Source organism: Cygnus atratus, chromosome 7 (genome assembly GCF_013377495.2).
Source record: "Cygnus atratus isolate AKBS03 ecotype Queensland, Australia chromosome 7, CAtr_DNAZoo_HiC_assembly, whole genome shotgun sequence".
NCBI classification, from domain to species: Eukaryota; Metazoa; Chordata; class Aves; order Anseriformes; family Anatidae; genus Cygnus; species Cygnus atratus.
In genome coordinates this window covers 27,486,942-27,602,553 of record NC_066368.1, presented here as the reverse complement: position 1 = coordinate 27,602,553, position 115,612 = coordinate 27,486,942, and the positions used below count along the sequence as shown (strand labels likewise).

Below are 115,612 nucleotides of genomic sequence, written 5' to 3'. Positions count from 1 at the left end.
TTTGTCATTCCTTTTTATTTAATCATGACAATACTTCTTTGGAAAAGCTGGTGTATTTCAAGCATTTCTATCTTTCAACTTTAAAAAGCTGTAGCGTAGCCTAAACATGGCCCTGTTCATAATAACTTACAATTTCAATAATATATCCAATGACAAGAAGTTTTACATAAAAAAATCAGCTCTACCCAAGAGATAACAAAACTTTAAGAGGCTAAATTAATTTTCTTGTTGATTCAAAATTTTGAGACAAAAGGTTTTCTTTAAAGCATGCATGTATACACACATGTATTTTCCAGTATTTTACTTATATTCTAGCAAAGTCTTATATTTTAGGGGACAATATATAAATTATTTTTAGTAATAAATTATATTAGAAAGGAGATCTATTGTGTGACTCTGGTAATAGAATACACAACCCACATTGTTTTAAATTGCTTCTGTGCTTGCAAAAATTCCTAAAATTGTGCCCAAGTACAAGATGGAAAATGAGCAAATTGTTCTGGCTGTGCCACACGCAGCCCACTATGCTCCTCTCCCAGGCAGCAGAAACTCCTGTCCACCTGCCAAAGCAGAGAAACCAGGGCCTGCTGCCATCACACCTGACAGCCCAAACATGAGTAAAGGCCAGGGCAGTATCAATGTTTCTTGAGGTTTTCTGGAGAATTTTCCTCTGGCTTTTGGCTCCTCAGCCTGGCCCAGGAGCATGCCACTTCTCGCCCGCAGGCACGGAGCCACTGCCCACCAGAGGCAGCGTGCAGGCAGCCCCGCTCACAGCATCCTGGGCCACAGAGCTGCTCCTCTGCGGGGGACCTGAGTGACTTTCATCTAATACTGCTTTTCTGGGGTATGTTATGCCCCCTTTTAAGACACCCTCTGGCAACTCTGCTCATCAGCAGACAGATTTTGGCCCTAACAGTGCCCTAGGGAAGATTGCACTAAAGGAAGAAGATGCTCTACTGGCGCAGAGCTGGACTGGCTCCCTCTGCAAAACCCTTCTGATGCAAGAGCATAGCCAGAGCACACCTTCCACATCTTCAACAGTCTCCTGTGACCCACACGCAGTCAGTGTGAGCCACTGCCACTTCACGAAGACTGTTTTATGTTATGTGGAGGTGAGAGCCCAGGCTGGCGCAAGCTGCCTGCCTGCCTCCCTCTTCCTCTGCTAACTCACATGGAAGCTCTCGTGTTGGCTGCCTTGGAGGAGCAGGTACCGTCCTTTCTCCACGATCACAACCTCACTGCACCTCAGCCACCATGGTATGAGGTTTTCATCCAACACAGAGCTTCCACTCGTGACCAGGAAGGGAAGAAAGGCTAACAGCAAATCATCCTACCTGGGAGTTTGAGAAAGCAGCAGATTCCACACCAGGGTGGAGAGTTAGTTTTCAGTCTGAGTGCTCCTCTTGTTTGTTTGTTTAAAGGCTACTCCGACAGAGAACATGAAGGAAAGAAGTCCTTCCCTGGGCAGGAGCACGCTGCCAAATGCCACAGACTGCAGCACAGCTCACAAACGTTGCCTGGCTCGCTCCATCCCCAAACACAAGCAAGAAGCCTATTCAATACCTCACAGCAAACACCAAGATTGTTCATACCTCAAAGGCATAATTTAAGTAAGAGAAACAAATTTACCTTTTCATTGAAAATCCTACTTTGCATATAGCCAACTGAATATATTTCCACATAAGCTGCCGATAAATGGAGAGGAGGAACTCGCAAAGAAAGAGAAGTGCTAATTTGCCTGTGCCTGAATCAAAGCAGCCGCTACTTGCAGCCATCGGGGCAGCAGCACACATGGAAGCACATTGTTCAGATGGAGTTTGTATCAAAAAAATAAAAGCTTGCACATGGTGAAAATGAGGTACAAGATCTTACATTCTCGTCCTTATTAGCACAGTGGGACAATAATATCTGAGGTGTTAACTGGCAGGTGTGTTTGCTGATAACCGCTCGTGCCTGTTATGCAGTGCAGTGGAGAGAACAGAATTCAGATTTAAAAAGCTATCAGGCACCAGGTTGCTTTTCTCTGAGGTTGAGTCCTATGGCCATCATGTATTAATGTGGATAATACAAGTTGTTCAATAGCTCTGTAAAGCTTTCCTCATGGATTTTAACTCTTGCAGAAGCTCAATATGATTTCTACAGGCCAAGTTCACTCCTTAGCCTAAGGGGCAAGGCTGAGAAAGTTGCAACCACTTAAAGCATCGTGTTTGCTGTACTCCGGAGCAGTCGGTATGTGCAGGTAGGTTTGGCTCATACCCTCAGGGCTTCCTAACACACCAGCATCCCCAGAGAGCTCTGAAAGCATTGGGGTGCGCTGCCAGAGCTGGAACTTCAAGTCCCAACACCAGTAACCAGTGAGAAACAGTTTCTAAAAGGTTCTTGGAGACACTTCCAAGAAATGCAGGCTTTTAAAACCTTAGCATCCAGATCTAGGAGGATCCACGGCTGTCAATGGAGATGACCATGGTGATCTCTTGGCAAGCTGTCTCAAGGGCTGACCCATGTGTTTTCCCTCTGGATGAATCACTTTTCAGACAGCTAGACACAAATCTAACTTGTTTACATATACAAGTCTAGAAGTTAATTTGCAAAAATAAAAAATTAACATGTCCAGTGATCAGCCCCAGTAGTAATCAATTACACTGACTGTGGCTTTTCCTCCATCAACCATTTGTGGCTAAAATGTGACTCCTCAGAGTAGTAAACAGCAGCCTGGTATATGCAGCCATGGCCAGACTCATTATAAACTATTTGCTTCATAACAAAACCCTTTCATCCTTTGTTTCTTTCTTAAATTGTTTTTGTCTTCAAACATGAAATAATCTATAGTGTCGCTTGAAGAACTGAGCTCTTTCAGTGCTCCTTTAACATATGTGTGCTTACCATGGCTCCTTTACCTACATGTGCTCACCATGGCACGGGTAAGGTGCTTCACCTAGGAGTCCTTTTACTTTTGTTCTTGTTTCCTTTTTTCTTGCAGCAGACCTGTGCTATAAGACAGGATGTACAGAATGCCTCTCAGCAGTCACAATGAACCAGACCTTCAGATGGTGTAAGGAGAGGAAATTGTTGTTGAATTGATAAGTCCCTGCACCAGTGTCAGAACAGAATCTGACTCCAGAGCTTTTGATTTCATACTTTAAAAAAAAAAAAATGGGTGGGGTGGGGGCATGGACAGACAGCCTGGATTCCTAAACACCAGGGTCATACTGATTTGCTGCAGCAGGCTGCTGACACCCACTCTCAGCCACTCTTGCCCTGGCTAAGACTGGTCACTGCTCTCAACAGGAGCTGAACCGGATCCTTTGCTCTCTCCTCCACATTTTGGCTGAAGGAGGAATGTTTTCAATCAGGGTGGGATGGGAAAAATTAAGAGCCTTTTAGGAATGGCATATCCTGAGTTTCCAGAAGCTGTCTAGGTCAGCCCAAAGTCTAGCCGGCTTGTGCACTCATCCTCAGTATTTACACTGACAATGGAAACAAGACTAGAACAGCTGCAAACGATTACATCTCTGACCCTCTCACAGCAAAGCCCTGTAATGAAGGATACTTCCATTCGTGCTGCACATTGCAGCAGCTGACGCTCACTTCCGTATAAAAACATCCCCACTAAACTTAATTCATTATGGCTAATTGGTATCCAATTGAATTCTTTAAAAAGGTGTGCTTTGCGATATCTGTCATCTGAAAGCTTCCCTTACGAGGAGGAAACACCTGTCTTCTCTGCATTGGGTTGAGGGTACAAGTGTTCTGTCTCCACATGACATACATCCCAGAGAGAACAATGTTAAAACAAGGGTCAAACATTGGTGCCCCGCTGCTGCCCACGGCCTGGGTGCCACTGCTGAGGACTCCCACTCACCGTCAGAGTCATCTCGTGCCTTCCCAAGCAAGGGCCCTAAGCATGTGTCCACCCCCTGCGGCCTCTGCCCAAACCACGACTCCAGCCCCAGCCACATCCCGCAGCAGGGCCTCTGCCTCCTTCCAGTCCTCTCCGCTACGTCTCTGCTCTGCAGGACCCACCTGCTGTGCTCCCTAGAGCGGGACCCCTGCGTGCTCTAGGCAGAGCCTGCCTGTCCAGCGCCCAGCTCCATGCCTGCATCCCAGGCCAGGCAGCCCACAGGCAGCCGCTATGGTTTGTCACAACCAAACTACACCTTACATGTAGGCACCACTGGAGTAAAACCCACTAAGGGCCAGGCCTGGCATCCACCCACTCTCTCCCCCAGCTCCATTCCTCTAGCAGTGTAAAGCAAGGAAATGACGGTCATGAATTCCCTCAGCATGAGTGGATCCCAGGCTGACATGGAAACGATTGCTAGCTCCTCAAAATAATCCTGGCATGGGGTGTGCACAGCAAGGTGTTTTAGGAACAGAAACATTAAGAGGAAAACAGAAACCAGCAACCCCACTGGCATGACAGAAGGCATCGAATGCCAAGTCTTTTCATATTTACAGACTCATGCAGTTTATGGGCTTAACCAAATGCTTCACTGAGAGAATAAGAATAAACAGTGGACTCATTAATTTATAATCCTTGAGACTAATGGAAAGAATGATTGGGCCATGACAGCAAAGCCATGCTCTAGTCTTGCTGGCCTCAAGTTTAGGGTCTTTCCCTCCTCTTGCTTACAGTCTTTTAAAGCAACATTTAGAGCTAACCTCTCTCACACAGAGTAAAAGCTGAAACACAAGCCAATAAAAATAAACAGTGGTAAACATGCCAATAGCCCTGGACTTTGAGTGAGCAGCTGGACAACCCACATTTTGCTGTATTCCTTGACGGGCTGGGGCCAGACAGTCTTACAGGTGCTGTTATTCTTTGCCCTTTTGCGATACAGACTTGAGTAATGAAAATGGAAACAGCACATAAACCAACTCTGGTTATTCTAATGACTGAATTGAAAAGTTTTCCTCCAAGGGATCTGATAATTGAGAAAGCAGACTAGAAAAAAGTGGCATAAATATTACTGTAATCTCTCTGAGACTAGAAAATGTATTACATTGACTAATAAGCAACAGGAAGAGACTTTACATTTCCCTTCACGCTTACATTTCCAGTCATTCATTTACAAAGAAATGATTAGGAGGTTATTTTATTTCTGGAACCTCAATGGAGAAGACAGAAACCAGAAGAATGTGGAGAGCTTGAACCCAAGCATAAAATATAGGCTTTGCTACGGAAAAGACGTCAGCTTGCAAGTGGCAAAAGGAAGACCAAGATCATTGATCACTGGTGCGCATCGCCTGCTAGAAGCTCACTGTAAATTGTTATTCCCCTTCAAGGATGTTGTTTGTGAAGTTACCAGCAGACAGGCATGGTTTGTGGAACATCAATGAGCAAGACAGCTGCGTAATGCACAGGTTACACCTGCTGGGCTCTCGCTTTGACCTTAGACTCTCTGAATCATCCCTCTGAGTCTTTGCAAGGACTAGGACCAGCACTTGATATTGTTCGGAAATACAAATCTCCTCTTAAAATACCGTATATGTTACCAAAATATCACTGGAACGATGACTAGAAAGTGCCCCAGCAAAGCAGTTCATTCTGGGAGCACGCGGTACCAAAATAGCAAAACGCAAAACCACAAAAGCCAACAAAAGCACTCATTTAACCAGGGAAAAATACTATTATGAGAGCTTGGAAGTCTGAGTCGCTCCTGGTGCTTAGTGGAGCTGCAGCTGCTCCCAGGTAAATGTTCACCACCAAACTCCAGTGGATACAGCGTGAAGCCCGCAGTAAGTGGGCAAGCAGCGTACGGTGTGTCACAGACAGGGAGTGCTGTGCTGGCTCCTTCCAGCCCAGCTTGCGTGCTCAGCATGAATCCCTTTCGTGCAGTACGTGGCAGGCTTTCCCTGAGCCTGCCAGGAGCAGGGGAAAGAGGAAAAAGCTAGCCTGTGATTAACTTTTAAAAGAAATTGTATTAATTCCATGCACTAGACTGAAAAGAATAAATGTCAGTGTGCCACATGTTGGTGAAGTGAAAACAGCTTCTCTAGACTGCCTGTTTGAATCAAAAACACACATATCTAGTTTCGGTATTAGTGAAAGGGACAACTGATTTGTCACTCAGTAGACTATTCTGGTGTTTTACTATTGATATTGTGATTTTGTGTGTCAGTTCTGTACTATTCAGGTCCTGCAACTACTCATGAGGTTTGGGCTTTTGGATGCATTACGTGGGAGACTGCTGAGTCCTGATTGTTTCCAGCCATTACTTGCCAAAATAAATGGTAGCTAGATCAATGTTATTTGGCTTGATGCTGTCATAAGCAAAAATTAGGGAAGCACAGCCAAAGAAAATATAGAAGAATGTAAAACTGATCAGAAAAGCAGAGGCTGAGAACTGTTAGAAGCAGTGCACAGCTGAGAAGGAAGAACACACTGCGTGATACTGGGCTCTGCAGCAGAGCTGCCTGCCTCTGTCCAGGCTTTGCATTAAGGATTGGCAGATAGGTTTGGACATCAAAACTTTTTCTGAGAACTTGCAGGAATGCTCGGGGAAAAAGAATTTCAATTCTACGTGGAAAACTGGAAGATGTTTCTGCCATGCAGGAATTATTAGCTTCACAACTACGGGAAGAGAAAAAGTTGTCCAGGCAGCAGCTCTCCAGAGAGATCTGATCAAAAGTGAAACAGGAGTCAGTTGCACCACAGCACTGAGGGGAAACTGACATGAAGAGGCCGAGCTAGGAGCCTGCATTACTCCTGAAGTCACCCCTCTAATGCACGCCATGCTGCTCCGGCTCCCACCTTTTCCACTCTCATTTCCAGAGCTGTGCACTGCACCTGACGAAATATGGGAAGGATTGGACAGAATCCAGGGAATAAGAAGGCTGGATCTTGTTTTAGGGTCAGTTACTCAGGGCCCACTGACCGCTTCTGTGTACCAGCAGCACAAACTCTCACTACCCTCACCAACCTGAGAGCAACTCCTGTAGAGTTGTTAGGAGACTATCACATAGAACAAGGACATCATTCCAGACTAAGGTAAGGAACTAGTGCCGTTACTGACAGAGGTGGTACTCACTCGCACAGTCGATGAGCCGCTCGTTACTCTGAGTTGTCTGGCCTAGATGCTGTACATCAGAGTGCATCACGTTGCTTTGACCTCCAATCCCAACTGCTTACCTCCTGGGAGAACCTGGCAGCCTGGAGCTACCTGGGAGCTGTGCAGCAGCTGGATGCGCGCAGCATGGCTCTTCCCACCCCAACACAGTCAGGCAGTGCTCCTTCTGCCCCTCAGCAGGAACATTAACAGAGCCAGGATGTCAGTGGCCCAAGCAGGTGGGATGTGCCCTCTGCCAAGAGATGCAACCACTCATCTGGGTATTTTCTGGGCATAAAGAAAATCCCCATGTTGGGGAGTGTTTTTAAAAGTTGCCATACCAAGAGCTATACATGTAAATGCAATGCCACTTGCTTTTTGACACAGGGACATAGTAAATAACTACATAAGAACCCACAAAAAACTAAAGTGGTGATTTGCCACTGTTAGAGAAGGAATAAGAAAGTTTTAGAACGATTTCTCATTGGCACATAAGTCGTCTGGCACCTTTGTGGATCCTTGCCTTAAAATATAAAGGCACCCTGTTAACTTTTGGTAGGATGCACAGATGAGGTGCAGAGCCCAAATGAGACCCAACATCAGCACTCACTCCAGGAGATGCCACTCAGCTCTCAGAATTGCCTTTTCTCCAAATATCTGCCCAGAAAGTTGGTTTTGATTCAGACATGTTCAGATTTTTCTCATGTAGTTCACTTTCGTGTATTTTAAATACACCCTAAGCTTGTACATGCCAAAAGAATTAGTATGTCCTTGTTTTCACTCACATTTTAGTTCTGTAGCGTTTATTCCAGAATTATTTGTATAATGATTTATCAAGAGATAAACGTAGGTAATACAAAAAATGCTGAAGATGGTAAACGTGCATGGTATTGTCTTGCATAAAGCCATTTACCTTAGAAAATTTCAGTTATGTTGGAAAAAGTAGAAGCTGAATCACAACCTATTACAGCATTATTTCCTACATACTCATCACTTATGGCCCCTAAACACTTCATTTTCCTACTGTGTGAGCTCAGAGAGAACTGACTGAACTACTACTGCTGTGCCATCAGCGGTGCTGGAAGGGGGACAGCCGGTGACACTGTAGGCTGGCAGCACTCCTGGATCTGCTGCTATACAGCAGGTTTACTGACCGTCTCCCTCGGTATGTTACACCAACGGCAACCTGTCACAGGCTGTACACTCTGTGGAGTATCCAGTACACAGAAAAAAATATTTACATAGAGCCACAAGACAGAGCCACCCATGATACTTTGGGCACTTTGAGTGACATGGATCCTTTTAAAAAAAGTTACCTCAAGTGTATCAGCAGCACCATAAGGTGCAGCTAGCTGAAAGGGGCAGGCCCAGCGCCTTGGGTTGGTTAACTCAGTTTGTCCATCCAGAAATATTTCCATCTACAGTACACGTGGTCTTAGATTTAAGTCTTTATTTTAAGCACAAACATTTTGTATTTGAAAAATAAATAAGTAACATAACGAAGCTGTGTTAATATTAAAAGGAGTTGTGCATCAGCGGTTCACATTGAATGGATATTGGCATTATGTTCACTGGTGCTAGGATACCATGGTGATGGGCCCTGAAGAATTACCAAAAATAGATTAAATGCATGTGGCAAGTGATAATAAGCACAAAATGTTTTCCATACAGTAAAAATGCTGCAGGAAAGCAGAATAATACATTCCATAAATCAGCTCAGCAGATCAACAACTTCCATGCAGAATACTCAGGGATCTGAACGCATAGTCAAAGCTGAACTCCTAAGCCCAAAATTGCCAAGAAACCAAAATTGGCACTACTGTCTGCACCTCAAGAAATTCAGACCTAGGAGACTGGCAGAGGATCTGCTGTTGCTAGCAAAAATGTATGAAAGGAGCTGAGAGGTTTGGATTTAAAGTAAGAGACATTAATCACTGGGTAACACCTACCACAATAACTGTGCCTTTGCAAGCTGCTGGAGTCTCATCCCTTTTTGTACTGAGTCAATCAAAATATTAAAAATGTCATTCTTTGAAGCTGTGCTGAGCCAGGCTGCTTGTTCAGTGCTGTAGAAAACAAATCACTCGAAAGTCTCACTGAAGCTGCCCACCATTCTGCAGGATGCTCGCACACAGAATTAAAGACACGTGCAAGAGCCTGCAGCTCTTGTCTAGGAATGACAGGAGGCAGCGTACCCCGCTTTCTCATTAACCACCACCGTGCTGCATTACCACAAAGCGCGTGACATCAAAGGGACATAAAATGTCTGATATAGCAGCGCTACTTGCTCACAGCTGTCAGCAGCGCTTTCTCAGACCATCCCTTATGGAGAAACATGCAGAGCAAAACCATTTGTTTACAAAAACAATAGCTACCTAAAGCCACACTGAAAATTCATTAACCAGGATGATTTACCACCACCACCGTGACTTGCTGTACATATAAATATTTAGGTTGCTACTCCAGATGTTGAGCCACTGTCAACCCGACGTCTGGAGTTTCAGAAGCAAAATTTCTTGGGCTTCACAGGTTTGTGGGAGCTCCCAATGCCAGGTGGGTCATGGAGAGGGGTACCAGACCCTCGCAGAAAGCTGCAGGGAAAGATGGGCTTTCCCAATGGCACATCCGACCGCACAGCAATGCACCAGAGAGGTTCAGAAGGCAGCACACTGAGCTGCCTGACAAATGCTAGAGGAAAAGATGACAAGCGTTGGAGCTCAGGGAGGAGACATGCCCCAGATTTCCACGGCTTTGGAACTGGAGTCAGTACAAAACATGCTGGGCCTATCAGCCAGAGCAGCTCCTTGGAGAGAGAAACATGGGTGGTGGAGTCCTCACAAGGCCAGTGGGATTTTTAACTTGTAAGAGCAACAGAGAGATCTAATTGCAAAGCCTGTTACTAGGTGACACACCAAGTCCTGACAAACTGTACTGGATGATATTTTGATATATCATCGGTCTATGCAGCAAACTGTGCCAAAAATTCACCTTCCATCATCTCCACTCCTCTGCTTCCTTGAATTGTTGAGAAATAAGGCCTGGAGAGCACATAAGCTGACAGAAATCCTCTCAACACCAACAGGTTAAGGACTCCCAATCTTCTGGTCCAGTCAGTCTTTTCTGTAGGAAACAAAGAAACAGCCCAAAACTGCAGAGATGTTTTCTCCAAAATTATTTCCACCTCCTGCTTGTGAACAGGGCAGAATAAAGGATGTGCAGGAAAAAAAAAAAAAAAAAAACTTCCAAAAAAAAGCCAGTATATCAGGCTCTCCAGCTGGATGTGGGGCTTGGTGGCTGCCTTTTCTATCAGCACTGCCTCCTCGTTGGGCTGAAAGGGCTTTGGGAGTCTCTCGCGTCTCCAGGGCCAGCTTCCGCACTCTAGCAACCTTGTACAATTCCACTTTTATTAACAGATTTTTTTTTTCCTTTTTTCTGCATGGTCAGAGAGCAAAGAGAAGCTCACAGGCTCCATAACCTCTAATAAGAGCCTTGGGTTTAACTGAAGTGTGAAGTTGCGCTGCCAGCTGCTTCTTCCTCAGGCACCACCATCTCTTTAGACCGTGACCACAGCAGAGTTACAGCAATGCCTGGACATGTTGGCAGTAAGATCCAAAGGGAATGCTTGACCTGCTTTGAAATTCCCCAGCATTTGGACCTAATACGCTCACTGAGGTGTTTGTCGGAGCGAAGGCCTGCTACTTTTGTTATTACAAAACGCTGCTCTGAAATGAGAGGACTTGGTTTCACTTTCTCAGTCTCCAGAGGCATAAGAGATTTCACATAAGTTCTGGTATTCAACATTAAAATTTGAATTTGGAAACAGCAGTGTGAGGAAAAGATTTTCGGAAATTAACACAAATAATACTCCCAACCGCACACTATTAAAAAATTAGCAAACCCAAAACTTCAAGTTAGGCGGAAGAGCGGTTTGCAGTAGAGAATTTAGATCACGGGTTATTGTTATTATTCAGCCAGACCTGAGCTGCTCACTCTCAAAACCTGGCGTCCCCTGGGAGCTCTCTAGGACAGTCCCTCAACCGGTCTGTCTTTTCACCAGTTTGAGAGCTTCTGTGTGTTGATAAATTCCTACCTCATTAGCAAAAGCAAAGCTCTCTGCTGACAGGGCTTGGTTCTGAAGAAGTAACCGGGGAAAAGAACTGTCAAGTGAAGGATTTGGAAGGGAAATCCCGCTACCTACTTCCCAGCAGCTGCCTGCCTCTGCTGAGCAGCGCAACTTAACCAAGACCTAAAATTTAAGGTGGCTTCTCCTCCTTCTAGCACACCAGATCCCCTAAAAGTTGGTGATCCAGAAGTACCGAGCCTTCAGGCAGAGCCGCTGTGCGCCCCGGCAGGGGACAGATGTCACCCTTCAGGCGCTGCCGAGGATTTTATGTAGGTCCTGGCCTTCCCCGGCTGCAGGGATCGCGCACCGCCGGCTTCAGCCGGCAGCCCCGGCCGCGGGGAGCCGAGAGAGGGCGCCGGTGTCTCGGCGAGCTGCGGCCGAGGCCGCCCGGGGGCGGGACGGGGACACGGGGGAGCGGCCCGGCGCTGCGCCGCTGGCGGCAGGTGGCGGGGAGCCGTGCAGGCGTGCTGCTCGTTTGGAGGGCAACTGCCTACACGACGGCACTTCGGCGCCCGGGAGGGCTGCGTTCTCATCGGAAACGGCACGGTTTGAAAATAAAAGTAAAATAGAGATAAGTAAAAGTCCAAGCGAAGAAAAGCCAACAGAAAAGCACATTTCAAAGCACAGTACTTCGCCATGCACTTATATCTAGTCTGCAGGCGCTGAAATGACTTCCAAAGCCACCAGCCGAGTGGCACAACATGTCCCGAGTGGCACACCTGCACGTCCACAGCCAGAAAGGGGAGACCCCACTCCAGGAAGGCTAATTTCGAGCAGGGTTTATGAGAAACTCTGCTTTGCTGACAGGTCGGCCTCTTCAGTTTCGTGTGAAGCAAATTCAACTAGTTTCTGCTTAACACAGTCCTGAAAAGCGTTCTTCCTCTCTCACCCAAACAACTGCAAGTTTCTTTGCATTTAGCTAAAAACCTGATTTTATAAGTCCTACAAGCTGAAGAGAAATCTGGTCCCCATACACTAAAACTACTAGTTAATATTCTATATGAAAAGCATCTTTTTTTTTTTCCCCTGTTCTGCTGTCTTATTTTGCAGGTAAGGGCTCTCCTAAACCTATGTCACAGAGGCAAAACTGTATCTCCGCGCTAGCAAGTACTGCACAGCTAAGCTGAGAGCTGATTTCACTAGCTTGCTTTCTCGTTTTTTTTTATTTTGGTTGTTTTTTGTTTGTTTTTGTTTGTTTGTTTGTTTCAAAAAGCATCTTTAGACCACAGCCTAAACAAAAGCTTGTGATGACTTCCAAGTATGGCCTGAAATGTATTGCTAACACAGTGTCCAGAGCAGAGCCTGGTTTATAACTTGGTTTCAAATATCAGGGTTCAGTAAGGCTTCTGTCCCCAGAACAGGAGCTGCAGAACCAAAATCACGTGTCTCCCAACTCCCTCACGTTCCTAGTTTGATTCCAGATTAGGGCCAGTGCTAGAGGTCTCTGGAGGAGAACCAGAGCTGTTAGCAGATTTTCCATGCCCTGCTGGAGAAGTGGCAGACTGGCATCAGCAGACCTTCCCTCAAATTTTTGGCCTGAAACACATTTCTGCTTCATTAACTACGTTAGCAGGAAGATTCCCAAAAACAGATGCTGCAAGAGCTGTGACCAACTTTGACAACTGTTATCAGTAAATTCAAGTATCCTGAGCTTCATTTTGGCCTCCACATCTACTGGAAGAAGACTCGAGTGCCCTGCAGCAAGTGGTGGACAAGCTGTACGCCTGAAGTTGTTCCTGAGCCTCACATGTCCTCAAGAGGGAACCTCGGAGAAACACCAGCCAACTCCACACACCAGTGGCTTCAAGGGAGCCCACAGACTTACTATGTTAGGTAGAAGTTAAGGGATCATAGGAAGCTCAAGATGGCCTTCAGTAGACTAAAACATTTTCCACTTACTTTTGGCCTGAATTTGACTCCCATCTGTTATCAGCCTCCCAAATACACACCTCCTGCATACATGCAGCAAAGCCATGATTATAACTTACTCCAGGACCCCAGAAGCAAGCTAAAGTTTTTTCAGTAAAGCAGGCTCCTAATCCAATGGCTACACAAGGATTAAGTTCAACAGAAAAGAAATAAATTATGAAATAAATTTGACATTCTAGAAGATATGGTCACAAGCCAAATTTGCAAATTCAAGAAACTCCTTAACTTAGCGGCATGAAGCGAGTTCGCAGGGTGCTGCTCAGAGGTGTAGGACTAGGTGTCTCCAGAAGGGAACCTGCAGAGCCAGGATTTTACACAGCATCAGAAAATCTGTGTGCCTTGCATTGGTATCAATGCACAGACTCTGCAAGGCTTTGTTTTGTTTTTAAATGTTGACAAGAGGGGCACTTTGCTCTGTTGTCCAGACTAAAAGTAGGGTTAGAAGGCACAGCCAGGACTATAAGTAGCTATCTATACCTTCTGTAGGGACAGTGAAAGGCTGCCCCTCCGGATGCAGTGAAGCACCCTTCTTGTTCCTAGCAGCCCTAAGCCTGAGCCAGGGCTTCAGGCTGGGTCAGACACCTCCAGGCTGGAGGCTGCAGAAGTGGGAAGGTTTTACTCCAGGCTCCTGGGAAGGTCTCAGGGCTTGGTGACAACTGACAGGAATAAACATAACTTGCTGCTGCTTAGCCTTGGGCCAGGGGAAGCCTGTGACAGCAAGGCCACAGGGCAGAATTGAGACCATTTGCACATGAGTGGGGTTTGCTGTTGTCTTACTCCATCACTTGTTATTCCAGTTGCGGAGGACCCACAGGTGAAGCAGTGCCTTCACAGCCCAGGCTGCCCCCAGTCCTACAGCCAGCTTGTACTCTATCCTCAACCATATACCATACCCAGCCCAGACCATACAAAACCCATCAATCTCTGCTGGTAGCAGAGTTTATTATAGCAGTGCAGGCTCAGCAAGATAACTGCAGAGGAAAGGAGGATGTGAAGGAGTTTGATCAGGATAGCAGAAGAGAGAAGTACCAGCGAGGGGAAAAAGCTAGGGCAGGAATGAGCTCAGTATTTCCCCGGCATTATCAGCAGGCCTAGGCACCACCAGTAGGAACGAAAAGGAAAGTAAGATTTGCTCAGGGACTATGTGAAAGGGAAGCCTGATGGATAAAAGGGCAGAAAAGCAGGAGCAGGTTGATTTGTAAAATTAAAAGGTGCAAGAGGAAGGGCAAGAACCAGGACTATATCTGTCATTCGCCTCTCTCCACCCACTCAGAAAAGCTTCAAAAGAGATCTGGAAAGAGAGAGGAAAAAAAGACTGACAGATATTACTGTTCCAGCCACTGAGTCATGGCAGGAAACTACTGATACTGTAAACTAGTACTGTAATGTCAGAGACTATTTGAGTTTTACCAATGCTTGCTGCAAGGGGAACAAATATTCAGTGGTGGGGATTTGTCCCTTTCACAATTATTGGTGTTACCGTAGAACTGTTTCACCAAGCATGTTCGAAAAAAAGACACGTTTATTTTAAAACACTTCAGATGTTCTCTTCTTCCTCTTCCTGCATCTTTATTTTTATTGCAATAAATGCTTAAGAGAAAGATTTGAAAAAAAAAAGTAGAAAAAGCCTCCAGTCTTCAGGGTGTTACTGGGTGCTTGGGCTACTCCAACTCTTGTAAGCGCTGTGCCACAGGAAAATTGTTTTATTATGATCTTCTTATCCTTCCATCAAATGAGTCACTGGCAGTTGTCACCATCAATGTGGCCTTTTCAGACAGTCAACATCAGTTTTGTCAGCGTAGTACACATGCAATGGGTGGAATTACTTGACACAGCCATCCTAATTCCCCCAGGAACACAGCAAAGAAGTGAAACAGAGGTTTGCTGACAGATACAGTGCATGCTGAGTGCAGAGGGCTCCAAAGCCTCCTCTCAGCCCTGAGCCAAGCTCCACTACGCTCCCTGCTCTGTCCAGACCCAGCAGGCCCAGGCAGACAGGCTCAGCCAAGGCTGTTTGCATTTTTATTCCCCACCAAAAGCCAAGCATCTCAAGCCCCACAGGATTCCCAGCTGCCAACCAAAGGCAGGTGCTGGCCATAAGGACAAATTATAAATTTTGAGCTGACAAGCTCTGCCAGAAAGATGAGGAGCCACCTAGCCCCACTGTGCTGAGGACAGGAAAACAGCAGGCACTGGGGGTTCAGAGGTGATACGGGAAGGAGCAACACAGCATGGGACATGGATACTTGGAACTGCTAGCTGCATCCTACTATTTGCTAATTAAAGTTTTTAATGACCCACTTCCGTTTTGCTCCTTTTGCCTGGGCACAGCCACTACTGCTTTGCCACTGCCCATCACAGTGGACTCTGCCAGGAGGCTAGTCCCACTGCAGGGCTTAAGACGTAACAGGATGACTGCAAATATCTGCTGCAGTAACCCACTATGCTAGCAACTTTCCACCTCAGTCATCTTAAGCTAATTGCTTCCATAAGTCCCAAGGGTCTCTCTCCAGCTCATCTGAGTCACAGCACTAAGCCCGAACCAGCCTCAGCTGAGTACAGTTCAGCAGAAGGACACATTCTCCCAAATAGCCCCATGCTCATAATGCCGGCAGAGATTCAGGAAGGAAGTCAGTCATACCAGTGAAAGACACTGGTGACCCTTGGAGCCTGTCCCCTTCTTCCTCTATCAGGAACACAAAGCAAAACCAAATTTGCCACATGAACCAGGTGGCTAGAGCATTTAATCCAGCAATACACAGAGCAAGGGGATGCAGGGAAGTTGTAGGGCTGAAACCAATTCATACACCTCGCGTCAAGCACAGAAGCAACTCGTGTCAAAGTACTGAAGAGCTAAAGTGTAGAATCCCTCCACCTTTTCCTGGAAGCAGCTTTAAAGGCTGCTGAAGAGCTTTTCTGTTTTAAGAGTTAAAATTTGTGACATTACAGAAACAAGTCAGATGCTATGTGCACTGTACCACCATAGCATGGCTGAGCTTCAAAGCATTCCTGTCAGAGATCATTATCCAAAATAATAAAATTATTCCCTTCTCATCTGGGCTTACAGGTACTGACGATGAAGATGACATGATGATTTCCAGCAGGGGAGCAATATTTGTGTCAGTTTCCACACCAAAAGCAGCCATGGAAAAGGGCAAAGAATATAATGACTCAGTATCACAGGGCGGAGACTAATTAGCAGCAGATCAGGAGCAAGCAGTGGTCTCTGGAAGAAGGTGCTTTCATGAGCAAGCACGATCTTACTCATCTCCTGTCTTGATCAACTGCAGAGGTTTCCACAAAACCAATGCTAACCAAGGCTGCCTCACTGTCACACACAAACTGAAAAAAAATTGTTTTTGTTTCTTTTAAGAGAAGTGCCTCTTTGGGACCTTCCCTATTCTTTACTTCCAGCATCTAGTTTAGCCTGGCAAGGAGAAAGCCTCCACAGTAACCAAAATCTCACCGTACAGCATGAGCACTTCTTAGTCAGATCCTTAGTCAGCTCTCGGTTCAGTGAGGACTGATAAATTAAGAACAAGGACAGCACTGTCCTTTCCCTCAATGCAAATAAGTTCCAGGGTCAGTCCAGCTATTACTTCTTTCAAGACATGATACAGCACTCAGTGATTTTGGACAGCCAGGGAACTGACAGCACCCACCTGTCCCCTTGTTCAGAAAGGCTAAGAAAACGTTTTACCTAATTAGTTACCACAGTACCCCAGCAGCAAGGTGAATTTTATTCCTGCTGTAACAAGCCTGTCATCACTCTGGGTTTATCAGAAAAGTACACTGACTACACTGAAAGATTATTCTTGTCTTATAAATGATTTAGCTGATTTTTCCAGGAATATATTGGGAAATGCTGACAAATCTAAGATTTGAATCTGGGCCTCCTAGGGCTCCTGCCTATTCTTAATGTGACTTACTGGATTGCCTCCTAGTAAAATTTTTTTCTTCTGAAAAATCTGTTGCTTACTTAGGGAAGTTTAAATTCTCAAAAGCACAAGAACTGATTTGTTTGTTTTTAACTAAAACAGCAAGCACATTTTTCAGGGGCTGATGTTTGCCCATTCATACTGAGAGAGGCTTCTGCCATTAGCATTTATCTTTAGTTTTGCAGGGCTGAGGGAAGGCACTGCCTGTATGAACTGCAAAGCCTCCATTCCTCGGGATAAATCCAAAGGTGGGCAGGGGAGTGGGTTTCCTCCCTGCCATACACTGCTCCTTGGTGTCCCTCAGGTTTTCCTCATTTTGTCCTGCTCATGAGCAGCACCAAAACAAGACACACGCTTTTTGCTCTAGGACACTATCAATAATTTAAATGCCAAAAATGCAGAACACCTTTAGCCCTCATACACTGGCAGTTTATAGATCTACAACGCAAGAGTTTCTCTATAAAGAAAAGTGAGGAAAAGGATCAGAGAGCAGGTGTGTCTGGGAAGGAGGGCAGCAAGCATCCAAGAGGCCATCTGATCCTCCTCTGTGAGCGTACAGCCAGGAGCTGGGAGGTCTTGAGCTGGCCCCAGGTTAGGTTGGACTGCAGCAGGGTCAGCCTGGATGCTGCACAGCCCACAGGAAATGGGCTGCCTGGCAAGCACCAACCTCCTGGCTAGTGCGGGTGCCTCTGCGCAGCACCACAGCTCCCCGACTGCGCACAGGTTGGGAGGCACATCCCATGGTAACACCCTTCCTGAGCACCACTGATCTGCAAAAAATAAAATGAACATGGGTGAGCACAGGCTCTGTAAAATATTTTGAAGGGTTTTAACAACCACCTCATTATTTGGTGACCAGAAGTTTGACAAGCAAAGGCAATAGATGCCACCCACTCACCCCAGCTGAGGTCTGAACCATGCCATCAGCATGACACAATGATGAGGCCCTCCGGCTCTCTCTTGCCTTACTGCCCTGTCATTACAGCATTTCCCCAAGGCAGCAGGAACACTGGCATCCCATAAATCCTCCTCTCCTAGGCAACAAGCTGACTGACTCTTCATTTCCTACATTTTTGGTTTTTCATTCATTCTTGACTGCATAACAGGTAGTTCCATCCACAAGGGTTTCTACTTTTGCAGCTTACGATTGTTTGAAGCAGCCAAAGTGATCTGGGAGCTTAAATCAGTGTCAGCCTATGCTGATCACACATCATCTCCCTGCAGCTGTGGCTAGGCAGACTTTTGTCAAAGCCAGTCAGACCAGGAAAGGCACAGAGAGCACTTGCTCTGACACAGCATGGTCTGGGCGACCCCCAGGAGTGCTCACACAAGCTGAGATCTGCAGCAGTTGGTGGTGGGATGGAAGAGTGATGAGTGGGGACAGATCCCTCAATTTATTTTGAAAATACCATTCACAGTGCATTAAACTTCCTGGGTGGCCTTGCCACTCATGGGAACAGGACCTCGATTTTGTACCCCTCCACAGCTTGAAAGGAGACATCAGCACCTGAGCAGTGGCACAAGCAAAGCGGTGTAGTCCCTTATGTAGGGCATGGCTCACCAAACAGCCCTTGCCTCTTTCCTCAGAGGGCACAAGTGGTGAGAAGTACACAAGAGCTGCCCACACTGCCTTATCAGACCTATCTCCTTCAGACAGGCCTGCCAGAACTGCACACCACGTGAAGCACTGTGCAGAAACGGCTGCGCAAACGTCATCCCCACTGGTGCCTCAGCCTGCTATCTGGGGCATGAAATCTGCCAGCTAACTCCCAAATGTCACCTCAGCTAATGGACACATCCCCACGGTCTCAAATCTCATTCCACTCTTGTGAACCGTGGCTGCAGAAATGATGATGGGAAAAAACAGACCAGTACTGAGAAAGTACCACAATGTATGCGAGAGACACTTTCTCTCTATATGGTTCATCACTGGATGAAATGAACAGAGACACGAGAGACCATGCACTTTGTTGGCTCTTGTGGTGACATCCCACAGACCACCACAGCTGGCCACACTGCAGCCCACACTCCTCTGAACTCCTCACTGATCATCTGCATGACAGCTTCAAAAATCTCAAACCAATGGGTACGGTTGACTTACATATATTAATTTCAATTATGTATAAAAAGACTCCTTCATTACAGCTCAAAGCATGGCAGTTACAACAAAGTTTTCGTGCTTTTCCCTGTCTTCTGCTGGCAAGACAGGTTTTACCCATACATATGAGGAAATCTTCCCAAATGGTATCAGGAAAAAGACATCTCTCTTGAAAGCTGCCCAAATCACTAAGCTTGCAATGAGTGATGCAGTAGCTGGGGAGTAACTAAGAGGATTGAGCCTGTGCCTGCTCAGTGGGAGACGAGGAGCTCCTTCCAAGGTGTCAGCAGATGGCTGTGCACTGAAGGTATTTCACCTGTGGGAGACAGCTGGCAGAAACCTGGAATGAGAGTCAGCTGCCTGACCAAACTGTCAAACACAATTCAGCCAGCCCAGGGCACCTGCAACATCTGCATGGGGCCAAGACTGACCCAGGACATTTGGGAGACCGCTGCTCCTCAGCCATGACATGTGGAGCTCAGTCACCTCACATGACACTAGTTCACCACATTTACATACCTCGATCGCTCCTCTAGAAACTGAGCTAAAAGCAATTGGAAAAGCTGTCAATCGCAAGAACTCAAGTTACAGCCCTCCTGGCTTCAGTGTTACAGTTACAATTTAGGGTCTGATGTAAATATCATGATCTGATAACAATTACCAGGAAAACAGCAACCTAAAGGGTAATGACACACTCTCCCTGCTCCATTTACAAATGTCATGGTCATATGAGATACTAGTCAATCACATCAGCAGACTAGAAATAAACCACAATAGGGTATGTTGATAAATATTGATTTCAAAACACTATAGCATTTTACATGACTAATGTTAATGTGATTTCAGACAGAAGAAAACAACCAATGTTGGTTGCATGTTAACTGCATTTGGAGGAGTGAAACAGGTAACTACCACCAGCCCTGGCTTTTTGTTCTCCAATTAAAAAATGTGACTAGGTCTATCTAATAGTCAATGCCATTATTATCTCTAATATACCAATGACTACTAATACAGGACAACTGTAATGCCTACAGGTATCATCTTGAAAGAAGAGCAGCAAATAACAGGGTTCATCTTTTCAGGGCACTGTAGGCTGGTTTCATGCACCAGCAAACAGAGTCCACATCATCTAGGGGTTGGAAAATGTCTGCATGGCCCTTTAAGAGAATTGTATTCCAAGTTAAATCACCATCAAGCAATTTTCACAACAGCATCTGCTACTGAACAGTTGTTAATTAGTCAGCACCCCCCCACCCCCTTCAGTGAGGGAGGAAGAAGTGACTGCAAAGATGGAATTCTTAAAAAAGGAAAAGCCCCAAAAGCCCCGATAAGGATTGCAGCACTTTGTGGCCTACACCATGCTTGTCACAGGGCAGGGAGAGGGAACCTGCCTATCAGACCGTGTTGCAATCGCTGCGGAAATGTCTTGTTCTTCTTGCTTCCTCTCCACCCTTGTTTGGGGAGTTAAGGTAAGATGGGAAAGCAGCTGCAGCATTTAGGACATCCTGGCTGGGGACCCAGGACAACACTGACAATGCTCCCTCAGCTTGCTCTTCGGTTACTTTAATCTTTTCTCCAATTATCACTTCTCTAACTGTTGCAAGCAGAATAAAGAAGCTTCATGGAAGATCTTGAGCTGTTTTGATAATTGTAAGAGGGCCACCCAACAGACAACACAGTCAAAGATCTATTGAAACAAACGGTTCTACGCTGGGGGAGAGAGAATTTGGAGATGTGACTTGACCTGGGGAGAAGGTGCATCTAACACTCACAGCCCTAGGAAAGACTATGGGACAGCTGTTCTGACATAACCTCAGTTTTCCATTCTGTACACCACAACCTCCAAGCAAGGCAGCCCGATGACTAACAGACTGAAAGGCCCATAGGGAGAAACAAAAGCCCCAGGACTGCTGGAGTTCACATTTGGCTCTTTGGTCTCCTCCCCATGCCTGGACAGGCAGCTCCCAATTACCTAAGCACATAAGCAGCTTTACTGGAAAGGCTACACATCTGGCTCTGAAGGGCAGGTGCTCCGTCTCCTCTCTTTTACCTCCTCCCAAACAGAGCAGGGCCACAGTGCTAAAAGGGACTGCTACTTGTTGCAATAACCCACATATTCTCATAGCCTCACCTATCTGAACACCCACAGAGAATCACTTAGGCTCCAAGCCCATCACAGCATCTACCCACTCCTTAAATCGCAAGGGCCTCCTAGAAACACCAAGCATGCCAGTCTAAGAGTAATTTTTATTGTCACAAATTGCAATGACACCAGCATCATGTGCACCCTCCCAGATGCACTCAGCTCAGCAGCTTACCAAACATACTTGGAATCTGAAGGGCCAACAGGCAAAGAGTCTCAATGCTGACAGCCTGAATTTTAGCTGTCAGTGATAAAAGGAGAGGTACAGAAAGTGCAACATTTCAGTTCTACTGGTCTGTTGTGAATCTGCCTAACTTGCAATAATCTGCACGTTTCCTCTCCAACTGGTCATTTTCATGAAAAATATATTTCTGGTGAAAGATATACACAGCCCAGCGCTGTGTGCATCATTCAAGCAAAATGGGAAAACATTCAGTGCAGTGGGAAAGGGTCATTTCTGAATGCTGCAGAACCCAAATACAGATAAGGTACATTCAGTTCCTCAGTATACAAAATGCACATAGACAGAAGACCTCCCACCAAGATAGCAGAAAGGTCAAACTAAAGAAAGGGGAAAGGACAGTCATGGATACTCATGGACTTATTGCTTGGGAGCTGTTCAAGCAGGTGTAATTTCTAACATATCCCCCACACCCGGAGTTTGCCATGTTCACAAATAAATTTCTCATTCTTTGACAAAACCATCCACTTCAGAAAGTCTGATGGGCAGCTAGCAACATGAGCACCAGGACAGCGTGACAGCCCCATGTCCTGCTAAATTTGATTACTAGGGAATGTTCCCATGTACAGTAAGATAAATTCAACCAAAACCAGCAGCAGCCTTTCAGAAAGGGATGTTCTTTCCAAGTACATTTTTACTCTGTTAGTAATTACACAAATTCAGAAACTAATGTGGTGAAGTGTTACCTCAAAAAATACTCGTACATTGGCACTTGCATTGTGTTTGTATAGAGCATTGCTGAAAGCTCATGGACTTTCTGAAATGTGCTAGCAATTCTACAGCGTAAAGCTGTGCTTCAGTCTTGTTCCATTCTCTGCATGGGAAACTAAACCAAAGACTTAGCGCTCTATAGGACTGAATATATGATAATCAGCAAGTGGAAACACAATGTTCAGGAATCTAAGACATCTCCCTTCCTATTAAAGGCAACATGTGGTCGATCTGTCCAGCCATGGGATGACAAATATATCTATGATTTCAACTTGTCAACCACTCAATATGAGATGCAAATAAACTCTTCTTTTTCCCCTTATTCCTCACAAGTCTCTTATAACCTTTCCCTTCCACATACAAATACTTGAAAATCACAAGCTTTCTGTGCTACTGGATTGTTTAGTTTTTGAAATGATCTCTAGTGTGAAAATGCTTCATAATATTCTAAAACAAATGAATAGTTTTAGCCAGCACCCTTCAGTATGTACACTTATTTTCCTCATATCGATGACATTCATTGAAAACAGACAATAAAACAGGAGAAAGTATTTCCTAGTAAGGTGTTAAAAAGCTGGTAGAAACATGCAATTACCAAAGCATATTAATTTTTAATGACATTCTGTATGTGGTCATTTCAGACATGCTGGAAACAAAGGAATTATTAAATATATTACTTTAGCAAATATATTCCAGCAAATGCATTTACTATAATATTCCAGAGACACTGTCACACATTTATACTGTGGAATAGAAGTCGTCAGTTAAAAGGAAGGCAGTAGACACTAACCCATGTGGTGGAAGAGCTATTTCAAAATGTGAGCTCAACCACGTCCTCTTCAGTATATACTTGCCAATGTTCAATATAGCCTTCCTGAATCTGTAGAAAGCCTGAAACAACAGCTCCAAGAAACATATAGTATACACTTCATCTTAAAAGAAAGGCTTGTTCTGAAAACCAGCTATAATAGCTTAAACATTAACACTGACAGCTATATCCATGTTCAGCCCTGGAACAGATCTGTGCTCACTCAGAGCTGTCAGACAGTGCAAAGGCTGGAGGACCACAATTATTTGGAACAGAACACAGCAGGAATTAATAATCCAAGCTCCTAGACTTCAAGTCCCACCTTCACAGGAACACAGGAGAAAGGGAAGACACACTGAAATTTTCCTTTTGCTTCAGCATCTCACAATCAGAATCTATATCCAGTAGTTTCCAGGGTGGCAGATCTGCCTAATTCTATCTATCACACCTGCCCATCCAGCCTCATCACATCACTAAAAGTCTGTTTCATGCAGGGAACCGGCAGAACCCTTAAGTTAATTAGAAACACTGTATCTGAGCACAGCCTAAAAGTGAACGTACTGCCAAGTAAGTCAACACAAAGAACTACCTGCCTCTCAGCTCTGTGTTTTCCGCAGTAACATCGATACACAACAGAATTTAAGCTTATCTGTAGCTGCCACACATCTTGGAGTTCACTGTGCATTCAAAGTTGTCCTCATGCTTCCACCACACAGGTTACATGTTTGAATGTTGTCCACTTCTTTCTGGAGGCAAGCAAAAGACAGAAAGATAAGTATTTATTGAACACATATTTGCATCATCTCATTAAAGACCATGGGAACAGAGCAGGAAAAGGGGAAACAAAGTCAGTTTCAAATCAGTTCAATGATCCTCAGGCCCATCTGTCCACATATTTGCATGTCTAAGAGCTGCATAATGCTGTCATGCTGATAGTGGTGACCAAAATCAGCAAAGGGTCTATGCATCCACATGGACAAACGGTCAAGGAACTGGGCTGCCTGCCCCAAATGTTTTGCTGCACTGCTAAAACAGCTGACACTCAAGAGGACACGGAAAACACCTGATCTAATTCTGATTTAGCAATAAGACTTTATCACCAACACAGTAGGACATAAAACTCCCATAATTTAGTGAGCAACAAAGAAAATTTGTGTTTTTTTTTTTTTTTTAAACTAGTTTCCTTAAGAAGCAGCAGCTCAGAAATGGGTGCTGTAAGCATTATACATGATTTGGTTTAGCTTTCAGATTTTTGTGTGCTAAAAGCAATGTGCCTCATCCACTCTAGCTCCTGCTTGGATACTGCACAGGTAGCCGAGCAGCTAACGACACCAGGGCTTTGCAAGGCTCAGCGCAGAGCTTAAGGCTCCGTGCATGGGGCAGTCACGGAGGAAAAAGATTGCAAACAACACCACTGACGTAGCAATAAAATGTTCACCAACCTAACTCTCAACAAGCCTACAGGTTACCTGCCATTAGTATATGTTCTCATTCCTCTCCAAGAGAGGATTTCCAGAGGCTACCACAGTCTTTCTGAGTCAGAACCTCCACAAATTCTGCTATGCGCAAGCTTGGAAGTCCTTTTCTTCCCCTCAGTGAGTGGCCTTGCATTCAAAAACACAGCTTACATGGCTGTTTAGTTTTAAACCTTTGAATTTTAGCTCTGTTCAACCTAACAGCTCCCCAGCACACTCCCTGCAACAAGCGAGGCCAGTAACAGCAGCAAAGAGCCGCAGCTCCCACATGGCAGGAGCCTGCACCAGAACGTGAGGTGGTCAAGCTGGGGGCTCACTCCTTCTTCACAGGATGACCAAAGACACCTTAAGAGAACCGAATTTAAATCTTGGCGAGGTTTTAGAGCAAATATTCCCAGAAGGTGTGCAGGGGAGAGCCCCAAACCCACACACGCAGCCGTACCTCGGGCCGTGCCTGCGCCAGCCCGCCCTGAGGCGACGGCACGCAACAGCACCGCCACACACCAACGGCAGCGCCTCGCGCATAGAACGCCTGCCTGCCCCCCCCAGCCCTTTATAGCAGAGGCCCCTCCCACTGGGACGAGCTGACCAATCGCGTCGGAGAGCGGGAAAGGCGCTGTCCTATGGCTGCGGGGCTGAGGCCCAGAGCCCGCCCACCGTGGAGCTGCCCCTCCATGGTCGTCGAAGCAACGAGGCGGGAGGTGGGACGGTTCCCTCACAGCCCAGTGGTGGCAGCGCCTGCCGCAGTGTTGGGGGAAACACAGCCCCTGCGGGTACTGCGGGAGGGCTGCTCTACCCTCATAGACAGGGGACCCCATTGGGAACATCTAAACTCCAACTGAACACTGACAGGGAAAAAATAAATGTAAGCAATGAAAAAGGGGGGTGCAGGAATGTGAGGGTCTGGTGCCACGCTGGGCGTCCTGCTGGCGGGTGCTGCTGCCTGCAGAAGTGTCGGGAAGACCTCGTGAAAAAAAAATAGCTCTGTTTAAGATAAATGGACATGCTGAGGCCATCCAGTCATTGCTGGTAAGAGCCTTGGTGGTGTTGCCGAAAACAGCAGTGGAAAAGGGGAACCGAAAACCTTCAAGGAGCTGTGGAAGGTCGCCTTTCCCACAGCCTGGCAGCCAGCCAGCAGCCCTTGTGCAACCGCTCTCCACAGTGTAAAACAACCAGAAATGGCGACCCAACAGACGGGCCAGTGGGACACAGGTGTGCAATGGCACCAGGTCAAGGGGGACCCTGGACACGTCCCCTTGTCCGCAGCCCCCTGGGACGTGGTGGTCCCTGCCTAAACCCCATCCTACCTGCTGGTGCTGAGCCACACCTCAGAGAATCCTCTAAAGATGTCCGCCAGGTGTGCTATGGGTGGTGGGACCATGCCTGAGCCCAGGCGTGCTCCAGCAGGCAACACGTCCATGACAGGAACACTGGCTCTGGGTCAGGAGGTGCTACATCCCCATGCAGGGCCAGGCAGAGAGGTCAGGGACCAGCCTGGCCATTGCTGAGGCAGCAGCGCTGGAGCCACCAAGGGATGGGTGGCATTTTGGGGAGAGTGTTGGCTAATGGAGCCAAGAAGCAAAGAAAAATCCTAGTGACATCCCTATCCCTAAGTAAGTTTTCACCATGGAGACCATCTTTCATTCATTTCTCCTCTCAGGAGAAGCAATTCTATAGGTTTCCAACTCCTGTCTGCTCAAGCCAAAAGGAATTACTGTCAACTAAGAATAAATACTAATAAACCTGAATCTTTCTTTGTATCATGATTTGAACCATACGTTGTATCTATCTTTAACTTTACACTGCTCTGAGATGCACTCTCTATCCACAGCAGGCAAAAATGAGATCCCTTCCTTTGATAGAGTTAATTGTAGGCCTCAGCAAGACAGCATTTATTGGCAACACCATGCTGTTATCTTTAAATAATTTAACAGTATATAAGGGTTTGAAAAGACATGCATTTTGAGTGCCTCCAATACAACTGGTTTCGTGATCAAGAATAATTTAATCCTGTAACTTTCCCATGTCCTGCTGGAGAAAGAGGTGAGGTGAAGGTGAGTTACTCCTTGCAGCAAGAGCAGCTTTGTCAGTGCACACAAGCGTTGTATTGAGGCTTTCCCATAAAACCCAGCCAAAGGCTGCCAAGATTTATCCCCCCAAAGCTGGGGACAGCAGGGTGGAACCTCTAAATTATCTTATGGTGAGTTGGTTGAAATCAATAGTGCTTTATAAAGATTTTAGTACCAGAGAGAGAATAATAGAACAGGGTTAAAATGAAGATTTGTTTTCCTGAGTATATCAACATTTTGAAAGCTGTTCTGTTTTTATTATTTCTTTTGTTGTAAGTAGCTCCAATATTTTCTAAATTACGGATAACCGTTGAAATCTCGTGTAACAAAACTGTTTTTCATTATGACTGTAATTATGCAGGCAACATGTATCCAGAGGGGAAACTATATGGACTTCATATACTGTAAAAGCCAAGACCTTCCATAAATGTAGCTACATTCTCTTGTAGAAAAAATAACTTATTTGGGGAAAAGTATTTTCAGATTTCAAAAAGCAGTTACAGGGATATTTAGCAATTCTTAGCAAGAACCATGCAAAATCAAATTCTGCCCAATTCCACCTCTCAGGCACCTTCTGGCACAACATAGTCTTGCACCAGACGCAGTCTGGCTACCATAGGTTGGTAGCCAACATTTGCGATACAATCTTCATATCACTTCAGCTGGACCTTACTGTAACTCTGCAGGACTTCACAGAAATGGGGAGAGAGAATATGCCCAATGATGTTGGTACAGAAGTTTTAACAAGCTTGCAGGTGAAGTTGTGAAATAAAGCTTCTACTATTTTAAAGTTGCATAAGCACTACTTCAATGGTTTAATAGTGTGATTTGTTTGTACAGCATGAACATTATCTGTATCTAGCAGCCCAGTGAGTCCAAACTGTGTCCAACGATGCCCTTTACCCAGGTGATGGCACACCTTCTGACCCCAAACCCTCTGCTGCAGAACAAAAATTTCACTTGTGAGGCCCAGACATTGCCCACCCCCTTGTCACATGGCCATGTGAGGAACTGCTTAGGTATGTCAGTGCACCTGCTTTGCAGCTGGGTCTTCTGAAACAGAGGCTACTGGTTGCCCTGTGTAACTGACTGCGAGTAGCACATCTACTAACACCTACTACTGCCCCTTGAGAAGGGCAGCAAGGCAAAGAAGATGGGCTGTGCATGTCCTAGAAATCACCTCTTCAGCTGCCAAGGGAAAGGTAGAGGAAAGAATGCTCTTCCCACACAGTTAGAAAGCCTCAGAGGGCTAATCCCTAATAATTTCAGTTTATTAGCTCTTGCTCGGAAATGAGAGGAAACTGTACAGCTGTGAAGAGCTGGGCCAACGATAATAGTTACCTTTGCCCTCCTGGAGAAAAGACCACAAGTCTATCCTGGAGGAAGGCACTGCAGCTCCATCCCTGAGAAAAGCTAGAGCAGATATTCGGTAGCTAAAACAATGATGAAATACTGTTCCACCCTCTTGGTGAGTCCAACTACCATCTTTCTCCTCTCTGTCTTGCAAAGTGGCTGTGGTTCTAGGGTCATATAGCACTAAACAGGTGGAGCAAAGAACAAGAGACAAACAGAAGTAGCATCATTCCTTCAAAAATGTATGGAAATAATATATCTAATGCTTTTGAGAACCCCACTAAATTGAGTGCCTAAACTGCTCTTAAGCCCTTCTATTTAGGATATTGGATAGATGATTGTCAAGTAGGAAACACTGACCAGAATTTAGGCTACCTAAATAGGGTCCCAGGTGCTCATGTGTATTTTAGGCACATAAAGCACCTCTCTGGTCGAGTCCTTTCCTTGAACTGCAGATTCATGTTCTTAGGTGAGTCCCATAACTGAAACTGCCATCATAACAAATGTACAGGCATCTCCTTTCCTGGATGTGGGTGGTTTCAACTCCTGGATTAGTTATAAGAAGCAACGTCCTGGAGAACACAGAGCTTAGGAAGATGAGTAATATCTGAAGTGTGGAGGCAGTAAGAGATGATCCACCTATTATGTTCTTTTATTTAATAATTTATAAATAAATATCAGCTTTCCCCAAACTGTCCCTCAGCCTGGCAATTATATGTTGGCTGATTTCTTGTTAGTGCTGTTCTTTTATAATAACAAACTGTTCCCAAAGCCTCACATACAGAGAGTTAGACAATCAAAGCACTGTGTGTGATTTTCCACTTAATTCACTCAGTTAGCTGCAATTAAAACAATACAATTCAGAGCCTTGTGTGTTTCCCTGCAAAAATACAAAACTTTAGTTGTTGCTATTAATATATACAACCTACAAGAAAGAGTTAACAGAGCCCCTGTTGTAGTAGAGTAATTTTCTTATCCTTTTCTGTAGATGTCCCAGCAGTCATCAGTATTTCTTTCAGTCACTGTTCTTCAAAAGACACATGCTTTTCATTCAACTGCAGAGAAAGAAAAGGAATTCAGTGGGCCAGATTCCCTCTTTGGTCAGGTCCATTCACTGCAGTCACCCAGGGAAAAATCTAGTTGAAGGTGCAGGGGTATCATCGAGAGGAAAACTGAACTTACCTAGAAGGGAAGAGGTCACCATTTTATCAGGTAGCAAACAAAATTCTGTTCAGATTTTACCTACACATTTTACCTAAATGTTTCTGGAAAAGCACTGCCTTCATGAACGCTGATCTCTACCCAGACATTCAATATAAGTGACATACAAAGTTTTCACACCGCTGTAGAGCCAATCCTTTTTTGTTTTATGGGGCTTCACTAATGAAACCTGATGGCAATCTAATTAATATTACACCAGTTTCAGAGGTGCAAAAAAGAACAGAGGCCGAATCTTGCCCCATGACAGTGTTAAATTATTCTAATAGAGCATCTGTGATTGTCTCCTGTACCACCAAGCTCCCCAAATACTGGACAGATTTCCACCAGCCAAGAACAGACTCTGAGCGCACAGTGCTCAAAGAATGGTAACATCCCTGCAGTTTGAGGTTGCACTATGTTTGACCAAGACTCACAATGTTTCCAGAGCTTCCACGAGCAAGATACATCTTAACATTGTCCAGAGTAGAAAGCTATACTCCTGATGCACTATTATTTGGCATGTTAATTCAGTATTTCATCTCTAATTTTTGACAGAGGTTTTCATTCAGCTTACTCCTGCAATGGAATGGCAAACCACTGATTTGAGTCTATAAACTTAATTATTATCCCACCAACATAAATGAGTATTTAATTTCATCTCAGTTCATGAAGAAAGAAGTATTTGTGTCTACTTTGATAACATGGTATGAAATTTATTCAAATGTTTACCAAACTATGTGAAATCTTATTGGAAGAATATGTTCTGAGAGTTTGCGAATAAAGCCCCCCAGGAAAAAGTAACACCAAAACGTCAGAACAGATTCCCAAACTCTGATCCAAAAAGAATTCACAGCTTATTCAGTGTTCACCTTTATTCTTTTGTTCGAGTACACAACAGCACTAAAATGGGATGGTAAAGCAAAGAAGAAAAACTAGCATTTCTTTTCCAGAAAGGTAAAACTGCCAAACCGAGCTCCAATTACAGAAACACTTCCAGTATCTTCTTTCCTTCCTGTTACTGCAGTTCTACAAAGATGTTACACAGTGATGAATGACAAGGAAGGCAATCCACTAAATAAGAAACCTATTCCAAAGTTATCCCTATTAAAAGAAAGGCTAATACCGTACTTCTGGCACACAACTGTAGGCTTGAAAATTATTGAAATCTGCACATAATTTGGGTGCAAGTAGTCTAGTTGAAAGACCACATCTCCAAATGTCGATGAACGTTTCCAGCAACAGTCTCAGAAAAAAAAAAAAATCTCTGTTTGGCACAGCTTTTTCCAAATGTGTTCTCATAACTTAGGTTGCTGTAACAGTTAACACTAGGCAGATAGCAACTGGATGTGTTCTGTAATAAGCATACTTTTCATAAGGCATTTCAAGGCAATTATATTACTAACAAACTTTAAAAGTTAAACTATGTAGTCCAAGGATCATGTTATTGCAGTAAGTTATATACAGTAAGGCACTGTCCATAAAATCAAAGAGGTATTTCATATCACTTTACATATCACACTGACATTATTGACTGACCTATATATCCTGATAACATTTTCATTGTCATCTGCACTTAACCTTTTTTATCCTTTCAAGTGCCCTTATGTCCAATACCTGAAAACATGCAATTCAGGTCCACAGAGTAACTCCAAAAATCACATCAAGGAAGTCCTTTATTGGTTTCTCTCAATGACTTCCAGATTAAATCTGCTCATTCTATAAATGCAGTAAAGGGCTTTGGTAAGTGTCTAGCCTAAAAACACACAGTTGAAGTTAGTAGTCTTTTCAATCCAGCAACAAAGGACACTGCAACTAGAACAAAGTTAATACCTGCTGATGACACACATACCAGAACAACAACAACAACAACGAAAAAAAAAAACAGTGCCTCACCCCTTAGTATCAGAAGAAAAAAAATGTGCTTAAGAACTGGAAGAAGATTACGGAGCTCCCAGAAGGAATAGGTTTGTGTATGAAACTAACCTTTTACCTACTCACCTTTCAGATATTTGGCTTCATTAAACTCCCAAGTATCAGTGCAAGAATGAGCATAAATGCCAGAATGCCAAGGTAAGGAACAGGCAGACTTTGTAAATCTGTTCACAGTAGTGTTCCAGATTGGTGCTAAAATAAGAGTTATGAGCTACATTCACTTCAAGTAAATATAAGAATATCTATAACTAAGCTCAGGCCTTCTTTAGTCATCATCTATTTGGGAAGAAAGGAAGGAATTATAGCTTCTGTAAAACAGTGTTCATTTTTCTTAGTGACAGAAAGTGAAAGTGAACAAACTCTGGCCCTTCTCCAGTTCAAGTCAAGGAGAGTTATATGTATGAGTCTCTGAAGCTGAGATCTATTCAGCCCTCATATGGCTGCGCTTACCTACACCGTAAGCTCCCAGGTCAAAAGCAGTTGACTTGAGCCTCCAGAACATGAAAGGTTTCGCACAAAAAAAATATTTTTCCAAATAGAGGTCGGTGGCACCAACTCACCATCTCTCCTTGTAACAAAAGCTTTCTTCCTTAAAGTTTGCAAGAAGATGTGATCTATACCAGTCACACAAGGAGAGTAACACAAACTTACAGTGACCTGTCAGTCCCATGCACCTTGAATCATTTCTGTTATGAACAGATAAGTGTTCTTCGGGCCCACTATAACAGGGAAAGGAAGAAGAGCAAAAGAAACCCTGGAGTCCTCCAGAACCTCAGCACAGAATCATAGAATGGTTTGGGTTGGAAGGGACCTTCAAAGATCATCTGGTCCAACGCCTCTGTCATAGGCAGGGACATCTTTCACTAGATCAAGTTGTCCAAAGCCCCTTCCAACCTGTCCTTGAACACCTCCAGGGATGGGGCATCCACAGCTTCTCTGGGCACCCTGTTCCAGTGCCTCACCACCTTCACATTAAAGAATTTCTTCTTTATATCTAATCTAATTCTAGTCTCTTTTAGTTTAAAACCATTACCCCTTGTCTTATCACTACATGCCCTCATAAAAAGTCTCTCTCCATCTTTCTTATAAGCCCCCTTCAAGTATAGAAAAGCTGCAATGACGTCTCCCCCGAGCCTTTGCTTCCCCAGGTTGAACAACTCCAGCTCTCTCAGCCTTTATTCATAGAGAGGAGCTACAGCCCTCTTATCGTTTCTGTGGCTCTATCAGGTCCTAGTATTTCTTGTGCTGGGGGCCCCAGAGCTGGATGCAGTACTCCAGGTGGGGTCTCACAAGGGCAGGGCAGATGGGGAGAAAACGTCTCCATCTAGCTTTCCATTCAGGTATTTCTACCCTTGGTTATCGATACTAAACAAGCCCACAGATGCACTGAATAGTAACAAATCAGCAGCAGCTAATAAAATTAAACTAAGCAAGACAATATTGCTATGTTGAACAAAATAGATTCCTCCTTCAAACAGCAACGGCAACCGCATACAAAAGCAGCAGATGTGTGGTGACACAGACCTTCAGCTGGGAAGGCAAATTGGCAGGCCTTGGCAGGAGTTGTGTAAATTCTGTGGTTTGGTCCTAGAGGTTGTGGCTTCAGCCCCAGGTCCCAATTCCTTACCACAAACCACTGGAGACCTCTCTGAGTAAATGCAAGGCCAGCTTCTTCTCAGCAAGGCTCCATCAAATTTAAATATCATCCATGCAAAGGGGTCTCTGGCTTAAACAAACATCCTGCTATAGGCATGGTTATTGAACACAACAATAGGTAGGCAGGAGCAGTCTCAGCATGGATGGCAGAGACCTGGTTCACCTTGACAACCAGACAGAACGTCCCCACCACCTCCCATCCCACATGCAGCCTGTCTTTGTTGGACAGCCCCCTGGGAACACAACTCAGGTGCTTGCTCCGAATCTGACGCAGAGGACTGCAGATTACTCAGTATTGCCTGCATCCCAGGAGCACCCTGGGGACCTTAATCACAGACCAAAGCCATGCTCCGCTAGGCACTTTCCATGCACTGAGCAGAACGCCTATGCGTCAGGAAGGCCTGCCCACTTGCAGCGGTACCAGCAGAGGCAGGTCCTTTTGAACCACTCCATGCTCTGTGATGCGATTTCCAGCATCCAAACATTGCTAACGCAGCCTCTGTTTCTGAACACTGGGAATAAGGGAAACCTGCATGAGCACGAATGGTCAAAGCCACCCAACCCGTTGACACTGGAGCTAGGCAGATGAAAGTCACACGTGGGGCAGTCCCTGCTTTGCATTTTGGTGCAGATGTACACAGAGAAAGGAGTGGAGGCAGAGCTGAGACAGTGGGAAGCTTGGCGAGAAGGAGGGCGTCTGTTACTTGAAATCACTCTAAAGCACATTACAAATCTGTTAAATCATTGTGGGTTACCCTGTATTTCAGAGTAAATTAGTAACTTTTCAGAGGGAGTGAAGAAACTACCACTCCACTTTTAAATAATGAAAATGCTAAAAAACCTACACTTAACAGCTCTAAAACTGCAGCAAGTCACCCACCAACACCCACTCCTCTTGTCAGCAGGCTTTTTTCAGCTTTGCCTATTATTTGTGTCAAGCCAGAGATGGTTAATGTTTGCTGCCCTTATCTGCTTAACTTTAAGAAGCCCCAAACGTTACAATATGTACCTATGCCACTGACCTTTCTTGCCCCCAGCATTTTGATCTAAATAAGTAACAAACACAGAGTTTCCAAAATCATTTGGATTCACTGGCTCTGAGTGCATAGCTGTAAAAAATCTGCTTTAAGATTAACATCCAATTTTATTCATGCCTGAGGCTTCACCACAGCATCTATTTTTGTAAGATTAACAGCAAGATCCCAGTTCTCCAGAAATGTAAAGAGTAACAGCCAATTGTAAAAGGAGGCTGATATTTCCTAACTTGCCCTGCTCACATCCAGGAAGGTACATTTTCCTAGCCCTTCCAGCAGTGGGTGTAATTTCTGCTTGCATTTTTGCACCCACAACACACAGCTCGTGTATTAGTCCTTCTGCCTCCCATTCGCTGAAATGCATTTCTGATGAAACTGTGGGTGCCAAAAAATACTAACATAAATCTCACATGTGCTAAGTGTCCCCTGAAAGACAGCTTTTACTCTGGAGGAGTTAAGAAACAGCCATCTTCCTGTACCTTGCACAAGAGCATTTTGGATCATTGAACTTGAAAATACAAGCATATAAAATGAGCACTTGATATTTCAGCTAATCCATTTTAAATGAATATACATGCAAACACTTCTTTTTGAACATGGCAATCGGGGACAAATTGAAGGCGATTTTTAACTTTAACAGACGAAAAGTTGCTTTAAATAGTGCCTTTGGTATCTGTCAATTAGAGCTATTGCATTGCTGTCAACTTGCACTCCTTTAGTTCCAGCTTTGCTCCATCCTACACAGATCCGTACAAATCAATTGTCTCTTCCAAACATGCACTAACCACTGGAAAGTGAAATTAATAAAGTGTGAAAGAAGCTGATTCATAAAGCCGACATTCCTGTGCCCAACAACTCTGGGTTTCTCCCCTCCAGCTAGCTGTTTGAGATAGGCAGGCAAAGTGGTAAAAGATTATCAAATTGCAACTGTCACTCCTGACAAAATGCATCTGAATGCTGGAAGGAATTTTAGGTTTTAAGCTAAAACACTGCCCCAAAGGGTTCCTCAGAGGCTGTCAATATCTGTACCTTGGATGGAAAGCTACCACTGAGCGCAGTGTGTCCAACATATAGAACCTGCCACGAAATGAAGTTCTTCATAAGAAAGCTGATCTCAGTCTTGGTTGGTAACAATAACAAGGAGACAAGATGAGACCATCGGTCTCAATTGTGAAGACAATGTTTTCCTCCCATATTATTCTGTCTGTCATGTTCCCTTCAGGTTCTAAAGGAATCCCTGTCTCATACATCATTATTTCCCACAAAGCTTGAAAGCCTTCAGGGGGGGTTTCTTCCTGCCCACTGTACCAGCCTTGATGTCTGAGTACCTTCAGAACAGTGACAGAGGCCTCTGCCAGCAATAAAGGGGAACATCTGCATACCAATTAAACTGCTGAGCTCTGAAGAGTTAAAAAAAAAAAAAAAAAGCGGGGGGGGGGGGGAAAGCCTTGAAAGTAAATCTGAGCCAAGTTCTAATTAATGCCCTAGGCCCCGATTCACCACAGCACTTACGCATGTAGTTAACTTTAAGCACATATTTAGTTCCATTGAAGTCAAAAGACAGCATCGAAGAGGCAAACTACATTAGCACAATTTAATACTCTTTGGGCTAATTAATTGGACGTAAAAATTAACTATGAGAATGGTATTCCTTATTTTCCTTGCTGTGATATTTTCAGATACGAATACTTGGATGCGGCTGGAATAAGCAAAAAGCACTACCTTGGCTGGCTGCCATGGGCTGCTGAGTCCTACAGCTGTGAAGGCCAGTCCCAAGGAGCATCTACAGGAACTGAGCTCTCTGCTCCCTGCAGGCTCAAGTCTGTATCCTCCACCTGGTGGAGGTGCACAGGCACAAAAGACACAGTCCTTGTCCTGAGGAGCAGTAATCTAAGAAATGAAAAGAACCGGCAACAGATCAGGAAATCCATCAGGCAACGGACGGCACATCAGAGACAGCTTTCCTTTTCTCTATAAAGAAGTATTTATTCACTGCTGTGCATCGATGTTATTTGTGATTAGAGATGGCAAGGAAGGGCAGCAAACAGGGCTGGGTAAACCAGGTAGGCTAAGGGTAGAAGAGAGTTTGGAGACAGAGCTGGTGAGGTTACCAAGAGAGGCACTGTCAGGCAGGGTTGTGGGGACAGCAGCAGTGTTTACATCTAACAGGTAGGCAGACTGGAGCTAGCCCCAAATGTGGACAAGGGCTTAACTTTCCTCAATTTCACTGGAGCAGGACTGAACCCTGCAAAAAGGGAGCCCACAGTGCAGTCTCCAAATAGCCAAATAGTCCCAGGTACACCCAACCCTTTCCTCCATATGGTAAGCACAGAATGGTGAATTGCTGCCAAAACTACAGCAAAAACATGCAGATTAGCTTTGGTCTGAATGTGGTCTCCAAGCTCAGTACAACCAACTTTTGAGCTCCAGCTGACTTCACAAAGGCAGGTGTACAAACAACCATTCTGTAACGCAGGATGCAAGGAGAAAACGTGGTCAATAAGGGTCTTCTTGATGGCACTTCTGCAAAAATGAAATCACAGAAAGTTAGCTAAAGTATCACTAAGGTTGTACATGGACCTATAAAAGCTAGGAAATTGAGAGCAGGGAACATAAACTCCTGGCTGGCAATACTTCTTTATCTCATCCATTAGGAAAACAAAAAGAATAAAAACAAACCCCAAAAATTAGAATGCCATGAGCGTAAAACAAAGTACCAGCGCGGCTTTTCAGATTAACTTTGAATTTCCTTGCTTTCATTGGTTTAAGAGCTCTATTGTTACTCTCTTGTTTCTTTAATCGCAGACACTAAAAATTCTTTTATCTTTCAAAGTCCTTAAAGTCTGTTACATAAATACGTAATTAAAGCCTCTTTCAACTGGGTATAATTTACTCTATAGTTTACAACAGCTGCACTAGAGCTATTACAGTTTATCATTTAAAAGCCTAATTAGGGGCTTCTTAATTAGCAGATCCTTCAGTCACTAGACTGTGACTGTGTAAAAGATGCTTGGCAGCTATCGCATGTTACAAATCTGCATGAAATGTTTGCCTGAAAACAGGGTATGTGCAAGTCCAGAACCACATTAACTGCCCCATTAGGTCAGCCCATCTGAGCACGCAAACCTCCCTGCTAAATCCACCCTCTTATCTCTAAGCACACAGCTTGTCTGCAGACATCCTTTCCCCTCGTGCACATGTTGTGGGGAATCACCTGAATATAGAGCCACGCAGGCCAGACGAGACATAGCTGAGGTCCGGAAGAGTGACTAGCAGGGGCAAAGGACAAACTGCTCAGAGCAGCTCCGTGCCTGCCCTGCACATCACACACCTGAGCACAATTCCTTCTGCTGCTAACTTCCAGCCCAAGTTGAAAGCTGGAGTCTGGACTCCTCATATAACCAACCTCCTGAATGCAGGACAGTCAATCCTAGAAGACTGCTCTACTCTCCACCTGTTTCCTGCAGCCTTTCCCAGAGCACCCCTAGGCCAGCTACCAGCCTAGCTGAGCTGAGCTGCTGTGCCAGTCCTTTGATGTGGTGACTCTCATGTTCAAACACAACCAGAAGAGAAGATGGGCCTGTGCCCGCTGACTGCTCAGGCTGGTTTCACATGGCTTGTCAAGTGCTTTCTCCAGTGAACGCAGCTCCTCGCTGCTGCTGCCCTCTGCTCAGGAGCTGTGCCACTGTGCTGAGTTCAGCAGGCAGCTCCTCCGCGGTGCCCAAAGCACCCACATCACTAGGAGGAGGAAGAGGATCCAGTTACTGCCCCTCGTTTATAATTTCCAACACAGATTTCTCATTAATCAGTACCAAATTAGCAGTCAGACACCGAGATTTTAATTGCAATCTTTGTCTAGGGTGGGCTGTAACTGACAGGACTATAACTCCTTCATCCTTTGCCCCTGGGTGGCATGGTGTGGGGGGAGCAGTCAGCGGAGCTGTAGCTCATCTTGAGAGGAATCGCTCACTGAAACGAGCTTGCACTAGCTCAGGGCTCTCTGACCCACCACTCAGGGAGCAAAGGGCTGGTCCAGATCGTACTCTGGAGGACTGGTGGGTTTTTGTTAAGTTTTCATCCACTCATAACACAGCAGCTGTGTTACAGAGGGTCAGATTTGGGGCCTGCAGCATTTGAGAGCGTTGCTTTACACCATTCAGTGACAAAAATCAGGAGATTTTATTGACTGCAGGATAATATAAATCAGTTATTGAAAACCTGTATCATTAGCGCTATTGCTTTCCAGTGGTAGATAGCTGCAGTAATGGATTGGCCTCTCCATCTTATCCTCCCACTGGAAAACAACATACACAGGCTGATCAATAACCTGATCTAAGTTACTTGTAAACGTGTCAGGTGCAAATATCTCCCTTTATCAAAGGTTTAGAAACCAGATACTTTTCCAAAATTTAGGCCAGGAAACAAATTGCTTTGGATAAATTGTTGTTATGGTGGAGAACAGCATAGCCAGATCCACCCACATTGTTACAAGGAATTTTTAAATAGACAGGGAATAACTTTATTATATGCATGTATTACTTCGTGGGGTCAATAGCTCAAGATGTTCATTTGCAATAGGAAAAAAATTCCATTTGAAAAGCATTTTTTGTAACATCCATGTTGCTGAGAAGCCTCTATTTGATAGCTGGATTATTTCATCAGGGGTGTTTGCCACTAATTTCTACAGACAAAATCCCTAAAATGCCTTCAAAATCAATACCAAATTCCACTGCCATTACTAGGGCCAGGATTTCATCCTATTGTACCACAACATATTACCACTTACTATAGTGTTGCCAACTCTGAAGTCAATGGAAACTCCACAGGTCACAGCCTCATTTCCCCACAGATAAGTGGAGAGGTTACAGAGGTGTTAAGGGCCTTCCCTATATAAAGGTGGTACCACTTTTACTCCATCAGTGTGATTAAAGCATGTACACATATTTCTTCCCCTTATGCTGCTCTATCTCAATTGCACATGCGGAGAGGGGATGTATTTAAGAAGATTATAAGGCAGGTCAGAGGCGGGCTGAAGCACAGTTACATTACAGCCTGCAGGGACCTCCATGGACACCCAAAGAAGCAGCCATATGCTACGTCCTGCTGCAGCACTGACAGCAAGGCAGCACTTTGGGGGTGACCAAATGCTAGCCAGGGCTTTCTGAAAGGGGAGATGTCACCTTCAGAAAGCCCCTGGGGCAAGCAGCGTACAGAATCAATGGAGAACTTTACGGGGACAACGGATTTCTTTGAGGTGGCGTTCCTGGAAAACTTTGCACTCCAAGTTCCTGGAAGTCCTTGCACCCTAAACCAAACACCCTTTTAAACTGGTCCTTGCTGTACAACCTTACATAGCCCACACAATACTGCTGCCCACTTTCTTCAGTTTGGAGGTTAAGTGGCATCCAAAGTGATACCATGGAAAAGATTTTATCTGAATTCATTTTCCACTGACTTTTGTGACACAAGAGCACAGGTGGCCTTGCAGAAGAGGAAGAGGCCACAGTAATGTAGAGGCTGAGTACAGGTTGCCGCAGCCATAAAGTGGAGATGAAGGCTGGAGAAAATCTCTGCCACGAAGACTGAAGACAGGGAAAATAACATTGTGCTGATGTGTTTTATTTCAATTACTTCCTCCCAATGTGCCTGCTGGCCCCAAGCGAGTACTGTGAACCACCAAGCACCTGTGCTCAGCCAACCACCCTCCCAGCCTCAAGGCTGGCGGCTTACTTGCCCCAGCCCCAGAGCCGTTGCCTGAACCCTCAGATGTTACAGCCCTCCAGGACTGAAGAGGGGAGATTTATACCGTTCTATATTCATTTTGCATGGAAGCAGCCCACACACCTTTCATTCCTTATGGATTTGAAAGATCCAGTGAACCAGGGACAGATTTGACCTTGCCTAGGTCATATGCACCTTAAGATGTATTCAAATGAGGAGACCCCCAAAAGAAGAAGAAATGGATCCCTTTGGTAATTAAGAGATCCCTTTTTAATGGGGCAAGATCACAGATTGCCATTTTGTACAGTTGTCTGTTGTTCTACTCCCCTTTTTTTATGTTTTTGATAAATGAAAACACACCAGAAGAGTTCAGCATCTTCTTTCAAAACTTCTCTATTTCACTAACTTGTTCCAACCTCCATCACAGCTCTTCCCTTGTCAGCAACTGTACCACCACGATATACCTCTGCCCACGCACAAATGCACTGGTTGAAGGTATGAACTGGAATCCCTCCGTTAAAGGAACAAGCAGGCATCCCAGAGACTGACACAGCTGCTATTTGCATGTAAAAGAGCAAAAAAGGTGCATGACTGAGCTCAAATTAGCATGAGCAAAGCCTCCCACCACATTTGCAAACTACTGCTTGCACAGTGGTGCTAATAGAGGTGCACGTTTTCCTCACAAAGAAAAATTTCTACCTCAGTGATAAGGAAACTTGTCTAACAGTGGTTCACAGAATTTAACATCTCATGAACTTTCAAATCCCCTTTTTTCATATAATTTACAGAGTGCTTGGAAAAGCGAAACATAGTGGATGCAGAGTGAGCTGGATACGCCCAGGTTCAGTTTTGTCTTCACTTCCAGCTTAATTCCTGAAGCTAGCTACATCAATGAGCCACGTTTTCTAAGGCCTCCATCACTTTTGTGCTGTGGGAGATCATTTATGTCCACAAAATCTTGCTGAAGGCGTGCCACTTCATAAACTATAAGATCTCTGGATTTTAACACAGTCTTTGTCTCTCTGTGGCCATGAACACACATACATAATGTGCACACACCTACAGAGTCATAAAAAGATCAGTTGCTTCAGCAGGCTGTTTAAACAGTGTACTTGTATTAACTGTCCCCCAAACCAAACTGCATATCGAGCCCTTGTTGCAGAGAAATTAAAGACTTTTTTTACTTTATTGTCATACTTCTACAGAAGCTGTTGGAACAATTCAGTGCCTCCACTATTGACACAGTAGCTTTGGCTCATCTGGGAGACTAGAAGGAACAGCAAATGCAGGCATTAATGGTAATAAAAATCAAAGCTAAACTCAACATGAAGAGGAACAAATTCCAAAATGAAAAATTCGATTACACAGTACCTGTCTCCTGTCTTGCCTTCCTCATTATACGTAGAAATTAACCCTGTCATTAAGTACTTTGATCAGGCTGTAAATAAACAGCTTATAATGGCATGAAATCTACCACAGCAAGCAGGCAAATGAACAAGGGGAGAAATACTGACATTTGGGGCTGCTGTCAGACATCAAGTGCTCCTACTCCCTCGGGGCCAAACTGCTAGAGTAAATGGGGTTACGCCAAGGATGAATTGCTCCCTCCTGGTTTGTGCTACTTCTAGAAAGTTTCAGTAACAATATCTAAGAGGCTATCATCTGGAGATCAGTAGCACTGGTTCGAGATCTTTGAGAGATGTTTAAATGGGGTTGTTTTAACTGCTCTTAGGTTAAAACTCAGCATGGAAATTCCCAGCCCATGATGGAGCTGAAGCAGTTATGTGGTCAAATTGGTCCAGGTTTCCATTGCTCAGAAATGAAGTATGGCACCCTTTCATGTACTCCAGCTCCAAACATTTGTCAATTGAATTTGGACTGCTTCCAGGCACTAGTACATATCATAAGCAAGATTTCTGGGCAATTGAGTGTTGTTGTTTGTGTTTCTTTTTTTCATTTGTTTGTTTGTTTGTCAGGATTTTGGAGTAGAATTTGCTTTCTTCTGGGATGTATTTAACTCAGTGTAACTCTACTTACTTGCCATGCTATCTAAATTCCCTGCACAACTAGATTGCTACACAACCAGAGGTGGCCAGGCCAACAGCTCTGCCCCTGGCCTGCCACGAGTCCCTTACCATTCCTGAGCCCTGGTTTCAAGCAGCTGTGTTTCCCCGTTGGCTTTTTGCACCTCTTTGCTCAGGAGACCCTCAGTGTCCTCAGATGGACTGAGGTTGGCCAGGTGCAACCTCTGCCCCCGAGCACCACCTGGGGGTACTCCGTTTTGTTTAGAAAGTACAGCTTAGATGCTCGCTCCTCTGTTCTCCTAACTGAGCTGCAATGGGATTTCTGGTGATTTGCCAAGCACAACAGACACAGATGTACGGGAGAAATCCTGACCCAAGCAAGGCAAAGGCAATTTCCCGCTGTCTTCAAGGTAGCCAAGATTCTACCTTTAACATCCTAATAAAAGCTTGGAAAAACACTAATCAACCCCACGGATTATTTTTTTCTTTATGCATTGCTAAACATACTGCAGAACAGGCATTTTATTATTCCTAAAAGCACTAAAGACCAGCATCTCCCCTCCTTCTCACAACTCATTCCTTTATCCCATTGCTACAATCAGTTCCAGGACATTATAGCAAGCCATTGTTCAAAATTGCTGTCACCACAATTTAGAAAACACTCAGTCCTAGATCAAGACAGCTCAGATAAAACATCTCAGGTGCTGTGTAGCTTCCAATCATACTGTTCTCACTCTATACAACCGCATCTCTGCTCTTACTTACACTCCATATACCAGCTGTGTATACAAAAATGGTCCTTTCCAGGTCCACAAATACTCACATGCTCTTTTCTGTACAAAGTCATACAAAGAATACAACACAACCCCAGTATCAGCACACACAAGGCAAATAATACTATGGTTTTGGATACACACAGAGGTTTTGACCCCAGCTGCAGTGGGGGTGGGCACTTTGAAGTAAAGGTCTGTAAAGGTGAGAGGATGAGCAGTCACCCTCTGTCTGGGCAAAGGTGGGAGGGCTCGTGGGAGGTGGGGCAGCAGGGAGGAAAGGCACTCACAGAAGGCAGCTGGCAGGGGATGGAGCTAGCTGGAGGCAGCATTTTTACATCTGGCTCTAATGAACTTGACCAAATTCTTTCAGTGCATATGTAGTCCCTGATAATAAATCAAATCAAATATTTCTTTTGAATTTGCAGTTCCTGTTCAAATTCAGTAATTTAAGTACTGGCAGGTATTTTGCCTGCACTGAAAGTTGCAGGAAGGGTGTACCTGAAATTTCCGGCAAACCTAGAAGAGCCTAACAATCTAGGCTGCAAATGCACATTACGTATACTAACTACCATATCATTATTATTTGACACTTTTACAATATGTCAGCTTCCCTTCTAAAAATAATTCACTATTAATAGCAATTTTATGTAACTAGCAGTATGCCAGGGATCTCTCACAGATCCCATCCCTGAACAGGGCATTCACACATCCCCAGATTCAGCAAGGCAATCAAATCTCAACTGCAGTATCTTCCAGTGATTACTCTTTCATTCACTTACTCAGTAGTCAGGTTTGATCATGCTCCTGCTGAACCCAGTAACCAATCCAGCCTTCATTGGAAAACTACAACGTGAAGAACAAATTAAGGACTCTAGTCCTGATCAAGCAAGACATTTTTAAAGTGTGACTCACCTGTAAGCGTATGCACTGCTTTAGTAATCGATGGCATCACCTAAGTGCACAGTCAAGCACACGCTGCAAACACCCCCCTGACAGCTAGTTCCATAACCTGGGAAAACTCCCTGGTGCAGCTCTGGAGCTGCTCTAGAGTAATTCATGAGTAACGTGCACTGAAACGTATCCGTCTGGAAAAGTGTAAACAAGAGGGGCAGGAGCAGGTAGAGTGGAACTGCTTTTCAAAACACACTTAACGGCTGTTGGGAGGCAAGGCTGGAACCTTGTTTCAGGCTTAGAAGTGAACTTGGGAAGGAAGGCAGCTGCTCAGGGACCCAGGATGAGTCACAGGAGCTCTCTAAGGGTATGTGAAGAAGCTGGCCTACCTGAGTGGCTTTCAGGGAATGGTAAGAATTGTAGTCAAGATACATGAAGTTTTATTAAAGGTTTGTTTTCACTAAACCTTTGTTCCTGCTGTTAAACTGGCTTTAAAGCAGTGTGATACTTTATTCTACTAGTAAAAAAACCAGTCAAGGAGAACAGCTTGTCTCCAAATGCGGCTGGATCTGCCAGGTAGGGATGTCTGGGAGGGAAGCACAGCATGCCCCCAGGTGGGGGGTAGCAGGAGGTGAGGCCTGGGGCCAAACTGAGGCTTTCACATAGAACCATGGTACGCAGCACCTGCAGCTGCCATTGATGCTAATGGGAACTGTTGGTACTCAGCACCACTGAGGCTCTGTCTCTAGCAGAACAATTTATGATTTCTTGATCGTGAGTTCATTGATTACATGATCAGGAGCCTGCACCAGAGACATACCCTTGCAAGGAACTTGTTTTCAGTCCTCCCACTTGGAGTGGGGGCACATGTATGGGCTTCCCTGTATGAGATGAAGTACGAACGCCAGCCACACATCTGAGAAGCTAGTATCTCAGTACACCCCCAGCATTCCCTTCAGGGAAAACTCCTCCAGACATCTGCATATTTAACACAGGTCGCACATCCAGAAAACACTGCTTTCATAGGTCCTAGCTTTCCTGACAGCGAGCTAGGGCTTGTGGCTAGAGGAATACAGGCCTACAGAAAAGCATGCTAAATGTCAATAAATGCAGGCAATGTCAATAAATGGAGGCAATAAATGTCAGGAGAGCAGTACATAAAGCATTTCATACCTGAGTCAGAGAACAAAAGTATGAAGCTTCTTGGAACAAGGTCTAACTCTCTTTCATATCTGCAGACCTCAAAGATGCTGTCAGGTAAAGAGCATGAGTCATGGTTACCTACAACATCCCTTCCCAGTAGCCTTTGTCCTATCACTCAGCCACTGCTCCTCTGCTAAATAACCAGAAATTTGTGGAGAAATATTTCTTCCCTGTCTTATCTGCCCATGCTCTCCAAAGATTGAACAGTAAAAAAGGCAGAAAGAAAAATACTACCACTTTCAGAGGTGTCCCCATTACAGAAGTCCTCACTTCATGAAAAGCATTGTGGTGTAGCTGCTGCAACTACTTCCATGCAGAGACATCCCTGCTGAGGTGCCTACTCAAAGATGCAGGAATCCTTTGGAAATGGGGTCTGGCTGCCCTCTCATTTTCCCTGCAGTCTGTATTTGCATTTAGATTTTGTGTCTGCTGATTGCTGGCTAGGAAGAGTTGATAATGACATGACACAGGCTTCTATCAAAATATGACAATTTTGCCTTTTACAAGTATCTCCCTGTTCTCTTCTGCACCAAAGAGACTTCACTGCTGGTAACATGGGGCAGTGACTGAACAGTGCACTGTTGACTTTCTTGGAGTGGCAGTGATTTACACCACCCAAAGACCCTGCACACCATTCCAGCCATTTCTTTGTATATTGTACACTCTCTACTTCAACAAGATTAGGTATCATGACTTAGAGAACAGAGTCACTAAGAATCAAGATGGTATTAAACCAGGCATGTTTGCTTCCAAGGTGTGAAAATGATTCCTAGCTTGGGCACTTGGTTTTCAAGTAAACAGCCTCAGGAGGCCAAGAACGGGTGAAAAGCAGAAACTGGTAATTCCTTTCTGCAGAATGGGATAAGAAAAAGCGGTGCCTCTAGAAAGGGATCCTTGGTAACACTCTAACTTCATTTCCAGCTGCTTAATAAGTTGAACAGTTCAAAATCAAACAGAAAAAAAAAAAACAAAAACAAAACACAACAACAACAAAAAAACACACACAAAAAACAAACAGAGAAACTGTTCTAAAGGAACAGTTCTTGAAATCTTCTTGGATTACTTGAGAAGCACATACTAGTAAGTTGTCTCAAATTGAAGGGATGCAAGACACGGACTCCTGATGGCTCTTGAACATGAGACCTTTATTGCCCTTTTTCACCACTACATATACTTTCCCCGTAGCCCCACGCGCTGTCCACGCGCCCGAATCTGTCATACAATTGGTAAGAGACCCTCAGACACGCGCCTCGAGCCAGCCAGCAATTGGCCACTGCCCAAAGCTCATCTTTAACACTGTAGCCAATTTACTTTATCTCGACTTTGCTCAAGTTTTTGGTTCTACCGCTGTTTTCCTCATTATCTCTAACTCAGGGACGTGCGAAACAGCACAAAGCTCCCTGCGAATTTCTTTCCCACATCAAATGACTATGATTGTGGTCTTTTCTTACTAACTGCTTTTGTTTCCCAAAATCACAACCACAAAAGAGTGGAATAATGGCAGTTACACATTGAAGTACTGAAGATAACACTGGAACAATTACTGTCAACAGGCTGCCAACAGCCTCAGTCAAATAAGTAAGCCTACAGCACGAGCCTTTCCTGTCCAGTCACTGCTACTGTCAGCATCAGCTCCTACAGAGCATCACATTACTGTAGTAGACAATTCTTCCCGCATCTGCCATTTAAATCCAGCTATAGACACAGGAACCTAAGTGAATCATTAAGAAAACGTAGCTGCATGTGCCATGACCACTAGTGGTCACTTTGATGAGGTTTTTTGTTTGTAATATTTCCTCTGTATCAGGAGTCTGAACATCCCATCACTACATCTGTAGAGTCTGTTTCCCAGCAGAGAGGAAGCTTGTCTCTGCTCCCCAGAAACAGTTATAAGGCTGGTGGTATAAATAGAACAACTGTCCCGCTTACTCTGTAGTACTGAACTGGTAATTAATGCATAGGAGAGTAAGTCTTGAAACAACTCCACCCTTCCCTGCTTTATCGTCATCACTGATTAAAAACACATTCAGGTAATTTTTGTCATTGATTCCAAGTTAGAAGAGAAATTAAAATATTTGCTGACCTGAAATTGCTAACACTTGGCTTTTAAAAAGTTCTCTGGAAGGCACGGGACATGCAAACTTGAAGAAAATTTCTTTTTGTGAAATCAGAGGAATGTTTTTCAAGTAGCTGGTGGTACAGAGGTGCACATGATTCTCCTGGGAAGGAGGTGAAAATGAATCAAACAGTTCCAGGAGTGGCAGACCATTGCAGCCATGTCCCTAATTCATCTGTGTCCAAAGGTTCCTTGGTACAAAGGAGGCACAAGCTGTGGCTGACATTTCCCTGTATTTGAGACTGTCGTGACATCTCACTCCCAAGTGCCTCTCCTCTCCTGGGCCTATCTGCATTTTCTTTCCTACCTCCATGCACCTATTGCATTAATTTTGGTTAAAAAGGTATTTCCATGTGTTTTCATGTTTTCCAAATGTTGATGAAACTAGTTGGGATAACCAAAGTTACACAGGAGGAAGGGCACACTTGCTCTATTGGCCAGATTTCAGCTGTACAATTAGAAGTCCCCCAGACTGTTCAGCACCTGCTTTGCCCTGTACCTGAAGAAGTACTTCACCACACCTCCACAGTCCCCAGTGTTTTGGGGTAGCACCCCACAAAAAGGAGCAGTTTCCTGCAAATCCTGTGCCCTAGAGGCTGCCTCAGCTCCAGCCAAGCACTCCAGAGGCAGCTACTTCAAGCAGTCTTGTAGAAACCAGCATCCCCTGCTAACTGAGGTTCATTGCAATGCAGCAACAGGTCAAAAGTAAGACACAGACACTTACATATGGACAAAGGCAGGGATGGCATTCCCATCCATCCTTCTTATGCAATATGCAAAACCCAGCGAGCTGAGCTTCCCTAGTATGGCCAGCACATAAAATGAGATTTCAGTGTGGGCAAGCAGGAGGCCATACACAAGTCTGGAAGTAAAGGGGTTTATTTCTTACTGACCAGCTTGATAGCAGAAGTGCCATGGTCATTCTTTTTAATTTCGGGGGCCTTTTAAATAAAGTTCCACTCCAGAAGCCAAGCATGAAAGGAGAGGAATGAAAACTCTGTGATAGATAAGATATTACAAGACACTGTCAGAATCTTGGTAGGAGAATGAAATAACACTCTGGATACTGTCATTGAAAACAATAATGAAAGAGTACACCATTTTCTTAACTGAAGTACTATCAAATCTATGTTACTGCCACACAACATATTTTTCCTCCAAAGGTGCCAATTTCAAGCTATGACTATTGATCTCTATCTAACACTCAAAATTAACTGCACTACAAAGGGAAAGTGGCACCAAATCGTTTGAGAACATCAAACAGTAAAAAGCCAATGGGGTCAAATCAAGGTCAGAATTTGATGAGTAGGGTGTCAGAAATTTAATCCATTTTGTCTAAGATAATGTATAGAGCCAGTATTGTTTTTTCCCCCTTTCTTTTCTGTAATATTTTAAGCCAGCTTCTCTGAAAAATATCACAAAACCAGACCTCAACTTTTTCATGAACTTTTTTCCATGACTGGAGAGAGAGAAGATTAAACGGACTGAAACACAGATGGCAATTATGCCTCTGTTTATTTCCTAATGAGTCACACGATTATTTTTTGCCTTCTGCCACATCATTTCAGAATACAAGAAAACCTTATCTTGAAGGAGACATGAAGAGACAGAATAACACTGTTAAAAGTCCCAGTCCAACAAGATACTTAAGTGCATTAAAAAAACCCCAAACTTTTAACCATGAGTGAAGTTCCATTCACTTAAACTCACATCAGCAGCAGCGGGTAAATCTGTACCATCAGCTGGTGAATGTGGCGTCTATCAGATTCAGCAGTGGTCTCAAGACAAAATACTCAAAAGCTCTTACAGTGATGTTACATTTACATTTCAGCATTTGGAGAAAATTAAGGTCAGAACTATGGTCAGAAAAGGCTTCCCCTTTGCCTCTCCACCACAGCCTGCAATGCCCATCCCCTCTAGCCACCCCCATTTCTGTTCGTATCACCTCCTGCATGCCCAGGATATTCCCCAGCCTCGGAAACTTGACCAAACTCACACCCAGACTGAAATCTGGATCCATAAAGCCTGGCTACCTCCCACAGTAGAGGCAACACAGCTATGAGCACACTGACCCACTGTTTGGGCTTTCAAACTTGGCTGTGGCCACTTTCTTTTAAAACCCAGGCTGAGTAACTGCTTTGATAGCGGTAACACCTTCTGCTTCTCGTATCACAGTCTAGTAATTAGTATGCTTGTGAAAGGAATCAGAGGATATGTATTCATCAGATCAAATTCACGTCTCTCACCTCCCCAGGAGGTACCTTAACCACAGGGCTTTGGATAGGGGATTCCCCACTTATCCTACTGAAATCAGGCAAGAAATATTCAGGCTTTGATCCTAAAAGAGCTGAAACTTCAGCCCAGTGAATTGGACACGTGACTGGAAGAGGACTCTTCATATGTTTTAGCCAGTAACTGGGGGTGAATAATAAGGAACTGGATTTTGTCAGGAAGAGTCTGAGTGTGACCTCCCACTTCCTAGCAGAACACACAATATGCAAAACAGGATCCATTTTAAAGGGAGAGCAAAACACATACTCCTGTCTGAAACCAGCACAACCTCCGTGCTGGAACACACTGGCTTTCTGCAGTAGTACTCATCTCTCCTCAGGACATGGGTAGTGCTTCAGAAACACCCTTGCCTTCAGGTTATTTCTGTTTCCTGGCTCTAAAGAGTTCCCTGTTCAGCATCTGGGGATTCCTGCAGGCACTGGAGAGGCTTATCTATCCCAAGGAACTTCAAAGATACACACAACTGGTACGGCCAACATAGGGCACAGATAGGTTGAATAATTCGTTATAGGTTGAATTATTTGTTACCTAAGAAGGCTTCTGACAAACAGCAAGGCTGTTCTGGAACACTATGAATAGAACAGATTTTGGGATGGGGTGCTGAAGAGGACTGGTTTTAGTGAAACATTGGATTTTTACCAAAATGACCTTTTTCATTCCAACTGCCTGCTTTGCACAGAAAATTGCACAGAAATTTCCAAAATTTGAAAAGAAATTCAACATCCCAGTGACTTATTGGAGTTATGGTCTGGATGTTATTTTCTTTTGTGGACCATTTCCTGCAACTGGACTTAATTTCCAACATTCATTGCGAGATGTTCCCATGATGTATTGCAACAGCACAAGAAGATAGAAAACCATCATTCACATTAAAAAAGACCTGAGTTTAAGGAAGAATTATGGAACGACTTGGGTTGGAATGGACCTTAAAGATCCTCTACTTCCAATCCTCCTGCCATGGGCAGGAACACCTTCCACTAGACTGGGAAAAGAATATGGGTTCTTTGCCTTGAAAACTTGCAAGTTCCTGAATGGGAAGTGGGAACTGGTCACTTCTACTTTGCTTCCCTCCCCCCCCCCCCAAAAAAAAAAAAAACAGTTTTCCACAGCAAATAAAACATTCCCAATCCATTCTATTTAACAAGGTATTCTCAGGCTATGTTCGTCATGAAATGAGGATTAGTTGTTGGTACTGTGTGTCCATTTATCAGTAAAGTGGTCATTTCTGCATCCCTTCCCTTCCTGACTCATCAACACATTTAGAAAGTACCCAGCAGACAGGGAAGGGGAAGGATCTGTGGGTGCTGGGTGGGAAGAGTAGATATAAAAATTCTTAGTTCTGTTTTGATACTTTGCAACCATGGTACAGATCTACATGGCAGATCAGCAAGTCTCTGAGATTTGAGAGAAAATCTGCCAAAAGATGGTGTTTCTTTTCCTTTAAAAAAAAATCTTGAAACAGGTTATTACTAGCTGTTGTACTGCATCTGAAACTTTCAGTTTCATTACTTACTTATGTGACGTATATACCAAGTGGAGCGGGATCTTACTAAAACCTTCCAGGATGAAAACTGTCATGCTAGCCTGTCTGGACATTTTTTAGCAAACACAAAAATGGAATTAGATGTTGCTGCTATTCTGACTCAAACACAAAACAAATTAATTAAAACAACTACATGGAAAAAAAAACCAACAAACACAAAACAGGTGAACATTAGATTAAAACAAGGTTATTTTGAGATGGTGAAATAATACAATACAGCTTATTGAGGTAAATCCATTAAAATTCCAAGCACTTTTAAACACATATTTAAAGCATGTATTAAAGTATGGATTTGTTTGTCTTAGGATTATGTAGAAACCTCTTTTTAAGTAAGAACCTAAGTTAGCTTTCTAAATTAGAATGGAAACTAATCTCATAGACATAGTACAGCAGTCATAGTACTGAGTTTTCTGCATATTAACTATTAGGTTAAGACGTATTGAATTTTTGGTGTCTACTTAATTACTTAGCTTACCTTAGGCTCCTTTTGTAAACAGTTTCACTCAAGTGAGTTGAAAATCGCTGATTTCTAACACTTTATTGCATAGCTAGGAAAGTTATTTTATACACATCTGTCTGCCCAAGAAAAGATTTTCTACTTGTTTTGGCATGGGCTTTTAAATAGATACAGATATAGATATATAGAGTCCTTTTTCCTGATTCCTAGTAGTTCTCCTAGCTTAGTTTCAACAGACATATTCCACAGAAAAAGTAAAGGTTACCAGTGTATTAATATTACTTCTGTACACTACTGTATGTTTTCAATTAGGCTCACTCCCACAACGATTTCCATATCTAGCAACTTGTTCTTCTTATTTCTTGATAAGTGATGGCCCCTATCAGGAAGTCGGGGGCGAGTCTGCTACTGCTTTGAGTAAACAGCCTAAAGGTCATTTTAGATGTTGGCTTTTGACACTCTTGGTTCAATAGCCACCCACCACAGTTGTCACCAGTAAGCTTAAGTTAACCTCATGGAAAAATAGCCTTTCAGTGGGTCCTGTTGTCTCTTCAACAGAACAACTCACCAGTGGTCACTTAATAGTGGAATGAAGAAAATCCTATTAAGTTCCCCTCACAGAATTTGACAGAGGCGTTTGGTCTGGGGTCATGATCCAAGTGCTCTAGGCTTTCCCTGAGGTCTGCTAAGGTTATGGGAAAGTCTCTGAGTTAATGGGGTCTTTGAGTGGCAGTGTGTCCACACGGGTGCCACAGTTCTCCTAGCAAGTGCCCAAGGACCTCTTTAATGAGATTTCTCATAGCAGAAAGAAAATGTGCAGAACAGATTCCAGCTACACACACACAACCGACTTCTGCAGGCACGGCTATGTACACCAGAATGTGAAGGCATAAAACCCACAGCTAACACTGCACCCCCACACTGAATGTCCACCAGCACAGCTACTACACATACAATATTGTCCCCCCCAACCAAACCCAGGCTCCTGCAGATCTTGTTTCTTTCCTATTGCTCCTTCAAGATTAATCAGTAGCAGGCACAACTTTGCCAAAATAGATGCAACTGCTGGAGTGTGTTGCCAGTACACACTACCAGTGAGCCTCCATCAGGAAAAGGTCATTACACCACTAACACAACCAGCCACCTCTTCCCACACACCTCTTCAGCATGAAAGCAGGAAGAACCCAGCAGCCAGACCTAAAGATACTATCATCCTGCAAAAGGAGAAGTGTTGCATGACTACATCTAAGATTCAGAGCAAAGGCCAAAGTACACACAGGGCTGATACAGCAAATATGCTTTGCACTGACACCCCCCTCCTGCAGACTGAACAAGGGACACCACTATCAAAGATAAAATACAAATTTCATTCCAAAATAATACCTAAGACATTTCCAAGAAATTTCCCATAAAGAGAGACTAATGTATTCTCAAAATCAGGTAGCTCAGGCTTGTAGGCTCTCATTTTAGGCACCTGAAAACAAGTATTTCGAAAGCAATGAAACAGAACTTAGTGGCAAGGCATCTCAGACACTCTTCATATTCTCCAGCTTGAAAACAGTAACTCTGGTAACTGAGGCACTGTTGGGTCTTGCAGTGTCAAACTGTGTACACCCTGCTGGAAGACATGCTCTGTATATACTTTACAAAAGTGGGAAAAAAAAACAGCACAGCTCAAACCTCCTTGTCCACTTAGAGATTGGTCTGAGACTCTCCATACACCATGCTGATTGTTAGTAAAAAAGGGATTCATACAAGTAAGGGGCCAGCTCGTGCTGATAAACTATCTTCACTTTTCTATTAAGAGAGTTACAGGCTAGAACATGTGTTCCTAAATTTCTACATGAAGTGCATTTGTACCATCTTTGTTTCACATCTGTGTAGCTCAAAAAAAACACTCCAGAGCCATGAAGAACAGATGAGGGAAGAAAGCAAAACTAAGAATATTCTTCAAAGATGCTGCTCTCTTTTCAGAGCCAAACACCCAGCCTACTGCATCCACCAGCCCCTGTGCTTCACGACACACACAAAATAGTAGCTACCAGCATGTCCTGTTCATTTCCATCGTGCTTTGTGGGATTCAGATGTAGTCACTGTGACCTCCAGCACCTCCCGCTCATCCAGCATGGGATGTTCTGCTGCCCCTAGAGAGGAAATTTCTGTTTTTCACAAGTCTTTCCTAGCACAACAATTCACTCAGGGTGGCATTACCATGTAGGTGCTAAGAGATGATAAACACTGAGGACACATCCCGTTGATACTGTTCTCTTTCCCTCCCTCTACTCTACAGCAAACAGAGCTCAAGGCTTCAGAGGCCTCCACAAAAGCAGTCAAACCCAACTTCCACAGACTCCTACATGATATTGTATAGCCACAGTCATAGCTGTTTTCTCTGGACACAGGGCTCCATTTTCCAGCACATAATTTTCACTGTGCACAAAACAGACAACAGAGTGCAGAAACTCCCTTTTTTGCGTTTGACACTATCATACTTACAAGAAAACCATCTGCAGTTTTCAGCTTCAGCTTTAGCTCCAAGTTGGGATCTTTCAGTTACCTTCCCAATATGCTTTCCAGCCCGGACTCTAGTTCAGTCTGCTCCTTACTCCAACCACTCTCCCACCTCTGTAAGCAACATTTGCTTTCTAGCACAAAAGCGTTAGAGTGTTTAAAATCCCAGGATGGCATACCACAAAGCAGGCTCCTTGAGTCCAGTATTTACCCAAAAACAGTAAGTGCATGATGGCTGCAGAGCCACAGCACTGCTCGCTCCTGAAGGGTAGAACGGTACAGCTGGGACTTCACTACAGTCCAATACCACAACCTGTCATATCTTTCTAGCTAAAGGAGTCTGGGTAGAGAAAATACAGGATGTATTTAAGCAATAATACCTTATGGGAATGTTTAGCAATGGCAAGTGTTCTGAGGAAGGGGTTGTGCCTCTGGCCCTTACCCTCACAAGTCAACAACTCCTAAGCTCACTGGAGTTAAAATAGCTGACTTAAAAGTCATAATTGCTATTCTAAGCAGTAAAACACAAAAATTTTTTTAATGTACCTTTTAACATGCTGCAAAGTTAAACATGGCTTGCATGTTACCATGGATATAATTTCATGTTTATAAGACTGGTCTTTCCTGGCAGCTAAATGCCTGTACAGGAACAAATAGCAGAGCAGAATTTTGTTTGGCATTTTGCTCAGTTTATGATAACAGCTAACTACTCTTTTTCTATTAACAAGCTTTTGATTTTACTGGAGTTTCTGTAGGAACAGAGTTCTTGTCATTGGCACTAAACATGCTGCGACTGATCCTAGCGTGAGCAGAGCCCTGAACTCAGTGGCAGCATTCATGAGAATCAGGGCTGTAGGTTCAAGTCCCAGCATGTTTACGTATTTGCCATGGCTGCCATCAGCCAGTATACAGTACGTGCTTCATCTCTGCCTGATGAAGGGTCCACTCCAAAACCAGAGTGCAGAGGCTGAGCTAGAACTTTTACCAAAAACATGAGAAATTCTTACTAAACTCAGGCACAGTCAAGTTAGCTTTTCACCTGAGGAGAGGGACAATTTTATTCACCTAGGTCCCAGAAAAAATTACCCAGGGAAAATCTCCAGAATGGAATTGCTGCTTTCATATTAACTTGAAATCAGCTGCATTCAAGAAGAAAGGCTAATTGAGTATGAACAAAATACAGATTGATAGAAAGGTAAATGTGGCCAGTTCAGAACAAGTCTAAATGCCTCCCTCACTTCCAAACTTAATTGTTTGTGCCCATACCTATTTCAAAAAGCCTGTGTGTATTTCTAGCCCTACCGAACAATTTCTGTGGCAAAAGTTGCCTTGTCTTCAGTAGGACAAAATTTCACCCTTCAGTGAATAAACCCAGGAATAGCTTTTGGCTGCTGGTTGGCAATGTGTAGGATTGTAACAACTCAGCTGCTATTGCTAGATTTGAAGAGAAGATGGAATTGCACAGACCAGTCTGGGGATTACACCACGTTATGTCCCTCCAAATCACGCAGCCAGAGTGTTTACCTGTGTCTATGTGTTGCTGTCATGAAAAGTTCAGTACCTATTTCAGTATCAGATACGTATCAGTTAAACTTGGCTTCAGCTTTTGAAGTGGGCGGAGAGCATCACCACCCCTTTCCTGTACTGAAGTCTGCAACAAAATTGCATTTTACTCACAAACATATCTGTAGTTCTGTTGTGTTGACTTTTTTAACAAATAATCTCATTGGACAGACAGCACCAGCAAGTTTCTCCACTCGGTGGAGTGTCTTCACAGCCCTCCCACACAGTGAAAATGACTCAGACAAAACTACTAAATTTAGGGCATTGGTATTCTATGTGTTACGCTGGTGTTCATATAAGTAATGCCTTAAACAGTAAATTTCTGAATTAAGCATTCAAGCAATCTTTTCTGTGCTGCATCTGCCACTGAAACAGAACGGCAATGAAGGTGGGCTGAGGAGGAGGTTATTTGGATCGTGATTTGGGTTGTGTTTTGGCTAGAGCTAAATGTGAATTTGAGTGAGGTCTGCATGCACTTTTAGAAATACCTATTGACCTGATACTGTGATGTTTGATCTCAATTGATAAGATCGTGCAAGATTAGCTGCCCTTGGGAGATTCCCTTCATCTTGGGCAAGAGACTGCAGGTTTGACTCACACACAGGGATGATTTCTCTTAGGATGACTAGACCGATTCCCACTTCTCAACATTCACCTCACCCATCTGCCTGAGGCTCCCCTACTGCAAGTGTGGCTCATGAAGCAGCTGCTGAAGTGCTGATTGCAACTACATGCAGTCAATTAAACTGGCACTTCTATAATTCAATATTAAATTACATAGGATTGTCACAATTTTATAATTTGCAAGTCACCCCCTGCTTCACAAGCAAATGAGCCATCCCTGTAGCAAGGGCAAGATCCTCTGGAAGAAAGCAGAGGTGGACAAATAAAGGTGAGAGGTTTTATGGCTGTCACTCGAGACATGGCTCTGCAGTGACACTTGCCAGGCATTCACCATCCAGGAAAAGGGACAGCAAGTCCCTGGCCACAGGGGCAGAAGAAGTAAGGAGAGGGAAGGGAGGAGAAGAGAGAAAGAGGAGGAGGGCTAAGGCACCTACTCAGTTAAGGCAGTCTTTCCTCTCTACTTGCTTAAAATTGCCAGTGAATTCAGGAGACCAAAGTCAGGCCTGTGCAGGACCACGAGACAACACTCTCTTCAGGCCGACCACAAAACCTGCTGAAGCCAGCAACAAATGTACATGGGTACCTCTGGGAAGGACACAGAAGCACTGACTCGTATTGACGAACTTTGGCTCTTTTTCTGTTTGTCAGTTGTCTCCAGAAGGGCATGGTTTTCTTATATATTTTTGGGTTTGAAACTGCTGAATAATCAGTACAAATATAGTTCATGATCTGTTACCCAATTAAAACCATGCAATTCCTAGGAGCAACCTGAACTGTTTACATTGCACACTTCCATCACATGCCCCTTCTTCATTCTTCACCATTGGAACATAACTCTTAAAGAAAATTAGTTTGTATAAAAACACTTGCAGATCATGTGCCACAGCCTCTAGAAATGCTTATGCTGGTCTGATGTGCAGTATTTCAACCCGGGGAGCTGGGCATCCCTGTCTAAAGTTCTGCAGACTAGATAAAGAATATTTCTTTTCCTTGGGTACAACCCCAAACCTGCGCTTACATGTAACACCTGACCTGAGGCAAATTTCCATAGTTCAGGGCTTATGCTTGCCCTGACTCCACCTGAGAAGCAGGGGTCTTAAAAATCCCCCCAAAGTGCTTACTTAATAGATGCTTAAAAATCCATCCCCAGAGGAGATTTGGGGCAATTATTCAATTTTTTCCCTTGCTCTAAGGCAGAATAAGTAACTTAGACCATCTCTGAAAAATACTTGTCATGCTTCTTCTTCTAAAAATTCAGTCAAAAAGATTCCACTTTAACCCTAAGTAATCTGTGCTGTGGTTTTACTACTTGTACAATTAGAATATTTTTCCTAATGCTTGAGCCTTGTCTTTTTACCCAGTCATCTTGTTAGGATATTTTTCCAACCAGGCAACTTTGACTGGGTAAAATTACCCAGTCTTACTACTCAGATTTCAATTGGTAATCTAGTCAGAGAATATAATGAAGATCAAAAGTCGAGATCAAAAAAATACATATATGATATCTACTGCTCATTCTTTTTATCCTTGGCTAGCTGCCCTATGAACTGGGAAATTACATTAGTTTAACATTAATTACTTTTGACAATTATATTTTGTTATCACTTTACAATCTAATTCTGTACAGACTGTCTGACAGTCTGTTCCACTATCTGTCCAGGAATCCAAACCTCTCAAGTAGATTTTCAGTTTCGTTATTATTCCCTTCTTTAGATGCACAGGCAAGCCATCCTTCTTACTAAGACTTAAGACTAAAATACCTTTCTAAGAACTTCTACCCTATGAAACAGAATTGCCCCCAACATATTCCGAGATGGTGATGCACTGAGGTTTTTGCCATGCTGCCTTTCCAAGCAGTATCCAGGTAAAGTGCCCATTGCCACCAAGGCTTTGCTACAAAGTACTTCCAAGAACTGCTCAAAAACTTCTTTTCACTCCTTCCAGTGAGGTGGCTTAAACTACACCCTCCCATCACAGAGGCTGTGCTCTTCCTCTCTTTCTAACTTAAACAAGTTAACTTAACTTAGACAAGTCTGTCCCTCATTTATTCCACAACATCAGAACAAGCACGGATAACCTTCAACTATACTACCAACACTTAATTTCTCCAAGCCCGTCCTTCCAGAATGAGTTGTGCTAATATCCCAGCCCTATGACTTACCCCAGCAAATTTCTATTACACCAATTAAGTATTTAACTTGGTTCTATGCTACAACCTCAGATCCTTTCCATTTTTTTCCCTGTTTGTATTCACATTGTCCTCTTAACCTTCCAAGGATCCTACTGTAGTGTTCTCTCTGCTGACTTTCAAATGTTTTTCTTCTACGTGTAATTTTCACTTACCTAGCTAACTTTTGCACTGGCCTCTTTCAAAATGAGCACAAAGCCGCCTTCTCGCTAGGCTGGTGAATAGTGTGGAGTATTTCTTCATCACCTGAGTGCCATCTCTCCCCATCAGGCCTGTGTTAAGAACATCTGCTGTTATGTGGTACGGAGGAATCTCCTGTCAATATAACTTGAAAAATTCACACCCTTACCTTCAAAATCTGACATTAGCAAGTGCCAAATATTTTATTTCCACAGTTTTGATGAAAAATTAAATGTTTTGGTATTTCTGAATTGAAATATTTAATTTCAATGAGTTGACCCAAAGCAAAATATTTTTTTGACCCAATTTGACAAACAGATTTTCTTACCCATCCAGAATGAGGCTCTCTGAGCAAGCTTTTTCCCATGATCCACCACTACAGTAGGTAAGAACAGCAATTGCAATGCACCCTCGGTTAGGCAATGGAGAGCTGGGGGTGGCTGTAAGAAATAATCAGGATACAATGTCACCTGTCCCAGAAATACCACAGCAGTTCAGGCAAATGGCTTAGGGTTAATATTAAGCAATAAGCTGCAATCTAGCTCAACAAACTGTTTTGAAATGGATCAAACTGACTCAAAGCAAAATATTTCAGTTATACCTTCCTGGTGAGTCCTTCTTAAATCACAACTTCATATAAACTTTGCATAAAAGTCACTTTAACACCAAGTGTTTTTTAACGTAATAAAATTAGCAACTGTAGAAATAGATCAGTCATCATGAGTTGCTGCACAGGAAGATCAGAGTACTGATTCAGACATACTTCATATACATTGAATTGCTTCAGGAACTCAATACTTTTACATCTTGTTCATACCATGACAGTTCAAAAGATGGTCTTTGCTCTCCAATGGCTTGCACATGATGGAAGTGATGCCAATCATGAGAACCAGAAGATTCTTTTGAGCCAATTAGATGGCACCAGTCACAACGACATTAGTCATCCACTCCTCAATCTGAGAAGGAACCAAAATTATCATTCATCAACTCCAGAGGCTGCAAAAGACATGAGGGAAGTGTACTATTTCCCATTCTTATTGCAGTCATCATCATACAAAGTGACGCAAGCTGCTATTTTCTGCTCCTCTTCTAGGAGAGTGGTGGTTACTCTCTGTACAGTTTTCAAAAGAGAAATTTTGATCTCATTTAATTCCTCCAAACTCCTTCTCCTGTCCTTGTGTGACCAAGAAAGGAAATGGGACTAGAAAATGCTATACAGTAAGAATATATACAGCCTGATGCCATCAGCCTCTGCAGCTGAGACAGAGGATAGTGTTGTGGTATATGGTGACAAGTCTCCACACACCAATGGGAGCAACAAGAAAAGAACTAATACCTGATGTGTGAAAGCACATACACAAGAAAAAATCTTCAAAAAAATTGATAGTGAAGCATCAGGAGTGGTTAACTGCAGAGGGTTCAGAGTGGAGGTCGTTAAGAGCAGATCCAGAGAAACAGACTGTGCTGGAGAGGCCAGTTTAACAAAACACAGAGTCTTTACACTGCTGAGATCAATGAGTTATGTACCATGTATGTCAGTGAGCTGAAGGGTACAGGAAATCCAGGAGAAATTGATAGGCTGGAGAGACTGACCACACCCCGTTTCTCCTCAGCAAGATGGTTTGAGCATCTCAGAGCTGCTGGTGTAGCAATCCTTGCTAGCTCACTGCCACCCACAGCTAGGAGACCAGACAACCTAGCAGCTCTGGTAAGGACAAACACCTTTGCACATGATACTGTCCCAATCCAATGTGAGAGACACCCTTGGAATAATGCTCAACAGCTGCACACATCTCCAAGGCACAGGTTGGCCAGCTCTGGATAGATAAGCTTGTGAAGTCCCTTCCAACACTTTGCTTTTGGAAGACACAAGCAGTGAAAAAGAAGATGAAAATTCAAAAACATCAACACTTCTGATAGAGGGGAAAACAGATGAAATTAATGGCAAAGTAATACTCTGCAGAACAAAATAGCAATGTTCTATTCTGTGGCTTGGGAAAACAACAGGCCTCCAACACATCTGGGGAAACACCAGTAAGTGTTTTCATGGCAGTTGCTCCTCTGGGGTGACATTTGGTTCGCTGCCCAGTCAGAGCCTGCCCTTGAAGGATTTCCTGGGATAGATTCTCAGCTGGAATAAACAGTGTCACTGCTTTCTGGAAGCATGGCAGTTCTGAGCAGGAGAGGATTTTGCTGCAGATATTCGACTGGCAGGGAGGCTTTCTCAAGGGAGCTACATCTGACAGCTTCACAACGAAGGGAGATGTTATCCACAGCATGAAAATCCAACTAACAAACAAATTTGATACTGACTTTAGAAGTCATGTTAACAGATGGTACCAAATCCATGTGTCAAAGATCACAGTTACTTCTTTACATTTCCCATTTTGTCTTTTTTTTTTTTTTTTTTTAACTTCAACCTCAGAGAAACAGATTCTGACTCAAGATGAAGAGCTAATTAACCTATAATATACTAAAAGGAGATTTGGCTGTGCTGAGAAATCTGGAGTTTGGTACAGCAAGACACTCCTCTGTAAACAGTCAGATACCTCCGAAGGATTTTTCATAACTATGAAATAATTCAGATCATCTCCAGAATTAGTCTTAGATCTGCATTACAACACTACAGATAATGAACTAAAGCACAAGTTAGATAAATCAGATAATCTAAGACAATATTTATACATGTATAAAAAGGTGAGGAACAAAGACTCTTGAAATAATACCTGTGTTGCAGTTGTTGTTAGACATTACCTTACTACAGACAGCTGTACTGAATCTAGTTTCATTCTCTTCAAAAGATGATATCTAAAACTTCCAGACTTGTCTTTCACATTATACACTGCAAATAACTTGATCACGGTGGAAGAGGACTCACAGTAGCTCTCTTTTATCCAGAGGAAAGATATTTTTCATAAACTGTAAAGATACATTTGTAATTATGTTTCAGTGCTTATTTACAACAAATGCCTGTTTGCACCATGCTATCTAGCAGCATAAATGGTCTCTTTAGCTCTGATGCAGCCCCTGCTTTACCTTGTATGAACAAAGCAACAGTGATCTAAAAGGTGCACGTATGTCCCACAGGAAGGGGAACAAACTTTCATTTCAGAGCATCTTCATACCAGTATGCTTTTATTTCCAAAAGGAAAAGTGCTTCAGGAAGGAGAAATTCCAGCCTCTAACTGACCTAGATAAGCTGCTGGCATAAGGAATCCAGGAGTGAGGCTTCTGACAGAAACTCAGTCCACCTGGTGGTACTAGACTGAAGTATTTCCACACTAGCTAAGTACAACCTGCCAGAACTTACAGCTGCATGTACAGTCTTGGTGAAAGAGAACCTCTATCCATGCCTCATCATGCAAGTGATGCTCAGAGAAGACATGGCAGAGGAGCTTTGGGCATATACACTTTACTTAAGCATCTGCAGGACATCGATCTGTCTGTGGACAATTGCTGCCTTTACAGACTTCGAACACTCCAGGCTCTCTTTATGCTCATTTTCATCTAAACTTTGCTAATCGGAAACTAAACTCACACTTCCCTGGCTCTGAGCAAGAAAAGCATGTCCGTCTTAGCCTAAAGTTAATGCGTAGCCTAGGCTGGTCATCCACACTCCCTTCTTCACCAGTGGAGAAGGACGGTATCACTAGATGATTCACTGCCTTATGCACCTGATGAATCCTTGTTTACTGATGAGGGAAAGAGAGAGCCCATACACTTCGCTTGGACTGGATCGCTAGCCTTCTGACAGCTCAAGTAGGATGAGATATATCCTATCGGGATGGTCGTCTTCTTTTGAATGTGTCTAATGGTGAAGACAAATGAAAAAAGAATTCAAACTGTGGCTTCCTGACACAATAACTGTATAAAACTAAGATAAAAGCAGTAATGAAACAACAGATTTTAATGACAATAACACAAAAAGCCAAAAGCTGTTCTACATGATACTCAAATGTGCCACAGCTTCCCTGTGTGTAAACGTGTATCTCATCTATGCCCAATGCAAAGGCAACTGCCAGGTCACATGCTATGTACATTTTCAAACAGAGAGGAAGAAAAGGAATCATTGGACCAACGGCTTGGAAACCAAGTGATTTCTTCTGTGTTCTCTTGGTATGCTTTGTGAAATTTTCTGTCTAGAATAACACCTGTAACCCTGTCCTTCCAATGTAGCTTTGATTTATTTCCTTGGCTTGGCTTCTGCAGTGCTTTTACCCTTCTGTAAAGAGTCTGATTGGACCCAAGCTGCACAGATGGGGAAGTGGCAGGGAAGAAGGCAGCTCCGCCAGTGTCAAAGCAGCCAGACTCCCTTCTGCTGGCTTCAGAATTCTTGGAAGGGGCACAGAACAAAAGAGAGGCTGCTGATGTTCTCTCAGCAATAGCAGCACTGTCAGGAAGCTGAAATGACCCAAGAGAGCCACAATGTCCTGCAGAGGTACAAGATTTGCACACAGTGACCTTGTGCTCCAGTGGTCTTGCCCATTTTGCACTGAGGGTTTCTGCCGTGCCCATGAGAAGGGCAGTTCAAGCCACAGAGAAACAGGCCCAGGGACTGGATCAAGTTTGACTGGCTCTGAAACACCCAGCTGTGTGGTGTGACATGGCCCTTTATCTCCTTGGAGGGAATGGGATTTTGTGCATTTTCATTCCGAACACACAAAGCAGGTAGCTAGATGAAATATGGCACAGTCAGCCTCTGAAAAGGCTTACTGTAGGTTTGAAGACTGCAAGAGACACACATCACTCTTCATTTAACACTTTGTTGATCACTGACTTGTGGATTGTTCTCCCTCTGAAACAATTCTAACTATTCTTTTTAAATGGGAATTTTGACCAGAGCGACCAGGATGTCTTTAAAGATACAGTTGGCACGGACACTGCAATGGCAGTGAGATACCAATATGGATGGGCTCATACCTACCCTGTGGCTGAAGCAGAACAGTAAATGCCTCCCTCAGCTACAGCTGGAAAGAAAAAGTGTTTCCATTTGAGTCAGATCAGCGCCAGGCAGCCAGGCACTGGCTGCTCCACTAGGCTCCCCATGCTTAGGAGAATATCCCTCACCAAACAGCTTTTACAAGGTCAGCCACATTCAAGTGTATGCCACCAACTGAAATATGCTTATTATGTAACATAAAGTGAATACTTTGAGAGCACTACTTACAGTGGTTTATCCTGTACAACTCCTTGTAGGATCCTGATTCCAGGACTTATAAATTAGCCAGGCTGTCTACAGATAGATACACCACAGAGCAAGAGCAGCAAGAGGACAGTCTCTTCCCTACAAGTATTACATAAATAGTAAAAGTCAGTGTGTGAAAGATGGGAGAAGAATGCCAGGTGCATGCAATGTTTGTAACTTACACCTAGGACAAATGTGTGCACACATCAACTGACTTTCTTTTCGCTTGGTCCACATTGGACCTTGCAATATTCATTCAAGGAACAGACCAGCTTCAACTACAAAGCCTTCTTTCCAATAAAATTTTTCGATTGATAATATGATCCCACATTTAAATTAACCAAATTTGTAATTACTTTTTAACCAGCTTTTTAATATGCAAAACTATGTAAGTGTAGTACCAGAATGGTAGGGAAAATAAAACATTACTTATTTGGCATAATCACAGATTTTAATAATTGACAACACATGTCAAAGTCCACAAATCACAGCTTAGGCAATGAAATGTGATGTGTCTTTTTCATTCCACATTACTGGTTTCTTAATTTAGCAAACAGGGAATTTTGAGTGCATTTAAAGAGGAAATCAGCAAACAATACTAAATTTTCTGTAGAAAGAGGAAGCATAAGATTACACAAGTTACCACAAAAACAAATCGAAGCAAACTGGTGCCACAGGTCAAGTAATTAGGCACAAAGAAGAATTAAATCTCTTTAAAATTTATTGATTTATGATACCATGTCAAGTTTGGGACATAAATATTTATTATCTTGCAGCTCCTATTCCTTCTACGCTTAGATTAATTTTATTCATGTCTTTGTAATAACAGGGATTTCAGCTAAGTCCAAGCAGCTAACAGTAAGACAATACGCTGTTACATTTGTCTCTCCCCTGAGAAGCAGGGAGCACATTTTACATGTCAAATTATTCCATACACAGAGAACACTGCAATATTGGGTACATGCAACTGCACCACAGATACCAGATTAGACTCCTCTGTATACCCTGGAGCAGTCTAATATATTTAAATCAAATTGCCATAAAGTAGACAGGGACAGTGTTTTTTACACTTGCTGTAGACTGCAGCAAAGAATGTTTCATTATCTTGTAGAGATGGACAGTTACATTTTAGTTCTTTTTAACCAGATAATAAACCTCACCTTTCAAGCAGCTGGCACCAAGCATGCAAACAACTATCCATATGTAACTCAAAAGAACAGTACTACTGCTACCAATGCCTGCTAATTACACTTAACCTTTTGAATTATCTGGACTACTGACATATAAAGAATGAGATGGATGCTTAACAGACCCCACAAAGAACAGTCAAAGGCCAAATAGCATTCATTAAACATGTGACATGCATTAGTACTAGGATAGTGGTGATTACATGTGTGTTAGTTTGATAATGTTCTCTATAGAAATTACATTACTCCAATGAATAGAAACATGTCATTCAAGAGAAGAATGAATAATAGATAGTATGAATCCACAGGACTTGGTGGTTATTGTGGGTATTAGAATTTTAGAGTGTATGAAATTTCATTTTTTTAAATATATTTGCAATCCTTGAACTCCAAGAAATATGGAGAAAAACAAACAAACATAAAACTCAATACAGTAATAGCACAGTAGTAGTTCAACATGGCATCTCTAGAGAAATCCTGACTTCAGTTTACTGGTGAAAATGGTTTTCACTGGACATACACTCGAATGAAAAAATAACCTAAAAATCACTTGTGCAGAACTCCCCCAATGAACAAAGAAGGCCCAACACAGAGGGATTTCCAGACACACTGTGGCTGCGTGCAGGACTGAATTTCCACAGAGGGCACCATATCATAGGGCAGCAATCTGCCAGAAGGGTTTCAATGCCATGGACTGCTGTTACAGTCAAATTGGGCAACCAGGTATGCTTTTGTAAACACTGAAAAACAATAAGCAAAAGAGGAGGCAATAAAAGCGTCCCATCAGCTTTTCATGTACCTTACTACGTACAGGTTTGGCTCAGAGCTTTGGAGAGGCGAAGCAGGGAGTATTTGCTCTGATGCGATCCTTCAGAGCTGAGATCCTTTATCTCTGCACTATGTATCTGCCTCATCACTGAGTTCTTCCTGACGAGAAGCAAGTTTTCCTAAATACCAGAAGCAGACAAGTAACTTTGAAGGTTTAGACCTTTTTGCTCTTTTATCTAGACATCAGCAATGATCAATTTCAATAATGCACAGTGCAAATGTTTGGTGTTTTCACTGCAGGATTACAATCTAATCTAACCCAAAACTCAAGTCAAATCTGCTAAGGAAGAGAGAAAGAAGAAATACAATGTCTTCTCTTTTTTTCCTTCTCTATGCAGAATATTACCAAACTGGCATTTAGTGTTAGTTCAGCTCACAGAAATAATTCTTGAAAGCCCATTGGTGGAGTTTGTTTCCTTCTCCTTTCAGGTTGAAAAGGAAACTTTCTGTGAGTTTACTGTAATGGAGTGTTTGTCTGTATCAGAAGCAGCCTGACCTCTCCAGCCACAAGATGAAATACCAGCAGCCCACTCTGTCACTAGTTCACTACTAGGAAATTACATGGGAGGAAAAACACAACACAAAATTCACAGAAAAAAAAAAAGAAAGAAAAAAAAAAGACATCAGCAGTGGTGGGAGTGAATGAACAACTTAATAATGAAGCCAGTAAAAAGGAAAATATCCTCCAGCCAATTGATAATAAAAGGTTACTTGAGGTAAAGGGTCAGATCCTGAGCACTGTGAAGTGGCCCAGCTCTCCAACCTCAGCAAAGCTACAGTGATTTACACTGGCTGCAGAAAAACCCAAGAGACAGAAAAACCCAGCTATAAAAAAGGAATTGGAGGCCCACACTTTGAGAAGATTCCACTCACTTTTAGCACCAGACTGAGGTACAGAGGTGACTCTGAGGGTTTGTTTCTGCGGGGGAGTTCCTGTGAAGTAAGCTGAAGTGTGAATTTACACTGCATTTTCTGATGGGTCTTTAAGTAGGCTGTAAATTCATACCCTAGCCTATTTTGCAGGGATTTCCCCAAGTAGATAAGCCCTAAATTGGCCTCCTAATCATGGAGGCAGACAAAATAAATAGATGTTTTCAAAACTGCAGACCCACACAGGATCTCTCTATTGCAGGCGCAAGTGAGTACCAGATAGCATATACTGTACTTCTGCAAGTACATGGTGTCCTTCTTTCTTCCATTCACTCCCAAGCCCCACTCCCATCATCTCTCAGCATCCCTCCACTCTAAGACACTACCTTCAATCCTCCTGCCCTTATCCAGCTTCATGCCAGATTACTGTACCTTCCTGTCTGGCTCTTCCCTTCCCCACTCTAGTTCCACATCTAGAGGTCCAGGTCTTCCTTACCTACTTTCCCCTGACCCTCAGGGGAATGGTAAAATGGTCCTGGTACAAAGGTGGTTTCTCCTACCAGTTCCTCGCCTCTGACCCAACCCAGTCATGTCCCGCCCATTCACACCTCACCCATTCCTCAAAGGCTGCAAGGCACCGAACCCTTGGGCGACTGGACGCCCTCTGAAGCCACCTTCAGAACCACAAGGTTAAATCTATGCAGACAAGTGCCATGAAGCTGTGCGAGATTACTCACACTTTTTTGATTGTAAGATATTTCTACATGCTGCTGAATGGGAGGCCCGAGGCCTTCAGCAGGAGGCAGAGGACGCAGTTAGTATGGCCACAGCTTCACCACAGTCCTCAGGCTGGGTGGTTTGGCCATCAACACAGGCTGCACCACATGAAGTCTGGGCTGTTTCCCTGGGAGCCGCAGTGATGCCGTAATAGAGCAAAGCATTTAAGCCTCGGCTAATCTGGGGCCTTGTACTGCTTTAACTGCTGCCTGTGCTGTTCTGCCCTGCTGGCTCAGGCACTCACTGCACCAGTGACAACTAAGCCCCACCTGTGGCTGTACTGCTAACAGGCGATGACAGTATCATATCCTGAAGGATCCTTTTCAAGAAGACAATTTAGTAACGTGCTGTCTCTGGTACAAATGCCAGATTTCTCATGAGCAGCACAGAACACACTCACTTCAATGCAACCCCTGACTTCGCAATGCATGAAGAAGAAATTCAGTTAATGCTTTGAAGTCTGAGCTTTTAGATCAATGAGGGAAGCAAAAAGGTACTAGCCACCTTTTGATAGCAGCAGAAGGAACCAGCTGCAGTGAACAGCCGTCACATACAGTACAGTATCCCACACCGTCCTTATCAGCTCCAGCAGGTAGCAGCAGTCTGAAGAACACAAACATCTTGCTAGCAGGTACAAGACTGAAAAAGCTATGTGAGAGATGCAGATTGTAAACCAGTGACTCTTCCAGCACTTGACTAAGTAAAAGTTTCATCTCTTATGTGTATGAAGATCCTACACAATAGGAATCTCCAGGTACAGAAAGAGCTTGACACACTTTAAGAGCCAAAGTCTGTGCTGCAGACCTTTTCCTGCATTTCATTACCTTAAGTATTCTGTGCGCACCTTTTCTGTGTACCATCCACAAACATTTGTGTAACTCAGTTTTAACAGCAAAAGTACTTAACAGAAGCCAGCATCTGAGCTTCACAGAACGGTCTTCAGGGAAAGTGAAGTTTACATTCTCTCAGGAGCGTTTGTTTTGGAAGTGTTCAGGCTTTCATGCAAACAAAAAACACCAAGAGCAGCCAAACCCCATCAAGCCAACAATGGCTCACAGAACAGTGTTTCACAGCGTTTTTTTTGTTTTGTTTTTAATAATAATATGAAAGGTACATAAATATCAGCGAACAGCAAGCACATCATCAATATGATGCAAACAGAGAAGGTTAGGTACTCTGGAAAAATTCTTGTGTGTGAATTATTCACTTAGCTGAAATAATTTCTCTTTCTTTTCCATCTTACCCTGTTCAGGAAGAAAATCAAGGCTATATAAGGCTTCACATTCAAAGGGAGGAATATGCTAAAGATTCAAGTCTGATGAAAATAATTAAATCATTTGTTTTGCCTAAGATAACTGAAAAATCCCTCAGGAGTAGTCTGCAAGAAGCTAGTAATTCCCATGCAAACTATCAAAGTTTTGAGAATAGCATCTTGCTGCTAAACATTTTTTTTCAGAAGAACAAAGCAGATGATACTTTATAACTTGCAAATCACAAAACATGAACATAAAAACTTACACATTTGTACCAAGAATAAACTGATCCTCACTTTACAACAAAACATTGTATAGCATTTTGAGAGTATTAAGAGAACTCACGGGATTTTATGGAAAATTTATGGGATACCATAAGGTCAAAAACTGAACCGTTTCATCCACGTATGGTATAGCACTTGCTTCCCACTCCAGGACAAGATACTCACACTGGACCAGACGCACTTGAAAATGATGTGCAGAAAGGTGGTTGTCCTTCACATTTTGGAATGTGAAATTATGAGATTTCACAGGTAATTACAGATGTTAATTTGATTGTATATCACTGACTTCAGCAATGCAATCTATTATCAATGATTCCAAAGCCACAGCTGCAAGGATGTTTACCTGCTCCCCTACAGGCTACACATGCAATATGTGCAATGTGACTAGACATAGACTCATCCAAGGCCAAGATGACACGATATTCAGTGCCATGTGGAGGTGGATACAGAGCCACATTTCAAGTAACAACACAAGCAGCAATGGCTGTACCAGCTCCCTACTGATTTCTCTATTCAAAGACTGTGCTAGAAGGTAAAAACAAACAAACAAAAACAAACAACAAAAAAAAACCAACCCTATATGATTATGTTACAAAACCTTGTCTCAGTGCACATCCACTAAAAAAAAAAGCTGAATTTTCACTGAGAAGACAACCTTAGTACGGACACTTTTGTGACCTGACTATTTGTTAATCAGCAGCAATGTTATTAGCAAACTCATACATCTATACATATCATACACGTCATTTTAGATGACCTGTACCATTCAAAAAGTACTGACATTTGAAAAGAAGGATAGCCTCACTCAACTAGCTTGTCTCAGCCCACAGCCAAAGGCAGCCATGTAGAATCAGAGACAGACAATGAATTACTGGAGAATGGGGAAAAATATATATAGAGATGGGAGAGTAGTGTGAAAAACAAAGCAGACAATGGGGGTCAACGCACAAAGGGGCCTCTGAAACAAACCTGGACATACCTATATTCTTGTCTGTTGAATAACAAGAGGATGCAGGGAAGGAAATAATGAAGGAACTGAAGGAAATAATGCTGTGTTTTCACAAAGGTGAACTGTAATCTGTTTGCATCTTAGGTCTCAAAACTATTATAGCAGTATTTTAATACTCATGATGTACCATTTGGGATAATGTATCTATATAAATGTATTAACTTTTGAAAGAACATTTTATGTTTTTAACTTTCAGAGCATAATTTCTTTTATTTGTAGCTTTCCAAGGCTATAGATTTCCTGTCTGGCATCTCTCTCTCACCCCAGAGCCAAGCTACTCTAGGTCCTTACTGAACCTACAACTTACATAGTAACTGGGATAACCACCAGCATAGTCCTTAAAAAGGGTGCCCCAGAGAATTCAGTCACCAGAAAACATCCAACAAGGCAAAGGAACAAGGCCGTCCACATTAATTTAACAACCTATTATCCTCTGAAATTGTCATCAACACTAATCTATTTATCTAGCAACTAAACAAATGTATATGAGCTTCCTATGTAATAACACACTGATTAAACCTTAGAACATTTCAGGCAGGGCATATTCCTCATATAAAAATCAGACCTCTTATTAAACCTCAAAGGGAATTCCACATAAACACACATGATCAAAAAGCCAAGACCACATAAGGATTTAGTCTTAGTTTTAGTCAAAATTCAGTGATTCTTTTTAATTGCTTCAGTTGCAATGTTTTCAGAAGCACAGAGAACCATCCTCTGAGAAAGCTAACCAGTAAAAAGAGCACAGATCTCCTTCTTACTCCATCACATGCTAGGGAGGCCTTTATGCCCTGCTAAATGTAAAATATTTTAGAAAAATAAAACCAGGAAACAAAATGGGATTTGGTCAAGAGTTCATGCTGGCTGAATCACTGTGGTATGGAAACCACCAGCTCTAAAGATGGAAAGTCCGGAGCCATTCATTCCCTCAAAAAAAAGAAAAAGAAAAGGCATTAAAGAACCATTTGGCTTGAGGTTTTGCTGGTAAGCTCCCCCAACATTGGAAGCATGGGAAAGGCTACCTATGGATTTGGTGCCTTGACCTTTTTTCTCCTAATCTTTCTCTAGGACGACCAGCAATTTGACATGCATCATAGTTTTTCATATTGGGTGCAATGAGAATTGTTTAAATGTCACTCTGTGACTCAACATGCAGCAATGCTACAGGGTCATGGCACTGCTTCTTCCCTCCACATCCTGCACCTATTGCCCTCTTCTGCCTTTCCCCAGGAAAAAAAAAAATCTACATACTTTACAGATTGAACATGGCCAGTTTCTAAGTAGAGATTCTTTCAGATTTCTCTGTGCTGCCTTTTATCTGAGAGCTTCCAAGGAAATATTGCTCAGAAGCAATTAAGGCCAACTGTTCTTAGACAAAGGCACACAGCAATCAGCGTATTTAGCAAGGCAGCACAGTCATTTTGAAAGAGGCCTGGAAAATCCTAACATTGTTAAAAATTATCTTCACAATTGCTTACAAGATCTAGTAAAGATATTTGTGTTCTGCTTGTGCATTTCATCATCTTTCATAAGCCAAAATCTTATTAGCAAATAATTTTAGCAAAGTTCAGAAGCCAAACTGTTGTACATGCCTATTGCTTCAAGCAAGAATAATAGCTCTTTTTAACAAAGTGTTTTCAAAGTACTGGCATACATAAACACGTTATACTTTGGTACATAACACATTTATTTGTCTCAGCTATTCATTACATTATTTGATATAATCCTGTCACGTTCAGACTCACCTGATCGCTGTTATCTGTGGCAGCCTCCTTGGCTGTGCTGGATGGGATGACCAAGAGCCACAGTGAGAAAGGAATGTAACTGTGCTGAGGAGCACGAGGAGAGCCAGTCCAGTGGCTAAACATCAGAAGCTGAGAAAACCCAAGATCAGTTCTGTAACATATTTCCTTACGCAGACTTATGCACATCATTAATTCTCTCTGTGTCTGTGCTCTGTAAAATGGTACTTCTGTATGACAGGCTCTGTGAGAATAAACACAGTATGAAGTGGCATACTGACAGGGAACATGGAAATGAGTCTTTGATAACTCCCCATTACCAATCATTCATTTTTAACACTCAAAATTAATGATCCAAGATAATGTTACAGTGAGAAGTGCTCATAAAAGACTCAAGAATCAACAGTTTACTGAACTGAATTTAGTTTTGTGAGTATAGGCTTAAAAAGATTCATTTACCATAGTGATTGGATTCATTTACCATAGTGATAGCCATTTGGAAAGCAGCCTTTGAAAATTAGAAGCAGCTTACTACAGAGCAAACCACCAGCTAGCAGCAATGATATTTCATTGCACTGGTCACAATGACCAACGAAGCCTTTCAACTCACCAAAGTACATGCCAGGATGTCTTGAGAAAAAGATCTATAAAAACAGCACATCCCAAACCTGGGACTGTTGTGTGTTAGTTTGGCACATTTTTTAATGGTGCTGATGTTGCAACATGCAGCTAGTCCCTTCAAAATTTCATGACCAATATGACAGGACAGAATCCGTACTGAAGTACTGAATTACGGTAACCTTAGGGCAGGCACCAACTTTCCTGAGCAATTCATTATCCTGAGTCTACGACAGACACTGCAGAACTTTAGCTAACTTTACTGTTACCTTGCCTAAATCTAAAAAGTTTTTTTTTTTTTCCCTTCTGGTGTGAATGTGCTCACTGGACAGCATTGTTTCATCAGATAAAACCACCCCCAAATCCTTCTTCTAAGATGTGTGTTAAGGGGTTGGTATCTTTTTTATTTTATTCCTAACACACCTACTCAGATTTGCATCAATCATTCTCCCTTCCTCTTTCCCAGAGTGATCACCCTGCAATACTGATCACTGCGATCTCTTCACCTGCTGTATTCCTTATGGCTGTCACTGCTCTCAGCTCTATACGCTGCCAGCGCCTGTAGCACGGACTAGCGGATTCTGAGTATCCCCTGCCCTGTCACCACTCCTGCCCTCAAGTTTCACAGGGTGTGTTCATGTTCAGAGCTGGAGCACGCTTTTGAAGACAGCCCCTCAACTGCCCCACTTACCGTGCTGCACTTTGCATCACAGAGCAGGCCCCAGTTGCGCAGCCTGGATTCCTTTTGGACAAAACAGAACTGGAAGAGGTACCTCAGAAGCACAGGTGAAGAATGCCAACTGCACGCAGCATGCAGTCCAGGGGCCCCCACTAAAGCTACAGCCCTCCAGGTCCATTCCCAGTGGCTGCAATGGCTGTGGAGAAACAGACATCCATTCTCATTCAGCAAATCTCAAACCCCTTCTGCACACTACCCAAAACTCACACTGCTCCCCCATCCCCTCCCAAATAAAAAATAAACACCAAAACAAGCAGCATGATATCTTTCTTTTCAGATATTCTCCCAGAGAGCATCTCCAGTGGATCGTAACATTTGACTTGTTTACATTTGGAGTAATCTTTGTTAAACCTGTCTTACCATTTAGGCCCTTTCTCACCTCCCTGTGATCTATCACTCACCCTTTTCCTTTCACCAATTTCTACTCCTCCTTTATTTCTTTTGGACCCTCTTATTCTATTTCATTATTTCAGTTATGAATAAAGCTTGAGCTCACTGCTACACAAAATTCATCTAACATAACTCCTACATCTTTGATTTTCCGTAACTGAATTTCTATGCAAGTTCTACCAGCGCAATCTGGAACTTCAAGATAACTATAAAAATTTCCTTTCCTCTTATTTCTCAGCTAGATGCAGCACAGTCTTTCTCTTTGTGGGCCAACCCAGGACACATGGAACTGAATGGAAGGACCTCAGCTGACTGCAACATGCAGTCCCCTAACTTCATGTAATGAAGTCATTCAAACAACTGATACTATTTATGTTAAATTTCGTGGCTATATGACATTCAGAGATAACCATGTATGTTTTGTGTCTTTTGCAAATACATTTTTTCCTATTATGCAACCTGAAAAAATACTTGTTTTGTTCTAATGTAATTGTGAGAATCAAATTTATATACAAGACCTTTAGAAAACAGAGACCCACCTCTAAATGCAAAGAACAAACATTTGCATTACCTATTTATATTAAAATATGCAGAAATTTCCAAAGTATTCAGTCAACTTATAAATTTTTATAACTTCTTCAAATTGTTAACATTTTTTTAACACACAGCGTTATTTCAGCTTTGTGGAAAGCTCAATAACAATCTTTCTGGTCTGGAAAAAAGGAAAGAACATTATAATAAAGAATGCAGAATAAATAAAAACAAAACAGTACAAGCCGTACATCCACGCATACAAAGACAACTTTCATGGTGAGCTATAAGCAATTATAATAACACAATGTGCTGCATGTTGATTTCACCAGTGAAAAGAATTTCTCCAGTTATTGAAGACTTTCCTGGCAGAATCTCAGAAAAAAAATTCTGACATTCTCCCAATCTGACTTCTGTGCAATGCAAGTCATGCACATTTTAAACACCGGTGAATAATACTGCCTTTCTTCTAGGAACTGTTAGCAGCTGTAGAAACTATTACAGCCTGCTTAAAACCATGTCTCTGTAGTCAATACTCTCCAGACACTTAGCAATACTAAAGCTATTCCTGGGGCTAAACTAGAATTGCTATGTGAATACAAAGTTTGATTTATGTTGAAATGAAACAACAAACATCTGATCTTTCCTTTTTTAAATGGCCATTCACATAAACACGAGTATCAGCTGCATAACTAGAAAGTGATGTACCGAATTTACAGAAATTAGACAAAGGAAGACCACCCACAGTTACCTTCAAGAAGAAAAGATTTGTCAGAGGGTGAAAGATTGCTGGTGAAGGTATTTTGTACAGATGTGGCTGCCCTAATGTCCTCATGGTGAGACTGTGGCTTATGAGAGTGATGCTTCTTGAATCTAATTTTTCAAGTCTTCTGAAAGATGCAAAATTGATCAGCAGCCCAGTACCATATTCTGGCGCTGCTCATCATCAGCTGCTCTCAGACTGATCACAGGCTCAGTGCATTGCCTAATAAAATGGTCCAGATGCAGCCAAGAGGAAGTGGAGGCCTCTATGTGCTCATGTTATTCTTTCGCATCCCAAAGCATGGGTGGGAGCAGGAGAACACTCAGCCGTGGTTCCTCCAACATTTTCAAAATGATAACTGGGAAGAAAGAGGAAAAGACACACGTGGAACAAAAGCAAACCTGAAAGTACATACAGAATTTCAGATATGTTGTACAGACTCATGTACATCGCTAAACTTTTACAGAAACTTGCTGTACTGAAAATCTGTTTGTGATTCCTCACTGCAACAAACTGCCATCAAAGTTCATTTATTTTTTTAATGCATCTTCACCTTTCGGTAGATAAAAACATGTAAGAAAATACAATCAGATTTGTGGAGGGTTTGTGATCTCTGACAGAGATAACAATTAACTTGACGAGTAATGATAATAAAGTGAAGGTTAAGATAATTTGAAGAAAGGCACTCGTCCCCTAGGAAAATATCATAAACCAATCAGGAAGAGTGTAATGGCCTCAAACCAATGCTTTAACCTCTTCTAGACTAATTTTAAATTGTAGATGAATCTGTAGCTGTTTGAGTATCTAGAAAGGTAAAAGATAAGCTAATTGTTCAGCTCATTACTAGTTTTGCCTCTATTTGTGAGTTACTTTTTTTTTAAAGCATCACATTTACATCTTCTAATCAGTGGTCTTTTTAATAAAAGTTTCAGCACGCACCAGTATTTCCCCATGTAGCAGAGGAACACCTCCACCTTCTCCAGCACCAGAATAGCCTGCCTGTCCTTCAGCTGCCCCAGATTTTTATCAAACAGAGCTCTGCAGACACAGTGTCAGTGCACAGACAGGGAAAAATGCTACCTGGTCATATCTATGGCACGTTCAGTGTTGCTTTCCTAAAAGCCACTGAAAATCACTTTGCATGGCTATTCCTGTGAGGTTTGGAAGAGGATACATCTCTTAGGAGAACTGAACAGCTGCTAGCTCCACCAGCCTACCTTCACCCTGGGGACAGCCTTTACTAAAACTGCACGTGACCAGCGCAGCTGTTCAAGGATAGGAACTTACCCTGAAACCTCCGTTGCTCACAACTACTCTGATGGGACTGTGCAAGATCAAGGAGTCCAGAGGTAAAACAAAGCTTGAAACTCCAAATACCAACCTAACACACAGCAGAATTGCTGTAATTCACTCTGCTTTCTGATTGAATTCCAACTCTTAAGCTGGCCTTAAGACCACTGATACTTTTGGGGAAAACTCTATTTGATTGTGCTCAAGACCCCCGTTCACTTTTACAAAGCCTTATCCCATGCTGTTCCCACTTCCCCCTCTCCTTTTTCTCCTCCCTACTCACACACTCACTCCATCTACTTTTCTTGTTCTTTCAGTCCGTGTTTCTCACACGTCTCCTTTTCTTGTCCGTGCTTTGAGCCTTATCCCATGCTGCCCTCTGGGCTAAGCTTTCTCCCTGAGAAGGCTTTGGATGTCACACTTCAGTAATTTTGGGATAACATTCAGATTCCATGGGAGCAAAGCTGACCCTTATTGTTGGGTCTTTCTCACCAAGTATCCTCCATCCTCTGCTCCAAATCCTTCCTCCTGCCTTTTTGAATAATCTCATCCTGTCTTTATTTAGCATCTGTAACTTCACTCCCCTTTTCTCCTTAGCTGATGGACTACATATTACATTTGCAAAAATTGCCAAACTTTGACTGACGCTCCTACAGGCAGAGTATAAGGTTGTTGGGTTTTTCCTTCCTTTGTCTATAAAATGGCACATTATCTGAAAGTTTTCAAATATGTTCAGTTAACAATATTAAACATACAGAAGGAGAAAGTGAGCAAATGAGGGGGAAGAGGACTCATTATTTTCTTAAATTGTAATAGGTTTTTAAAAAATAGCATTTTTTTTTCAAAAGCACTGAACTTACACAATGCAAAAAGACTTAGACATTGCTGGATATTGTTTAGATGAAAAAGCATAAAAAAGTAGCCATCACATCTCTTGGTCTGGGAACTTCAGCTCAGCTCTGTTTCTTAATTCAGCACAGTCACAAGGCAACACTGCAATTAGAATCCTCCAGGGACTGCAGATGAAAAAAAGGTTGCATTCAAATCAACTGATTTCCACGGTCATGTATTTTGAGGGAACCAAGCAGCCCTACAAAACTTACCAAATAAGTAAAAATTATGCAACTATGAAATACTCACAGGTATTCTCCTAACATTAACTTGACTTGTTAAACCTTACTCATCAGTAGCTCCATTGAACGGAGTAAGAAAAATCAGCCTGTGGTCGCAAGGGCGGATAATTTACAATGGGAGGCTGACACCAGACCACATGGAAAATTAAGCAGCTTGAACTGCAGGCAAGCTTAGAGAAAGGGTGAAGCAATGGCTATTTTGTTAAATCCTATTGGGCACAAAATGGCATTCTGCTACAGAGTGCTAATAACACACATGAAACACACTAACAGCTGCAATGCAGGCAGAAAAAGCCAAATAACCTTTTGGTATAAAAAACAGATTTCAAGTGACTTCATCCATCACAAATGATAAATGAAACAGAAAAATCTCCAGCACACAGGCACACTACGAATGTGGGAACAGATCTTCCTAGCGATGGGGTCAGAAAGATCTGATCCTTGGCACTAATTCTGGAGTGAGCAATCTTTCAGCCAGGTTCCCTCCTTATCTGCCTATGTGTAGAAAAGTCACTGATAACTGAAAAACTCTTAAGCAATATTCTGAGCTGCTTTTATGTTACAATAATTACACGTGGGCTGCTCAGCACTGAATGGTATCTGGTACCATTATCCTAACACATGTAACTATCCATGCAGACATTCATAACGCGTCCAGCATAGCAGGGAAGGACTACGAACACAAACACATACAGCGACCAACACCGTTGATGCTTCCCACTTTGGCTGGTAATGCTGTGCTAGTGCAGTCCGCAGGCAGGTGCTGTGGTTTCTGACAAGCCTGCTGGGTAACAGTGACAGGAATCTGTCAGATGCTGCCCACACGCAGGCCGTGTCCCGCATGGCATGCTGACCTCCACAGAGGAATTTTCATTTTAAAATTCTGCTGGGGAATGTTACAAATACCAGCTGGCAATGTGTAATGTATTACAGAGAAATGGCAAATCACAATGGTCAAGGCAAAACAGTGGGAAAACACCCTCCAAAGGCAGCAGCGGAGTTGCCAGAGCACGCTGTGCTGGATCAGAGAGATCAGTTAGGTCTTTGCGTCTGAGGCATGCTTGCCCCATCACATGAGGCAATGGGCAGAGGCTCCTCCAAGCTGCCTGTGCAGTTCCCTGGCCTTGTGGTTGCCAAAATACTAGTGGTGTCATAAGGACTACTTAAAGCAGCCTCAGGCTGTGCCGAGAATAAACCTTTACCCTTACAACATTAAGTTCGCACCGCGCACAACTCCTTTTCCCCTAGAAAAAAGCCCTGTGCCAATGCATTACAAGACGGGTGTCAAAGACCACTGACGTTCCCTCGACAGAACCACACAGCCTGTTCTTCCCTTAGACAAAGGAATTTGAGGGACCTGCTTCCTCCAGCTTCCTGCCTACATTACATCACAAAGTTGATGGAGAAGATGAACAATCAGTTACACTGCCTAGGTAGGCAATAAAATATAGGAGGCTCTTGACCAAGTGTCGAGCAGAAGAGCCTTAGCACACCTACCTGTGGCAGTTCAGAGTGCTTCTGCTCCCGTGCAGAGGTTATCAGACCCATGGCAGAGCAATAAAACTGAGCAAGTACCTCGGATTTAAGCACTCTAGTGAAAAGTCCAGCCATTTAAGTGAGGAGGGAAGGTAGCTTTAAACCAAGTATCAGGCTTGCCACCTGAGCCTCTGAGACAAATGTATATGCTCCCTCTCCCTGCTCTGCTGTGAGCAATCCTGTCTCTGCAGGGGTGGAAAGCAACTGGACGGGTGGCAATAACTTCAGCTGCAGGAACAGATTTGGGAGAGCTCTTTTGCAGCATGCTGGGAGCTTGGGCTTGCTAAGTCAGGCAATGAGATAAGCCCAGTATTGTCTCTAACAAAAAGTAGGAGGTCTCTGCAATGATGATTTTTGCCTTTGGAAACTATATTAAGACCAGTGCAGAAACTGATAGCGAAGAAGTGATTCATGAACACCAACAAAGTGATTCACCAACCCCTTGCTAGGAAGTGATATCATCGCAACACATCTCCAATGGAATGGCAGAAGAGAGGCATTGTTTCACAGGACAGAAAAATGCTGCATTCTCCAAAAGAGAAGTATTAAATCTGCAGGTGCATATGACAAACAAGAGGGGACAAATTGTCAGTGCTCTGGGTAGCGAGTTGGACAGCCAACACCGTGACTGTCAGATGCTTGTAAGCACTGCTGAAAAATATTTAACATTTCCAATCTGGTCCGAGATAAATTGCAAACTCTGGGTATGTTTTAAGATTACCGCAGCCCAGCCAGATTCTCCTCTACCTTCCCAAGCTGAGCCATCACTCCTTGCCCCATCCCTCAAGCCACAAACAGTAAAACCCTTTCTTGCTCTCCACTAAGTGGCCCTATGAGCGTGTTCTTGCATTCTCTTACCTAACTCAGTCCTGCAATCTCTCCGACTCACAATATTGCCTCCACATCCTCACATGGGCTCTGTCTTGCCAGGGATCTACACGCCTTAGCAGTATCTCTCTCCAGCCCGCTGCTCTACCCAGCACAGTTAGGCCATTCCCAGATGCCTGGGGCTGAACACGTGTATGCAGCTGCTGCGGAGGCAGAAAGCAAGGCAGTGTTAGGTTTCGGTACGTATGCTGCGTGTTGTCTTCAAGGGTGGCAGGCTGTAACTTTTTCAGTTTGTAAAACTGTATCTCGTGTGGGCCATGACCATGCTCTCCGCAGTTATTCTGGGTGGTATCAGCTTGTCAGCACCTCAAAGCCCTAAGCATGCTGCACTCTGCCGTGCCTTGTAATGAATGACCTGCCCCTTGAGAAGCACGCAGTAGTAGGCTTGCAGCTATTTAACTACTGTGACAAGCTCACATTGCCCAGACTAAGAAGACTTTTTGTTCTGTCAATCATTCCTTCTCCTCAGCCTGTCCTGTGTGCTAAGATGGCAAAGTGCTACCCCCTAGTTCACCTGATAGCAATGATTCTCCCTCACCCACAACCCTCTTCTCATAAAACTTTTGCTTACAGCACCTAACATCAGCAGCCCCAAGCACGTGAAACACACTAACACCAGTGCTGCTTTCCTCCCTAACCTGCTGCCCAGCTGTCCCAGACACCAGGGCCAGTTCAAATTCAGGGAATCGCCAGAGAAGAAAGTGGTGGATTTCGGGAATCACTCAATTTCTCCAAAAACTCCTTTAACTCCCTGCAGGAAGACTGGTGGGCCTGCTGCTACACAGACCTGCTGGCCAGCAACCCACAAGAGGCTAATGTCAAATGAAGGCTTTAGGATGAAATCAAAGCAGCACTGGAGAAGGGAATCATTGCATCACGGAATATCCCAAGATGGAAGGGAACCACAAGGATCACCAGGTACAACTCATGGCACCAAAGAACAAGTCCAGCACAATGCAACATGAAAGCAAGTTGTAAGTATTTATTCTGCCATTGCTCCTAACCCCCCGCCAGGGACTGGCATGGTAATTCAACTTGTATCCTCCAGTGTCGTAGCCCCAGCTCCCTGGAGACCAGTGCTGTGTATGTGTGCAGACAGGGATCAGATCTGAGCAGTTCTGGGATTTCTGATGTATCCAGTCACGCTCAGTGCCAGGCAGAATGAAGAAGAACTCCTCACACAGCCCACTCGCTGCACTGGCTTCCCCTAGAGAAGTAAGCAAGCCACCCACCAGCCTTCTAACTCAGCCCTCGAAGAAACGCCCAAGGAGCAGACTGCAACGAGAGCTGGCTCTCTCCAGTACAGCAGCACTCACAGCCTCGCGCGCGGTGGCAGACAGCTCTGTCCCAGAGAGCCCAAATCTAGAAGGACGAAGCAGTCAAAGGGAGGAGACAGGAAATACTCCTCACACACTCAAATGGGGAACTTGATTGCGTGATTTTTCTGTGTGGTAGGGCACAAGGGAGAATACATTCTTGATACAGTTTCAGTGTTCCTGTATGTTAGACAAGATCATAGGGGAACTCAATCAGCAATGGAAAATGGAAATGCCCCTTCCTTTTGCCAAACACAGAAAAAAGCATTGGGCCCGATTTTCCACTGGTGACACTCATTTAACATCAATGCAGTCCCACTATACTCACAGTAACTTTTGGTATACTTAAGTAAGAAAACTTAATTTCCAGTTTGGCTTAGGAAAATAGGTACTGTGTTTGGAGCAGACAAGTGTAAGTAACCTGTTAGCAAGCACTTTAGAGAACATTTCACTTTAGTGAACATATTCCTTCAAGTTATTACTATGATCTAGATAAGCAGCACTTACGGTGCTCATCTTTTAAAAAATTATCAAGTATCATCAATTAATCACTCCTGTATTAGGGTTTCCATTCCAATAGTCTCCCTGTTGCACATACACAGCACTTTCTTAAAGTCATGGAGGGATACCCCAGACAGAGCAGACAGAAATTGATCAGAGATAACCATTTTATCTCAGTTACCCAGAAAAGTGAATGGTTCAATCTTCTGTGTAATATCAAACCTCATGCACCACAGGAACAGAAGCCTAAAGGCCACATAGTACTTTCACTTTGCATGTGCATCTTCCAGTGATGTCAACTGGATGCAAGTTTCTGATTCTCAGACAGTACAACTTCTGCCAGGAAGTATTTCCATAAATACCCCATTCACTCTGGGCTCACATTCATGTGCCAACAAAATTCAACATCTCTCCACATCATCTGGATTTAAACCAGCTGTCAGTTTGACATGATAGAAAGATCAAAAAAAAAAGAAGGAAGGGAAAAAAAGCTTGCACAAATAAAATTAACTTCATCAAATTCTGGAGGCTCTTTGAAAGGTGAAAGCATTTTTAAATGTTGGCCTCAGGAAATATGTTCTCTGCTCACAGAGAATGGGATGAACATAATTCTAGGCACAAGGACAGCTGATAACTTGTGGTGAGATTACCACAGTTGTAGAATTTAACAACACGAAGATGGAATAAGCTAACAGGTATCATTTCACCGCAGGACATGACAGCAGAGTCCCTACAACTGGTTCCTAAAGCTTAGCTGAGGAGTGACGAAGTGTTAAGCTACAGAAACATGATTGCTTGCAATCTTCTTTTATGTTCTAGGATCCAAACTGTCCCTGTTCCAAGGGCAAAATACTGCAAGAAACAAAGGGCATAGAGTGGAACAGAAGAAAGGTCATTTTCAACTTGTGCTTCTCATGAAGTTTTCAGATTCTGCACACAGATTTAACCAATTCTATCATTTTGGTTACATTACAGGCAATTTGTTCTTATCAAACCTTTCTTTCATTCTAGTCATATGCCACCCTTGAAGTAAAATAGCTCAGGTTCACACATAAAGATCGAGATTAGATAATGGAAACGAGATAATGAATCAACTGGTTCTGTACACAAAATAAAAATCTGCAATTACAAAGCAGCTAATGCAATGACTCTGGCTTACATTAGTTACATTACAGACTGGCCCCTTGGATCCCAGGACTTAAAATCACCTTTGCTCTCTCATGGGTCAAGTACAGCTCAGCCAAACCCGAAGATTTGTGCCAAACAGTTTGTATTTCTAACAATTAAATAATGAATTTGCCTTTTATAAGTCACTTAGGAGTCACACTTACACAATTATTTGCACACACAGCCACTTTATTCTTAATCCCTCCTTTCAGTCTCAAACACAAAAAGCTATTATCAGTTGGCCAGGCTCTGCTCTCCTTTGCCCTAGTGCTAAACCACAACGCTTGCACTGCGAGCAGCGAGCTTCCGAGCTCTGTACCGCACACGGGAGGGCAGAACTCGATCAGGCTGCTTCTTCACACAGGTAACTGCCCTCAGCAGCGACTTGCCCGGTCTGCAGCACAGGTGGACTGGAGATTTTGTGCTCTGTGGCACACGCTGTCTCCTTGCTCAGCCCTTCTAACTCCTGGGGAGTTGCACGAGTCCCTCCGAGGCCCTTATTTTAGATGCTTCTTGTTTCCCATACAGACCAGAGCAGGCTACTTATTCCCCTTACTTCATTTAATTTACAAGAAACACACCAGCTGGGTAACACTGAACAAAAGACAAAATTGTTTCTACAGTGTATTTACAGACAATAAAATGAACCTATCCAGCACACAAACTGTACACAACGTGCCCTATTATTAACTGAAACCAGAAGAAACACTCTTCAGTACTTCCAGTGCTTGTAAATATATGCTTACGTCCTGAGTAACCTAGAGCTTCCAGCAACTACTTAGTCCTCAAAGCTTTGAGCCAAGTTTTCTCCACGACATGCACTCACTGGGGCTCACAGGAGGTAACAGGTAACTGGTCTCTGACCCCACTTCTTCACAGCCTCACTGCTGAAGGCACCCTGACTGACCAGATCACCCAGCCTAGTTCTCCTGGACTATATTCACTTACTACACACATCATGATCACTGCCACACTCCCAGGTGTGGTGGCGTGCCCTGTGCAACATCTGCTAGCAAAGGACAGGTGGCTCGGTGCAGAGGCACTCCAGGAAGATCCCACCAAGCAGCAAGAGCCCTGCTGCCACTAAGGAGGCAAACACAATGTGCACAAGAGCACGCACAGCAACAGTCTGAAGAACAGAAATCCTAACAGCACTCCCCTGTGTGCCCACGGCAGCTGGGGCAAGAGTTACTGTTTTGCTCCTTTACAGGTACAGTGTTTACAAATTCATACCCATTACTTGGTGCCCTTATTTCTCTCTGGTACCGTAATAAAGCAATTCCCAGCTATAACGACATGAGACTGTTCATGACTGGGATGAGGTGTGTCAAGAGTTGCAGCCCTCAGTGCTCGAAACATAGCCAATGCTGGTCAAATGAAACCACCGATGCTGGTCAAATGAAACACAGACAATGCTGGCCAAACAAGCCCATGTTCCTCCCGGCACCCCGCCTGACCTCAGGGGGATTCAGAGGCCACCCCACGCAGCAGCACCCAGCAGGACTGTCTGTCCTTCTGCAGGTGCACATTTTCTGCCACCTTGCATAACCATATCAACAGCCACGTAGTTCAAGAGGCAAACTCCCGCAAATGCTTCCCGTTGCATAAAGGGAAAAGTAAGCTATTACACATTGTGAGACACTAAATCACCCCAACTTGGTTACTGATGCCTGTCAAAAAAAACCACCAAGGGTCCTCTTGTGCCACCCTTCCACTAAATGATAATCTAATTAAGGAGAAAAACTTGATAAGTCACAGCATGATGCTCCCGATGCAAATTCATATGTCTTTTTTCTTCCCCTACTATAATTCATGGAAGTGGAAGAATGTCACATTTTTCAAGTGGGAGACGTTAAGATCTGTGTTTTAGCTCTCAGGTAAACCTGGAAAACAAGGTAAGGGCTTCTCCGTGCATGAACCCCAAGTGACTCAACTGAAGTGAGTGTAGATGAGGTGAGAACCAGGAGAATTGGATAATCACATTCCAACTCTGTACAGACAGATTCGTAAACAGAGAAACTGGCCGCTATTTTTGAAGTGGAGAATTGTCATCTCAGTAGAGCAGCAGCATGACTCTGAATTCAACATTGTAATTCTCAGACAAAGCTAGGGTAAAAGCACATCAAACTTACGAAAACAACTCTTATCTGCTTGGAAAGGACAGGCATCAGGCTGCTTGGGCAACCTCGCTTGTACCTGCTTGTATAAAGAATCAGCACCTTGACACTGTAACACACCATTTCCCTACAGTATGCGATCAGCTTCAGATCCTTCTGTTCTGCCTCAAATATCCATACGCAGATGTGACATATATACGGTTTACACACATGCTCTATCCAGCACAAAAAAAGAAATTGCCCCGCATTTAGCATTCAGTTTTAACAGTATGCATATACACGCACAAACATGGACCTTGAGAAATCAGGTATGTATGTAAAATGAGATTTTTAATACACCCTCAAATATGTCTCACCATTAATGGAATTCCTTCCCAGTGTTGCTTTTCTGCCTTCAGGCAGGCGCAGCAGGATAGAAGACACTCTGTGCTGAGCCCCCCCTAGGAGCATTAGTCCAAAGGTAAGTCCAAAAGGTATGTGAATGAGGCCCTTATTACCCCCGCACACCAGGAGGAACTCACCCTAACATTCTATAATAAGGCCAAAGCTTTTAGCTTTAACTTGGGAGTCACAAGAACTACAACCTACCACAGGAAGACAGAAGAGATCAAGGGCATCCTCAAAGCCTTTGTTAGGTGAAAAAAGTAAAGTGCACGGTTACTCAACTTTTTGTGGGCTTATGGCTCTGTTTGCATCCTCATACAGTCATAAATTTTAGTGTATACATAAAAATACAAATACAGTTACAACGCTGCCTTGAGTTCCACGCAAACAGCTCTCTATAAGCAATGTCAACTCCTGGTATGTGCAAGGCCTTGCCTATACAGGACTCTTTGCAGGATTAGGACTGTAAACTATGTACATAAATGCTGGTAAAGTGTGTTTACATAATATGTAAATAGATAAAGAAAAGTACATTCACACCAACTACTGGGGAAAGAAAACAAATCATTTTTCTACTGCTAAAAGTACTGAATCACTTACCATCTGGTTTGGGAGAAAAAGGACTTGGTCCAATTCAGCTATGAAGAAAATCCTGTCTAAAAAGAGTAATCACATGCTAGATCCCCCTACGTTCAATTTCCAGTCATGTTAACATGGAGACACGAGAGAGAGTTTTGTTTTCCAGGAAGAGAAAGAAAGAAAAAAAAAAGAACCGTAAGAAAGATGTGAGGCTTGGTAGGCCCTGATCCTGCAAACTCCAAACACTTAGCTATGGGGAATAGTGACAGCTATTTTTCAGGAGAAGCTACGTCTATGCATCAGTTTCTGCTGGAATGCACCCTAATTTTCTAAGAAAAATCTGACACACATTTGCTACCATGCTGTGAAATGCAAAAGTGAAATCTAGGTACTAAATATCTGAACTAATTTCCCTTTATACACTGGCAACATTTTTTTTCCCTCAGTCACATGAAGATACACAAATGCTATGGCAGCACAGAGCAGAAGTGGTATGTAACCGACAGGCATAAAGCTAAAGTGAAAACTGACTGATTAACCTAAACACACCAAAATCCTAAAAAACATTGAAAGAAATTTCCCTATCCCACTAAATACCTTACCTACTACAATTTACGACTCGTCTCTTTTTCTACTGAACACTAAGGCTTTCCATGAAAAAAATATACCTATTATTTATTTAAAATAGAAAAATGTTCCTTGGCTATTCCCCAAATGTGACTTATTCTTTCCTTCTTAAATTTAGCACAATTGATTAACCCTGTAGAGATCTTCACTGGGATAGATTTGATCCTGAAATCACATAAGAAACAAAAAATTTCCCTCTCACACTGAGAAGAGACTCAAAGTAGTGTGTTACAGACCAGATGTACAAGCAAGGGCGATCAAGTTACTGTGGCTTCATGCGTTACTGCTTATCACCTGTGTGATGACCGTACCCAGTCCTCACCCTGTGATTGTGAAATAGAAGGGCTTAGCTTAAAGATAGTCTGTGCTAAAGCATTTTTGGCAGGGAGGGAAGGCTATGGTTGAGCACCAAACAGGTTACAGTGACTCAGCTGCACAGCAGTAACCCTTTAAACCACAGAAATAGGATAACTTTAGTCCTTGCTAGTAACCGTGCCTAAAAGTTGGCCTGTGATTACTACCTCAGGTATCACAAGCAATGGCAGACCCACACCTAGTACCCTCCGGGACCCCAGAGTTGGTAAATTATCTACTTCAAACTCAGTCTCCAACAGCACAGAATCACACCCTGCACTAATACAAAAGTGCTTAAATAATGCACATTATCTCAAAGCAGGCAAAAGTAAACATGGCACTGCAGTAAGTGATAATGGGAGGAACAGACACGGACTGAGGAACACAAGGCTTTCCTTGCAAAGAAGCTTTCCTCGTTACTGCCGGATGACAAGACTTCAGCGTCTCTGTCCGCGGAATGGGCCTTTCCCCTGGGTCATATGAACAAAACCTTCTCTTGCCATTTGAAAGTCAGCTGCTGAGGGGAGGGCTGAAGGCCAAGGGAGCTGCTTCCAAACAGAGATGACCTTGCAAGCTTTCTCCCACCCTCCGCTCTCTGACTGAGCAACCAAACAGGACCCTCGGGATTCTCCGAAAAAGTCACAGAGAAAAAACACGAAGTGCAGTTTGGCACTGATGTAACAACGGCCGGGGGGGCCTTATGGGTCTGGCAGCCAGTGATGGTGAAAGAATTCAATGGATCTACAGGATGTGGTTTCAGAAATGGTGGAGAGGCCCTGCTCGGAGCTGTGGAACTCTACAGGGCTGGTGGCAGCGAGCACCGCGCGGTTCCTCCCTCCCCAGTGTGCCAGGAGCAGCACTCAGGTGTGACGCAGGACCCCACGCTCGCTATCTGCCACAACAGGGCGCATGCTGGTGCTCCACTTCTCTGTGAGCAATGCAACCACGCTTCACGGCCCAAACTCAAGATCAGGATCTTCCAGATAGGATAAGCCCCTCATGCTAACGAAGTGTCAGGACTACAGCCAAGTATGACTTTCATTCTGTATCAAATATCTCAGGAAAACAGATTTCAACTTTCCCAACAAGTTTAAACAGCATTTAAATTAACTTATATCAATAAAACGATACATAACCCATGCATTTGGCTGCTTTTGAATGTGTTTATGTAAAATAATTACAAAATTATTTTAATACAACCAGATATAAAAATAAGCAAGAAAGAAATGAGCAAACACACCTCATTTTTAGCTGCCTTTTCTGCCCATTTCTGTCAGTCAAAAGACTAAAAGCGATAGTCCAAATTGCGGTGTTCTCTACATTTTTAGTTTAACCAATACAATATTAAATCTTAAGTGATTCCCATTTGTTTCTAATTACATTCTTCATAACCTAGTATCTATGCACCTTCTGTCAATATTTTGTTTTGAAAGTTACGCCAGTAATAAGAGCGATGATACAGCTCCTTCTGGACTCAGAATTACACCTGCAAATTGAGCTGTGGGTTTCTTTAATCTAAGTAACTATCAAAAAAGGTCTTATTACATTCCTGCCCATTCCTGAGCACCCGGTATCATGGACACTTCAACAATATTCTTTGGATATATTTTTAAGTTTTAGACTTAGAAGTCATATTTATCCCAAGTTATATGATTAGATTATCTTTAAAGAACATTAAAGATGCACTGTGGTGGTTTTACTCGAGTGGGTAGCCGAGCTCCACCACAACTGCTCTCTCACTCCCCCCGCCTCAAAGAGGAAGGGGGAGAAAATACAACACAAAGAGCTCAAGGTTTGAGATGAGAATGATTTAATTAAAGGGAAAGGGAATGGGAAAAATAAAAAAAAAAACACACAAAAAAAACAAGGCAACGCGGAAGTGCAGAGAGAAAGGAAAAAAAAAAGTTATTCTCTACTTCCCATCAACAAGCGATGTTCGGCCACGTCCTGGGACGCAGGGCCTCAAAACGCATAACGGTTGTTTGGGAGGACAGCCCCCTTCCCCACGAGAGTCCCCCTTTTTATTGCTGAGTGTGACATCAGGTGTTATGGAATATCCCTTTGGTTGGTTTAGGTCAGCTGCCCTGGCGATGTCCCCCCCCCATCACTTGCCCACCCCCAGCCTGCTGGCTCTTGGGGGCTTGGAGGGAGTCCTGATGCTGCGCCAGCACTGCTCAGCAATAGACACAACACTGGAGTGAAACCAGTGCTGTTCCAGCTATGAGTGCAGAGCACAGCACTGTGTGGGCTGCTGCAGGGAAAGGTGACTCCATCCCAGACAGACCCAACACATGCATGGAACTTAGAAATGGCATATGATAACTCTTTCCACAGCCACTGGTGGATTTTCCCCCCTCTCTCTCCTTGTTGTCACGGCTGCATACAACTGGCAAAGTATCCTGCAGCTCCACAGCTGCAGCGGGTCAGTGCCACCACACAAGCAGCTCTGGCCAGAGATGTCTTCATGCAAAGTAAATGCCAACAAGAGAGCACCTGAAGGGAAAACAGTTTCTAACTACACTGGTAAATGTCTCCTTCCTCATATGCGGGATTGGTCCTAGACAGTCAGAGAGTTCAGAAGGAATAAGGCCATGACTAACTCACAGTACCCATCGCCACAATCTAACCTGGGTGTAGTCAGAGACACCAGCACAGATCTGATTTGCACCAGTGGAAACCACAAAATCAGTGGAACTAAGCTCAGAAGAGCAGGATGAGGTTCATTATCTCTGCAAATTCATGCACGGGGAGTTGTACGCTGCACAGCCTTTCCTACTCTGAGTCACTCCAACTCCTGCTCTAGGCTGTTCAGTAGCAAACTGTCAATAAAACTCGTTAATGATGTGCTTTATATAGAAGTAGTGCATTTAACTGAGAGGCTGCAACAAATGAAGAGTTGCAACAAAGGGTGAATTACATGGTTAATGGAATACAGGATATGTGTCAGTAAAGAAATGGTAAAGGTGGGTGGGAGTCTTAACGTTACATAGATCTGCTTGAAGTTTGGTATATATATGAACATAATTCCCCTTTTGATTTCAGTACAGTTATATCTAGCACTCCTCTGTGTTTCTACTGATATATAAAAATTCTCTGATGAATAATTGATAACCAAATTTCTTTTACGTAAACCATTACTGAAGAGACAGCAAATATTACAGACATGTTTGTCTTCCTTCTTTTTAGCCTTGTTCTCATCTGAATCACGTTTGGCTAGCATTGGTATCTCTCTCTCTTTGATTGGTGGTAGCTATAAAAATAAAGAAACACATACCTTTGCAGAACTGGTGGCATCAACAGTGCAAAAAGGATGTTCTTTGACACAGTCTTATTTTTCCTTCTATGTAAATATACCTCTGCAGAGGCAGGCAACATTATAACAGAAGATGGTTTCTGCACTGCCTGTCCAAGTTCTACACCTTGTGAAATAATGCAGCATCATGGCACAACATTAAATTACAGCTAACGACTGACCTTCTAAGTAGGCGGTCGTCATTGTTGTCCGTTCAAGACTGTTGGTTTACCCAATGATTACAGGCAATTCTAAATTCTCAAAACAAATTAAGAGGATCTGGGAAGCAACCCCTAGAAGAAAGTGAAAATGAGCTTGGGGTATTTCACAAACTTCGGGGAAAACTGTAACACATAAAAGTAACAGAGAAGCAAGAAGCTAAAAAATTGTCAGTTCCACAGAAGAGTTCAGGTAGAAAGAAGGAGAGGAACTTAGTAGTGGAGAGGGGATGGAAAGAAAATAGCTGTTAACAGTTCTCAACACACTCTGTGTGAGGGGGAAAAAAACAACAAATGCAGCAAGAGACCAAAACTGTAGCCTGACTCTGACCTCACTCATACTGGTTTTATCGCAAAATCACTGGGCTGAACTTTGGTCATTGCATCACCGACACAAAGCAGTCTCAAAGCCCAGACAAGCCGACTACACTGTTGTTTTTTCCTTCCCATACATTCAAGATGGTAGATGTTGGTTAAGGATATACCTGTCCAAAAAAGAAAAAAAAAAAGAAAGAAAAAAAATGTCAATTTAATTGTTAGTTGGTTGGACAGCTTGCTTTTAAGTGTGTTTTTTTTTTTCTTATATATATTACTGCACTTAAAAATGTGGGTGTGATATAACATTTAACTGGAACATTAAGTGCCAAGGACATATTTTTGTTTGTATCTGTTAGAAATGGAAACCAATACAGTAGTTAAAAACATTGGGGACTGTAAGGTGATCAGTTATGCAAAACATAAAGCTCATCACCAATGTAAAATGGCACTGGGGATGTTCACATAAAGATGTTCTTAAGATCTTTTTAAATTTTAATAAACAACCTTGTACACAGGACGTGGGATTCACAGTTTACAGAGCAGTAAGTACTAAAGGGTCAAGTAATTCACCTAGTATAACCCAGCAAGTTAAGATCAGGCTGAGATCAGAACTCAGGGTGCTGTTTTTCCATGCTGGTCTTGCTTACAATGGCATGTTACAAAAGCACACAATATCCTACCAACACCAAACGTTTCTGTTTCCACAAAACGGTTTACTTTTGTGCTGCACAGGAAAAGAACCAGTGTGTTCAAAAGTAAGCATTCTAGCAATCAGAAATAATTTATCGTTACCCTAATAACTGCCAAAAATTCCAATCCATACCTCCATACTGAAATTGACTGGCCCTGCAGAGAGGGCTCAATTAGAAGAGCAGACTAAACATGGAGACTTCCAAACCTCTTGGTTTCTGTCATAATTCCACTTGCCAATGAATGCAGCAGTGGAGAGGCTGTCGCCATCCTCAGCAGTTCACTCCCATACAGTCACACGCCACGGAAGCCCAACTCTGCCTCTCACTTCAAGATACAGATGTCTGCCCCCTTATCCCAAATATCCTGCCAGGTATAGAAATATTCTCCTGATCTTCATCCTGTGCTTCCAACGCTGGCATTGGGGGGTTGAAATTATTTAAAAATACCTTTGTCTGAACATGAAACAGCTGAATATCACAATGCTTATAGATTCGGGTAGAGCTCAAAACTAGCAACTCAAATGAGCATCCTCCTCTATGAAGAGGAAGCAATTATGCCATGACCTAAATTTGCAATCTGTGCACCAAACACTTATAGAAGACACAAAGTAAGTTAGGGAAGAGGGTTTCAAATCACTGATCTATGTTTAAAGTATCATTATTTCATCTTTTGCTAGGCCATCAGAAGCCTGCATTATATGCAAGAACATTCCACATGCATCTTTCTTAAGTTTAATGCACATCTTAAGACTTTAGTTTGCCTTTAACCAAGAAAATACACTGGTTTACCTCATCTTTACATGAAATTATTGAACTTGGTGATCTGCAGCCGCTGGAGTCCTACCCAATGCGGAATCATCATTCAGCTCTTTTTCAGAGTCATAACCAGCTGGGCCCAGACTACAAGAGTACTTAAGTGCTGAACACCTACATAAATAACTGAACTCAAGGTGGTATAAGCCTGTATATTCTTGTGATGAGAGACTAATTTTGTTTAATAAATCCCAATATTAATGGGTTAATTTCTGACTTCAAGAATCACTGTATTTTCTGGGCATGATCTGCTACATGTAGTCATGTGAATAGTTAAGAAGGTAATACAAGCGTTGCCAGCCACTGATACACAAGCAGAAAATAAAAGGTTGTGTGTAATGCCCCAGCAGAACAAATGCTGTACCCTTTTTGTACATCGGCCTGAAACTACCACACGCAGACTCCACCGTGCTGGAACTCGGTCAAAAGATCATCCATCCTTTCTGTCACACGTGGATTCTCTGAGGATCAGCATTTGGAACTCCATGTGCTTGCTCGATGTTCATCTGTGGTTAAAAACAATTTAATTCAGATACAGCCAAACGCAAAAGCGATGACCAGAAAACACACCGCTTGCTGTTCTGGAAGACACTGAGCCGAGACTCTAGCAGGAGCGGCGCTGTCAGAAAGTTAGTTCAGATCAGATGAATTTGACAAAACGGCTTGGCTGTGACAGGCATTTGCTGGTCCAAAGCAACTATCAACACGCAACTATCAACAAAGCACGGCCCGTTATGTGGTCATGGTGCTTAACGCGTGCCACCGCGCTCAGTGCTTAATTACAGACCAGCCCCAGCTCCTCGCGGCACCTTCTCACGGCCCCACGGGGGACAACCCCCGCCACGGGGGACAGCTCTTTTTATTAACAGCCGCTTCCACGCCGCCGGCGGGCAGGGCACGGCGCCAGCCAGCGGTGCACGGAGGTGCCGGGAGCTCCCGCGGCCCTGCCCGGCCGGCCCGGGACGAGGACGAGGCCGTCGGGGCCGCTCCCCCTCAGCGGAGCCCCCCCAGCGCCCTAAGATGGCTGCCGCGGGCGGTCCCGGCGCCGGCCCTGCCCGGCCCCGCCGCCCCTCGCCCCTCGACGCGCAGCCCCCAGCGGCGGCCGCTCACCTCTGCCGGGGGCCGCCGGGAGTCGTAGTCCTGCTCCCCGCCCCGCCGCCCGCCGGGCCCAGCTCCGCGCCGCCGCCCGCCCCGCCGCCGGCCCCGGGCGGGTCCCCGCGGCACGCTGAGGAGCGGCGGGGGCGCGGGGCGCGGCGGGGCGGCGCGGGGCGGCGCGGCGGGAGCGGGGCGGCGCGGGCAGGACTACGAGCCCCGTGGTGCACGGCGGCGGGGGCGCGCCTGCGCGGCGGGGCGGCCGCGGGAGGAAGCGACGGGGCCCGTCTGCCGCGGCCGGGCGCGGCGGGGACAGGGACGGGGCCGGGGCCGGGGCCGGGCGCCGCCATGCCCCGGGACAACATGGCCTCCCTGATCCAGCGGGTGGCGCGGCAGGCGCGCATCACGTTCCGCAGCCCGGCGGGGCCGGCCTTCGGGGAGAACCTGCACCGGCTGCAGCAGCTGCTGGACGAGGTGCGCGCCGAGGACTTGCACTTGGCCCCGAGGGGGCCGGCGCCGGTGGCGGGCGCGGCGGGCGCGGGGTGCCCGCGTGCCGGCGTGGTGCCGCCCGTCAGCTACATGCACATCTGCGAGACGGAGAGCTTCAGCATGGGCGTGTTCCTGCTGCGGAGCGGCGCCTGCATCCCGCTGCACGACCACCCGGGGATGAACGGCATGCTCAAGGTGCTCTACGGCACGCTGCGCATCGCCTGCATGGACGCGATGCCCCCCGCCGCCGCCGCCGCCCCCTCGCCGCCGCCCGCCGCCGCCGCCGGCCCGGGGCCGTGCCTGCGCGCCCTGCTGCGCTCCCGGCAGCACTACACGCCCGCCTCGCCGCCCTGCCTGCTGTCGCCGCACAGCGACAACCTGCACCAGATCGACGCGGTGGAGGGGCCCGCCGCCTTCCTCGACATCCTGGCGCCGCCCTACGACCCCGAGCACGGCCGGGACTGCCACTACTACCGCCTGCTGGAGGGGCCGCCGCCCGGCACCGAGCTGCCGCGGGAGGTCTGGCTGCTCGAGACGCCGCCGGCCGCCGACTTCTGGTGCGGGGGCGAGCCCTACCCGGGGCCCCGCGTCTGCCCCTGAGGCGGCCGCGCCGGCCCCCGGGACCCCCGGGGCCGTTGGGACGGTTGGGACCGTTAGGAGCGTGGGGACCGTTGGCGCCGCCCCCCGGCGCAGCGCGGGCCGGGCCCTGAGGGGACCCCGCGGCCGCCCCCCCTGCGGCCGGCCGGCGGGCACCGCGCTGAGGCCCGAGGGCGCCGAGCCCCCCGCGGGTCCCTCCCGAGTGGGTGCGGCACGGGGGGGCTGCGGGGCGAAGAGCCCCGTCGCCTCGTCGCCTCACGGCCCTGCCCCGCTCACAGCGGGGGCAGGAAGGCGGCGCAGCCTATTTATTTCCCTGCGACTGATGTGAAATGATGGAAGAGTCGCGCGGTCACGTTCCTGCTCGACTGAGTGTTTGGGGAGAAATAGTCCAGCGCCCCGTGTAAATAGCTGGGGCCACGCTTCAGTAAAAGGGGGACCGGACTCCGGCGGGGAGTAAATGCAATAAGAGTCCTTCTCAGAGCCGCCCCGGTGTCCCCGCGGGCCTGCTGCCCACAGGTGGCGGGGCTGCTCGCTGCTCGGCTGTTGGGGACTCCAGAATGAGTTTCAGTAAGAGTTGGACTGAACTGGCCAAAAAAAAAAAAAAAAAACGCAAACCAGAACAACTCTTGAGGCAGGAAATGCTCCCTGAGCACCAGTGGTTCCCGGGGTTGTGGTTAAGTGAACTCCCCCTCCTAAGGGACAATGTCAGGTTCAGAATTACTTTTTAGCAGTTCGTTTAAGTGTTATGTGTAAGATCCATCTGTTACAACTGAAATTACAGAGCATTTCTATGCATATTTTCTTCAGCCAGGAGGAGACTAGTCAGCTGCTAATTAACCTTGCTTGGAAGTTCTCATACGGCAGTGGCCGAGGGTAGCGGAAACTATGGGCATCTTTAGAAAAAACAGACTATCCACTGTTGCCTCATGGAACACGTGCTTCATGGAACACTAGAGACATTACTTTTTTGCAAATAACCTACATATCCAGCAGTATGCATACCCTAGGTTGAGATAAGATTTGACCTGATACCTTCTCTCTAAAATGTGGTCTGTGTTTTTATATGGACAAGTGAACACTTTGGGCTTTGGAAGCCTTGCGGTTTCCGTCTTTATACTATTTATAAAGATTACTTTTTCATAAGGCTTTTAAATAAACATAGCGTAGAAGACACACGGTGAATTTTGCCTTGCTATGGTATAAGCAGCCTTGAGATCCAGTTTGTCCTCGACAGGGGATGCGATCTTTCTAACAGGGGAGAAACTTTTTCTATAGGTGACATGCTCCGTTTATACTGCAGGGAATGGTCTTGTGCCTGTTTATCCTAAAGCACGCTTCGTACCACAAAGCCCAGCCGGGGCAGCCTTCACCCTCGCGGTCACGATGTGGGAATTTGAATAAAAAACCACGACTTAACCAACTTCCTAAGTGATGTACCAACCTGCTCCAGAAACTGTTCCACAACTGGCTTTCATTTTTCTTTGTGTATTTATAAAAGCAGACTTGTTTTTCCTGTGCAGTTGCTTGTATGTGTGAATTTTTAAGTGATGGCATTGGTTTTTTAACTTTTTTTGGGGGGAAGGGGAGAGGGACTGCTGAAGAATGAACATAAAATGCAGTCAGCATTATGCATGCACGTATTAATTCTTTTGCAAGGAGAAATCGGTGGAAATTATTTCATGCAATTTCCATTTATTCTTACAGCACTTTAAAGTGTCTGATATTTCTGCAGCTGGCTTACCTGTTTTTCCTGGAATTCCCCTGCAGCTTAGCATTAGTTAATGTGCAACAATTCTCTATCGAACGTAGTCATTAACTATAATGCAGTGTCTCAGTATGGCACAGCCTGTGTTTCTCATTCGCTCCAATGCTACTGAAGACCATCATCCCTTATCAGAAGCCCACAAAGAAGATAGTGTGCTGCATGCAAACAGCTGTACTGGAAAAACAAACTGCGACAGACTATTTCGATTTTGGATCTTGTCTGCTCTATCCTCCCCCTTAGGTCTCTCTCTTTTTTTTTCTTTTTCTTTTTTTTTTTAAAAAAAAGTCTTTTCCATGTGTAAAATCTAGCCGAGATGTTTAATGGGATAGGACTTTAATGCATCTTTCCATAGAGGACAGCATGGTCCCTTACATTGCAGAATGCTGTTAACAGTCATGGCAAAATCTTTTTTTTTTTTAATAAAGGTGTTAGCATCAAAGTATTAAAGTCATAGTGCCAGGGAAAATAGCAAAGAAAACCTGAGATGCATTAAAGAAAAGCCTCTGTGTAACTTCTTGCTTACTCAGTGATTGAAACTTACTTCATATGTTCTGGATATCTGTAAGCAGAAGGTTTGAGTCTGTAACGCTGTTCCTTCTCTCTGCAAACTGATTATTGTGTTTTCACAACAGCAAAATCACTGTTATTGCTGAATTACAGAATAAATACAGGATATCTCACCACTGACCAGTCATTACTTTCCTTCACAAGTATGACAGTCTTGAACCAAATGTGGTGAAGAGCACAACTTTCTTCTGCAGAACAGTCCAGACAGCGCGTTTGGCCTCTCTTCGAAAGGCAATGCCTAAACCTGAGTGCTCGGACCAGGTCTCCCACCGTCGCCCCGCAGACAAATCCACGCGGTGTTGCGAAGCTAGTTGTTCCGGAGAGCAAAGGCACGGGTTCAGCACCGCCAGTACCGTCCCACGACGCACGGTTTGCTTGCTGTAGCCGGTTGCTGGCGGATTCCTTTCTCATCTCGTGTCCGAGCTGGGTGTTTTGCTGCCGACCGGGGCTTAGCCTCGCAGCACGGCTGCCGTCGGTCGGTCGGAGCCTCGCACCGTGCGCGGGGCAGCCGGGAGCCCGGCGCTGCTGCGGCCGCGGCCCGGCTGCGCCCAGCCGGGGGCCCGGCATCCCCGGCCGACCCCCGGTACCACGGCCCGCTGGTGCCGGTGCCCACCGAGGAGGCCGCGTCTCCCGCAGGGAGCTGGCCCCGCTCCTTAGCTCCTCCGGGCCGCGCCGTGCCCGGCCCCCTTCGCTTCAGCCTCTGCCACGCTCCGGGAGCCAGCGCCGGCTCCGGGGGCTTCGGGCAGAGCAGGAGGGCGCCGCCGGGCCGGGGCTGGGGGCGGCCGGGACGTCGGTGCCGAGCCCCGGGCGGGCCAGCACCTTCAACGAGAACTTACAGAAAGGTTAACGAGCAAACAGGGAAAAAAAGGCAAGACGAAAACTCGCACGAAACGCGGCCGGGCCGCTGCCCGAGGAAAAGCCCGGCCCCGCGGGGGCGAGCAACGCCGCCCCCGGCCCCGCCGCGCAGCCCCGCGCCGCCGGGAGCCGCCGCTCCCTCGGGGAGCCCGCCCCGGGCTGGTGGCAGCCGCGGAACAAAACAGAGAGTGAGTCAAAAAAAACCCACCCCGCTCCCCGGTTAATATTAGCCCGGCTCGCGTCTCGCAGGGAAATCCCCGCGGCCGGCAGCGCTTGTTTGCGCGCCGGGGCCGGAGCCTCCGCTTTTCCGAGAGGAGGCGGAGCGCACGGCAGCGCCCCGACGGCCCCGCAGCCCCACAGCATCGCAGCCCCACGGCATCGCAGCCCCGCAGCCCCCCGGCAGCCCCGGTCCGCAGGGGTCCGGCGGGACCCGGGCACCGGGGAGCTACGGAAAGAAAGGTGTCAAGTTAGCATAATTAAGAGATTTATTTGTCTTCTCTTAGAAACGTTGTAAGCACCGACCCTCCTGTCGAAAAGTTTATTTACAGAGCGGCCGGGGAGAGCCCCCCTCTCCCGCGAGCTCCCGTTAGTGGTTGTGCATCACTCGTGTTAGCTGCCGCGCTCCGCAGCCCGGACGCCGGGCGGCGGCTCCAGCGCGAGTATTTACATCCCGTGCGGAGTCCTACTACAAACGGAACACTTTTAAGTCACCGAAAAGAAAAAAAAAAAAAAACAAAAACAAACCAGTGCGTACAAAAATATAGTCTCTAAAAAAAAAAAAATCCCAATATTAATAGGCAGAAATGTACAGCCATACTAAAACCAGGGAGGGAAAACTTTCCGGTCTCAGCGTCGCCGCTGTCGTCGGAGCGGCTCGGTAAGGCACCCCGCCGCATGCAGCCGGGGGACCGGGCTCTACACCACACAAGGCACCAAGGACACCTCACCACGACGGCACTGCATGCATCCATCCTCCCGCCGCAGCCCCTATGTACACCCCCCGGCCCGGCCCGGCCCGACGCGGCCCGGCTCGGCTCGGCCCGGCCCGGGGAGCCCCCCGCGGCGCCGCCGGGTGCTCGCCGCGTCCCGCCGGGCCCCGCGCCCCGCCGCGCTGGGCGGCGGCGGCTCCGCGCTGGCTCCTGCGCGCCCCGCGCCCTCAGGGCGTCCGCGTCCGCGCCGCGCAGGGGGCCAGGGCGGCCCCGCTCCCACCGCCGGGCTGCGGGCACCCGGCCCCGGCCCCGGCCCCGGCCCCGGCGGCTCCCGCTCCCTTGCGCTCCTTCTGGCGCAGGTGGATCTTGGTGTGCCGCTTCCTCTCGTCGGAGCGGGCGAACTTCCTGCCGCAGAAGTCGCAGGCGAAGGGCTTCTCGCCGGTGTGCGTGCGGATGTGGGTGGTGAGGTGGTCGCTGCGGCTGAAGTTGCGCATGCAGATGCGGCACTGGAAGGGCTTGTGGCCCGTGTGGATGCGGATGTGGCGGGTGAGCTCGTCGGAGCGGGAGAAGCGGCGGTCGCAGCCCTCTGCGGGGCAGGGGTAGGGCCGCTCGTGCACCGGCGTCTTGCTGGGCCGGTTGGGGTACTTGCGGGGCCGCAGGATGGGCCGCAGCGGCAGGTGGTGCGGGCTGTAGGCGCCGCCGGGCAGCCGGGCGCCCTCCGCTCCCCCGCCGGGGCCGGGACCGCCGCCGCCGGGGCCGGGGGCGCCGCCGGGGGCGCTGCCGGGGGCGGCGCCCGCCGGGGGCGCCCCCATGGTGAAGTTGCGGATGGTGGAGAGCGGCGTGAGGGGCGGCGGGACGCGGAGTGAGTCGAGTGGGCAGGGGAAGGGCTTGCGGTCGGGGCCGGCGTGCAGCTCCCGCTGGCACTGGGGCGGCGGGAAGAAGCCGCCGTACTCGGGGATCATGGTGAAGAGCCCGCCGTCGGCCGCCGCCGCCTTCGGGGAGGGGTAGGAGGGCGGCGGGGGGAACGGCAGCGCCCCGCCGCCGGCGGCGGGCAGGAAGGCCGAGGAGGGGTCCTGCGGGTACAGCTCGCCGCAGCCCGAGTAGGGCGGCGGCGGCGGCGAGTAGAGGTGCTCCAGGTCGGCCGGCTGGCCCTGCGCCATGGTGCAGCCCAGGGCCCCGGCCAGCGGGTTGGGGGAGGCGGAGGCGGCGGAGGCGGCGGTGGCCGAGGAGGAGGCGGAGGAGGCGGCGGAGGAGGCGGAGGAGGCGGCGGAGGAGGGCGCGCTGACCCCCTGCAGGATGCCCGCGCTCACGATGTTGATGATGCCCTCGGGGTAGCAGCCGGCGCCGGGGTACTGCGGGTCGATGGAGAATTTGCCCATGTAGGTGAAGGTCTGGTTGCGGGAGGCCGGGGCGCCGGACGCGAAGCCGCCGCCGTAGGGCAGGTCCAGGGCCCTCTTGTCGCCCATGTCCACGTTGATCATGCCGTCTAGGGGGGCAAGGCGCCGGTCAGCCCCGCGCCCCGCCGCCCGCCCCGGCCGCCGGCCGGCCGGGCTAGGGGCTGCGGGGCTGCGGCGCGCACATGTCGCGCTCCGGCTGCGGGGGCTGCGCCCCGCCGGCCCCGACTTCGCCCCCGAGCCGGGCGCGGAGGCGGCGCGGTCGCGAGGGGCGCCGGGCGAGCCCCGGGGGGCCGCGGCCGCCGGCCCGGTCCGGCCCCCGCCCGCCGCCGACGCCTCCCCGGGCTCCCGGGGCCCGCCGCTCCCCTCGGGCGGCCCGGCCCGCACCTGCGCGGGCCCCGCTTACCTGCAGCCACCCCGCTCATCTGGTCGAACGGCCCCGCCAGGTCGGCATTGGGGAAGATCGCGACCGAAGTTGGCAGCGCGGCGGAGATGTCATCCGCGGGGTAAATGCCCTCGGGGAGCTGGTGCACGAACCCGCCGAGGGTCACCGGGATCTTGTCCGCCGCCTTGGCGGTCATCATGGGGGCGGCGGGCGGCGCGGGGAGCGGCGCTCCCGGCCGGCGGCGGGCGCTCGGGGCGGGGACGGGGGGCGCCGGGACTCTCCCCTGCCTCCCGCTACCGGCGCGGGGGAACGGCGCGGAGCCGGCGCGGAGCGGGCATGTGCGGGCGGGCGGGCGGCCGCCCCGTCGCGGCGCGGCGGTGCCCCGGGAGAGCCGCGCTCCCGCCGCCGCTCGCGCTGGAGGACAAGTCTGGCGGTAACTATTTATGGGGGCCCCCTCAATGCCCGGGACGTCACTGCCCATATAAGGACTGGGGAACGGGGCCCGGCGGTCACGTGGGCCCCCGCGTGCGGCCCCGCCACCCCGCGCCCGCCCCGGCCCCGCCGCGCCCCGCGCGCCCCGCGGGGGCGGCCCCGGCCCCGGCCCCGCTCGGCCCCGCTCGGCCCCCCGGGGGCCGCCGCCAGCGCCCCGCCGCCCGCCGCCGCCCAGGGGGGGGATTCCGGTGGCGGGGCCCTTGGCCTAAAAAGGCGAGGATCCGGCCCCGCCCCGCCTGCCCTAAAAAGGCCTCGTTCCGGTGCGCCCGGGGCTCGGAAAGCCGCGGAGGGAGGGCCCGGGGCCGCCCCGCCGGACCCCGCTCACTTTCTCGGCAGCCCGCGACCGCAGCTCGCTCGTGGCTTTTTATACACACACATACACACCGGTTGTTTTCTCGGGTACGGGTGGAAAGTGCCTGCGCTATAAATACCGCCGCGACAACGGAGCCGAGACGGGGGGGCTCTGCCGGCTGCCACCGGGCGCTCGGCAGCCCGGGGCCGGGGCGGGCCGGGGGCGGCGGGGGGCACGGCCTCCGCTGCCCCATCCCGCTGCCTTCGCAGCCCCGTTTCGCTTTTCTTCGCACGCCACCTCTTTTTCCCTCTGATCTCTCCCAGAATAAGGGGATCGAAGCAAAGAGTGCTTAAATTCGAGCTTTCTTTTTCCAAGCGCTAAAAATAACCTCCCCTGTGCCTCCCTTCCCAGGAGAAGCCAATCTTCCCTGCACTGTTCCCAAGCTCGGAGCTTGCAGCCCCTACATCTTCCTGCTGATGGGGGTGTCACATGTAATTATGGTTGAAAGCTGGATCCCATGTTATGTTTTTGTCACTAATCTCATTACTTTGGAATATTTCATCTGATGACTGTTTATTTCTGCTTTTAGGAAAGCAACTCTCACACGATCTGTAGTGCGCAAGGCCCCTGTTCAGTGGCATACAGGGGGAAAGAAAAATCGACAACCCAAGCAGCAGCAAGACACGGTGACATCTGAGAGATGCTTCAAAAGCACACTCCTGCTCCAAAGCAACAAACCAGCATACTCAGGAAGGCTACAAAATCCTCATCTTTCAGTTTTAACTCTAGATATCAACATTTACAGGTTTTAGGACATTAGGGCACGTGCCACGTGGACTTACCTCTGTGTTGGGTCCCAAATGCTGTCAGGTCGCGTCTCGCAGGCTCCTCTCCACCCGTGCAACACCTTACACCAGCTGAGAAAGGCTCTCCCAGTTGCTCAGTTTTTGTTTCACTGCTCCTCCAGTCAGCACAGAACCCAGGCTAGACAGGAGCATACCTAAAAAAGTAAAAGCGTCAGGGGCATTTGTCATGCTTTCTAAGGAATAGTAGGCATAAATCTAGATATTTTCCCTTACGGGTGATCTGGGAAGCGCGTGCAGTAATTAGGAAATATATATATATATATATAATATATAATATATACACTTAGTGTTTTTTAACATATAGTAAGATTTTTTTTTTACCAATTCTTTCTAGCACTTAATGTACAGCCAATACAGTTTGGCAGGTGAGACTGAGTTGAAAGAAAGCTCGTGTTCAATTTCAGTAGGATCCTAGATATTTTGGTTTAAAAAAAAAAAATCTCAATTTAAAAGTTAAATTGTGACAGAGAGACAGAGAGAGAGACAGGTTCTGGGAAATTTGACTGAGAAGTAGGAGCAATTGTATTGTACCTTTCCATTACAGCGGAGCTATAATTGGTCTCATCACTACTATGAAAGAACAAAATATTGGAATCTGTTGTGCAGTGGGGCAAGTTACTTTACATGAATTTGAGAAACAGGTAACTCTGAGAGTATCCTCCTTACTAAAAAACATTGTGCACGTGTCGGATACGGGTTTAAGTGATATTCGACAGCATCTTCCTATATTATTTTAAAATACCACGTGCCCACTGATGACACTAAATCATAAAGCACACGAGAGAGAGAAGAACCAGAGTTTCACATCCCCATATCTCAACTCCACCTTTGAACCAACTCAGCAAATTTAACACTCTTCCGCTGTGGCAAAGGATTCCATGAAAGACTGACACGAATACAATTTAACAGACCTCCTGGCTAACTTCACATAAGGAATACTGCTGTTATTTGACTTTGTTGGTTCATTTTAAAAGCCTTCTTAAGGATGGGGTAAATTGTGCCTGATTTCCAGCCTCTACGCAGACAACCAAGACACACTCAATAGGAGCTTTGTCTGAAGGGCGGCAGGATCTGGTGCAGGGCAAGATGGAAACATAGTTAATGCTTGGTCTTCAGGAAGACGTTGACAGATGAAACTTGAATGGTTCTGGTCCCTTTTCAGATATTCGTGCTGTAGAGCTCTGCATGTGTTTTGTGCCTTTGATCCTCATTTGGCTGATTAAACTAGCATCCAGGGTTAGACCGTCCAACTCGTACTGACGTCAATGAGCCTTACACGCAAAAAATCCTACTGATTCCTGTGGTTCCTATAAACCACGTGGTTTCATATGACGGACAGATTGTTGGTGTAAATTGCCAAAGCCCCACTCACACCAAGAGAGGAGCTGTGCTTCAGTGGCACTGTATGCGTGCAAGTATCTGGCTTCTCCCTGGACTCTGCAGCTTCCAAAGGCAAAACTACCCAATATGCAACCCACCCTGAACCCATTCAGGGTATTTTCACTGACTGATTTCAGATCATTCAGTAATGAATTGGAAATGAACACAGAAATGTATGCTAACGTTGTATTGGGTACCTTGCACGTTGGGATTCTCCCAAGAAGATTTATACTTACACGGAGCGGTCCTGCCTTCTCCCCTTACCGGTGTGACACGTCTGACCGGATATAGCGCTGCCTGAGTGCAGAGGTCAGAGCTGAAGGGCTGAACTTCTCTTTCACTCCCAATTTCTTTGAACACAACCACCCCCCACCCCACCCCCCCCCTGGATTTATTGTACTTGCTCTTTTAACAAGGTGCTAGCTGGTGCTGCACTGGGTGTATTTTCCTGTGGTCATTCTCTACTGTGAGCACCTGAGATAGAAGCTGCAGAAGTAAAATTGCACCTGAATTTAAGAGGGCTAAGGAAGAAAAGGCAACTCATCATCTGCAGGAGCCGGCAGCACCATTTAACCAGCTTAACACCACACTTCCGAGTTGCTCCAGGGGGGTTACTATGCTTTCATAGCAAAACTTGACCGACCTCATGTGCTAACAGCAGTGATACCAGTAGGTCTGCTTGGGAAACACACCCTCACGCTTCCACTGTGCACCTCGCTGCTTTTGGGGATATTAGCGTGACCCCAGCTCAGCTGGGAGCTGGGTCTTGCTCCTGGATCAGAGGAAAGTGACCCTGTCTTCTGATGACAGCAAGGAAAGTTGGTCCTAAGCCTGTGCTAGATTCAGGGTGTGGTTTGTGGGTGCTTTTTGTTGCGGGGGATTGGGGTTTGTTTGTTTACACATTTCACATAAAAGAGTAGTTCTTGTCTCCGAAGCCGTATTTCAGAGTTTCATAAATTTGCCCTTTTTCATTGAAAGTAAAGAGATCTGGCATGTCCTTACAGGAAGAAATACTTGTTTACTAATGCCTTGTGTTTTGCCAGGGGTGTCTGCAGGATTCCCAGGCTACAGTCAAAAGCCACTTCCCTTAAATCTAACCTACCTTCCCTCACAGACCTGCCACAGGGTCTCAGCCTTTACTGGCTGGTCACTGAAAGCCAGTGCCCAGCCAGGGAAACCTGGTGTAAACACGAACCTACAGGAAACAGCTGCCTGACTGCTCGCATGCTAAGGGAAGGGGGGTGATTAGAGAGTAGAGGAGAAGGCATCCCAGTCTGCCCTTAATTATGGTACCTTAAAACCACACTCTGCGGTTTTCAACCAAGGCTTCTTGTTGTCTTAGCGTGAATGCCTGTAAACTTGAAATAAGTAAATGACTGTATTGTGAGGAGTTGGCTCAGGAGAGCTGTAGCAGCATCCTGAGGGGTTCTTTAAATGTCAATAACATTTTCTAATTCAGGCTATAGAAGTTAAGCCTGTGCAGAATCAGCAAGTTACTGGTATAAATGTGTGTGGCCATAAACAAATACATATAACAGAAAACTTCCAGTCAATTAAAAGCAACAACAAACTCGGTCACCCCAAATCTATTTTTATTTACAGGCAACTCATTCTCGTTATTAAATGCGCGGAACACTTGGATATTCCTGTACGTGGTTCCTAGCATACGTATTAATCTGTACTCCTACCTCTGCTGCCCCGTTCCTCTCCTGACCCAGCACCCGGGCGAGCCGGCCTTCCCGCCGGCCGCAGCACGGGAGCGTGTGCGGCTCCACTGCCCTCTCCTGGGAGCAGGCGCTCGGGAGCCGGAGAGGACTCGGCCTGCAGAGCAGAAAGCTGTGCGCTGGGCTGGGTGCTCCTGGTGTTTCAGCGCACGACATCTCTCCGAAGCTTTGCACTGCGGATGTGCTACCTGTAGAGACACAAATGCAGAGCCTCGGTGGGTCCCAGATCCCGGGCCAGGGCAGCAAGGTTGCCTGATGGCTGCAATCCCACAGGCTGCGATGACGCTCCTCTCCCCAGAGCATTAAGGTTAGACACCACGTAACGCAGAGAGGCACTGGGAGCAAGCTGTAAAGGAGGCATCCCAGCCAAAAGGCCCTCCAGCACCCTCTCGCATGGGGCTGGGAGCCTCAGGCAGCCCGGCCAGGCGCTCCTGCTCACTGCCACCCACTGGGTCTCTTGCTGCCCAGGAGCCCAGCACCAACCTGGCCCCGCGTCCAGCCACGCCACCCGATCTGGCCCAGAAGTGTCCCAGGTGGCCTGCAAACTGCACACAGCTCTGTGACCAAAGTCAGCGGCTCCTCCACACATGTATAAGCTGACTGGGTAAAATATCAGCTCTGCGTGATGCTTGCTGTAAAAGAAAAAAAAATGTATCTCACAACAGGGAGAGTAACTCAGATATAACTCATACATACACCACCCATGTGACAAGACTCTCAAAATAATGACTTCGTTTCTGAATAGTGATAGTCTGACTGCTCAGCTTTACTTTGCAGCCCTTCCTTCCAAAAGCAGCTTCGCTTAACCTTATATTTCCTGCTCTAATGCGTCTCCCACACTTTGTGTAAATAACTTTTTGTCCAAAAGCTGCACTGGTCCTCTAGCCCAGAGTGAGACTGATTGAACACATCCTTTAACAATGCAAATGGCCTTCTTCTATGAAGGACTGAAATAAAAGCATAGCAAGTGTTACACTTTCAGTAATGTTGGTTCCATTACCTAGTGCCTGAGTACTTAGAAAGCTTGTCCAGAAGGCTATCCAGATGTGCTCAGTTCAGAGGAAACACCACCTTCAGGACTGGGTAAGGCTTTTTATCCTCAGCTGGAGAGTAAGGTCACACATCGCATCTCTTCAGCAGACCAGGAGCGAAAGCAGAACCCTAGCACCATTTTCCAACCAGTCTTCTGAGATGAGAAGCAGAAGAGCTCCGGGGGGTATTTCTCAGAAGCTTCCCACCCCTCCAGGGAAGTTGGAGCCATTAGTGGGATTTCTGGATTGCCAAGGACTCATCTGTGTTTGACATGTCTGTGTGCTATTTTTCACAACCTGTTTCCATTTACGTCTCATTTCTCCATGCCTTGGTCTTAAACCAGTCTGTCCTGAGCCTTGAAACCCCTCAGCTCTTTGCTCTGGGTAAGTCAGTCTGAGGGTGGTTCTGACTTTTCCTTATTTCTTATCATCATTTGTTTTCTGCTCCCAAGGGCATGGCTAGATGCTCGAGTCTCACCAGAAGACCAGAGCACTGCAAACTCCTGAGAAGGGTGCTGAGGTTCAGTGCCAGCAATTTTACCCACTGGATGGTTTTCCGTCTGAAACTGCCAACAAAGTTTATTGGAGCAGACAATTTTAAAAAAATCCCACGAGAGATTAAAATAAGCAACATGTTTTGCTTTAAAATGCTTAAAAATTTCTAGGACCAGATCTTCAAGAGGTGTAAATTAGCATAAGTTTTCTGATGCTCTAACCCTTACAATCTGAGTGCAAGTCAAAATTGGGCTTGATTTTATTTAAGGTTTGGTTACTTTTCAAGGCTAAAACTCAAACTGCTCCTGAGGGTGGGCATGGTGCTTTTTTATTCTGTATTTGGGCTGCTTCCACCTCTTTCACAGGAGTTTATTTCTATCTTTATTTTCTCTGCTGAGATGTATTTTCCTTATTCTTTCACCTCCCCTCTCATTCATCTGTCTCTCTTTACTCTCTATTGTCCAACCTTTTCAGCTCTTTTCTCTCTTCCCCCTCCTGTCTTTCCTCTTCCTTGGTAGTTCCTTTTCCTTCCCCCTTATCTCTCAGCAATCGCTGCCAACAGCTATATTTGGAATAGAGTGGGAACAAGCTATTCTTGTGACTTTACTTTGAAATAACTGAGAGGAGCAGATGATTTGCTTTGAACAAATAGAGGATACATCGAGGAGAAGGCAGGCTAGTAATGTCAAAATGACATTGTTAGGGAATACCTGCCCAGCAGGTTTGTCTTTCCCAACTCTCAGGATAACTTAACTAGCTGTGAGTTTCTGTTTGCTCTGTTTTAGCTTTAAATCCTCCTTTTGTGCAAAATTCCTCTTTCCAGGTTAGTAGCACGAGGTCCTAACAAGGCCTAGCTCATCTTCACAGTGTCTGGGCACTTGTACATCAAGGGGAATGACTGCCACCTAAAATCTCAGATACTAGAATTAGCTGAAACAGGATATATACTTGTTCAGCACTTGAACTCAATGCAGTTGTATCTTCTGGTGTAGTCACACGATACTGTTACAGAGTCCCACTTGAATGGACTAGGACAGAAATATGCTGGGAGGAACAACTTCCTATCGAGCAACATGATTTCTCCGTGTCCTCTCACATTAACTCCTCATCACCACCTGTTCCTCATCACCATGGCCATTTAAACTGCTGCAAGCAATGCATTAGCATAGCCAGTGAGAATCAGAGCTACGCGAACAGGACAAAACAGAACGTATTTCCCCCTGTCCTCTGTATTTCTGTGTTTATACGATTAACTCCCACATTGGCAAACCGAACAAGAATTGAGGCCAAATGAGAAATTCAGCATTAGAGCTTTGCATTTTGTGCCTGTGCCAAAAGACGACCCAAGTCTATTTGTCTGCTCTCAAATGAAGCAGGTTCTATTAAAACCATACTGCTGTACACGTGGTCATGTGTGAAACTGCTTCATACAAAGAAAGATGCGTGAAATTATATGCAGAAAGATGTAGGGAAAAGATCTTTAGTTGCAAGTTAAAAAAAATCAAAGGCGGGAAGGCTGCTAAAGCTAAAAGGAAATGATTCTTCCATCCATTAAGGACTTCCCGGGACTTTATAAACCAGTTAACACAAAACATAATGTGGGGCTAATGTGGGGCTTTCACAGTTGTCTCTGCAATAATTGTTAATACATTCATTTTGCCAACAGAATATGCATCAATACCAATGTCTTAGGAGGGCAGGCTTGGCTGAGTTGTAATGTTTTTCTACCAGATCATCTAATATAAAAACATCTCAGTCTTTGAGCAAACAGGCCCTTTGCCAGCTCCACACGTACTACTACCACCACATTACAAATCTTGTATGTGCCATACCAAATGGAGGCAAAGCAAGAAGAAGAAGGAAGGATCCAGGATAAGAAGTGACATTTACTTTCAGCACTACTCTAATTCCCAGAGACTGCCAAGTGTCTCTTTGGGCTTCTCTCCCTTAAAACTGAGCACAGAAAAATTTGGTGTATGCTGCAGACATAAGAATATATCAACATCTCATACTCAATTAAATGAAAGTGCAGTGGCTAAGTGTTATTTCATCAGTAGCAGATGAGTTTTTGCAATTTCGTGCTGCCATGGAAAGCAAATATATTTTATCTTTGTGTTCCCAACCCCAGGTTTACAGACACAAGTGAACTTTCAGGTATTTAGAGAACACTGCTAAGTCCATGGTGAACTCAGAGAGGATTTAGCCTTCTCCTGTTACCTTCTCATGGGCTGTCCCATCCTCACCATACTGACAGCTTGCAGCTTTCCTCTCTGCCTCCTCAACTCCACATGCTCAGCACAGCTGAGTAAGACAACTTGAAAGAGCCTCTGGAAAATAATATTGACTTTTAGGGCTCCCAGTGCACTATATGGGCTGCAGACCTGGCCAGCCTGCTGAAGAAGCAGCCTGCCCACAGCTACACAGATCTCACTGGACCAGGCACCAGAAACTTTTTCCAGCACTCTCAGCAGTGTCAAAGTACCTTTGCTTTTTATTACTGAGCAGATGCAGATGGGAGTAAGGATTGTCAGCACCTAAGCCATGACTGAACCCCACTGAGATTTGCAGCGTAGGCTTTCTCCAACATACTTGGTCTGGACCAGCTGAGAAGATAAACATTTTCTGAACCTTTCTACCACCACTCAGAATGGAGGGATTTTTTTTCTACCTGTAGTTAGTTACCCTTGCCCACAGTGTGTGACATTGTGGATTCAGTCCCCTTTTCTGCCTGACTGCATCTGAGCCCATTTCTTCCATCTCACAGAATGGCACTGGCCATCTTACGGGAGCAGGACTGGTTCCACAGGGAAGGTCAGAGCACCTACCCAGAGAAGAGCCAAGGTCCAGTAGGAATATGCAGCTGGTGTCCCAATTTCCACACTCCATCCCCGAGCAGGTCGTGAGAAGCTGACAGGCTGTGCATTTGGAGAGAACAGTTACAACCACCACCAGCAAATACTTCACAGGCATCCTAGAAGGGACAATCACTGTTGCCATAACCCTTGAAGAACCTGGGAAGAAAAGGTGTGAAGAAAAAGCAGCAATGAACAGATGTTGATTTTTACTTTTATCTACAAGAAATATCAAAGAAGAGGAAGTATTCCCCTGTGATGTACAACGGACCTTCCTTACAACTAAGCTGAATAATCATCATATTAAGAAACCCATCCCACAACTCAGGACAGTGCTTGTGTTAGTGCACCACTAAAACCACCAGGACTGCAGCCCTGGAGGAGCTGACCAGGGCTGCTCTGGACTTCGCAGGCTTTCTGGAAAGCACACCTATTGTAACACAATTTAAAGTTGAGAACATGTCTAAAAAACACACACAATGTCAGAGAAGGAATGAAATGGTGCTTCTCTCCCCCCAACCCCTCCAACCTCATTACAGGCTAAGGAAAAATAATGTATGGAGAATAATACTTCACCATCTAAAGAGTTTTTCTGGTTTCTAAATCTAGTGAAGAGTCATTGTATATTTTGACAGAAAAATGAATCAAAATAATAAAGTGAATACAAAATTATATTGCTGTCAATAATTTAATTTACACAAAATAGCACTGTGACATGGTAATTGTTATATATGATGCAGCATTCAGTATAATATTTGGAGAATGCATTATGGAAAGTCAACATTTAACTACTAAAATCAACTTACATAATCAAAGCTGTCAGGGAATCTTTACAGTTTTATATTAATTTGAATGTAATTTACTATAGAGGTGTCATTCTTAGAGGTGCTTACAATAGTTAATGATCTCTGCTTTTCCATTATAAAATCCTATTTTCAAAGGCTTATAACTTGGTCTTAAGACTGCTCAGCCCTCCGGCACATTTTCCTCTTCCTCACAAAACTATGCTAGACATTTTAAACTTCTCTCTCAGAGCAGAAAGTGTAGTTACTTTCAAAATTTGTTTTGAGGATTTTCTAATTTGTTGCTTGCTACCCAAGGATATCAGAAAAAGAAAGGTTCTTCACAGTACCAGAAGACAATGTTATAGTTACGTTCTTTTCTTCCACTTTCCTGAATATTTTGCCTCTCAGACCATTTTTCTTGATGAAGAATCTAAGCATCTTCCAGTATTGCATCCTTCCTTCTCTCCCCACCACGTGAACGACTAAGGTGAACCAGAAAGTGCCAAGGAATCTTATGTTTCGGCTCACATCTCTTAAACGCTAACCCTTCACACAGAACAACAGTAAAACTAGTATCACCTCCCGCCTCATCAGCCTTCTTACTTCTTCCCAAGCAGCATTTATCCTCCATGGTGATAACATTCCTAAACATTTCTGATGCGAATCCCTCTAAGCCATTCAATCCCACGCTGTTAAAGGCCTGCTGATCTTTGGTGCCTTCTCACACAGATGATCTTTTGTCTATGCTCCCATCACCTGTGTTTCAGTTACTACAGCATGCTCTTCCCTAGCCTGGAGAATTAAGCCTTGCCTGCGACTGCTTTGCCTGCGTCTCCTTCCTGTTGCCACCCTCCTTTATCCTCCCTCTGTAACACGTGCCGCTTTCAGATGCAAGGTGTGCACAGTCTCCATCCTCTCTCATCGCTTCCTGTGACAGAATAACCCGCTGCCTCTGCCTGGCCACTGATGCCAACTTTCATCTCGTTCTTATGCAGCATCAAAACACTGCTTCACGCTGCCTCCCACAGTGGTAGGAGTCCCCTGAAAGGATATGTAAGACAAGTTTATCGTCTTCTGGAAACTCCTTGCTGGAAAGTCTATGTAAAGAAACATGCCATCTGCGGCAACAGGGTGGGTGAAGGCCACTGCCCTTCATCCTGATCAACACTGCCTCATTGTGCCCTTGCCCTTCACTGCCAGCCTACCTTTGTTACCCCCACAGTTCCATGGATGGATCCCTCTTCAAGTAGCAACCACGTACGCACTGTGCTTACACGGTCTCTAGCAGCTGTGTCCTGGGACTGTGACTGTTTCTGACTTCTGGCCATCAGTGCGTTACCACAGCTCTCTGAGGCTCTGGATTTCAAGTCTGAGCACTGGAGGGAAAGGAAAGGCAAGGAGTTGGCAGCATTTAGTTGCTTCAATCTTTTTTGCCCCAGAGATAGGACACTGAAGACCAATTGTCCACAAACACTTTTTACCACTGAGGCCACACTGTTACAGGTCATATCCAAGCCCAGAATCTGAAAGGCAAATTGTCAGCACAAAGATATTATCTGTAATAAAAGCAAAGCCAATTATTAGGTTGTTTGCTTTGATAGACCTGCTCCAGTTCAGGGGTCTAGTTTTCCCAAATTCTGCTCAGATTCACTTTTTGCATCCATGCCTGCTAGCTGTCATTTTGTATCTCCTACCCTCTAGCTTTCTCTAACCTCAGTGTTATTTGACCAGACATGCTTGAGCCAATGTGCAAAACTACATCCAAAACCGAAACCATCGTCACCATGTAATCCTCTAGTTTTACATGGAAGCAGCTGTCACTTGTGCAGCATCCCTTTGTTTCCCATGCAAGAAGAGCTTTTTAAAGTATTCGTGACACTCTACTCTCCCCAATCCATCTTTTTACGGCCACTTCCTTTGTTCAGTGCCAACACTTAAACAAAATACTTCCTTTTTTGCATCATCGCCCATTCTCCTTGTTCAAAAAAATGAATGTATCACTTTCTAATAACATGTCACAAAAAATGGGAATCTTCTAATAACATGTCACAAAAAATGGGAATCTTCTTTCCCTTATGTACTCTGACAACTGTGTGGTTCTGTAGTTTTAGACAAAAAAAAAATCTGCTGCTTATGTTTCATATATTGAAACTGAAAAGAAAAACTCTTTCAGAGGCATGATGCTCCAATGATGGACTTCATTCAAGAAAAATGTGATCATATTTAGACTGGATAGAGCTGGTAACTGACTCAGTAGTACCAAGGTTGCGAGATGGCGTAACTCCCATCTGGGGCTGATTACAAGAAGAAAGATAACATTGAAAAAAATTGTTTCATCCTCCAGATTCATAATTCAGTGGTAAAAAGGAACTCTAGAGATGACTTTTTTCCCCAGTGGACATTCAATTGGACATAAGCAGGATGAGTGTCTGGATGAACTATATTCTATACAAAACATTTGACACGCTTCAGATCTTTATTCTGTTTTTGTAAAAAAAAAATAAAAAAAAAAAAAGGAAAAAAAAAGCACTAAAAGCCTGGCTGTAAAGAGGACTACAGGGTGAAAGTTTCTGGATGTTATTTACTCATTCTGTGTGTTGAGAAGCCAGAACTAAAAGATGAAACTTACAAGTCAGAGTAGTCAAGGACTGCATGTATCTCATTTTCTGTGGAATGAATGGGACATGACAGGCACAGGACCTTAGAGGATGTTCTTCCAGACTGGATCATGATTCTTGCATTTTTACTGTTCCTCACAGGAAAAAAAAAAAATCCATCAAACCGGTTTATCTCCATTCAATATTTTTACTCCTTGAATCTCAATGAAGAGGTTTTTCTCTGATGTAGGTAGCGCTGCCCGCTCTCCCGAGGTTGACGCCCACTTCATTCAAGTATTCCTAGTGCAGCCAGGGATGTTAGTGGCTACTGGCTCACAGCCAACATCCCACACATTTCCTCCGCAGCAAAAATGCCTTAATTCTGACCCACTGTCTTTCAAGTAGATAGTGAAAAAATCAGTCACAGAGCTTTGCTTTTATCTGTATTTCTCCTTCAGAGAGATCTGCAAAAAATAAAGAAATTAGACATTGTCCTTTTCTTTTTCAAGGTCTGTGGTCAGCAAGGGTGAGGCTTGGTGCTGCTGTTAGTGCTAGAGCCCAAAGAGAAGCCGAAGGCATTCAGACAGTGGTGCTTACAAATTTGGGCAAAAGGAGTTTGCAAGCAGGGTAACTGCCGGGGGGGGGCGGACAGACTGACCACACTGTTTGTCATCACACCAGCAGCAGCACCCAGCACCTCTCCTACTCAGCAACTCTTCTGCACACCGCTCCTTCTGAATCAGGTCAATCATCATCTGTTGTAAGAGCTTGTGTTTTTCAGGCAGGACACTCAAAAAGATCAGAAGGGACAGAAACTTTTGACTGCCAGCTGAAGTTTTCCATCCTCAGCACAGATACGAAGAACACTGCTGATGTTACCTGATAAGTGCAGGGCAGCATGTTCCAAGCCCAGCATCTGAATGGGCAAGAAGAGCATGTACACGCTTATGAACTGGGCACATTACAGGCCTGGCTCTGCCACCGCTAATGGCTTCGAGCTGTGACAAATTATGCAACACATGCATTCTTACACCCACAAAAGCCAAACACATGCATGTTTTAAGACCAGTGCATGGAAAAAAAAGGCACCGTGGAACAAAGCTGTCCAGTTCATAACTCCACTGCACAGAACCTTAAAGGAAAACAGCACAGGCAAACAGGTCTTGTATTTGTTAAACCAGCTGAGCAGAGGTGAGGAGATATACAGGGATGTTTACAGGGGAACGTGGAGCCCAGTATTACAATCTGACATACAAGGAGGTCTATCCAGAGGGCCAAAATCAGAAGCCAATGGGAAGAAAACGGTTGGCAAACAATTTAGTTGATTTCCAGCAGTGCATGGTGCTGTCAGGATGAAAGAAAAATAAACTACCCTCCGAGGTAACCAGTTATGGAGTCATAAATATTTGATAGAACAGGTTAAGAGAGTAAATATAAATCAAAAAAAGTATAGGGAAAGAAAACCCCAGAGAGAATGACAACCTTGGAAAAATCAACAAGTGCAAGGCAGATGACCCAATCTTGTGATAAACACACAGAAAGATAACTACTTTATTCAATAGAATAAAAAGGAAACAAGGAAGATAACTAAAATGGAAAGAAAGGAATTAATTAAAAGAAACCAACACACTGACCTTTCATAAATAAAATTTCAAAGATTGCACCCATGCAAATCTGAGAAGCAAGTTGGCTAGAAGTTCGGAGACAAAAAAATGCATTTCTTGATATCAGAAAGAAACATTTAATTATAATAGTGATTATATGTACTTAGTAGTGGTCAGGATGATTATGATCTTAGAAAAACTACATGGAAGCAATGTTGCATATAGTGAATTTAAGGAGAACTGCAAAATGTACAGCTAAACTCGAGGAATAAAACTAAAATAGTAAGAAGAACATAGGTTAAAATACAAGCTGCAGAAAAATGACAGCAGGAATTATTTCAGAAAAAGAGTTTGGATAAATTGGATAAAACACAGGAAAAGGCTGATACCCATCACTGCTATGACACTTGCATTACATCTCACTTCCAAGTGCGGAGTCCAATTTGGAAGAAGGCAAGAAGCAGAATATTCTCTTTATGGTGAAAAAAGGCTTCTTTCTTTTGCAAGTTCCTGTGTCAGTAGCCATTTTATGGGGCTGCCAATCACGGCAAATCAACTGAAAAGCCAGATCATTTTCTAAAGCATCTACCTTCCTAGAGAAAGATTTTAAAGTTGTCTGTGTACAATCCAGCTGCTGCTTTTAATCTTTCCCTGACAACAGTAGTTGTTTTATTACTTTGACAGTCATTTTTAGCCCATGAATAGTACCACAGTCCTTGTAAGATACGGAAATTCTTTTGATCTACAATTTCATAAGGTTTAGCAATGGACAAAGGATTTTTCCGGTACACTTGATCACACACTTGTTGAAGTTTAGGCTTAGAGCTAATAAAAAGGCACTGAGCTACCCATTTGGAGAAACACACAAAAAAAATCTTTTTGATGAATAATGATTGCCAGAAAAAATAATTTTTAAAAATACTACCTATTAATAGGAAATTAAGAACAAGGTTATTCTGAAGTAACCTTGATACATTGCCAAAATCACTTTTAACTTTCACAGTTTTAATATAGTATGATCTAGAGGATAGAAAGTATGGATGCAAGATAGGCATTGTATGTAGGTACAAAAAAAGGAAGGCATTTCTAGCTGCCTGTAGTAACTAAGAGAATATAGGAGAAGACTCAGGCAGACATAGTTTTCTAGCTTAATGGCTTGTTCTATTTGCTCTACAAATAAGAACTGTATGCTTTGCACAGTCTCAAATACTGTATAAGCTGTAATATAAAATATATTTCCAAGCAAGAATAGAAAGCCATTAATCAACCATTTTGAATGAGAATGTGATTGAAAATTATCAAATCTGCAATTTTTATTAACACAAGCTGCAGTACTTTCAGCACTTACACGTTTAACTTCACACACATGTGCATCCCATTTTCTTATCCTATTCACATGGGAACCAATTCTATTTTTCCTTATGTATAAGGAACTAAACAGAAGGCCTTTGTGATATAAGCGTAAGGATGGTTCTGGGACAGTTATCAATTTTGCAGTTAGCCAACTATTGGATTCTAATTTTTTGAGTCCTCCTTTCTAAAATAAAAGTGCAGTGGAGGGTATACATATATGTACATATACATATATTTACCCATGTAAAACCCATCATATCTGCACGCTCTTTTAGTAACTGAACTGATGAACTCTGGCTTCATTTCCTTTGAAAATTGTATGTCCACTAGCACTGCCACTTTGCATAAGGAAATTTATTTCTAAAACCCATAACAAGTTTTTAATTTAAAGTAAAAAGAAACAATTCTCTCTTTTGCTGGGTGCAGTTAGAAATCAGTCGTCTTGATTCTCAGATGAGATTGGTCAGAAAGAGATTATAGGAAGATTAAAGGAAGGACAGGAATTCCTCTCCCACTCCCTGCATTGGAATTATTCACACATCTGTAGTATTTCTCAAATGAGACTATTTCAGAAGACAAGAACATTGAATTTCATACCTTTTGCCAGACAGCTTCAGTTTATAATCTCTTGAAATTTCCACAGAATTCCCCGAAGTCACATTTTCTGGCAAAACTCCAGCCTGACCCCTACAGTCTAACATTCACAACACAAATATTTCGTCCCAGTATTTTTTTTTTTAATCAGACAAACCACTGCCCTTTGGTTTTATTACATTCTTCTGACAAAACGCTGAGATTTCTGTGTGCAATTATTAAAAAGCA

General features: G+C 44.9%; 2 protein-coding genes and 3 long non-coding RNA genes across 18 annotated transcripts; 2 read left to right on the top strand and 3 right to left on the bottom strand.

Annotated features, from left to right (window-relative positions):
* Positions 1 to 23,487: 23,487 nt before the first annotated feature.
* On the bottom strand, positions 23,488 to 92,191 carry LOC118245679 (uncharacterized). 14 transcript variants are annotated; one of them, XR_007708565.1, is made up of 18 exons: positions 91,611 to 92,048; positions 89,755 to 89,908; positions 89,388 to 89,498; positions 76,172 to 76,327; positions 74,010 to 74,379; positions 73,299 to 73,439; positions 72,290 to 72,473; positions 70,984 to 71,224; positions 65,029 to 65,164; positions 63,013 to 63,129; positions 61,520 to 61,653; positions 60,600 to 60,764; positions 58,663 to 58,801; positions 58,174 to 58,285; positions 57,821 to 57,937; positions 36,177 to 36,282; positions 35,482 to 35,649; positions 28,573 to 28,992 (listed from the first exon to the last, which is right to left on the bottom strand). It is a non-coding gene; the product is annotated as an uncharacterized LOC118245679 (long non-coding RNA). The 14 variants fall into 14 exon arrangements; XR_004777925.1 differs by lacking the exons at positions 61,520 to 61,653; positions 65,029 to 65,164 and adding an exon at positions 23,488 to 23,786 and having other exon boundaries at positions 27,926 to 28,992; XR_004777940.1 differs by lacking the exons at positions 61,520 to 61,653; positions 65,029 to 65,164 and adding an exon at positions 23,488 to 23,786 and having other exon boundaries at positions 28,867 to 28,992.
* Positions 92,192 to 92,609: 418 nt separating this feature from the next.
* Positions 92,610 to 95,869, top strand: ADO (2-aminoethanethiol dioxygenase). Its single transcript, XM_035543651.2, has one exon. It carries the CDS (start codon positions 92,687 to 92,689, stop codon positions 93,425 to 93,427), a length of 741 nt encoding a protein of 246 aa, XP_035399544.1. The 5' UTR covers positions 92,610 to 92,686; the 3' UTR covers positions 93,428 to 95,869.
* Positions 95,870 to 97,767: 1,898 nt separating this feature from the next.
* EGR2 (early growth response 2) lies at positions 97,768 to 99,518 on the bottom strand. Its single transcript, XM_035538272.1, has 2 exons — positions 99,341 to 99,518; positions 97,768 to 99,026 (listed from the first exon to the last, which is right to left on the bottom strand). The coding sequence occupies exons 1-2, from the start codon at positions 99,516 to 99,518 to the stop codon at positions 97,768 to 97,770; spliced, it is 1,437 nt and encodes a 478-aa protein (XP_035394165.1).
* On the top strand, positions 98,775 to 102,209 carry LOC126913381 (uncharacterized). The gene is made up of 2 exons (XR_007708576.1): positions 98,775 to 98,919; positions 100,693 to 102,209. It is a non-coding gene; the product is annotated as an uncharacterized LOC126913381 (long non-coding RNA).
* Positions 102,210 to 104,063: 1,854 nt separating this feature from the next.
* On the bottom strand, positions 104,064 to 111,991 carry LOC118246780 (uncharacterized). Its single transcript, XR_004778229.1, has 4 exons — positions 111,866 to 111,991; positions 108,425 to 108,610; positions 104,557 to 104,705; positions 104,064 to 104,261 (listed from the first exon to the last, which is right to left on the bottom strand). It is a non-coding gene; the product is annotated as an uncharacterized LOC118246780 (long non-coding RNA).
* Between the last annotated feature and the right edge of the window lie 3,621 nt (positions 111,992 to 115,612).

Coding starts and splice junctions, on each gene's coding strand:
- ADO (XM_035543651.2), top strand. CDS start 92,687: ATGCCCCGGGACAACATGGCCTCCCTGATCCAGCGGGTGGCGCGGCAG.
- EGR2 (XM_035538272.1), bottom strand. CDS start 99,518: ATGATGACCGCCAAGGCGGCGGACAAGATCCCGGTGACCCTCGGCGGG. Junction 99,027..99,340: donor GATGAGCGGGGTGGCTGCAG/GTAAGCGGGGCC, acceptor TTGCCCCCCTAG/ACGGCATGATCAACGTGGAC.